Consider the following 144179-nt stretch of genomic DNA (forward strand, 5'->3'; position numbering starts at 1 on the left):
GAGGTTCTTCGTTCATAGTGATCATCTCTACTCCTTCTCTATCTTGGAGGTGATTCTTCCCTTTTGCTTCTCCTTTTAGGTGAGTCTTCTCTTCTTTTGTAGGGAGTTATTCACTCATTGGAGTAGTGTCCGGGTCTTCCTCAATTTTAGCAATTTCACTCACGACTACAAGATCTTTTGTCATTGTAGGACCTTGACTTGGAACTTCTTTCCTTGCTTCTACTCTTGTATAATTTGTTGAAATTCTTCACCATTAAGCTCAATTCTTCATTGAAGGCTTGTTTCTCATTTGATGATGTAGGAGCATCACATGAGGCTTTATAAGCACCACTAGACTTGTTGTGAAGCCATTATGTATCCTTGAGTGACATCTCATGAGCAGTAATTCTTCCAATGACTTCGATTGGCTTGAGATCTTTGTAGTTCGGCATCATTTGGATCAAAGTGCACACGGTATCATATTTTCCATCCAAGGCTCTCAAGATCTTTTTGATGATGAATTTTTCGGTCATCTCTTCACTTCCTAAGCCGGCAATCTCATTTATGATGAGAGCAAGCCTAGAGTACATTTCAGCGACACCTTCACCATCCTTCATTTTGAACTTGTCAAGTTGACTTTGAAGCACATCCAACTTGGATTCCTTGACGGAGTCGTTACCTTCGTGCATATCAATCAAAGTATCTCAAATTTCCTTTGCATTCTCAAGACGGCTGATTTTGTTGAATTCTTCGGGGCACAGTCCGTTGAAGAGGATATCGCAAGCTTGAGCATTGTATTGCAACATCTTCAATTCTTCCGCGGCAGCTTCACGATTTGGTTATCTCGCATCGAAGAATTCACCTTGCAAACCAATACACACAATAGCCCAAACAGCGGGGTTATGTCCAAGAATATGCATTTTCATCTTATGTTTCCAACTAGCAAAATTAGTACCATCAAAGTAAGGACCTCTACGGCGGTAATTTCCCTCGCTAGACGCCATACAGTCCTAGGTTATGAAACCAAGGCTATGATCACCAAAGCTATGGAAATTAAGACAAATGGAGACCAAAGCTCTGATACCACTTGTAGGATCGAAATATGTCTAGAGGGGGTGATTAGACTACTTGACCAAATAAAACTTAACCTTTTCCCAATTTTAATTATTGCCAGATCTTAGCAACTTAGCACAAGTCAAGCAATCTTAATACAATTCAAGGAAGCATGCAAAGAGTATATGAGCATTGAAAAGTAAACTTGCAAGAAAGTAAATGGGAGGAGTTTGGAGGGAGCAAACGCATTGTTGACACGAAGATTTTTGGTGTGGTTCTGATAGGTGGTGCTATCGTACATCCACGTTGATGGAGACTTTAACCCACGAAGGGTAATGGTTGCGCGAGTCCACAGAGGGCTCCACCCACGAAGGGTCCACGAAAAAGCAACCTTGTCTATCCCACCATGGCCATCTCCCACGAAGGACTTGCCTCACTAGGGTAGATCTTCATGAAGTAGGCGATCTCCTTGCCCTTACAAACTCCTTGGCTCAACTTCACAATCTTGACGGAGGCTCCCAAGTGACACCTAACCAATCTAGGAGACACCACTCTCCAAAAGGTAATAGATGGTGTGTTGTTGATGAACTCCTTGCTCTTGTGCTTCAAATGATAGTCTCCCCAACACTCAACTCTCTCTCACATATTTGGCTATGGTGGAAAGATGATTTGAGTGGAAAGCAACTTGGGAAAGGCTAGAGATCAAGATTCTTGTGTTTGGAATAGAATATCTTGGTCTCAACACATGAGTAAGTGGTTCTCTCTCAGAAAATGAATGCTGGAAGTGTAGGCACGCTCTGATGGCTCTCCTCACGAATGAAGAATGGGTGGAAGGGTATATATAGCATCCACACAAAATCTAACCGTTACACACAGATTCCCAAACTCGGTGAGACCAAATGGTAAAACTCGGTCAGACCGATTCAGGTCAAAATATGAATGTTAGGCTTTTCGGTGGGACCGACACAGTCAACTCAGTGGGACTGATATGCTAGGGTTAGGGCATAACGTAATCCCGGTGTGACCGATCACATGAACTCGGTGGGACCGATTTCAGCAATAGGCACATAGAGAGTTGATTAGGCAAACTCGGTGGGACCGATTCACTCACTTTGGTAAGACCGAAGTGTTACGAAAAGGAAACAGGGAGTTTGCATTGCAGACTCGGCGGGACCGATTCGCTCATTTCGGTGGGACCAAAATGTTACAAAAAGGAAATGGTGATTTTGCAATCCCATCTCGGTGAGACCGATATCCCTATCGGTGAAACCGAAGTGACTAGGGTTTGTGGCAGTGGCTATGTCAAATGAAACTCGGTGGTGCCGGATAGATCAAATCGGTGGGGCCGAGTTTGACTTTTAGGTTTGAGACATATGTGGAAATGAGAAAGTTGTTGAGGGTTTTGGAGCATACCACTAAGCATTTTGAGCAAGTAAGCCATTAAGCAACACCTCATCCCATTTTAATAGTATTGGCTTTCCTATTGACTCAATGTGATCTTGGATCACTTAAATAAAAAATGTAGAGTCTTGAGCTTCTTGCCAATATGTGTCCTTACTATTTTGAGGGGTCCACATCTCTAGTCCATGCCATGCCAATCATTGAACTTTCTGAAATGATCATCTTAAAAGAGCATTAGTTCAATGAGCTATATATTGTTAAGAATTACCAAAACCACCCAGGGATTAGTTGCACTTTCAGAGTGGCTCACAGATGAGCAAAGCAGACACGGCCTCCCAAACCTGTGGCCTCACCATAGAGCAGGCCCACACCGCCCGACGTCTGTTCGGGCTCCCCTCCTCCTCCAGCTTCTCCGCCGACTCCGACACCCACGGATAAAGATCCCTACGCCATCTTTGAGATGTACTGCCTCCACCTCAGAGATGACAATGGCAACGTCAAGGCAGCCGCGATCCTATCCAATGAACTGCTAGAACGGATATGTCCTTTTGAGCTACATAGAGACGAGGGCAAGAAAAAGTTCAAAGGTGCTACTACATCCAAATAAGATTATATCTCAGTAACACTTCAACAGACTTGCCATGTTTTGGTTAATTCTCGTGAAAAGGATGAGAAACTATGGTGTTAGCTTTCATCCAAGAGTCAGCATTATTCATTTCATGTAAATATATTATGCACATCAGAACTTAATATGAAGATGAATGATTTTTTAACAGCCATTAAAGTGTGTGTTTGATTGCTTTTAAGCATGGGAACATACAATTGCATATCCATTTGCTAAGGGAAACAATGGGCAACAAAAACTAAGGCAAATTCTTTTTAAATACAAACTAACCCGATTTCTTAACATGAGAATTCTTCCTTATTTTAATTCTGCAAAATACAACCCATACTTTCCGGCGAATATAAAATTGTGTTTGGTGCACTTAATGGTGATTGACAATCCGGATAAGCTGCAACATGACAAAAAGGAACACTATTACATCATACATGAGGATGGGGTTTAGTTTACAAATTCGAAAATTCCAAATCATACATGTGTCACACCAATAATATGAATTTTCATATAAGAGAAATGGTAGAGAGATGTGAGAATCTCACACCTTATTTTCTTCCAAAGAATGCCAAGGTCCACTGAGTGCGAATTATCAGGAACAAACAATAACTTTATTCTACTTAACTTGAAAGGCTTGTGTTCTTGGTAAAATGCATTAAGATGAAGAATGTATTGGACCAGTCATAAGGTGAACGCAATAGGAAGAGAAAGCAACACAAAAATGCCCTTACCCGCCATGAGATGAGATCTCAAATCAAGTCGTCCTACTCTAGCTTGACCGTTAAAATACAATACCTCGGTCAGGTATTTGAACCCAAATGGGCTAACAGCCTGAACATTCACCTTCAGTTATGTTAGCAACATAGTCAACTCCTTTTCCCACCCCTCACTTGGCTTCACAGATTCTTCCTTTCAGACCTTGATACCGTAACCACTCATGGGAAGCAGACACTCCTCTGCCAGTGTGCACATCGTCAGCTTGGCTGTCCTCAGTGAGGCCCATGAAGGCAGTGTCTTTATCCACAAGGAAGATGAAAAAAAGTGTCCCCCTTTTTTGGATGAATCCTTTCTTCCTTCAGACCATTTTGGAAATCATCCATAATATGAGCCATTGCCCAATGATTGAACAAAACACACAGCTGAGCAAAGAGAAATAAGAAGACCAAACACACATGCATGCCTCACAGTCATAAATCTCCAACCGACTTTTGTGCACTCACACTCGATCAACATACCAAAGATGAGTATTAGAAAATGGATATGATCTTTCAGAGAGGAATGCGGTAAGTTTCCTAAAAAAATCAAGATAGTGTATGCATGACAAGCATAAATGCAGGTTAAACTGATGATACATACAGAATAGCAGCAGGTTCAGCGGAATATGCAGCATCATTCACCTTGTAAAACATATCAAAATTGACAAATATGTGAAACAGATACCTATAGGTGAGAGAAAACATGATCAATTATGATTAGCTACAAAGATCTTACCTAAAAAGTAGAATGGTATTACAAATCCTGAATTTATATTAATATAAATAAACATGGATATTTTCCCTACTTACATGAATATATTAATCCTAGCCAACATTACACACTACTGGTATTTTACAAATCTTCTGCCAAACAGGAGCAATGATAGCTGATGCACATTAAATATTTTATACTCTCATAGACGGCAAAAACTATGGTAACATCACATTAGTAGCCAAATGCCAGTAGTAAAGTAACATACTATTATGCTTAGCCAGAGCTAAGAACTGAAGTGTTTCAGAGTAATGTACCTCCATGAGTACGTAATGTCTTTCAAATGGTTGATTAGTCAGAGATGGTAATGTAGTTATAGATCTCCAATCATTCAATTGCTTGAACTATGATAGGAGCCAAAAAATATATTAAAGCATAATGATTAGCTAGCGTTACAGACTAAAAAAACATAATGTATTCTCCCCCTATTATCTTCCAAATAGTTACCTAATCAAATCAGAGATGGTTTAGAACTTGCAGATTTCCCATTACCGAATTTTGCTGGGCGCTTGAACTGTAGTAACTGCCTACATTATTTACTTTAGTAAAGATTAAACTTGGACCATTTGATAAATCCCACAGCCAAGTTAACATCCAGCAATGGCACCCAAAATACAAAAGTTGAAAATTGTACCCCTAATATACATCTGGAACTCGATTAAAAGTATGTGATTCACGATGTTGCCAGTCATCGAGGGTGAAGAACATGTCCATGTCATCTATGCCTTGTTGTTCACCATCCTGATGAGCCTAACCTGTAGACCACCCAATCATCATGTAAGAGCCAAATTTATAACCTGTCATTTTTGTTTACATAAGCTGAACAATATTTACAGTTCAAACAAACCTACTGGTAACTGGCACATTGTGCTTCTTTACATTCTAGCCTTGATTAAGTGCACCTACATGGTGCAGGCAAAATAAGATTCATGTTAAAAAAAGGTCTCAAAATACTATAGGGATATGTGATTTCATTTTGGAATAAATTCCGTGGCTGCTGAGTAATAAGCATGCAAATTGTTCGTGAACTCGTCGCCAAAAATGTTAGAGCAAGCAAGGTGTCGACGTCATGTCCCTGCCAGCCAAGTCCCCTACTTGGCATACTAAAATGTGAATACATCCAAACAAATTAGAGCAAGCACACATTCTTCCTCGGCAATCAAATGGACTATATAGCTAACCAAATCACCGATCCACGAATCTTGTGAAAGGCCAGAGGGTTTCTAGTCACTAATCCTTCTTATATTAATGTTTTTCTTCTCTGTTTTGATTTCTTCTCTGTTTTGATCAGTCAGCGGTCCGGCCAGTTGTAAACATATTCTGAATATTTCATTTGTTAATCAGAACTAACGATTGGAACATATATGTCGGATCGGCATGAATGAATATATGCCCATTCTTGGAGTAGGTCGCGGCACATAAAGCAATAAATGGTATATAATATCTTGATTGATATATCAAACCATGTGTACATGATTGTTCGAGGAGCTGGGACAGAATGAATGAATTGCTGCATAGTGCATACCTTCTTGACGTGACACATGACGATTGTAAGTGTCGCGTCCTTCCCATCAGGAGCTCCTTCCTGTCAATTATCTACACACAACGCTCTGGTGTAGGTTACAGTTCAGAACAACAGCCGTGCTAAACGAGACATCATGTCAATTCTAGCCACACATGATCTTCACCGCAGCGCGTGCAGAGAGACTCGATTCCATGAAGCGTCGCCGCTCGCAGACTCCGCAGCGGAGCGGAGGTCCGTCACAACGCCCCCTTCTCTGACCGTGCTGCGCGCCGCCGGCGATTCTGGCGGCTGCTATCGGTCGACGGGCATCGCCGTCACGGCTGATAGGGACCACACCGAGGAGGGGACCTGGCTGATGGGGACACGAGGATCATGCAGTAGAGGGCCAGGGGAGAGGACAACAGGGCTGGCGGCGGCAGTGCGTGGGTGCTTTTTGCCCTAACAGGTCATCCAGATCGGGCGTGTGTAGGGGCGTCGGAAGGAGGAGTGGGAGAGGCGGCCTGGTTCTCCTGGTTTTTTATGCATGCGTAGGTTGAAGAGAAAAACAAAATCGATGGGGAACGATCGAGGGAGGGGTGGAGGGGAGGCGAGCGAATGAAATGAAACCGACTATCATGACCGCACACTCCTTCTTTACGAGTAGAGATCTTCGCCGCAACGCAAAGAGACTCGATTCCATGAAGCATCATCGTCTGCAGACTCAGTAGCGGAGCGGAGATCCGACACAACGCGCCCTTCTCTGATTGTGCTGCGCGCCGCCGGCGATTCTAACGGCTGCTGTCGGTCGACGGGCATCGCCGTCACGGCTGAGAAGGACCACACCTAGGAGGGGACTTGGCTGACGGGGACACGAGGATCATGCAGTAGAGGGCCGGGGAGAGGAGAACAGGGCTGGCGGCGGTAGTGTGTGTTAGAATTGTATCGAATATTATTGTACAAGGTAGGTTACAGTTGAACTTGATTTTGGACTGTGTGTATACATGGTAGAAGTTATGTCGACACTTGTATCCTAGGCGTCTCATATATAATGAGGGTAGACACACGATGTAACCTATGCCAACATAATAGCACGGGTACGCGGGGGAGCCGGCGGCGTGTGCTGGCACCCGAACGACAAGGGTGCGGTATTGTGATAGTGTCACGGGAAGGAACGCCCGTAGTCAGGCTCCGGGGATGTAGCCATGATGGTGAACCTCGTTAACAAATCTCGGTGTCATGCTTGTGTAATTGATTGGTCCTCGGTAGATCGACGAAGCGCCTCAGATTTATTCTAACAAGTGGTATCATTAGCAAGATTCCATTCGAGGTCACCGAAGAAAATTCCGCCGCCGGAAGTCGTGGAGCACAGAAGCTATTGACGAGATCGGAAAAAAGCAATCGGTAACGAGCAACATCAGATCGATGAGGCGGTGGCGATCCAGTCATCGAAGGAGCACAGTGATTTGGGTGGCGTGATGCAGCGTGGGGCAGCCAGACACAAGCAGCGGCAGCGGAGCATCGTGAGCAGCAAGTCGTTGGTGCAGGTCTTTCATGGGCAGATTGGCACAGTCAAGCAAGGCGGGCGGCGGCAGATCGATGGATCTTCGATCGGGAGCAGAGGCGCCGGTGCCCTAGCGCGTGCAAGGTTCAAGGCCCATGTGTGGGTACTGGTGGGGTGGGCCAGAAGCGCAACGAGGCCGAGTGGAGTCTGCGGGCCACACGGGATGGGCGTGATTCACTTCGGCAGACGAGCGGAGGGGAGGTCCTATTGGGCACTGCAGGCACCGGCGTCTAGGTGGGCCGGCCCAGAAACAAGAGCAGCGTGAGAAAAATACGCAAAAAAATAGCTGTCGTCCAGAATCAAACACGCGCCGTCGTGCTTAAGTATAGGTTGTCTTACCACCAGACCAAATAACAGGTCACGTCTCTGTACAGCGCAATACGTTTTAAGAACGAAAATAGCAGACGCCTGCTACGCTCGCCAACTGAAGAACTGCCCGTGGGTGAGCAGGCTGGGTCAAGTTGAAGAACTGCCCGTGGGTGAGCAGGCTGGGTCAAGTTGAAGAACTGCCCGTGGGTGAGCAGGCTGGGTCAAGTTGAAGAACTGCCCGTGGGTGAGCAGGCTGGGTCAAGTTGAAGAACTGCCCGTGGGTGAGCAGGCTGGGTCAAGTTGAAGAACTGCCCGTGGGTGAGCAGGCTGGGTCAAGTTGAAGAACTGCCCGTGGGTGAGCAGGCTGGGTCAAGTTGAAGAACTGCCCGTGGGTGAGCAGGCTGGGTCAAGTTGAAGAGCTGCCCGTGGGTGAGCAGGCTGGGTCAAGTTGAAGAACTGCCCGTGGGTGAGCATGCTGGGTCAAGTTGAAGAACTGCCCGTGGGTGAGCAGGCTGGGTCAAGTTGAAGAACTGCCCGTGGGTGAGCAGGCTGGGTCAAGTTGAAGAACTGCCCGTGGGTGAGCAGGCTGGGTCAAGTTGAAGAACTGCCCGTGGGTGAGCAGGCTGGGTCAAGTTGAAGAACTGCCCGTGGGTGAGCAGGCTGGGTCAAGTTGAAGAACTGCCCGTGGGTGAGCAGGCTGGGTCAAGTTGAAGAACTGCCCGTGGGTGAGCAGGCTGGGTCAAGTTGAAGAACTGCCCGTGGGTGAGCAGGCTGGGTCAAGTTGAAGAACTGCCCGTGGGTGAGCAGGCTGGGTCAAGTTGAAGAACTGCCCGTGGGTGAGCAGGCTGGGTCAAGTTGAAGAACTGCCCGTGGGTGAGCAGGCTGGGTCAAGTTGAAGAACTGCCCGTGGGTGAGCAGGCTGGGTCAAGTTGAAGAACTGCCCGTGGGTGAGCAGGCTGGGTCAAGTTGAAGAACTGCCCGTGGGTGAGCAGGCTGGGTCAAGTTGAAGAACTGCCCGTGGGTGAGCAGGCTGGGTCAAGTTGAAGAACTGCCCGTGGGTGAGCAGGCTGGGTCAAGTTGAAGAACTGCCCGTGGGTGAGCAGGCTGGGTCAAGTTGAAGAACTGCCCGTGGGTGAGCAGGCTGGGTGCTTGTACAGACGTGAGATCTGTTGGATGAGAAAAAGGAAGCTACGCAACAGGCTGAAGCTACTCATCGGGAGGAAGAGATAGGAAGCCTAATGGACCTACAACCTACAGGGGCACATGGTGGAGTTGGAGATTTTGAATCTTTTGATCTTCACGGTCTAGTGCATGCAGGAAGGCTTATGTGGTGGATTTTTGGCTTTATTTCTTTATACACATGATGTGAATTGGGATGATAGCGTGAGGATTTGTGGTGCGCGTGGCGAGGATGGCGACGTGCGTATAAGATTTGAGGAGTCTGGGCGCGTCGTGTTAGGATCATGCATACACAAGGCGTCAAGCAATGCTCGGAGATGTGCAGGCAGACACGACGCAGGGTGGAGCATGGTTGCAGTCGGATAATTTCGGCTGGGTCGGACTAGACAGCCTGATGGATCGACGTGTTTGTTGGTCAAAGCAGAAGACGATGGTGATTTCGGCGACGACGAGATAGGAGCGTGATGCTGATGGTGTCCGACTTCTGGGGCGTGGAAACACGTGGTGCAGGTCTGAGGGCTTCTGCGGCTTCAACAGACTATGGTGCGGGGTTGATTCAAGATGGTGCACACATGAGGGAGCTTGAAGTCAACAAGGCATGGAATAGCAACGCGCAGCTACATGGAGTTATGTTGAAGGTGGAGCTGGAGTCCAGCGAAAGGTTTCACTCTATGCTGATGGAGGGGCTATGGTGTAAGATATCAAAGAATTGAAGCCTATTTCAGTGGGATAGCGAGAGACACGTGGATCGGACTGGGTACCAGTGGTCTGATGGAGAAGTGATACTCGACATCGGTCGGTGATGATCGATGGTTCTTTGTAGTGGGGGTTGAGGCAGTGTGGGCTAGCTACCCGGGTGACTCGACCAGGACAGCAGAGGCTCGGCGCGGTGATAGCAGCGAGGTGTGCGGTAAGCACGGGACACGGCGACAGGCCAAGGCACTTGGGGCTAGACTGTTGGAAATATGCCCTAGAGGCAATAATAAAAGGGTTATTATTATATTTCCTTATTCATGATAATTGTCTTTTATTCATGCTATAACTGTATTGTCGGGAAATCGTAATACACGTGTGAATACATAGACCATAACATGTCCCTAGTGAGCCTCTAGTTGACTAGCTCGTTGGTCAACAGATAGTCATGGTTTCCTGACTATGGACATTAGATGTTATTGACAACGGGATCACATCATTAGGAGAATGATGTGATGGACAAGACCCAATCCTAAGCATAGCACAAGATCGTGTAGTTCGTTTTGCTAGAGCTTTTTCAATGTCAAGTATCTCTTCCTTAGATCATGAGATCGTGTAACTCCCAGATACCGTAAGAGTGCTTTGGATGTACCAAACGTCACAATGTAACTGGGTGACTATAAAGGTGCACTATAGGTATCTCCGAAAGTGTCTGTTGGGTTGACACGGATCGAGACTGGGATTTGTCACTCCGTATGACGGAGAGGTATCTCTGGGCCCACTCGGTAATGCATCATCATAATAAGCTCAAAGTGACCAAGTGTTTGGTCACGGGATCATGCATTATGGTACGAGTAAAGTGACTTGCCAGTAACGAGACTGAACGAGGTATTGGGATACCGACAATCGAGTCTCAGGCATGTAACGTACCGATTGACGAAGGAAATTGTATACGGGGTTGTTCGAATCCTCGACATCGTGGTTCATCCGATGAGATCATCGAGGAGCATGTGGGAACCAACATGGGTATCCAGATCCCGCTGTTGGTTATTGCCCGAGAGCCGTCTCGGTCATGTCTACGTGTCTCCCGAACCCGTAGGGTCTACACACTTAACGTTCGGTAACGCTAGGGTTGTATGAATATGAGTATGCAGCATACCGAATGTTGTTCGGAGTCCCGGATGAGATCCCGGACGTCACGAGGAGTTCCAGAATGGTCCGGAGGTAAAAAAAACTATATAGGAAGTGGTATTTCGGCCATCGGGAAAGTTTCGGGGTCACCCGGTATTGTACCGGGACCACCGGAAGGGTCCCGGGGGTCCACCGGGTGGGGCCACCCATCCCGGAGGGCCCCAAGGGCCAAAGTGGGGAGGGGAACCAGCCCTTAGTGGGCTGGTGCACCCCCCTAGGCCCACCCCCTACGCCTAGGGTTGAAACCCTAGGGTGGGGGGGCGCCCCACTTGCCTTGGGGGGTACTCCACCCCCCTTGGCCGCCGCCCCCTTGGGAGATTGGATCTCCCAGGGCCGGCGCCCCCCCTGGGGCCTATATAAAGGGAGGGGGGAGGGGGGCAGCCACACCCTGAAGTCCTGGCGCCCCCTCCCCCCGCTACACCTCTTCCTCCTCCGTCACGTGCTTGGCGAAGCCCTGCCGGAGTGCTGCTGTTCCACCACCACCACGCCGTTGTGCTGCTGCTGGAGCCATCATCATCAACCTCTTCTTCCCCCTTGCTGGATCAAGACGGAGGAGACGTTACGCTGACCGTACGTGTGTTGAACGCGGAGGTGCCGTCCGTTCGGCGCTAGGATCTCCGGTGATAGGATCACGACGAGAACGACTACTTCAACCCCGTTCTTTTGAACGCTTCCGCGCGATCTACAAAGTGGCATGTAGATGCAATCTCTCTCCCATGACTCGTTGCTTAGATGAACTCATAGATGGATCTTGGTGAAACCGTAGGAAAAATTTTAATTTTCTGCAACGTTCCCCTACAGTGGCATCATGAGCTAGGTCTATGCGTAGTTCTCTATTGCACGAGTAGAACACAATTTTGTTTTGGGCGTAGATCTTGTCAACTTGCTTGCCGCTACTAGTCTTATCTTGCTTCAGCGGTATTGTGGGATGAAGCGGCCCGGACCAACCTTACACGTACGCTTACGTGAGACCGGTTCCACCGACTGACATGCACTAGTTGCATAAGGTGGCTGGCGGGTGTTTGTCTCTCCCACTTTAGTTGGAGCGGATTCGATGAAAAAGGTCGTTATGAAGGGTAAATAGAAGTTGACAAAATCACGTTGTGGTTATTCGTAGGTAAGAAAACGTTCTTGCTAGAACCCAATTGCAGCCACGTAAAAGATGCAATAACAATTAGAGGACATCTAACTTGTTTTTGCAGCAATTGTCATGTGATGTGATATGGCCAGAAGTTGTGATGAATGATGAATGATATATTGGGATGTATGATATCATCTTCTTGTAATAGGAATCACGACTTGCATGTCGATGAGTATGACAACCGGCAGGAGCCATAGGAGTTGTCTTTATTTTTTGTATGACCTGCGTGTCATTGAAGAACACCATGTAAATTACTTTACTTTATTGCTAAACGCGTTAGCCATAGAAGTAGAAGTAGTCGTTGGCGTGACAACTTCATGAAGACACAATGATGGAGATCATGATGATGGAGATCATGGTGTCATGCCGGTGACAAAGATGATCATGGAGCCCCGAAGATGGAGATCGAAGGAGTTGTATGATATTGGCCATATCATGTCACTACTATATAATTGCATGTGATGTTTATTATGTTTTATGCATCTTGTTTACTTAGAACGACGGTAGTAAATAAGATGATCCCTTATAATAATTTCAAAAAAGTGTTCCCCCTAACTGTGCACCATTGCTAAAGTTCGTCGTTTTGAAGAACCACGTGATGATCGGGTGTGATAGATCCTTACGTTCACATACAACGGGTGTAAGACAGATTTACACATGCAGAACACTTAGGGTTAACTTGACGAGCCTAGCATGTACAGACATGGCCTCGGAACACAAGAGACCGAAAGTTCGAACATGAGTCGTATAGAAGATACGATCAACATGGAGATGTTCACCGATGATGACTAGTCCGTCTCACGTGATGATCGGACACGGCCTAGTCGACTCGGATCGTGTAACACTTAGATGACTAGAGGGATGTCTAATCTGAGTGGGAGTTCATTAAATAATTTGATTAGATGAACTTAATTATCATGAACTTAGTCTAAAACTTTTGCAAAATATGTCTTGTAGATCAAATGGCCAACGCTCATGTCAACATGAACTTCAACGCGTTCCTAGAGAAAACCAAGCTGAAAGATGATGGCAACAACTATACGGACTGGGTCCGAAACCTGAGACTCATCCTCATAGCTGCCAGGAAACAATATGTCCTAGAAGGACCGCTAGGTGATGCACCCGTCCCAGAGAACCAAGACATTATGAATGCTTGGCAGACTCGCGCTGATGATTACTCCCTCGTTCAGTGCGGCATGCTTTACAGCTTAGAACCGGGGCTCCAAAAGCGTTTTGAGCAACACGGAGCATATGAGATGTTCGAGGAGCTGAAACTAGTTTTCCAAGCTCATGCCCGGGTCGAGAGATATGAAGTCTCCGACAAGTTCTATAGTTGTAAGATGGAGGAAAATAGTTCTGTCAGTGAGCACATACTCAAAATGTCTGGGTTGCACAACTGCCTGTCCCAGCTGGACATTAACCTCCCGGATGAGGCGGTCATTGACAGAATCCTTCAGTCGCTCCCACCAACCTACAAGAGCTTTGTGATGAACTACAATATGCAGGGGATGGTAAAGACCATTCCTGAAGTATTTTCAATGCTGAAGTCAGCAGAGGTTGAAATCAAGAAAGAACATCAAGTGTTGATGGTCAATAAGACCACTAAGTTCAAGAAGGGCAAGGGTAAGAAGAACTTCAAGAAGGACGGCAAAGATGTCGCCGCGCCCGGTAAGCCAGTTGCCGGGAAGAAGTCAAAGAATGGACCCAAGCCTGAAACTGAGTGCTTTTATTGCAAGGGGAAGGGTCACTGGAAGCGGAACTGCCCCAAATACTTAGCGGATAAGAAGGCCGGCAACACAAAAGGTATATTTGATATACATGTAATTGATGTGTACCTTACCAGTGCTCGTAGTAACTCCTGGGTATTTGATACCGGTGCCGTTGCTCACATTTGTAACTCACAGCAGGAGCTGCGGAATAAGCGGAGACTGGCGAAGGACGAGGTGACGATGCGTGTCGGGAATGGTTCCAAGGTCGATGTGATCGTCGTCGGCTCGCTACCTCTACATTTACCTACGGGATTAGTTTTAAACCTTAATAATTGTTATTTAGTGCCAAGTTTGAGCATGAACATTGTATCTGGATCTCGTTTGATACGAGATGGCTACTCATTTAAATCCGAGAATAATGGTTGTTCTATTTATATGAGAGATATGTTTTATGGTCATGCCCCGATGGTCAATGGTTTATTCTTAATGAATCTCGAACGTAATGTTACACATATTCATAGCGTGAATACCAAAAGATGTAAAGTTGATAATGATAGTCCCACATACTTGTGGCACTGTCGCCTTGGTCACATTGGTGTCAAGCGCATGAAGAAGCTCCATGCTGATGGACTTTTAGAGTCTCTCAATTATGAATCATTTGACACATGCGAACCATGCCTCATGGGCAAAATGACCAAGACCCCGTTCTCCGGAACAATGGAGCGAGCAACCAACTTACTGGAAATCATACATACCGATGTGTGCGGTCCAATGAGCGTTGAGGCTCGCGGAGGATATCGTTATGTTCTCACTCTCACTGATGACTTGAGTACATATGGGTATGTCTACTTGATGAAACACAAGTCTGAGACCTTTGAAAAGTTCAAGGAATTTCAGAATGAAGTAGAGAATCAACGTGACCGAAAGATAAAATTCTTATGATCGGATCGTGGAGGAGAATATTTAAGTCACGAGTTTGGTACACACTTAAGAAAATGTGGAATCGTTTCACAACTCACGCCGCCTGGAACACCTCAGCGTAACGGTGTGTCCGAACGTCGTAATTGCACTCTACTGGATATGGTGCGATCTATGATGTCTCTTACCGATTTACCGCTATCATTTTGGGAATACGCTCTAAAGACAGCTACATTCACTTTAAATAGGGTACCGTCTAAATCCGTTGAGACGACACCGTATGAATTATGGTTTGGGAAGAAACCTAAGCTGTCGTTTCTAAAAGTTTGGGATGCGATGCTTATGTCAAGAAACTTCAACCTGAAAAGCTCGAAACCAAGTCGGAAAAATGCGTCTTCATAGGATACCCTAAAGAAACCATTGGGTATACCTTCTACTTAAGATCCGAAGGCAAGATCTTTGTTGCCAAGAACGGATCCTTTCTGGAAAAAGAGTTTCTCTCGAAAGAAGTAAGTGGAAGGAAAGTAGAACTCGATGAAGTACTACCTCTTGAACAGGATAGTAGTGCAGCTCAGGAAAATGTTCTTGTGATGCCTACACCAACTGAAGAGGAAAACAATGATGATGATCAAGGTACTTCGGATCAAGTTGCTACTGAACTTCGTAGGTCCACAAGGACATGTTCTGCACCAGAGTGGTACGGCAACCCTGTCCTGGAAATCATGTTGTTGGACAATGGTGAACCTTCGAACTATGAAGAAGCAATGGCGGGCCTAGATTCCAACAAATGGCTAGAAGCCATGAAATCCGAGATAGAATCCATGTATGAAAACAAAGTATGGACTTTGACTGACTTGCCCGATGATCGGCGAGTGATAGAAAACAAATAGATCTTTAAGAAGAAGACGGACGCGGATGGTAATGTCACCATCTATAAAGCTCGACTTGTCGCTAAGGGTTATCGGCAAGTTCAAGGGATTGACTACGATGAGACTTTCTCTCCCGTAGCGAAGCTTAAGTCCGTCCGAATCATGTTAGCAATTGCCGCATACTATGATTATGAGATATGGCAGATGGACGTCAAAACGGCATTCCTTAACGGGCATCTTATGGAAGAACTGTATATGATGCAGCCAGAGGGTTTTGTCGATCCTAAGAATGCTAACAAAGTATGCAAGCTCCAGCGATCCATTTATGGGCTGGTGCAAGCATCTCGGAGTTGGAACATTCGCTTTGATGAGATGATCAAAGTGTTTGGGTTTACGCAGACTTATGGAGAAGCCTGCGTTTACAAGAAAGTGAGTGGGAGCTCTGTAGCATTTCTCATATTATATGTAGATGACATACTTTTGATGGGAAATGATATAGAATTCTTGGACAACATTAAGGCCTACTTGAATAAGTGTTTTTCAATGAAGGACCTTGGAGAAGCTGCTTATATATTAGGCATCAAGATCTATAGGGATAGATCGAGACGCCTCATAGGTCTTTCACAAAGCACATACCTTGATAAGATTTTGAAGAAGTTCAAAATGGATCAGTCCAAGAAAGGGTTCTTGCCTGTACAGCAAGGTGTGAGATTGAGCTCAGCTCAATGCCCGACCACGGCAAAAGATAAAGAAGAGATGAGCATCATCCCCTATGCCTCAGCCATAGGATCTATTATGTATGCCATGCTGTGTACCAGACCTGATGTAAACCTTGCCGTAAGTTTGGTAGGAAGGTACCAAAGTAATCCCGGCAAGGAACACTGGACAGCGGTCAAGAATATCCTGAAGTACCTGAAAAGGACAAAGGACATGTTTCTCGTTTATGGAGGTGACGAAGAGCTCGTCGTAAAGGGTTACGTCGACGCTAGCTTCGACACAGATCTGGATGACTCTAAGTCACAAACCGGATACGTGTATATGTTGAATGGTGGAGCAGTAAGCTGGTGCAGCTGCAAGCAGAGCGTCGTGGCGGGATCTACATGTGAAGCGGAGTACATGGCAGCCTCGGAGGCAGCGCATGAAGCAATATGGGTGAAGGAGTTCATCACCGATCAAACTCTTCTGTGACAACACTGGAGCTATTGCCCTTGCCAAGGAGCCCAGGTTTCACAAGAAGACCAGGCACATCAAGCGTCGCTTCAACTCCATCCGTGAAAATGTTCAAGATGGAGACATAGATATTTGCAAAGTACATACGGATCTGAATGTCACAGATCCATTGACTAAACCTCTCTCGCGAGCAAAACATGATCAACACCAGAACTCTATGGGTGTTCGATTCATCACAATGTAACTAGATTATTGACTCTAGTGCAAGTGGGAGACTGTTGGAAATATGCCCTAGAGGCAATAATAAAAGGGTTATTATTATATTTCCTTATTCATGATAATTGTCTTTTATTCATGCTATAACTGTATTGTCCGGAAATCGTAATACACGTGTGAATACATAGACCATAACATGTCCCTAGTGAGCCTCTAGTTGACTAGCTCGTTGGTCAACAGATAGTCATGGTTTCCTGACTATGGACATTAGATGTCATTGACAACGGGATCACATCATTAGGAGAATGATGTGATGGACAAGACCCAATCCTAAGCATAGCACAAGATCGTGTAGTTCGTTTTGCTAGAGCTTTTTCAATGTCAAGTATCTCTTCCTTAGACCATGAGATCGTGTAACTCCCGGATACCGTAAGAGTGCTTTGGGTGTACCAAACGTCACAACGTAACTGGGTGACTATAAAGGTGCACTACAGGTATCTCCGAAAGTGTCTGTTGGGTTGACACGGATCGAGACTGGGATTTATCACTCCGTATGACGGAGAGGTATCTCTAGGCCCACTCGGTAATGCATCATCATAATGAGCTCAAAGTGACCAAGTGTTTGGTCACGGGATCATGCATTACGGTACGAGTAAAGTGACTTGCCAGTAACGAGACTGAACGAGGTATTGGGATACCGACGATCGAGTCTCGGGCATGTAACGTACCGATTGACAAAGGGAATTGTATACGGGGTTGTTCGAATCCTCGACATCGTGGTTCATCCGATGAGATCATCGAGGAGCATGTGGGAACCAACATGGGTATCCAGATCCCGCTGTTGGTTATTGCCCGAGAGTCGTCGCGGTCATGTCTACGTGTCTCCCGAACCCGTAGGGTCTACACACTTAAGGTTCGGTAACGCTAGGGTTGTATGAATATGAGTATGCAGCATACCGAATGTTGTTCGGAGTCCCGGATGAGATCCCGGACGTCACGAGGAGTTCCGGAATGGTTCGGAGGTAAAGAAAACTATATAGGAAGTGGTATTTCGGCCATCGGGAAAGTTTCGGGGTCACCCGGTATTGTACCGGGACCACCGGAAGGGTCCCGGGGGTCCACCGGGTGGGGCCACCCATCCCGGAGGGCCCCAAGGGCCAAAGTGGGGAGGGGAACCAGCCCTTAGTGGGCTGGTGCGCCCCCCTAGGCCCACCCCCTATGCCTAGGGTTGAAACCCTAGGGTGGGGGGGCGCCCCACTTGCCTTGGGGGGTACTCCACCCCCCTTGGCCGCCGCCCCCTTGGGAGATTGGATCTCCCAGGGCCGGCGCCCCCCCTGGGGCCTATATAAAGGGAGGGGGGAGGGGGCAGGCGCCCCTTCCCCCTGCTACACCTCTTCCTCCTCCGTCACGTGCTTGGCGAAGCCCTGCCGGAGTGCTGCTGTTCCACCACCACCACGCCGTTGTGCTGCTGCTGGAGCCATCATCATCAACCTCTCCTTCCCCTTGCTGGATCAAGACGGAGGAGACGTTACGCTGACCGTACGTGTGTTGAACGCGGAGGTGCCGTCCGTTCGGCGCTAGGATCTCCGGTGATAGGATCACGACGAGAACGACTACTTCAACCCCGTTCTTTTGAACGCTTCCGCGCGATCTACAGAGTGGTATGTAGATGCAATCTCTCTCCCATGACTCGTTGCTTAGATGAACTCATAGATGGATCTTGGTGAAACCGTAGGAAAATTTTTAATTTTCTGCAACGTTCCCCTACATAGACATGTGGCCAGACAAACTGTGCAGGGGTGCTAAAGCAGTGTTAATGAGTACTAGATTCAAGTTGGTGACTGGGTCTATCAGTGCTAGCTGATGAACAAGAGTTGACCATGGAGAATTTGAGAAAGTGGCGGAAAATATGAAATTGTCAAAAGCTGAGAGAGTACACGGCCGTATATTCTATGGTGTTCAGTGCACATGGCAAAGTGCGGATGGCAAGTACAGAAGGAGGCGGAGTGCTATAGTTGCGGGACATACCATAGACTATCCGAAAAAAGAATGAGACAACTATGAATTTGACTCAGGGTGACACTTGGCGACGGTGAAATTCCTTCAAGTTTCAGACAGACGGTCAAGAAAGAGCGGTGATGTTGAGTTCATGTAACTATTATATGTGAAATCCAATATGTGGGTTGTTCACTTTCACGCAGGTCAGGGATTGGTGTGTGATGACGTTTAAGGGATACTCCGGAAGTTTGGGAGCACAAAGTAGGGTAATGAGGAACTTAATTTTGCTCAAGTGTTGACTGTGAAGAAGACGAGAAGGGACTACAGTTGCAGGTGGAGTCACATGGAGTCTGGGAGTAGCAGCGGTGCTCATGGCGTATCTCAAGTCCAGTGTACATGGAGGTTCGGCGCATGGATGAATTCAAGGTGGTGAAGAATATTTGCCAAGGTGAAGTTTGTTAGAGTTGTGTCGAATATTATTGTACAAGGTAGGTTACAGTTGAACTTGATTTTGGACTATCCGTAGACAGGGTAGAAGTTGTGTCCTAATAGGACAATTGTATCCTAGGCGTCTCATATATAGTGGGGGTAGACGCACGATGTAATCTATGCCAGCATAATAGCACGGGTACGCGAGGGAGCCAGCGGGGTGTACCGGTGCCCGGCCGGCCGGGGTGCGGTATTGTGACAGTGTCACAGAGAGGAGCGCTCGTAGTCAGGCCCCGGGGATGTAGTCATGATGATGCACCTCGTTAACAAATCTCGGGTCATGCTTGTGTGATTGCTTGGTCCTCGGTAGATCGACGGAGCGCCTCAGATTTATTCTAACAGTGTGTGGGTGCTTTTTACCCTAACAGGTCATCCAGATCGGGCGTGTGTAGGGGCGTCGGAAGGAGGAGCGGGAGAGGCGACCTGGTTCTCCTGGTTTTTTATGCATATGTAGGTTGGAGAGAAACTAAATCGATTGGGAACGACCGAGGGAGGGGTGGAGGGGAGACGAGTGAACAAAACGCAACCGACTATCACGACCGCAGACTCCTTCTTTACGTGTAGAGATAGAGATACCAAAAACATATAATAGAACACCTGCACCCAGGTCCTCCCTATCTGGTCATCCATTCTGCGCATCGCGATTCGTGCAAACACATTTCTCTTTTCTGTTTCTCTCACATAAAACAAGTTTTGAAGTTCAAACCTTTGCAGCGTGGCAAAGTTTTCTATATAGAATCTAGGATAAATTGTTCAGATTTTTTTTGTCAAACATAAATATACAAATTATGATTTTCTACAATAAAAAATCATAATTTGTATATTTATATTTGACAAAAAAATCTGAACGACTTATCCTAGATTCTAGATAGAAGGCTTTGCCACGCTGCAAAGGTTTGAAGTTCAAGACATGTTCTATGTGAGAGAAACAAAAAAGAGAAAATTTCATATAGAAAGTTAGTTGTGTTGCAGAGATCTTAAAGCAATATTGAACAGACAAGATAGCAGGGGCCGGGTGCAGATGTTCTAAAAATCCATGTCCATAGAGATACTTGAATTTGGAGAAGATAACAATTCAGACGACTTACCTATAGGTAATGTGAAATAATAAAGTCGACCAATCACCAATGCAAAAGTGTGGCTCCCTCCGATCCAAAACAATTATCGTGGTTCCACGACACTTATTTTGGATGTGAGGGAATATCATAAAATAAAGAAAGTTATACAAGACATTAAGTATCCAAGGGACATGATATATGAGCTTCAAACATGGCTTGTGGGGTCAGCACTAGCTTTGGGCAACATGATAGACGTCGGAGGAAGGTTGACATGGGCTTCTGACGACCCAGTAGGTGCCGAAGGAGGAAGGTCACCGGCAGCAGCGGCCTTCTGTTTAGCATTATTCACAGGCCCCACCGCCACCAGCTGTCCCATGACGATACCCGACTCCTTCGCGAGCGGCGACTTCATAGAGCCTGGAGCCGTTGTAGCCTGCAATAGGATGTACGAGGTGATCTGACATACCATCGATACGAGGAACATGATCGTGGCCACCACAAACACCCCGGTGCCCGGTGGGACGCATTCCCCGTCGTCGTTGGTCGGCAGGTCGCTGGGTGTGCTCACGATGACGCCCACCATGAACAGTATCACCACTATGATGGAAATGATCCTGCAAGTTTGTCATACACGCATGTCATGCGTGCATGTATACGCATAATGCTAGATACATCCATTTTAGTGACACGTAATTCCGAATGGATGGAGTCTGCACCATCAATCAACGGGCACAAACTGCGAAGAAGCATGGGCGTACCATGAGACAATCAGCAGGACGACGGCGACGATGCGCTTGGCCTCGCCGGCGATGCCCCACGTCCGGCAGCAGCCGCAGCAGCCGGTGGCGGCGGTGGTCACAATCTGCGTCGTCAGCGCCAACGCCATAGCCACAACCCCGCAGCCCACCGCAGGTGAGCCCCTGTACTCGCACGACAGTCTGCCGTCTTTCGTGACGAGTGACTGCATATCCATCAATCCATGTATGCGCAGTTAGCAAAGATGCCTGCATGCAATTCGAGAATCAAGGGAGATGTCTGCTCGTCTAACCGGCGCCGCCGAGGCCGCGCCGGCGATGCCCAGAACGACCGTGATGAGGCCGAGGACGCCCACCACGGCGCACGCCCCCACCATGCCTTTCGTCATCCCCATCGAACCTAGCCAAAATATCTCGGCGCAACTCTCAGCTCTAATTTCTTTCTAACTCCTCTCGCAGAAAAAGGTTTAGTTTCCTAGCGAGGTAGCATACGAGGTAGAAAGTCACGTATACATCTTATATATATAATGTGTATGATGTGTGCGCGTACGAGGTAGCATAGGGTTATTTCGACGACGGTCCTGTACGAGGTCGATTCCTTGTCTCATTTCGTTGCGTGCTATGAAGTTGTCGACTCCAACTATGTGCATAAAGTTGGCACTTAAGTAAGCTACATGCATGCAAGCTGTTTCACACACTGCGCGTACCAAGCTTTGGCATTGGGTTCTCAGTTGATCTGATCTGTCTATAATAGTTGTGGACTTGGTCACGACCGGCAGCTAGCTAATTCTCTCTCTCTTCCGCAAAAGAAGCTGTAATTCTCTTTTGTTATATCTATTTCAATATATTAACTAATTGGTTGATGCAAAAGCTTGCTATGCGCACTTATTTCAATATATTAACTTTAAGTCCAGAATAATCAGAAAGTTCTCAAGTTTTTCTGCCAATAAAGACTGCTTCGTGATGGAATGACATTTCTAAAGGTCTACGAATAGTGTTCCAAAATGCTTTCAAAAATAGCAATTTTAGCAGCATCATTTTTTTTGGCTAGAGCATTACAAATGTAGTGCTTGACGAAACTTTACACAAATGAAACACTCGCTCGTGTTTGTAAGAAAAAAATCAGTTTGTTTTTAAATGATATTTTTATCTTCTTTTTCATTGTTCATCCAGATGCATCCAAAACTTCGTGTCCTTCTACTCACCTCGTAAGAGCATCTCTAAGCGGACACCCATTCACCTCGACAACCCTACATTTGTCCAAAGCGTACAGCCCCGAGGGGGTTTGGACAGAAAATCTGTCGGCATCGACTCAACACACATGTGCTTCAAGTGGGGCTGACGGAGTCCGAGCACGCCCTCTTCTTCTAAGCCATTAACGTCACTGAAGATAAACTGCAAGGTGGTGGAGGATGCGGCGAAGCGTCAGCGCCGCGAGCACACCGTGAAGGCCTAGCAAAGATGCCACGCCGCCTGGCGGGCGTTATGCCACTGGCGCAACAAAGACGGCGAGCGACGGAATCGACGATGCCACAGACGCCGACAGGTGTGTAGATGGCCTCGGAGGCTAGCCTATGACGTCACTGTTCGGTACCTGACCTAGTTTAGTTTGAACCGTTTTCATCCGTTTGGTTGTAGATACAAACTTTGTTAAATTTTGTCCATTTAGCTTGAATTTCATCCACATTTGTATTCAGTCGTCTAAAATGGACCAGATATTTGGTGATATTTGTTTGATGATCACCGTTGAAGATGCCTTTAGCGAGTGTCGCCGACGAATCGAACCCATTCGCGAGGGCCACGTGGCAAGGAGGAGACGGCGCGCACGAGCAATGCTACACCCACAAACACTTACGTTGAGTTTTACGTAAATTAACAGTTGTCAAGTTGTGATTGGGAGACGGGGAAGAAGGGGCCCACACCCCTAGAAACCAGGGGGGTGAGAGTATACCTGGCTATGGGAAGCCCGGCCCGGTCGGCCCGGCCCGGCTCGACGTTGCCCCGGGCCGGGCTCGGGCCTAGATTTTGAGCCCGAATGCCGGGCCGGGCTGGGCCTGGGCCCGTCGTTTTTTGCGTTTTCCTGAAGGTCGGGTCCTGTACGAGGTAGCATAGGGTTATTTCGACGACGGTCCTGTACGAGGTCGATTCCTTGTTTCATTTCGTGGCGTGCTATGAAGCTGTCGACTCCAACTATGTACATAAAGTTGGCACTTAAGTAAGCTGCATGCATGCAAGCTGTTTCACACACTGCGCGTACCAAGATTTTGCATTGGGTTCTCAGTTGATCTGATCTGTCTATAATAGTTGTGGACTTGGTCACGACCGGCAGCTAGCTAATTCTCGTTTTCTTCCGCAAAAGAAGCTGTAATTCTCTTTTGTTATATCTATTTCAATATATTAACTAATTGGTTGATGCAAAAGCTTGCTATGCGCACTTATTTCAATATATTAACTTTAAGTCCAGAAAAATCAGAAAGTTCTCAAGTTTTTCTGCCAATAAAGACTGCTTCGTGATGGAATGACATTTCTAAAGGTCTATGAATAGTGTTTCAAAATGCTTTCAAAAATAGCAATTTTAGCAGCATCATTTTTTTTGGCTAGAGCATTACAAATGTAGTGCTTGACGAAACTTTACACAAATGAAACACTCGCTCGTGTTTGTAAGAAAAAAATCAGTTTGTTTTTAAATGATATTTTTATCTTCTTTTTCATTGTTCATCCATATTTTTTTTCTTTTTCAAAAAGGGGGTTTACCCCAGCCTCTGCATCAGAAAGATGTATACGGCTCATATTATTAAAAAGATAAAGTAGTAACAAAGTCGCCAAGTATCGAGGTGCGAAAATAAAGAAAAAGCTCATAAGAGCAAAAACCCAAAGCCACAACCGGCTGGCAAACACAATAGGAGCACTACATGCCTATTCTATTACATGACAGCCATCCAAACCGGTTGAAAATAGCCCGCGCTACCATCTCCCATCGGGTAGACGCAGTAGCCAAACGCTCCCTGGCCTCCGTCGGAGTGAGTAACGATCACATACGGATGAACGCCGTGGCCCTGAAGATAACCTGCAAAAAGTGAATGTTTGTTGATCTGTTAAAAACTAAATCATTTCTGCAGTTTCATACTTCCCAAAATAAAGCACAGACGCCAACACGAATGTGTCTTGCAGTATCGGAATCAACCCCATCAAGCCACGTTCCAAATAACATGTTGATAGAGGTGGGCTGATTAATATTAAACGCAATATGAATCGATCGCCACAGAATCTTAGCCAACGGACCATCAAGAAAGAGGTGTTTGATGTTTTCATCCAGATGCATCCAAAACTTTGTGTCCTTCTACTCACCTTGTAAAAGCATCTCTAAGCGGACACCCATTCACCTCGCCAGCCTTACATTTGTCCAAGCGTACAGCCCAAAGGGGGCTTTGACAGAAAATCTGCCGCCATTGACTCAACACACATGTCCTCCAAGTGGGGCTGACGGAGTCCGAGCATGCCCTCTTCTTCTAAGCCATTAACGTCACTGAAGATAAACTGCAAGACGGTGGAGGATGCGGCGGAGCGTTAGCGCTGCGAGCACATCGTGAAGGCCTAGCAAAGATGCCACGCTGCCTGGCGGGCGTTATGTCACTGGCGCAACAACGACGATGAACGACAGAATCGACGATGCCACAGACGCCGGCAGGGGTGTAGATGGCCTCGGAGGCTAGTCTATGACGTCACTGCTAGGTACCTGACCTAGTTTAGTTTAAGTTTAGTTTGAATCGTTTTCATCCGTTTGGTTGTAAAATACAAACTTTGTTAAATTTTATCCATTTAGCTTGAATTTCATCCACATTTGTATTCAATTGTCTAAAATGGAAATGGACCAGATATTTGGTGATATTTGTTTGATGATCGCCGTTGAAGATGCCTTTAGCGAGTGTCGCCGACGAGTCGAACCCATTCGCGAGGGCCACGTGGCAAGGAGGAGACGGCGCGCACCGACAGGCATTACTGGAGTGTTGGCATTATGCCGAACACCTAGCGGGCGGGCGGGTGCTCCTCAGCGCCGGATTGGTGTCGTTCTCTCCGTCGCGGACGCGTAGCCGTCGCCCAGCAAGCCACCCAGCTCGCCGGCTGGGGCTGCTCTGCTCTCGTGGAAGAAGATGCGGCCGTCTCCGGCGAGTGGCGGCACGGCTGCAGGTCCCGACCACCATGCCGTGCTCTGGGAAGTTTCGCGGAGCCGATGGAGGTGGCGGAAGTCGAGGCCATGGCCGTGCGGGGGCTCCGTCGACTTCCACCAACGCCTGCTCCGCGTGGGTGCCGACGCATACGGCGTTGCTGGCCGAATGCATCGTGTGTTGCTTGCACAGGTCGCCCTCCTCATCAGAGTCGCCGACGAGCGAGGATTGATGCCTGCTCCAGTTACCTGATTTTGGGCTCGCCTTGTTGGATTGCAGGTCGTGGTCGCAGCCGCAACGCTAGACGGCGCGCACCGGAGCTCGGGTATGCGGCCGCGGCGGAGCTGCTCTGGCATCAACCGCATCTCGGCGCTCTACTGCAATTCCTTCGCTTTCCCCATTCATTATTTCCGTTCCTCAACTATAACTGGTAGGTACTGAACCGTACCCATTTAGTTGATCTACTTCAGACTTCAGAGTTAGGCATTATCCTCTAAATTTGCCTTGGTGGTTAAAATTATCTTCTCTTGTACTACAAGTTAAATCTATCCCGGAACGCATGCTCTTGTCAAGATTGATAGCTAGTGCACCCTGAACATCATCTCTGAAAAAAAAATCACTGTTCTACTGAATCTTAACAGTCACCATAGCTCTTGGTTTACCGATCTGCTAGCTGCTGCACCATAGACAACCACTAGACTCCAAGCAAATTCACCCGCTCGGTTCCGATGATGGGACTCAACGTGAAACTCACCATCGGAAATCGACCGGATTTCGGCAGTGTTTTGATTTACCCTAAGCAAGATCCCACCTGATTGGCCACAAAAGTGATTCAGGGTAGGACTGAACGGCCATAAAATCAGGCGATTCATGGTGACTTTTCTCGACATAGATGCACGGTGACTGCCAGAGCTTGATGAGAAGTTAAGGTCTGCTGTGACTGTGAGGGCTTGCAACCGTTACTAGTGTATTCAGATTTGTATTGGTCACATGAGGATGTGACTGGCAATGGGTTAAAAGCTGGACAGTGAGCTGTGGATATGCTGAACCTCTTAAAAATGATTCAGAGCTGCTTCACATCCGACTTTCAGCATAAACTGCAGAAGTTCAGCTACAATATTGTAGAGTACAGAATTGTGGAACTTAGCCCTCCAGATGTCTTGTGATATCAAAGTATATCTCAGCTCCCAATTTTATTTTCCGTCGCCATCACTGGCCTTTGTGTCAGATCCGAGCAGGGGATCGTTGTCGGTGCGAGCCGCTCAGAATCACCTGGACTTGATGCTTCTGGTGAGCGGCACCGGTGAAGATCGGCGTCGCACCCTGGCGAACTGCTGCAGCCGGTTCCATCCATCACCGATGTCAGCTTGAGTGTTTGGTGCAGTCTGCTAGGGCTCTTTTGTCGCTTGCTCTCTTGCTCGCCGTTTGCTGGCCTGTATCAAAGTTCAGAAGATCGTACTTCTCGGTGGCTGCCTAGTGCCTACTCTGGTATTACCCCGACCACTATGAACCTGTTTATCCCTGGTTTCATTGATGCGATGGAACCGGGAGTCCGTGGGTTCCTTTGTTTTTTTAAGATTTATTCCCCATCACCAGCACTGTCCGTTGGCACTTTCCGAGTGCCATCAGTTCTGATGACAGCTATGAGCAGGAAAAATAGTGTATGATTCCACTGGACTTGGATCTATAGGAAAATCCATGACAAAATATAATTTGCAAGCCGGTGGCATCATTGCCTTCAAAAGTGGGGGTCATATGATCTCCACCAAATCTAATTCAAAGGAAGTTAATTATTTCAAAATAATAAAAATCTCCATCAAATCGGTCCATATATACGGGCCTAGCATTGGAGATGTCCATGAAATTGGTCCGGCCAATGCATTAACGGACGCTCCATGGCGGCAACTTGCTCTCCTTTGAGGGTCGTGGACTCGTGGTCCTCCTCTCGGTGGTGGCTTCTCCGTCCTTATGTCGCAGCAGATCGCCACGGTGATCTCCGGTGGCCGCATCCCATCTCGCCTTCCTGCTGCGCATCTGACTAGTGGTCCTCAGCGTGCGAGGTAATGGAGCCGACGGCATACCGGTGAAGTCGCCAGCGACAGCGGAAGCTTGCCGAAGAGGACATCAGAGGACGTCCGTGCGATCTGGCAGTTTGAGCCTGCATCCAAATTAATGAAGGATACAATGAAATGAATGATCAATATATCTTAAAGTAATGTTTACAAAAGGTTTTCTGTGAGAGTGCTGGCATGCCATTTACCTTTGCATTTATTTGTAAGTAGTTGTGAACCCGAAATCATAGTTCCTTGTAGTGGATACTCGCAATCTTTGGCCAACTTTCTCCATCAGGTGCTTGGCAGCTCTCCTTCAAGCGCTCACAGCGCCGAACACATATATGTTGGAGGGAGGATGGCAGATCAGGTAAAGATGATATGTTGGGACAGTCGATGATATCAAGTCGTGTCAGACTGGTCAGGCACTTGAGATTTCCTGGCAAGGACGCCATTTCACATCTATATAACATCAGGTCCCGCAGGGATGAGAAATTTGCAGATTCTTCGAATGAAACGGATGACTCCTTGCAATTACTAAGAGTGATTTCTGGAACTATAAAACCTCTAGCCGAGAGCATGTGGTTGAGTATCTCAGGGCTGCTAACATCGAGTGATTTCTGCACCTGAAACTGTGAGATGCACTTCGCGTTGAGCTTCGGGACATCTTTCAACTCTAAGCTGTGAAGTTGCAGGGAAGACAGTCCTTCAATAAAGCACAGATCCGGGAGATCTTCTAGTTGTAATGTTGTAAGGGAGGTCAGATGACCGATTGACAAGGATGCAAGGCTTCCGCAGCCAACCATGTGAAGGTCTGTCAGGTGCGGAAGACCACTACTGGAGAAATTAGCTCCAACCATGCACCAGGATATGATGAGCACCGCAAGAGATAATGGCATTTCATCTGCTCCACGTGCCAAGTCTAGAGAAGGGCAGGATTCCAATTGAACCCATGAAAGACAGGTAGCAGCTCGTAAGCCCCCCAATGATCTGAGACACCAGCAAGACTTGATTTGCAGGTCACCAAGCATTACCAAATGTTGGAAGTCCTCTTGCGGCGGAAGTGTAGTCAAAGTCATGATCTCAGTTAAGCACAAACTTCTCAGTGAAGTGAGACCATTAAGGCAAACAGCTAAAGCCCCATCTGTAATACTGCATGAAGAAAGATCAAGTTGGGTAAGTTGTGATGGTGGAACCAGAGGCAGCCCGATGCTTCTTCCATAAATGAGTTTCATCCTCTCCTTGTGGCAACATATCCATGCTTTGATGCTATCCTCTATCACAAATTCCTCTCTTTCTACAACACTTCTAATGTTTTCAACACGTGACATATCTGCATCAATTGATGCCATCAACAGCTCCAGAGATGAAAATTCCAATGCTATTATGTCACTTGTTTTTGATACTGAACCATCACTCGATATCAAAGAAAGGTTTGATACCAATTGCTCTCTATTGATGATGTTCTCCCACTGATCATGCTGCTCTGGTTCATCACTGCAAACAAACATAAGCAGTGGACACTTGGTAATTGATAACATTTTAAGACCTGCTGGAAGACAAGGTAATGTCTTTAGGTTTGGCACATTCTCGAGGTGAAGTGAGCAGCAATTCCCAAAAAGTTCTGCATTGGTTGGTAGGCCTTCTAATGCAGTGCAATTAACAAGCTCAAAAGTTTCCAGATTCTCAAAATATGAATCCTGAAGAAGCCAACTTGGATATTTCGCCGATCTGTAACCTTTGATTGTGAGGCCCTTAAGTCGGGGCGGTGGCATCAGGCCTTCCAAAATCTCCAAGTGTAAACTGTCCTCTACATTTATGTCATCCATATAACTCCAGCCAAGGTGCAAACTTTCAAGATGAGTTTTCTGGTGTAGGTTGGACTCTAAAGCTTCATCCTTTGCAGTGACATTTTCAAGATTTGTAACATTTAAACAGCCACCAAGCTCGTTCATGTCCCTCAGCTGCCGCAACTCATATCCCTTCTGCTTTTCCACAGAAAAGTTATAAAGTTGCTGGAGCAAAGTTAGCTTGCCTATGTTGGGAACTTGAGGCAGAGTACTGTTGTATGGATGACCTACCCATCTCCCGTGGCCTTCAAGATACCACAGCTTATTTAAATTGCAGAGTTTGTCGGGCAAACTCTCAACTCTGTTACTGAACTTAAGGAACTGTAAGTGGTAAAGAGTACATAATGATCTTGGCAATTCAGTAATTGATGTGTCGATGATGTTTAAATACCTAATATGCTTCAGCTCATCAATTGATTCTGGCAACTTGCTACTGTTGTAGGCTGACAAATATAGTACACGCAACTTCGAATTCCGCAGTATCTGATTAAAAACATCACTTATAACATCTATAACCGGGTTAATGCAGATAATAGTACGCAAATGTGGTAGCTTGCAAATGCTTTGCTTATGCTGTATCATACTCTCAACACAAACAGATAAGTGTCGAACAGTGTGTGGTATTTCTTCCACCTTATCATCCTCTAATCTGAAGCAGTGTTCTTTAGAGAGTGACTGTGCCAAATCATGAATAAGATCGTGCATAACATAGTATGTATCACATCTCTCATAAACTGGTTGAAAGAATGAAACTGAGACCATCTCACTGAAGCAATCCCTTCCAATATCTTCCACTCTTTTGTTCTCGTTGCACCAATCAATAAATCCCTCTGCTATCCATAGGTGAACCAACTCCCTGATAGTATAGCGATAGCCTTTTGGATACAAGCTGCAATACAGAAAGCATCTCTGCAGACGTGGATCTAACTTATCATAACTCCACGACAGAGCTTTCGCGGGATCACTTAAGTTGTCGATCTTCAGAGCATCCTTCCATGAAGTGGCATCCTTTCTCCTGCTCAGCTGTAAACCCACTGTTTTTGCAGCTAAAGGAGATTGTCCCAGTCTGTCCGCAAGCTTCTCTGCAATCTCTTCTAGCTTCTGTCGCAAATTATGATCTCCGATTTCTGCTCCAGAAAAGGCATGGTTTTTGAAGAGTGCCAAGAACTCGGCATCTCCCATGTTTTCCAAAGGAACAATCTTGTTACAGTAAAGAGAAGCAGGAAGTATATTCGATCGAGAAGTCACCAAAACTTTGCTTCCAGTCTGCTCAGAAACTAATGGACGCAGGAGTTGCTCCCATTCCATCTCATTGCCAGATTCTTCAAACCAAACATCATCCAGTACAAGCAGGAATTTCTTGTTTTGCATTAAGCCCCTTAATTTGCACTGGAGAGGATCAAGATTACCAACACGTGGGCATTCGCCCTCCACCACAGACTCAATAATCTCCCGTGTATGACGTTCAACATCAAGTCTGCGTGAGATGCACACCCACATCCTGACATCAAAATGTTCTTTTACCCTCTCATCATTGTAAACATGTTGTGCCAATGTGGATTTTCCCATGCCTCCTGCTCCAACAATAGCCAAACCCGAATGTATAGCTGAATTAGCCTCAACACCAACCGGCTTTGTAAGAAGGTCTATTATATTGTCCCGATCCTTGTCACGACCTATTACTTTTGGAGGTGGAATTGATGTGACCTGAGGAACAACGGATGCTTTTACAGCAAGGCCATCTGCAGCATTACTAGCTGGTAAGCAAAGAAGATCATGGAACTCCTTGCCTTTCGCCAGAATGGCCTTCAGTTCATTCAGCTGGCGAATTAGCTTCCTGTTATTGGAGCGCAGATTGGACAACCGGTTGGACGCAGCATGCAGAGGTTTCAGAATAGTGCTGCTGGTGGAGGAATGTGGTGGCAATGGATCCTTCCCGCTCTTTGCTTTGCGCTCAAGGAGGTTGTACTCGTGATCATCCAGCAAGTCTTCGGCCTTGAAGAAGGCTTGTTTGAGGTCTTGGGTCCATTTGTCCAGCTTAGTCCGGTGGTTGCCCTTGTCAGCTGCTTCAATCATCAGCTCGAACTGTGGCATGATGGTGGTCTCCAGTTCATGGAGCTCACTCACCATGTCGACCCCTAGGCACGTCGAAGCATGAGCGAGGAGCTTCTTCAGGATCGGCGATGCCACCATTTGTAAGACAGCCAGCACGGCCGCCGTCATGGAGTTGCAGTTTGTTTGGGATGTTTTTGGGCTAATTTTGATAATGCACAGATCTCAGGCGTAGTGTATAAGACACGAAATGGAGGAAACTTTGGAATATATCAACTGTCAAACGATGGGAAACAGGTAAAGAACTCCAGAGACGGATTTCCTTTTTGCGGAAATTTCCAGCTAATTTTTAGAATGCAGGAATCTAAGGTGTAATGTAAAGACACGAAATGGAGGAAAGTTGAGAAGTTTTTTATGGGACAAGTGCGGGACATAACACCAACAAAAACTTGTTCCTACTTTTGGATTTTTGTGTATAATGGAGCAATCTGAGGAATGAAATCAAGCAATGGATGTGGACTTTTTTTGGGGTTTATAATGGAGCGATCTGAGGACTTAGAAATAAAATCGAGCAATAGAAGTGCTTCTGGAGGATCAAACAGTTGGTGAAGGCAGCAGTGGATGTAAAATCTGTAGAAATTGGAAACCATGAGATAAATTAGCAAATTGCTGAAAGGGAGAAAATGAGCACAGCCAAAAAGGCAGATTTTCTTCTTCTGTGCAGTGTGAAACTAACAAGTGAAAACATCGAAGGTATGATCTCGAAGCTTACACGGATGATGGAGCTCGGAAGCAGAGTTGTCGGGAGCAGAAGGTGGATGCAAGGTTGCCAGAGATGCAGGTTTGTGCTATTGCAAATGAGATGCAGAAGTCTCCAAGCAGCAGGTCAACAAGATAACCCCAGATCCGATCCAGTGTAACTAGGTTCAGCTGACCTGAACTCTCTGAAAATCTAAACTGCAACCACTGTGGATAGGTCCTTGGTCAATAAAATATGTGCAAGTAGCCTAAGCTATACCGATTATTCAATGCACAAGTGGCATAAGTTATAGCGCCAAAATATAAACAACTGACAGCCCATTCATGTTCATGTTATAAAACTAATGCGAACGGACATACTGACAAGATGCTGGAGCTTCCCGGTTTGTGTTAGTTGCTGAAGCTTCACCGGTTAGAAACCCTTTCGCTTGCTTGCATACCATGTAGTAGCAGTCAACGAACTCAAGAACCATCTTCTGCTCATTTCCTCCCCAAAAAAAATCCTCCAAAAAAAGAACCATCCTCTCATTGTGGTAGACCTGCTGTTAGCACGTCTGAAATCAGGGATGTTAATGAAATGGTGGGTTAGGCTACCTGCTTCTCCCATTTTATTCTCCATCACCGCCTTTCGCACATTCCAAGCGCCTTCATTGGTTCAGTTTCGAAAGCTACTAGCAAGAATAATATATGATCCTGGGCTAACCCCTGTTTCAGTTCGTTTCAATTGAAGGCGTCACCACCAGCCTCCTAGCTAGTCATCTGGATTATTTGGAAAGAGATGAACGGAAGGATCTTCAATAGTACAAGATGCAGCAGCTCTGCTCAAGTTCACAGGCGAGGCAAGATGTTGGAAGGGAGGGACACTTGGGTTTTTTGCATCCATGGACAAGTTCTTCAGTTTGAACTTTGAACTCTTCAGTTTGTCGTCCCTCTCATTGAGATTAATAGCAGCTGATGAACCGGAACTTCCTAATTAATCAAATCTGCTTGCAAATAAGCACAAGCTTAGTAGTGTATAGGAAGTACGTCATACTACATGTCTTTGAACCGCATCTCATTTGTTTTTGTTAATTTGTCTTGAGCAACTAACAGGAGGTCTGTCTCATACCTCGTTTCTTATTTCCTGAATTCTCAAGTTTTTCCTCGGGACTTCTACGGCACCCTATCTACTGCATCATCTACTTATAGATTCATCCTTGTTCACTAGTAGAAAAACACCTAATAGTCCCGGTTCGTAAGGGCCTTTAGTCCCGGTTCATGAACCGGGACTAATGGGTCGTTACTAATACCTCCACCCATTAGTTCCGGTTCAAACACGAACCGGGACCAATGTGCCTCCACGTGACCCTGTGCGCCGAGCCCAGTCAGGGGGTCTTTGGTCCCGGTTGGTGGCACCAACCGGAACCAAAAGTCCATGTTTTTTTAGAAAAGTGGCTGTTTTAGGGGTTTTGGGGGTTATTTTTAGGTTGTTATTAGCTAGCTAATAGAGAGAAGTGTCCTCTCTTATATCTTCGTCCTTGGTTTACCAACGCTGTTGCTATATATGTTCATTTCACCCGCTGATATAATAACTCATGCATGCTCGCATCATACATCATCATATATAATAACAAGTCCTACTAATCATGCATCATCATACAACTTCTACTCGTTATTAATAATAAGTCATACGATCATCATCCTCATAGTCATCGAACCCAACCCTACATAATTGTTCTTAATTAGCACATGATCATCAGTATCAGGTAGGACATGACCTAAACACCCTTAAGGTAAAATAGCATAAAACAATATAGACAATGACTCTCCATTATGAAGAATGGCGATCATCCTGTCTCCAATTCTTGCCCTCCGCTGATTGTTGCTTCCAAGAAGCTCCTTACGACTGTCCATACATTTTTTCCATTCTTTGATTGTCATGTCTCCACTTCTTTTAGAAACCCGGTATGGACAGTTCAGATTCATAGGAAGACCTGGTTGTATGTTCAAAACATGAAGGCTACCGTGTGTATACATCAGATGAGGCACACAATCATTCGGGATTATCTGTTGAAAAACATAATAATAACTTCGTAGTTAGCAATGATGTACTAGTTTTAGAAGTGTGCAAAAAGATGCACAGATATCGTAATAATAAAAAATCTTACCAGGGTATCTCCATGGTAGTTACCGTAGTTCAACACGTGCACTAGTGGCACGTATTGACCATAATGTTGAGGAGTTTGATTGTAGATATTGTAATTCTCAAGATCAGTACAAAATGCGACGAGATGATTTTTCTCCTGATAAGTTAATTCGGAGCCTTCGGTGTAGTAGGTTTTGTCTACCATCTTCCGCACATTCTTTGAAGAATGAAAATAAGCTGTCGATGGAAATAAGTTGTCAACTATTTTGAAATAAACAATATAAATTACTTAATAACTATGTTAAGCTCACATGGGGGAAGAATTGGAGGTGTATCCACAAGGACGAAAATCGAAGGTCTCTCTTGCGCGATTGTAGGATCACCAAGATCCATGGTGACAAGCATACCCTCATCAAAACCATACATCTTGCAAACCCAGTTTTTGCAACCAAAATGGGTAACACTCTGAGCATTGTACAACTTTACTTGAAAATCCACATCATGATGGGTACTGATATGGACATGCAGCTGTCCAGTATTACTGTCAATCCTATTGTTCTGGTTGATGTGTTAGTCACACAGAGAGAGGCAAGAGAAGGCAAGCTAGAGCATGAGATGGTGCAACGTGAAAATAGAAGAGAACGGGAAGATGTCCAGATCGCATGCAACATTACCTATTGGGCTGATTGGTTTCCACGAATTGAAAGATCAACTTGTTTGTTAGTTGAGTACAAGGATCAAGTCAGGTACGTGCCAGCCCATAGCTCGGCTACGGCAAGGGAAGATCAATATGATTATTTCTTTGCAAGGAATCGGCCACCTGAACGACCAAGAGTTACACGCACAAGAAAGTTTATCAGGTGGAAGATCATGAGTTTAAAGGAGTCTGGGTGGGGGCCACCACATTGAAAAAAACAGACCAAGGAGCAAACTAAAGATGCGTACCAGAAAATAGGAGTCCAAGTTAGGAATTTTTGTATCAGTTTTATACCGGTTGGTTGTTTGCTAAAATATAAAGCATGGAATCTAGGAGAGGGTTAGAGTCCATAAGTTTTAGGAAAGCTAGCTTGTGTACGTGTGTTTTGTTAGATGGTTGGCTAATATATAAAGTCTGGCGCATCATGGAAAAGGATAGGTTATTTTGAGATGAATTAGACACGTGTGTGTTTTTTGGCCGTCGGTCATTATCGAGTTTAGAGAAACCTTGTCAAAAATCTCTGTTAGCGTGTGAGTTCCTGCGACGCAACGCGTAGGGGATTACAAGTTGAGCCTATACGGTTCGTCCACGTTATTCCTTCAGATCGAGGGGTTGGCGTGTTGTTTTTGCGAGGTTTGTGAACATCTTTGTAAACCCGCATCTAGTTCTTGTTGCGATGGAGTTTTGTGCCGTGAAAGATCGGGCCAACAACGGATCGACCCTCGTCTCGAGGTTCGCTCCACATCAGGTACTTAGGATAATTTTTTTGGTATCCATAATTTCATGGTCTTCAAAACCCATCCTCTCCAAGACATAGCATCTTGCAAAGCATGGGATAAGCTAGTCGAATTGGAAAAGATGAAAAATACATGTTAAAATAGTTGAAGTCGTGCTTAATTACGAAAAAAATTATTGTCGTCGTTGCGTACCGTATGAACATCGAAGGTCTCCTCGAGCTTAATGCTGAAGCGCCGATCTTCGTCCAGCTCAATAAACTTGTCGCACATACCTCGGTCGTCGTGGCACCAGTCGCACTCCCCCGGACGGTTTTCATCGTCCGAGTACTACATTTCCGGCCTAAGTTCATAATTCAAATATTAAATATATGTACTAAAAAACCTAAATTAGATCATTATTATTAATCACGAGTTGACTATCAGTGATGGTATGTAGCTCCTCCTTTCATTCCCGAGTGAATTATTACAACAAATTGTCTAGCACACGAGAATGAAGGAGAAGCTACCCCCACGACGGCGTGGATGATGGAGGGGGCTCCTAGATTTCTGCACGGAGAGTGCTCTTCAATTTTAGCATTCAAAGTAGGAGTACTTTTCCGATATGAGCATTCAATTAGCAAAACCAAATCGTAAAATAAAGTAGTATTCAAATTAGCATGCATTCAATTATAACCAAAAGTACATCATCTCTTGTGTCCGTACATCGTCGAATACTCCTCGAATACTATCATACATATAGCATCGCTAATTAATACAGCTAGAACCGTAGCGCCCGACGGGTATCGTCGCGGGCGGTGGACACCCAAAAATAAGGAACGATCACAGGATCATAGCTCCAGTGAGATCCCTAAAGAACCTGTCAGGTATTGTCGAACCTGCCCTCCAACGCAACCATGTAGCGAAGGACGTGCTCGTCCTCCTCGCTGACACGGTGACGTACCACCTCCGCGGTGTCCGGAAGCCTCGGCACCGTCACTGGCCCACGCGACTGCCACCAAACAAGGATCGGGTCAACAACGGGCTGCCTCCTCACCAACCTACGTCCCCCAGAAGGTAGCACCTCTCAATACCAGCCCGGCGGAGCCCAGTCCCAAACATGGCCCTGATCAAGCAGGCCTCCACCGCCGAGTCGACGACGACGAGGATGCGGGATAGGCATCGCCGACGTCGATGCGGGAACTATGTACTTTTATATATAGTTATATAAAGTAGTTTTATTAATTAAATCAACTATCTAGTTCAACTACTAAGCACTTACTACAAATAAATAAAATAACACTTACTATAAATAAATAAAGTAGCACTTACTACAAACTACTTCTATATATAGTTAAATAAAGTAGCACTTACTACAAACTACTTCTATATGTAGTTAAATAAAATAGTTTTATTAATTAAATCAACTATACAAACTATACTAAGCACTTACTATAAATAAATAAAGTAGTACTTACTAAAAACAAAGTAGCACTTACTATATAATACTTACTAAAAATAAACTAGTATTTTTCTAACTAATTATATTACCAAAAAAATCTAAATAAAATAGTAATTATATTTTTCTAGCTAGTTCAATTATAGTACTTTTACTAACACAATCTAAATATGAACAAATTAATTACACCAAAAAAATCTATTAACAGAAAAAAAAATCTAACATAATATGAATAAATTAATTATACCAAAAAAATCTATTAATTAACAGAAAAAAATCTAACACAATATGAATAAATTAATTACACAATCTAAACTAACATACTATGAACTACATATCTAAATTACTACACATCTAATCTAACAAAAAAATCTATAAACTACAAAAAAATCTTACAAAAATCATACAAAGTTGCTCACGGCGAGGTCGACGGCGACGGCTAGGTGCGGCAGGGCGGGGCGGGGCGGCGACAGCGTCAGGGCGGCGAGGTCGGGGCGGCAGGGCAGGGCGGGGCGGCGACGGCGAGGTGCGGCAGGTGGGGGCGGGGCGGCGACGTCGGGGCGCGGCGGGGCGGGGCGGCGACGGCGTCGGGTCGGGGCGAGGCGGCGACGGCGTCGGGGCGGGGCGGCGACGTCGAGGTGGCGGCAGGCGACGGCGCGCGGCGTCGGGAGAGATCGAGGAGGAGGAGAGATTAAAGTGGGGATGCGGTTCTCAAATTTTCCTTATATAGCAAAGGCTTTGGTCCCGGTTGGAGGCTCCAACCGGGACTAATGCACCCTTTAGTCCCGGTTGGTAGCACCAACCGGGACCAAAGGCCTCTTTTCAGCAGCCCAAAGGGCGGGAAGCAGAGGGCTTTGGTCCCAGTTGGTGCCACCAACCGAGACTAAAGGGTTGGCATTGGTCCCGGTTGGAGCCGCCAACCGGGACCAATGGTCGTTTACTGGCACGGTGCGGTATGAAAGTTTAGTCCCACCTCGCTAGCTGAGAGGGGCGCGCAGTGGTTTATAAGCCCCACTACCGCCCCCCTCTCGAGCTCCTCTCCACTGCAGGCTTACGAGCCTACTTACTACTGCTTTGCCTGATGGGCCTATTGGGCCACCTGCGGGCCTGAATCCTGTCTCAAGGTGGGTTTCTAGTCGTATTCAGGCCATAGGGGCCCAGTAGGAGGCACTTTTTTTTCTTTACTTATTGTTGCCATTTTTTTCCCCAGATTTTTTGTTTTGTTTTCTGCATTATTTATTTTCTTTTGTTTTTTTCTTTATTTTTTAATTCTTTTTGCTTTTAGTTTTAGAAAAAATATAAACTTTCTGTTAGTGCCATTAGTTTTCAAATTTGAATACACCTTTTTTGTTTTGTTTTTGCTTTATTTATTTTATTTTGTTTCTACTTACAACAAAATACTTATTGTTGCTATTTTATTTTTTTTCCAGTTTTTTTGTTTTGTTGTCTGCATTATTTATTTTCTTTTGTTCTTTTGCTTTATTTTTTAATTCTTTTTGCTTTTAGTTTTAGAAAAAATATATACTTTCTGTTAGTGCCATTAGTTTTCAAATTTGAATACACCTTTTTGTTTTGTTTTTGCTTTATTTATTTTATTTTGTTTCTACTTACAACAAAATACTTATTGTTGCTATTTTATTTTTTTTCCAGTTTTTTTGTTTTGTTTTCTGCATTACTTATTTTCTTTTGTTTTTTTGCTTTATTTTTTCAAGAGGGGCATTGGTCCCGGTTGTTGCCACCAACCGGTACCAATGGACCCGTCTAATTACTTATTTATTTTCTACAGTTGTTTTTTAGTTGATTCTTTCTGCAGCTGTTTTTTTAGTCCCACATCGCCAAGCGAGAGGCACTCGCAGCTGTTTATAAGCCCTGAGTGCAGAGACGATGAAGAAGAGGCTCAATGCTCACCTGCATGTTGATTCGCTTCAAGCCTTGAGGAATAGGGTAGACTGCACGGAGCTATGTGCAGTGCAGTTTACACTATTCCGAAATGTTTGAAGCGAATTAACTAGCATTGAGCCTTTTTTTATTTTTAATGACTTATTACCACACATAAATAAATAAATAAATAAAATATAGTAGGAAAGAAAAAAACTATATAAAAAACTACTCAGAAATAAATAGAAGAAAAAATAGTTGTGATTAACTTTACTAAAATCTTTTTTATTTTTGATGACTTATTACAACTCAGAAAAAATAGAAAAAAATAAATATAGCAGAAAAGAAAAAAAACTATATAAAAAACAACTCAGAAATAAATAGAAGAAAAATAGTTGTGATTAACTTTACTGAAATCTTTTTTATTTTTAATGACTTATTACAACTCAGAAATAAATAGAAAAAAATAAATATATCAGAAAAGAAAAAAACTATATAAAAAACTACTCAGAAATAAATAGAAGAAAAAATAGTTGTGATTAACTTTTCTAAAAAAATGAGCATAGATGCGCTTATAGAGAAAATTAAACCTAAATTCATAATAAATTTCTACTAACTTCAGAGAAATTCAATATGAATTTAGGTCAAATTCCCTGTATAAGGGCATCTATTTTCATTTTGAGAGAAGCTCAACAAGGCAGAGAGGGATGGGCTTATAAACGGGTGTGAGCCCCCTTCGGTTGGCGAGGTGGGACTAAACTCTGGCACCATTTAGTCCCGGTTGGTGGTATGAACCGGGACTAATGGGCAGCCTTTGGTCCCGGTTCATGCCTCCAACCGGGACCAATAGTGGTGGGCCCACCAACCGGGACCAAAAGGCCAGACGAACCGGGCCCAATGGCCCACGTGGCCCGGTTGGCCCCCGGGGCTCACGAACCGGGTCCAATGTCCCCATTGGTCCCGCTTCTGGATTGAACCGGGACTAAAGGGCTGATCCGGCCTGGACCAATGCCCCCTTTTCTACTAGTGGTTTGTACTTTTCACTTTTTCAAATGCTTGTTGCCAGTGTGAGATAATTGATTTGCTACAACAAAAGCTAAATAGTTATTTAAACATATAAAAATTATGACTCTCAGTGCTCTTACAGCACACTGAGTTTTTTTTTTGCAAAGAAACAATCATCTTCTCGATTTAATCAGACATGGCCTTCACAAAAAATAAAACAAATGCCCATACAATTTTTTAAAAAAAAATACAAATATGTGTTGCATACGTAGTTTAAGCTACTGGTTAGGCGATAATTCAAAATGGTGCACAGGCTAATCTACACCCAATGAACAGTTCATTCAAAAACAATAGTAAAATAAAGTAAAAAAAAATCTTAAATGTGTAGGTGTCTAAGATGCTCATGTGCACAAGGTGTGTGCAAATTTCATGGTGTTTGGACATCTAGGAGCTCGTGCCAAAAAATAGCAAAATAGACTCCAAATAGTTTTTTTTTAAAAGACACCTGAAGTCTGTTTTTCTTGACACAAACTCTTCAGATGCCCAAACAACTTAAAATTTTGCACGCACCTTGCAGACATGAGCATCTTGGATGCCTATTTTTTTTAGAATTTTTTATTTTTTTCTTACTTTTTTTATTTACTATTTATGTCCGGGTTTAGATGAGGGTATGTGCAAAAAAGCGGCTCCCACGCCTAAGTTTTTGCCATGAGTCTGTAAGAATTTATTTAATTCTCAAGAAAGTAAAGGGACATATCTCCTTCCAATTCAAATTATTTTCATGGATAATGGGCATAAGCTAGAACGGCAAAAGGTTGCAATTATTTAGACATTATTTATTTTATAAATTTGCCATGTGATCAGTTCAAACTTTTCAAAAGAATTCATCTAATGATTACAAGAATTCCAACAAGTTGCCCTGATTTTGGAGAAAAAGCCCTAATTTGCCATGTGACCATCACAAAATTGTTTTCCCAAAGTTACCATGTGTTTGACAATAAAATGCCTATAATTGTCATGTGAATATTTCCGTTTTTTATGAAAAGTTGCAATGATTTAGACAATAAATTTTCCATGTGATCAATTCAAACTCTTTTAAAAATATTATGTGACGAATAAAATATTTCCAACAATTTACCATGATTTTTGGAGAATAAAGTTCCTACATTTGTCATGTGTCTATTACAATTTTCTTCTTCTAAAAGTTGCAATGATTCGGGAGATTAAAAATGGTTTTTGTAATTTGCCATGTTATAAGTACAGACTTCTTTAAAATTTTCCATGTGATGATTACAAAATTTCCGACAAGTTTACGTGTTTTATAGAACACAAAATCCTGAATTGCAATTTTTCTAAAATTGTCATGTGACAATGACACAATTTCTAAAATTTTCAGTGCTACCATTACAATTTTTCTATATGTTGACATGTTACCATTACATCAAACTTCTTGATGTGTTTCCATATGAACATGTCTGTGTTATATATAGGTGGATTTTTTTTCTCTTCATGTCATGGCAATTTTCTCTCTATTTTTTATATATATCCATGTATATGAAACCTTGAACATGGCAATTTTTATGTCAAATATAGGTGTTTTTTAATCATGAACAGGGCAAACTTTTTGTGTTCTTATCAAATATCCATGTACATGAAGCCATCAACACGGCAAATTTATGTTTCATGTAGTTGAATTTTATCTTGAATATGGCAAACTTCTTTCTTTTTGTGTTTTCATGTGAACATGAAAATTTTATGTTTTCATGTTTCGTTCTTCATATAATTGGTAGCATGTGGTCTCCACTTGTATGAATGGACTGGTATGGTCACGTACTGTCGGTAACGATTAAAATGTGAATTTATTTATTTTGAACAAACACAATTTGTGATTCAAGGGAACAAATGCATAATAAAGCATAATAGGGGGTAAAAAAAAATGTTGACGCTCCCCTCCCGGGCGGCTCCGGAGGCCATCCCCACCGATCTCTCTAGGGTCCCCTATGATATGCGTCCCCTGCCGTCGCTGCTGCCAACGCCGGCGGTGGTGGCGGCGCCCATCCCGTCGAAGACGGTGGGCGGGGGAGGTGTTTCCTCGGCAGCATCACACGGGAGGAGGTGGGGTGCTGTTTCAGGGCATGGGGCGGCGCGATTGTCTTGGTCGGTGCCTGAGGATCTAGGCGGAGTGGCGTCGAGGGGGAGGTGGTGTGCCGCCGTAGCGGCTGTCTTCGGCGTGCGAGCTGGATCGTCGGGTCTCGATCTAGGCTATGGATCCGATCTGGGCCATGGATCCAATCTGGCCATGGGGATCCAGTCAAGGCTTGTGCTGCGGGGTAAGCAGGTTGTGGCCTTGGCCACGCCGGCGACGACATGCAGTTGCTAGCTGGGTTGTCGTCTCCTCTTCTTCCGTTCATGTTGGGTCATGACTCGCGGCGTGAGGGCTTGCGAGTCTTCAGATTAGTGGTGGTGGTCCTAGCATTCTTCTCGCATCAGGGCAATGTTCAACGTGTCTGCTCCTCTTCGATCTGGTCATCAGATGTGTTCCGGATCTTCTACCAGAAATCTTCTCGGTTTGGCTTATGAAGCTCCTGGATATCTGGATAGGATGGAATCCGATCGTGCGCACACATATCCGCTTGCGTGGCTTCATGATAGTGCGGCGCGAAGCTCTGCTGGTTATCGAAACCATGGAACATGTCGGCATCTCGATTTCCATGGTCTATATTGTGGTGGAGAAGGTCATGGTAGCTGAGATTGGAGGACCAGTGTTGGCGGAGACCTCCAAGGCGCTGAAGATTTTGCTTCACGGGGCCCGGTGATCCAATTTGGATTTGGTAACTATGAGCCTGGCGTTTGATGATTTGTAGTAGCAGCCTTGGCAAGTGGGGGCGGTAGCACTGGAGGAATTCAAGTTTGGTGGCGCTTCTCAAGTGACTTTCAGGGTGAAAACCTAAGTCATGACCTTCATTGGTTGTGTCTGGCAATGGCCTTGCTGAAGGAATTGTTTTGAGAGCTCATACTTTCTCGAGGGTGAAAACCTAAGATCTTCGATCGGACGACGACGACGCTTGTGCACTGTTTCCCTCCTTGGAGGCGTGGCCTTTGGAGAACCTTTTTGTATTCCGGATGTTGTCTTTGGCGGTAGTTTTGTTGGGTTGCTGTTGCGAGGAGTTGATTACCGTGGCAGGGCCTTTTTTTTCCTTTTTTTCTTCCTTTTTTCCTTAAGACCGTGTGCATCCTGGATGTCGTTTGTGACATTTTGTTGGTGCAGAGGCTGGGTGTAATTGGTATATGTTTTAAAAAAAACGTTGACGCACCACGTGGTTGGATCGGATGCAGTTGACTTGCATGCACGACCTGATCATTGAACGGTCGCACACGATCAGTATGGGCGGCCGGTGCCATAGTTGCCGGGAGGGGAATTGTCGCAAACTGCGCAAGGTGGTGGAAAAGATGCGGCGGAGCGCCTGCGATGTGAGCATGCTGCATAGGCCGGACGTGATGCCACGACGCATGGACGGCGTTCCGCCACTGGCGTGACGACGGCAGACGGCGGATTGGACGATGCCACGTACGACGAAGGAGGTCACCACTCGGACCTGGCCTAGTTTAGTTTATGTTTAGTTTGAACTTGTTAAATTTTGTGCGTTTAATTATAAATATATCAAACTTTGTTAAATTGTATGTACATTTAGCTTGAATTTCATCCCTGCTTAATCAAACGTTTAAATGGACTGAATATTTGGTCGTGCCGTGGAGTTTAGCGGATATTTGGTGATACTTCCTATTTTAGCATTTATTTCTTCGATAAGTATTTTTTTAATGGAGGAAGTATCTGTTTTTTAACCCATTCGTCACGGCCACTTTGCAGGGGGGAGACGGCGCGCACCGAGAGGCGTTACTAGAGTGGTGGCATTATGCCGAACACCCAGCGGGCCGGCGCTCCGGGATGACTGGTTTCGCCGTCGCCGTCCAGCCGCTCGTCCTCGCCGTCGTGGATGCGTAGCCGTCGCCCAGCAAGCCACCCAGCTCGCCGGCTGGGGCTGCTCTGCTCTCGTGGAACAAGATGCGGCCGTCTCCGGCGAGTGGCGGCACGGCTGCAGGTTCCGAATGCATCGTGTGTTGCTTGCACAGGTCGCCCTCCTCATCAGAGTCGCCGACGAGCGAGGATTGATGTCTGCTCCAGTTCCCTAATCTCCCTGATTTGGGGCTCGCTTTGTTGGATTGCAGGTCCTGGTCGCAGCCGCGCCGCAAGACGGCGCACGCCGGAGCTCGGGGTACGCGGCCGCGGCGGAGCTGCTCCGGCGTAGACCCGCAGCCTGGTGCTCTACTGCCACCCTAACTGGTACTGAACCGCATCCATCTAGCCGATCTAGTTCAGACTTCAGAGTTAGACATTTTCTACTGTGGTGTGGTTTTCTACACTACTGGATTTGCTTGTGCGCCTTGGACCCTTGTGGTTAAATTCATCCCAGAACACATGCTGTCAAGATTAATACTTAGTGCACCCTGACCATCATCTCTAAAAGAAATTCATTTACACTTAGTTCTACGGAATTTTAGCAGTCGCCATAGTCCCCAAACAAGATCACACCCGAGAGAACTCTAGAGGGAAACAATGGCACACGGCGTACACTCCGTGTCTCCAGAATGGCCACAAAAACAAATGATTCACATGGTGACTGCTATAACTTTATGAGAAGTTAAGGCCTGCTGTGAGGGCTTGTAACTGCTGGTAGTGTATTCAGATTTGCTTCACATCAGACATCCAGCACACTCCAAACATAAACTGCAGAAGTTCAGCTACAATACTGTACTGAAATATGGAGCTTAGCCCTCCAGAAGTCATGAGATATCGAAGTACTTCTCAGCACACAAGAAATAATACTTACGGGCAGCACCAATCAAAAGCAAAAGTAACACTCAAACACAGGACAACAAAACACAACAACATAGAACAAGATTCAAATTTAAACACACGTGTCTCAGCAGTCCGCACAGTAGTGGAGCCATCAAGAGTGGAAGAATGATGCGCGCAGCAATCGAGGAAGAAAAGAACCAATGGATCGGCACCAGCGACACACAGTGCGGAGGGAGTTGAATTGTAAGTGAGCTGACACATCCAACACTTGACTTCTGACAGGCAGGCAGTGGAGACGAGGTCACTGGAGGGGACAGATCTTGAGACTGTTTTTTTCTTCTGTTGGGAAAACAAAACTTCGTTACTCCCAGCCTGCATCCGAATTAAAATAAATGAGGGATACAGTGAAATGAATAAACTATTTGAATGATCAAAATTGCATAAGATAATGTCAACAAAAGGTTTTCTTTGAGGGCGTTGGTGGAACATTTACCTTCCCATTTATTTGTAGTCTGGAATCTGAAACCATAGTTCATCTGATTTCCTTCGAGTGGATACCCGCAATCTTTGGCCAACTTTCTCCATCAGGTGCTTGACAGCTCTCTTTCAAGCGCTCACAACCCTCAACAATTATATGTTGGAGGGAGGGTGGCAGATCGGATAAAGATGATATGTTGGGGCACTCGTAGATACCAAGTCGTGTCAGACTTGTCAGCCACTTGAGATTTCCTGGCAGGGATCTCATTTCGCATTGACGTAATATCAGCTTTCTCAGGGATGAGAAATTTGCAGATTCTTCGAATGAAATGGATGGCTCCTTGCAATCAATTAGACAGAGGAATTCTGGAGCTGTAAAACCTTTAGTAGAGAGCATGTGGTTGAGTATCACAGGACTGCTAACACTGAGTGATTTCTGCACCCGAAACTGTGAGATGCACTTGGCGCTGAGCTTCGGGACACCTTCTAAAGATACACGGTGAAGTTGCAGGGAAGACAGTCCTTCAATAAAGCACAGATCCGGGAGATCTTTTAGTACTAATGATGCAAGGGAGATCAAATGACTGATTGACAAGGATGCAAGGCTTCCGCAGCCAACCATTTCAAGATCTCTCAGGTGCGGCAGACCACTACTGAAGAAGTTAGCTCCAACCACACACCAGTATATAGTGAGCCTCGTAAGAGATAATGGCATTTCATCTGCTCCACGTGCCAAGTCTAGAGAAGGGCAGGAATGAAATCTGACATCTGAAAGGGAGGTAGCAGCTCGTAACCCCCCTAATGACTTGAGACACCAGCAAGAACTGATATTCAGCCAACTTAACTTTGTCAAATGTAGGAGGACCTCTTGCGACGGAACTGTAGTCAAAGTCATGATCTTAGTTAAGTGCAAACTTCTCAGTGAAGTGAGACCATTAAGGCAAACAGCTAATGCCCCATCTGTAATACTGCATGAAGAAAGGAAAAGTCTGTTAAGTTGTGATGGTGGAACCAGAGGCAGCCTGATGTTTCTTCCATAAATGAGTCCCATCCTCTCCTTGTGGCAACATATCCATGCACTGATGCTATCCTCTATCACAAATTCCTCTCTTTCTATGACACTTCTAATGTTTTCAACACGTGACATATCTGCATCCATTGATGCCATCAACCGCTCCAGAGATGAAAGTTCCGATGCTATTATGTCACTTTTTTTGATACTGAACCATGTACTGAACCCTTACGCGTTATCAAAAGAAGGTTTGATACCGATTGGTGTATATTCATGATGTTCTCCCACTGATCATGCTGTTCTGGTTCATCGCTGGAAACAAATATAAGCAGTGGACACTTGGCAATTGATAAACTTTTAAGACCTTCTGGAAGACAAGGTAATATATTTAGGTTTGGCACATTCCAGAGGCGAAGTGAGCAGCAATTCCCAAAGAGTTCTGCATTGGTTGGTAGGCCTTCTAACACAGTGCAATTAAGAAGCTCAAAGGTTTCCAAGTTCTCAAAATATGAATCCTCAAGAAACCAACCTGGATATTTTGCAGATCTTTAACCTTTGATTGTGAGGCCCTTAAGTTGAGGCGGTGGCGTCAGACCTTCCAGAATCTCTAAGTGTGAGCTGTCCTCTACATTTATGTTATCCATATAACTCCAGTTAAGGCATAAGCTTTTAAGATGAGTTTTACGGTGTAGGTTCAACTCTAAAGCTTCATCCTTTGCAGTGACATTTTCAAGATTTGTAACATTTAAAAGGCCACCAAGGTCGTTCATGTCCCTCAGCTGCCACAACTCATATCCCTTCTGCTTTTGCACAGAAAAATTACTTAGTTGTTGGAGCAAAGTTAGGTTGCCTATGTTTGGGATTTGTGGCGGACCAATCCTGTACGGATCATGTGCTAGATTAACATTGTGCCCTTCAAGATACCACAGCTTACTTAAATTGCATAGTTTGTCCGGCAAACTTTCAACTTTGTCACTGAACTTAAGGAACTGTAAGTGGTAAAGAGTACATAATGATCTTGGCAATTCAGAAATTGACGTGTAGATGATGTTTAAATACCTAAGATGCTTCAGCTCATCAATTGATTCTGGCAACTTGCGACTGTTGTAGAATGACAGATATAGTACACGCAACTTGGAATTCCGCAATATCTGATTAAAAACGTCACTTACATCATCTTTAACTGGGTCAATGCAGATAATAGTACGCAAATGTAGCTTGCAAATGCTTTGCTTATGCTGTACCATACTCTCAACACGAACAGATAAATGTCGAACAGTAGATGGTATTTCTGCCACCTTGTCATCTTCTAATCTGAAGCAGTGCTCTTTAGAGAGTGACTCTGCCAAATCATGAATAAGATCATGCATAACATAGTATGTACGTAATCTATGGTCAATTGGTTGAAAGAATGAAACTGAGACCAACTCACTGAAGCAATCATTTCCAGTATCTTCCACTCTTCTGTTCTCGTTGCACGAATCAATAAATCCCTCTGCCATCCACAGGTGAACCACCTCCCTCATGTCATATATATAGCCTTTTGGATATAAGCTGCAATAAAGAAAGCACCTCTGCAGACGTGGATCTAACTTATCATAACTCCACAACAGAGCTTTCGTGGGATCACTTAAGTTGTCCTTCTTTAGAGCATCTTTCCATGAACTGATATCCTTTTTCCTGCTGAGCTGTAAACCCACAGTTTTTGCTGCCAAAGGAGATCGTCCCAATCTGGTAGCAAGCTTCTCTGCAATCACTTCTAGCTTCTGACGCAAACTATGTTCTCCGATTTCTCCTCCAGAAAAGGCATGGTTTTGGAAGAGTGCCAAGAACTTGGCATCTTCCATGTTCTCCAATGGAACAATCTTGTTGCAGTAAAGAGAAGCTGGAAGTATATTCGAACGAGAAGTTATCAAAACTTTGCTTCCAGTCTGCTGAGAAACTAAAGGAGTCAGGAGTTGCTCCCATTCCACCTCGTCAGATTTTCCAAACCAGACATCATCCAGGACAAGCAGGAATTTCTGTGAGTCTTGCAATATGTCCCTTAATTTGCACTGGAGAGTATCAAGATTCTCAACATGTGGGCATCCGCCTTTTACCGCAGATTCAATAATCTCCCGTGTATGACGTTTGACATCAAGTCTGCGTGAGATGCACACCCACATCCTGGCATCAAAATGTTTTTTTATCCTCTCATCATTGTAAACATATTGTGCCAAGGTGGATTTCCCCATGCCTCCTGCTCCAACAATAGCCAACCCCGAATGTATAGCTGAATCAGCCTCAACACCAACCGGCTTTGTAAGAAGGTCAATTATATTGTCGCGATCCTTGTCACGACCTATTACTTTTGAAGGTGGAATTGATGTGACCAGAGGAACAACGGCTGCTTGTACAACAGGGTCCTCTGCAGTGTTACCAGCTGATAAGCAAAGAAGATCACGTAATTCCTTGCCTTTCGCCAGAATGGCCTTCAGTTCATTCAGCTGGCGAATTAGCTTCCTATTGTTGGAGGACAGATTGGACAACCGATTGGACACAGCATGGAGAGGCTTCAGAATAGTGCTGCCGGTGGAGGAATGCGGTGGCAAGGGATCCTTCCTGCTCTTTGATTTGCGCTCAAGGCGGCTGTACTCATGATCATCCAGCAAGTCTTCTGCCTTGAAGAAGGCTTGTTTGAGGTCTTGGATCCATCTGTCCAGCTTAGTTCTTTTGTTGCCCTTGTCAGCTGCTTCAATCATCAGCTCGAACTGTGGCATGATGGTGGTTTCAAGGTCATGGAGCTCACGCGCCATGTCGACCCCAAGGTAGGTCGAAGTATCAGCGAGGAGCTTCTTTAGGATCGGTGATGCCACCATTTGTAAGACAGCCAGCACCGCCGCCGTCATGGAGTTGCAGTTTGTTTGGGATGTTTTTGGGCTGATTTTGACAATGTATGGATCTTAGGTGTAGTGTATAAGACACGAAATGGAGGAAGCTTTGGGAGATTTTAACAGTCAAATGATGGAAAACAGGTCAAATAACTCCAGGGACGGATTTCTTTTATTTTATTTTTCTTTGCTTTTTGGGATTTTTCAGATAGCAGGATTGTAAGGTGTAGTGTAATGACACGAAATAGATGAAACTTTGGAAGATTCTAACTGCCAAAAGTGAGGGGAAACAGGTAAAAGAACTCCGAAGACAGATTTTTCTTTTTTTTTGGGTGGAGGGGTTACTTGGGTAGTGGGATGCAGGAGGAGATGAAGTGTTTATTGAGGGGGACGCGAGTTGATATTAACTGCTAAAATCATGGTAAACAGGAACAAAAACTTATTCCTACTATTGGATTTTTTTTGGGGGGGGGGGGGGGGGGGTATAATGGAGTGCTTCTGGAGGAATCTGAGGAAATGAAATCGACAATAGGAGTGCTTCTGGAGGGACAAACAGGTGGTGAAGGCAGCAGTGGATGAAAAACCTGTAGAAATTGGAACGACGAGATAAATAAGCAAACCATTGAAAGGGAGAAAAGGATCACAGCGAAAAAGACAGATTTCCTTTCATTCTTCTTTTGTGCCGACAAAAGTATATCTAGAGGAAAATAGAGCAGAAAACTAACTAACAAGTGAAAACATCCGAGGTATGATCTAGAAGCTTACACGGATGATGTGGAGCTCGGAAGCAGAGTTGTCGGAGCAGCGCGGTGAGGAAGGCGGATGCAAGGCTTCCGGAGACGCAGGCTGGAGAGCTAGTGCTGTGCTGTTGCAAATGCGACGCAGAGCTCTCCAAAGCAGCAGGTCAATCAAGATATCCCCAGATCTGATCCAGCATAATTAGGTTGAGCCGAGCTGGACTCTCTGAAAAGCTGAACCGTAACCATATAATATGTGCAAGTAGCCTGAGCAGCACCAACAAAATATACACAACTGACAGCCCACTCATGTTGTAAAGTTACTCGGCCAATAAACATACTGTCATAGAGGGAATAGACCAAGGCTGTTGAACAGTGAGCAAAGGAGAGATATCTCTCGGCAGTTTGTAATAGGCTAGCTGACAGTCAGTAAATAGAAACACCCTGTTTGTATTAGCCATTGAAGCTTCAGCACCCGAGAGCTTGAGAATTTGCGAGTACATAGATATCCCTTCCGCTTGCATACCATGTACTAGGAGTCAAAAGAACTCGACAACTATCCTCATTGTGATTGACCTGCTGTTAGCACGTTAAAAAGAATCAGGAATGTTGATGAAACGGTGTTTGAGGTTACCTGCTCCCATTTTATTCCCTGCTCCCATTTTATTCTCCGTCACCAGCTCTGGCCTTTCGCACTTTCCGAGTGCCCTTCTTTCGGTTCTGAAAGCTACGAGCATGCTGCAAGCATAATAATATATGACTCCAATGACAATTGAAGGTGTGTCGCGGCCTCCCGGGCGTTTTAAAAGAGTACCTGCTCCCATTTTACTTCATATGTTGCTCCCATAACTTGGCCAACTAGTTTATTCAACCTAATATGCATCCGGGGTGGTTGCCGTCCGGACGCCTGCAAAGCCCCTCACATCCTTGTTGGATGGCTCCCAATAAACTCTCCAAAGTAGTCAATCAAACACACTAAAGAACAGCCAGTCCACCATCGATGTACATAAAAAACCCAGGTCGGCCACGGTGTATATATTTAGATCTCTGTTTTATGCAGGGCGTCTATTTCTCCATTATTTGGCAATCTTTCCTGCAAAAAATGAAGAATTACTGTGAAAATTCTTATGTTCCAAACAAGCACGATCTGGAAATTGAGAACCTTCTTAGATGGATTACAGTCTTACCTCGTTTAAGATAGAAATAAAAATAAAAACTGTAACATGCCATGAGAATCACAACAGAACGAACAGTCATATGGCCAATACAGGGTAATATTACTTCACTGTTTAAAATTAACAACAGTGTACATCCATCCCAGTATTACAGCAGAAGCAATGCATATTTGGCAATCCGCAGTCACCAAATGACCAAACCATTCACCCTCCATTACAAAAACAACGACAGCCTAATCTACAAAGGCGGAGCAGATGGTGAAGACAGCAATGATCCTGTGCTAGAACATTCAGTTTGCAATGCTCCAGTCCACCAGGAATCAAAATCGATCATGATGAACCACCGAATACCTGCAAGTGCGATGAAAGCAGGTCAAATGACTAGCTGGCTAACATAAAAGCACCACCAGATAAACTGCCAGAGGGCTGCTCACTACTTACTCCGGCCAGAATATTTTTTGAGAGCTTTGCCTTTTTACTAGGGCCTCTCTCCTCAACTGCTCTATTCTGTCGAGGAATTGGACAGTCATTATTCGTCTCACCGACATCATTGGATTCTTTTCCTTCGTTCTTTTGCTTCTGTTTCAAGGATGTCCCCAACGTACATAAGAGATTTTAGTAATGAAACTTGCAGTGAACGGCAAAACAAGGGAGAAAATATCCAGTGTTCGGGCTAGCTTGTAACTGAAATGTTTTTCCTACTATAACCAAACCATGTGTCATCAAGTGTCTGGTAATCATAAATAAAGACACAGGACACAAAGAAAATCCCCAGCGTGAATTATGCTAGCAGAAGTATGTTAAACAGTAGAGCATACCTTTTTTATGCGCTCGCGAATAAATTTCTGTGTACGAGACTTTTCAGCATTAGAGAGATAATGATCACGTTGTTTCTTCGCAGCTGTTATCTCCAATGTTAATTTCTGTTCCCTGATATGAGTCTTCTCAGCTGCATTAAACCCCAAGGATTAGCCTACGTACAAATCAGTTCACATTACTGGCAAGTTTATAGCTACTTTACAGTTTTGTACTTTAGGCATACCTATTTCACCAACCAGATCATCCCATTTGAACTTCCTGAGATACTTTATGTTCCAGATGTCATAATAAAATGACGACCTCTTCTTCCCACCTAATAAAATACATCATTAACACAGCTGGTCATCAATAATTGTCAGACAAGAATAATTGAGCTCTCTCTCTAGCACACATTGTATAGCTCTTCAAACATGACAGAGCCGACAAAAGCAACCCTTTTGAGGCCAAAAAATTGAGGGGTTTGTTGAGGGTTGAGCAATAAAAAGGAAAAACAGATCATCCATGTTCAGTATATCTAATGTAAACCAACGGTGACATAGAAAGAATAAAACACATGAAACATAGAGCCGAGAACACACCTATTTGTTCACCATTAAGCAGATTAGCCACCCTCTTGGCGACACTTTTCTTTGCAAACTCAACCCACCTACAAAGATTTTGGGAACATTACTAAGGCCATACAATTAACAAATACAACAATAAAAATATGTCAAAATTGTGAAATACTACACATCATCTACCATATCTTTACATGACTACTCCAGAAATGCAATAAGTAGACAATTGTAAGTATTGCTCCATGTTTGACTTTCAGCATAAAACCGAAAAATGGGATCTAGCAAGTCTCTCCAAATCAGCTCATCTGTGTATTTTCATAACATACCCTTCGGAATAAGCCTTCGCTTTTACGTTACTATGCTTGCGATGACCTTGACCTGGAGGAAAGAGATGACATTAGTACATAACAGTCAAGAAGTTGGGTTCTTTTCATTTACAAATATGTAAGCATTATAAAGAGCAGTATAGCACTTCACATTCTAAGATGTACAACCACGAGGGACAGGAAAAACAACTCACTGTCGCTGCACGGTATACTGCCGCAGCAACATGTGTAATCAGCATGCAGAACATGATTATCATTTGTTGCCATGTTCTATTTGAATTTTCCCCTTCCCCTAGAAGAAATGAAGAATGCTTTCACAAATACAAGCAAGACAAACAAACCTAGAACTCCATGAACAGCCTTCCGCTACCGAAATACAGCCTTGCTACACATGTTGAGGCATGTTATTTGCAGCAGAAACTCTGCACGGGATTGATTACACGCATCTCCCTTGATCATCCAAGGGAGACTTGAACATGAGATAAATACGGTTTGTTCTCTTTGTTTTTTCTAGGCTAGCTAACATCACCGCATTGCCCTCTGCATATTCGCACGGAAAAAAAAAGTAGGGCTTTCAGCTTATTTGTGTTCCTCAAATGAACGCTGCTTAGCTTTGGCACCGTATCATCACAAATTAAACAAAAAAACGCAGCCGCCAATTCAGTCAGTTCATGACAGGGGATTGATCACCTTCGGGGACGAGGTAGATCCTCTGCACCTCGCCGTGCTTGGAGAAGATCTGGCGGACGTGCGACGGGTTCATGTGGGGAGGGACGTGGCTGAGGTAGCACACCCCGCGCTTGCTGAAGCCGCACAGACTCTTCTCGTTCTTGTTCAGAGGCCGCTTCCTCTTCTCCCCGGTGCCTCCACCCTCCTCGCCTTGGATCCCGGTGCCTCCTTCCTCCTCTCCGACCAGGTCTTCCTCTTCATCGGTGTGGCACTCGTTCTCGGTGGTCTCTGCCATGGGTGGCGGCCGGCGGGCTGACGGAGACTGCGCAGATCAAAAATCGAGGCCGGCTGGCCACACCTCAGTTCATAAATACAGACGCCAAACCATAACATTGATAAACTTGTAGCGAAAGGTATGATGAACTTCTGACTGAACTGGCAACGCACAAGAAATTCTAGCTTGCATCTGGCCACACTGCTGAACCTAACCGAATCCAAGCGGTACAGTAGGGGGAGGAGGCTGCTCACCTTGAGCTGGGGGAAGGCTCTGGAGTGGATATTGCTGGAGGGTGGACGGAGCAGGTCGTCCGGCTGCCGGCGGCGACCAACGGCAGCGGCCGCAGATGCGGGGATTTTAGTGCACGGCGACTGCGGGTGGTGATGGACGGAGTCCTGCGGGGTGAGGCGGAGATGAGACGGGGCGGCGGCGGCGGCAGGGGTTGCGAGAGGAGAGGCTCGCTCTGTTGGGGCCAGGCAAAACGGTTGGAGGTTGCACTTGGGGAGGGCAATCGGGTGTAATTTCCTACAACTCGTGCTTCTTGTTTTTTCCGAAGCTGGGCCTGGGCTGCTCAGAAAAATTGTTTACTGTTCTTACTTGACTCGCATCTTGTTTACCGAGTTTCATATTTATAATTTGTGAATTTCTGATCTCAACTCTTTACTGAACATTGAACTAGATTGAAATGGCTCAACTTCTGAATTGCATCAATGGTGACTGTTGCCATTAATTTTATCCCTTACGAATGGACTGTGTGTTGGCGGCTAGGCACTAGAGTATGCACTGCTGGAGGATTCTTTCGAAGCGAATGTGCCCAAACTGATACAAATCTACGGCAAGCAAAATCTGTTGCGGGAAGCCGACCGAGGAAGCATTCATGTCATGTGATCAGGTCGTGCTGAATGCGCTGCACTGGTGGACATGTACAGCAAGGCCTACATCCGAGCAGATATAGTATATGTTAGAGCAAGCACAAGATGTGATCAAACAGACGGAGGATCAACAGCAGGTCTTGGCGGGAAAACAAGTCTGCAAGGCTCTGCTCAGAGCCTACTCGTACAAAGGCGATTCAGAGGAGGCGCAACGAGTTTTCGACGGGGTACGGTGAACGCGTACCGCCTCTCCGATGGGATACTCAGCGCGTATGAGAATGCCAGCAGGCTGGATGGAGTTCCTGGCGGAGCTCCAAGAGAGCGGCGTCGTGATCGGCCAAGAGCCGTCGCGGCATGGTTCAGGAGGCTCGCTCATGGTGGTTCACGAGGTGGAGCAGGTCGTGGAGGAAGCGAGTGAGCGCAGCAAGAGCAAGCAGAGTGTTTCACTCCTCAAGGAAGGGATGGACCAAGAGTAGGAAGAGCCAAGACGGTGTCAACAAGGAATGGAGAAAAGGCAGAAGGAGCGAACACAGCATTTCACTACACCAGCAACCCAGCATTTCAGCTCAGTCCAGACGAAAAACAGGAGGAGCAAAATCACCAAGTCTGCAACTGAGGCGATTTTGTAACTCCAGTGCCATTAGCATTCACATTATGACAGTATGTTTTCAGAAATCACATGCACAATCATGAGTAACCACGTGAGGCAGGATGCCAGGATCTATGTTAGCAAGTGTATGTAGCTCAAGGCAACAGTAATGCCAACTTAACATTAATACATCTTGTTCAAAAAATGAAAAGCAGACTCTAGTGCTCAACATGCTCCTCAATTCGATTCATCTTCTTCTAAATTATAGAAGCCTCAAAATGTGTGCATTTGCAGAGGAAAATAACTTGGAAATAAGATTTGACATAACCAAGCAATAAAACACCCTCAACAACGCACATCCAATCAAAACATCCCAAGTGCTAATCAAGAAACAGCAAATAGTTGAACAGCCACCTCAATCCATGCTCTTCCACGTTATAGACCTCAAAATGTCATCAGCACCACCATAGGATGATGAAAGATTCATCAATAGTCGACACCCGATTAGATCCATGCTTGTACATAAATTATACAGTATACTAGATGTTTTAATTTCATCAAGCAGAACAAAGAGCTTCTAGTCTAGTCATCGGCCTCGGTTTTCGACTTCTTTTTCTTCTTCTTCCCTTCTGTGGCCGTCTTAGGCTCGACAGACTCTGCAGCGTCACGGTTCTTCTTTTTCTTTTTCTTGGGAGTCCCGTCTTGCTCGCCGTCGACATTGGCTGCCGCCATCTCTTGATCCTGGGGCTCCTCTAGCTTGTGCTTCTTTTTCTTTTTCTTCTTCTCTGTCCCTTCCTCTGCTGCGGCCGTGTTGGCAGGCTTATCAAGATCCATGGCGTCACCATCAGCCTCAGATTTGGACTTCTTTTTCTTACTTTTCTTGGCAGTCGTGTCACCGTTCTCCTTCTCCTTGTCTGCGAAAAGAATTGTTCAGGGCAAGGTGTAAATATACACATGTACAGAAAGACTTGAAATTAAGTGATTCATCAGAGACCAACATATATATAAAGAGAAGTACCCTTACCCTCCTCTGAGACTGCGTTGGTCATACCCTCCTCAATTGCAGCTTTCATTACATCAAGGTTCTTGCGTGGTGCAACACCCTTGTCATAAAAGTCTAATCTCTCCTCCACTTGTTCACGCAGTTTCTCACCGAAAATCGAGCTACTCATATCTGGAATTCATAACCCAGTGAGGAAAACAAACAGAAAAAGGCAGTCAGGATGTTTTAACCTTTGCAAACAAAGCCCTTCAACTAACCTGAATAACAGTCAATGCGTGAAGCAATTGAGCATTTGTTTGCCAGGTATCTAGCCATTCTTCCCTTGTTCTTGGTCGATGCACGACCAATAAAAGATGAGTGGAATATGAGGCCATACTTCGGTGTGTTTCCACGCGTTTTAAGAGCTCTGCAGTAAAATTAGGAAATCAATCACAGCATTTCAGAAGCACAGAGGACAAAGTCTGAATACTTGACAAAACAGTTAGTATTTGAGTAGAAGGGCAACTACAAATAAGAAAGCACAGCTTGCAAATAGGGTGTGGGAATTGCATAAGCAGTCCGGTCAGTCACAATTACCTGAAGAGCGCCTTCTCAGCACCTAGTATCTGGAGAGTGGAGGCAGGACATTTTGCAAGATTTGAAAGACTGCCAGCATGAGAGATTAACCGAGCTCCAACCATTTCACCAATCAATGACGTCAGATTTGGTGCAATATCATTCATCTTTGTCACCAGATATTCGTAGAGATTTTTACGGTACTCAGATAGATTCATGACCCTTTGAGCAAACTGTTGGACATTGATCAAATCAACTGGTGAAAGGTCCTGGCCTGAATATAAAAAGAAGATCACGTAAACTAAGCAACCGTGGCAACTACTGAGAAGCATATGAATTGTGGACATGGTTGTTACCCATAGATGCCTTTGCTGCTTCAACAATTTCTTTTGCCTTGTCCTCATCTCCAATCAGATCTGCTAAAGCTGGAATGTCTTTCTCAGACAAATCAGATTTGTTTACTACAAACTTGGCAAGCTTAGCATAAAGGTAGTTGTCATTCACAATTTTGACCAGCTCAGGAAAATGCCATCCATACCACTCCCTGCATCGTGGTTAAGCAACAATTAATACACCCATGCAACTAACACAACTACAGTGACAAATATTCAAAACTAGATACAGCGTCAACAAGGGTAAAAAGAAAAAGAAAAAATGTCATTACACCCACCGAAAGAATATAGTGTTCCCCGCAAAGAAAACAAAGCATACATGGTATAGGATATATTGCACAGTTGATAAGTTAAAATGATCTTTCACTACCATGTGATATGATAAGTTAAAATGATCTTTCACTACCATGTGATATGATAAGTTAAAATGATCTTTCACTACCATGTGATATACTGTAAGATAGTACAGTGTACACAGCACGTATGTCACTGTAAGACAGACAGTGACGTGACTGGACATGCAACTAACATAAACACAGGAAGATGTAAACTGAATGCACATGGTAAAACCAGAGACTTGGGCTTAGGGTTTGAAATATAGCATATAGACAAAATATGATTGATGCCACTGATGTAAAATAAAAACTGGTTACAAAAGAAGAGGCATACAAACGATATTAATCAAATTTCAGCTGTTTCTTTTAACTCCTGCAATCAGAAAATGGTGGCATAACCAGTATATACCGACAGCTAAACTGGAAAAGTAATGAACAAATGTCAACTCTAGTGCCTATACCTAGAACTTTCTCAGGACTTCTATGTCGCCATCAACTTTTCTTTTTGAGATAATACAAGTCTCATCGCGACAGCCAAACCAAAGAACCAGATACTGGTTAATAAATTAAGCAAATTAAGAATAAGATGAGGAACCAACCTCACTCTCATGGAGAAGGAATTGACATCCTTATCAAGTGTATCCAACAGAAAGATGGCTTGAATCACCATGTTATCCACACGATTCACATTGAACTTGACCTTTGCCCTGCTATAGCTATGCCCCAGACCTAACTGAGCCTTCTCCAGGTCAGATGGCTGCAATAATAAAAAACAAACAGAACAAAGTTTACAAACAAGTATATATGGAATAAGAGCAGTGATGGAATAAAACCCTTGGAGAACGATCAACATGTCAACAACCAATTTGTGAAACTGCAGGCAATTCACTGTATGATCTAGGTAAACTTAATTACTAAAAATGATGTGTCAAGCATAGGGTGGTAATTGTCCAACTCTCTGCACCGACTTGATGCAAAATCATACTCCCTCTGTCCCAAAATGAGTGTCTCAACTCTAGTATAACTTTGTACTTAAGTTAGTACAAAGTTGAGACACTTATTTTGGGACGGAGGGAGTAGTTCATACCACCAAAACATTAAACTTTTCCCACTGCTGCACAATCCTCTAAAATCAAATACGCCAGCCACAACCCAAGTCAGACCACAATGTGATTTAATTTATCCTACTACACAGCTTTACTGACAGTTCAATCTTTGCAGAACAATGTAATTAAAACATGGAAACTAGACGGGAATGAAAAAATCCATCACCTTGAGTTGGTCAATGAACTGATCGAAGTGCAGCCGCACGGCACGGAGCAGTTCCTGGACATAGTCGTTGGACTCGCAGGGGATTCCGGTGGCCTCGGTGATGTGGGACCCGACCTTGGGCTCCATGACGCCGACCCTGAACTTGGCCTTCTTCCCCTCCTTGACCTTGGGCAGGTTGAGCTCCAGGAAGGTCCTCAGCTCGTCGGTCATGATCCCTGGGCCACCAAAGGAGCATTCGCTCGTCACGGGGGTCATAAAGCAGGGGACTTGACACGAGGACTCCACCGGGAGAGGGAGGGAGGGGAGGGGGGGCACGGTACCTTCGGAGATGGCGTTGCACTGGTTGAGGGCGTCGACGGCGGAGAGGAAGGGGGTGAAGCCGGCGAGCTTGACGGCCTTGCTGAAGCGCTTGAGGTCCAGCACGGTGGAGCGGACGGCGTCCACGCTCTGCCCGATCTCGTCGATGCCGTGGGCGTGGAAGAGCGCGTACCCCGACGCCGACTCGAAGAGCAGGTAGAGCGCCATCTCGCCCGCGCGCTTCGCCGGCGGCGGCCGAGGGGTTTGGGGGGCGGAGGCGGGGGCGGGGAAGAGGGCTAGGGTTTAGGCCAGGGGATGTGGGCTTCGCCGGGGCCTTACTTATGGTGGGGTTTCCGTTGACGCTACGCTGGGAAATCTGGGCCGTCCGATTGGATCAGTGCCGATAGCCCAATTCTTTCCCCTCCTTTTGCTATCCTAACATTTTAAAAAAAATACATATTCAAGACTATTGAAATCACCATTTTAATTTCACTCATTTGAAATTTACATATTCAAGATTATTGAAATCGATTACTAATATGATTGAAATCACTTTTCTGTAAAAACAACTCGTGCATATGAAACATTTTTCAGTGTGAAACATGTGAAACTTATTATTTCAAAAATAAATAACTACTCCCTCCGTCCCATAATGTAAGACGTTTTTTAGCACTAGTGTAGTGTCAAAAAACGTCTTACATTATGGGACGGAGGGAGTAGTTATTTAAAAAACGTGAAGCTAATTGTCTCAGTTTATTTTTTAAAGGGAGTGAAGTCTTGTTTGGAACTACTGAAATTGTTTTTGAAAAGATTTTTTTCAAATAAGTCAAATCAGTTCTCTGAAATAAATTAAACAGATTTTTTGAAACTAGGTTCACGTATATCACTCGTTTGATAAGTAAGACATCCGCCGTTTCACAAGTGAAATAAGTGAAATCTGCTTTTTGATACACATGACACATATTTCGGTGTGAAATATGTGAACCTTGTTATTTAGAATTTTTAAACTAGTTATTTCAAACACACGAAATTTTGATTGTGTAAAAGAAATTATAATGAGTGAAATCTGTTTAATGAAGCAAGTGCTTTCTTGGAATAATTTAAATCGGTTTTTGAAATGATCGAAATCAATTTTTTCAAATGATTGAAATAATTTTTCTTGCAAAGTCGGTGAAATCAGTCTCTTAATGATTAAAACCAGTTTTTGGAATGAGTGAAATTATATTCTTAAATGAATGAAGCGAGTGAAGTTAGTTTTCAAGTGAAGTTATATTTTTAAATGAGTGAAATTATAATCTTAAATGAGCGAAATCAGTCTATAAACATGTGTGTGTTTTAAAGCAAGTGAAATTGATTATATGAAACAAGTAATTGGTATTTTAAAGCAATGAAATAAGCTTTAAAATATGTATGAAATATATTTTAAAAATGCATGAAATATGTCATTTGGAATGAGTGAGATCATATTTTTTAATTGAGTCAATTGTTACTTTGAATCGATGGAATGATTTTTGGAGATGGGTGAAATATGTTTTTTTTCAATTTGAGTGAAATATGTTTTTTGAGATCAGCGAAATTGAAACTAGTTCAAATGTATCCATAATTGATCTTATCCTGAAGGTCTTCCTGCTATGAATTCAAAATATATATATATATATATATATAATATATATATATATATATATATATATATATATATATAGGACAAATTTTATCTACAAGTAGTGGTAGTTACCACCATCTTTTTTGGCCTCCACGTGTCCCTGTTCCTAGCAGCGAGGCAACCGAGTGCGCTGGGCAGCGAACGTGGGCAGAATCCTCTAACCCGCTAGCAGCTTTAGGCAATTAGGCGGTGGAGAAAATAATATATATTTTTAAATAATGAAATCCCTAGTTTATAGGTGGGATAGTACGTCTAAGTTTTCAACTGTTTCTTTTATTCTTGGCTGAATGGATAAGGACGTGGGCGTGACTCTATTGGTTGGCACCGGATAAGGAAGTATGGTTACCTTTTTTTAATCCAACAGTACATATTCTTAGAACTTGTAATCCACGTATATAGGTTAACAGTTCTAGCACTTGCATTCGTTGTATTTCATGCTAATATACATTCAAGTAGTTCTCCAGTTTTTCTTTATTAAATTAGAATATATGTGAAGGCTATGCGCATCTAGACGTTAGCCTGCATGTCCAGGCCGTTCAAAAAAAAGTAGTATGTGCACCCAAAAAATGAAGTATATGGTATGAAGTATTTTTTTGTTGCGAGTATGAAGTATTCACTTTTTCTATAAAAAGTACGGAATATATAGTCAGAAGTATATAGTTTTTCCAAAAGAGAGTATGGAGTTTATAGTGTGAAACTATGTACTATATGATACGTAGTACACTTTTTTCCGGCAAAAAAGCATGTATATCATATAGTACATAGTTTGAAGTATATTACTATTGGAGTATGTAGTTCAGAGAATAGTATATGTATGTTATTTGAAAATAGTATATTCACGAGTATGGAGTATGCATATATCTCTCGCTTGGTTAAGGTGCATGTTGTATACTTCTTAATTGTAGTACTAGTATGGAGTATGGAGTATCCCAAAAAAGGTGTATGAGGAATGGAGTATGTCGAAATAAGGAGTATATTGTCCAAAATAAGGAGTTGAGTATGTAGTATGGAGTATATCACATGGTAGATACTTAGGTGGTAACGTCAAATCAACGGTGGATTCTTAGGTGGTAACTACCACTAGGTGGTAACTACCACTAGGTGGTAGAATCAAACCTGTTCTTTTACACCAGGAAGATAGCATCGAAAATATTATCATTACATCTTACACAACAAATAATTAATGAAAAAAAAGCAGCACACACACTTCAAATCAAAACATACGTGATGGTCGTGAAAGAATGGGAAGAAAAACACCACACACACACAAACCCACTTGAATTCCAAACGAACGGGCAAATGGTGTGATGGAATAATAAAAGTAATTAATGATGATCGTGGCCACACAAACCACGAACATGATCAATCCATGCATGCATACACCAGTAGAGTAATTAGCTAGCAGTTCTTCTCGGCCTTCTGGAGCTTGCACGTCACCTTCTGGAAGACGACGGTGGTGGAGTCCGGCTTGACAAGCTGCAGCTTGAGCGGGCACACGGCCTCGATCTTGCACTTGGTGTAGCGCGCCGTGTAGCTCACCTTGCGGGTCAGCGCCACCTCCACGTCGAACGTCCCGGTCTTGCTCTCCTTCGTGTACTCCTGCTCGCCGGCGCTGCCCAGGGACACGAAGGCGCCTTGGGACGAGGAGGTGAGGTGGTACACCCTGGTGGCGCCGGCGGGGTGCTTGTCGCCCGTGGCGGCGACCTGCACGCGGTCGAACTGCTGGCCGTCGAACCGATAGGCGGCCACGAACGGCTCCACGTTCTTCATGCTCATCGCCCAGTTGGGGTTGCGGACCTTGAGGGTGAGCGAGAGGTTGTAGGCGATCCCCGTCACCGGGGAGGTGAGCAGGTCGAACCTGGTGAGCGAGGCGTCCTCGACGGTGATGGTGACGTGGCGGAGGTAGACGAAGGCGGCCAGGAGGACGGCGAGGAGGACCACGACCGCGACGACGCCGAAGCAGATGAAGAGGTACTTGACTTCATCCCTCGTCAGGTAGCAGTCGTCGTCGCGGCCACACATTGTTGCCGCCGGCCGGAGGCTTTTCTTCTCGGTGGAGACGGCGTTTATCAGGAGTTTGCTGCCATATACTGACTCCAGAGGAGGTGGGTGTTTATCAGGCTGTGGCCTGTGGGTAGGATCTCTGGATGGGGATGGAAGCAAGCAAAGTATCTACGTGGCCCGTGTGATTGTGTATAGCATCTGCGAACAGCTCAACATGGCATGTGAATTTGCTTTTGTTATCCACACTCTGGTGGGAGCAGAGCATCCGACACGTGTGTATCGATCCTCTTGGCATCACAAAAGCGCCGACATATGGGTCCAGCTGTGTCTCAGGGTCCCTTGGAAACAAAACGCTGATATAAGAGCTACAGTGGCACTCCGCGGGCAGTGACAAGTCACACCTCAGATTTCACCCCCTAAATCCATACAACGCATGCAAAAGAAAAATTCTGCATACTGTGCAAATTACACTAGCCCGAACTGCGCTTCGTCGTCGTCGGATCTCTGTGGTGGGCACCGGGTAGAGGGGAGCGTAGGAGGGCTCGTCCATATCGGCAAGCATCTCGTCGACTTCTGCTTCCTGCTCCACCGGAAGGATACGGCGGTTGGCCTCCGCTTTGCCTCCGACTGGAGGGAATCGAGGATTGCATGCTGCACCGCCTGCAGATTCGCGTCCCCGTGCCCCCATGTCCTCCTCCTCTTCCTCCTCCTCCTCGAATCCTCTTCCGGATCCACCGCATCCGGTGGAAGCCCTGTGGCGATCCGGGCTTCGCACCTTGTCCGGATCTGCTCAAGGAGCTACAGCTGGCGCTCCGACGTTAGATAAGGGTAGCTCCTAACCTGTCAGCATGGTGGCATGGCTACTTGATTGTGGTGGCGGACGGCGAGCGGCCGACGATTGAAATGTGGAGGTGGACGGCAATTAAAAAGTGGCGGCAGCGGGCGAGAGGGGAGGAAATGTGGACAGGTAGGGTTTTGGGGCCGGCGCCTGTCTTAAATAGCCGGGCTAGGGGCCTTGCGCGGCGCGCCGCAGCGCCGACACGCGGCGCCATCAGTCTGTCTAGGGAGACGAGCTTCAGACCGTGGGTTTTGAAGTGTTTTCCTGGGGGGACCCGCATGTCGGTCCGATGTGGCGGACGCGGCCGGTCGCGCCCGAGCCTCTCCATATCTGTCCCAGATATGGGTTGGATATGAGGGGTCCATGTCAGCCCAGACGTTTGAGACTTGTTTGAGACGCCTGTCTATATTGTCTTTTTACCATACAATGACGGGCCGTCCTCCTGGGCGTTTGAGGCGCCCGACTATAGATGCTCTAATACCTCAAAAGTGAGACGGTCGGTGCGTCTGTCAACAAGACTCGGTCACCCCTCATTTCTACTATTTTCATAGTACACCAAGCTACGTACTGTATCAAACTACTCTAGTCGTCGTCTGATATTTTGATGACCTCGATGTCGGACGGAGCGACCTCGTGGTCGTTGACGGTGGGCTGCCACTCCACCTCCTCGTCGATCGCCACCTCCACGTTAGCGATGAGTTCCTTGCGCTTCATGTCTGCCTCGTAGTTGTAGCATCGGTTTCCCTTGAGTTCCACTGGATGGACTCGACGATGACCTACTTCTTCACTACCTTCTCTGCTTGGGCGACCCCGAATTCGGCCAGTGCATTGTCCATAGTGAATCCAGCCTGCTCCGGCGTCAGATAGGCCTCGCCCTTGTCCTCCTATGATTCATCCCACACTGCGTTCTCCATCTCAACGCCCCTCCTGCTCCGGAGAGTACGGAGGCATGCCGGCTACAATGCGAGCGATGCGTCGTGTGTAGGCGGCCCGCATCTCCTTCTGGATGGCCGCCTGTAACGCCCGGATAATTAGGCTACAGTAAAACTCTCCTAATGATGCCATGTCACCTCTGATTACTATTGCTAACCAAGTGTTAGTTCAAAACATTTCAAACTCAAAAAAATGAATTAGTGACAAACATCCAAAGTTTTCAAAAATTGAAACAAAAATGTTCGGGCAGTGTAAAAAATGGCATTGGTAATTATGGTGTAGAAGGCACAATTTTATATAAAGCTTAAATGCCCTAAATTAAATAAAACAGAAAAGGAAAATTAATAAAAGAAAAGAAAATTGCAAAGAAAACAAAACTAACAGGGAAAGAAAAGGAAGAACCCCCTCCCCCCAAACCCCCTGGGCCAACTGGCACATCTAACAACAGCCAAACCGGCCCGGCCGGGCCAGCCCACTCCCCCGTTCCCCCCTTTCCTGTTCCCCCGACCAGGGTCGGAACAGGGCGTGTCCCCGCCCAACCACCTCGCCGGCACCGACGCCGGGAGGGGATAAGGCCGCCACGCCCTCCGCCTCCTCGGTTCCTCCTCCCACTCGCCCCGCTCTTCCCCTCGGTCCCTGCGCCTCCCCTTCCCTCAGATCTACCTCGCTCCTCCTCCTCCCCCACCGCGTCCGAACGCCGCCATGGACCCGCCGCCATGAAACGCGCGGCCACAGCCATCACCATAAAAAGGATTCGATTCAACCAAAGTAATTATCTCAGGATCGACAAAGAATTCATAATTCTTATCGGTAACAAAGATAGGTGAAGTAGCAAAAGCAGGGTCATATTTCATTCTAGCATTTAGAGATTTCTGTTTAAGTTTAGCTAATAACTTCTTAAGATATGATCTATCATTGCAAGCAAGAATATCTCTAGTAGTTTCTTTATCCATAACATAACCCTCTGGAACAACAGACAATTCATACTTAGGGGGAGAACCTTCATCATCACTATCTTCAATAATATCAATTTCAAGAATTTCATTCTCTCTAACCCTAGCAAGTTGTTCATCAAGAAATTCACCTAATGGCACAGTATTATCAAGCATAGAAGTAGTTTCATCATAAGTATCATGCATAGCAGAAGTGGCATCATCAATAACATGCGACATATCAAAATTCATAGTAGAAGAAGGTTTAGGTGTCGCAAGGTTACTCAAAATAGAAGGAGAATCTAGTGCAGAGCTAGATGGCAGTTCCTTACCTCCCCTCGTAGTTGAGGGAAAAATCTTAGTTCTTTCGTCTTTCAAGTTCTTCATAGTGACAGTAGGTATAAATCCCAAGTGACTCAAAGAATAGAGCTATGCTCCCCGGCAGGTGCGAGAAAATAGTCTTGATAACCCACAAGTATAGGGGATCGCAACAGTTTTCAAGGGTAGCGTATTCAACTCAAATTTATTGATTCGACATAAGGGGAGGCAAAGAATATTCTCAAGTATTAGCAGTTGAGTTGTCAATTCAACCACACCTGGATAACTTAGTATCTGCAGCAAAGTATTTAGTAGCAAAGTAGTATGGAAGTAATGGTAACAGTGGCAAAAGTAACAGTAGCAGTTTTGTAGTGATTGTAACAGTAGCAACGGTAAAGTAAATAAGCAAAGCACAATATGTGAAAAGCTCGTAGGCATTGGATTAGTGATGGATAATTACGTCGGATGCGGTTCATCATTTAATGGTTATAACATAGGGTGACACAGAACTAGCTCCAATTCATCAATGTAATGTAGGCATGTATTCCGAATATAGTCATACGTGCTTATGGAAAATAACTTGCATGACATCTTTTGTCCTACCCTCCCGTGGCAGCGGGGTCCTAGTGGAAACTAAGGGATATTAAGGCCTCCTTTTAATAGAGAACCGGACCAAAGCTTTAGCACTTAGTGAATACATGAACTCCTCAAACTACGGTCATCACCGAGAAGTATCCCGATTATTGTCACTTCGGGGTTGTCGGATCATAACACATAATAGGTGACTATAGACTTGCAAGATAGGATCAAGAACTCACATATATTCATGAAAACATAATAGGTCCAGACCTGAAATCATGGCACTCGGGCCCTAGTGACAAGCATTAAGCATAACAAAGTCATAGCAACATCAATCTCAGAACATAGTGGATACTAGGGATCAAACCCTAACAAAACTAACTTGATTACTTGGTAAATCTCATCCAACCCATCACCGTCCAGCAAGCCTACGATGGAATTACTCACGCATGACGGTGAGCATCATAAAATTGGTGATGGAGGATGGTTGATGATGACGACGGCGATGAATCCCCCTCTCCGGAGCCCCGAACGGACTCCAGATCAGCCCTCCCGAGAGAGATTAGGGCTTGACGGTGACTCTGTATCGTAAAACGCGATGAATCTTTCTCTCTGATTTTTTTCTCCGCGAAAGCAAATATATTGTGACACCCGGATAATTAAGCTACAGTAACCTTCTACTAATGATGCCATGTCACCACGATTACTGTTGCTAATCTCGTGTTAGTTGAAAACGATTCAAATTCAAATTTGAGTTAATGGCAAACATCAAAAGTTTTCAAACGTTAAAACTAAATTGTTTGGTTTGCCGAAAATAATCCATAAATTATTTTGGTGAAGTAACCACACTTTTACAAAATGTTTAAATATTTTGAAATAAATAAAATAGTAGCAGAAATAGATAATTAAATGCCTTTTTCAATTAATAAAATATTAAGCTAATTTATTTAGTTGCCTGAACTAATGGGGCAGTGACATATTTGTGAAACTAAAATTAGTAACTAGTTTTGTATTTTAACTAAACTATAGCAATGTGAAACTAAAATAATACATGAAAGAATAAATAAAACAAAGTAAAATAAAACAACAGGTAGAAACCCCCTGGGCCACTTGGCCCAAATGGCCGAAGTTGCCAGGCCGGCCCACCTAGCCCCCCCTCGTTCCTCTTCCTCTGTTCACCCCACCCCCGTGGACACACAGCGCCCGTCCACGACGCCGATGGCCACGTGGCAGCCATCCGGTGCACCTCGGCGCCTACTAGGTTGACGACAACCCCTCCCAGATGCCCCGAAACCCTAGAGCCCTCCTGCCTTCCCCCCTCGCTTTCTCCCTCGCCAGATCCGCCACACCGAACCACCCGTTGCCACGGCAAAGCTCGCCGGCGTGGCTACCCTCCGCCCCGGCTCCTGGTTTCGGTCCCTCTGCTCCGCCGTCATCCTCTACGTTGCGTGAGGCCGCCCGTGGGAACTAGGACCCCCCTGCATCAAGCCCTGCATCATCTCCGTCATCCTCGGCCCCGTCGATCGTCGCCATCGATTCCGGCAAGGCCGAGCCATCTCCGAGGCCGCTGAGCTGCTCTACGCATCCACTGTGAGCTCCCTCTCGAAACCCGTCTCTGCCCCGTTCGATTTGGTGCCCGTAGCCACCGACGCCATCGGAGCTGAAGCTCCTCGCCGCCGGGCAATGTCACAGCCGTGGCCACAGCCACTACCTCTCGCGTCCGAGCACGGCGTTGTGCTCCTCGCCGTCCCCGTCTTCCAACGCGACCCCTACCTCCTCTCCCCGCGCCCTGCATCGTCGATGGCCAAGCATGCCCGAAGCCGCCATCGCTGGCATCGAACCCGGCCATCTCACGGCCAGCCAACACCACCGCTGGATGCGTGCGAACCTCACGAAGCCGTAGGTGCAAACCGCGTTCGAAACGAGCCACCGTAGACGAATTCCGACACCTCCCGTGCGCGCCGCCGTGGTTGTGGTTGCCGACGATTAGCTGGCGGCGCTGACGTGGCACCACTAACCCAGCCACTAACCCCTCTCTCTGTGCCGCTGACCGCTGGGCCCCACGCGCTAAGTAATTATTTGTTAATTAAACTACCTAAATAGTCCCTGACAGTCAGGCCCCACGCCGTTAATTAACCGTCCTTTTTATTAACCCATAGATTAAGACCACTGTCACTGACAAGTGGGGCCCTGTCACTGTTCCAGTGGATAGGGCCGTCATAGTCACCCTGCTGAGTCAGCAGCTTGGCTCACCAGTCAGCCTCTGCTGACTGGGCAGTTGACCAGTCAACTGGGCCCTCTGTCAGCCACGTATGCACCTCTCTGAGTACACTCTCTGTGTACCCATAGCACTTTATTCTTTTATTTCGAAATAATATTAATTTCAGAAAATTTAGAAAATGATTTAAAACTTTAAAAATTAATATAAAATAAACCGTAGCTCAGATGGAAAAACTTTGTACATGAAAATTGCTCAGAACGACGAGACGAATCCGGATATGCAGCCCGTTCGCCCGCCACACATCCCTAGCATAACAAACACGCAACTTTTCCCTCCGGTTCATTTGTCCGAAAACGCGAAACACCGGGGATACTTTCCCGGATGTTTCCCCCCTTCTCTGGTATCACCTCATACCGCGTTAGAACACGTCTAGCTCTGCCTGTTGTCCTGTTTTGCACTTGCTTGCTATGTATTTACTGTTTCTCCCTCCTCTTCCCTTCGATAGACCCCGTGACGGTGCTGATGCCCCTGTGGTCGACTACGTCACCGACGACCCCTCCTTGCCAAAGCAACCAGGCAAGCCCCCCCTTGATCACCAGATATCACCTATTCTCCTCTATACTGCTTGCATTAGAGTAGTGTAGCATGTTACTGCTTTCCGTTAATCCTATTCTGATGCATAGCCTGGCATTGTTGCTACATCTGTTGATACCTTACCTGCAATCCTAAATACTTAATATAGGATGCTAGTTTATCATCTGTGGCCCTACATTCTTGTCGGTCTGCCTTGCTATACTATCGGGCCATGATCACTTGGGAGGTGATCATGGGTATATACTATACATTTATACATACTACAGATGGTGACTAAAGTCGGGTCAGCTCGTTGAGTACCCGCAAGTGATTTCGATGTGGGGGCTAAAAGGACAGGTGGCTCCATCCCGGTAGAGGTGGGCCTGGGTTCCCGACGGCCCCCGACTGTTACTATGTGGCGGAGCGGCCTGGCCCTGGTCGGCGTTCGCGGTTACTTCAAAATAACACGCTTAACGAGATCTTGGTATTTGATCTGAGTCTGGCCACTGGCCTATACGCACTAACCAACTACACGGGAAAGATATGGACACTCGACGTCGTGGTATCAGCCGAAGCCTTCTTGACGTCAGCGACGGAGCGGCGCGCGCCGGATTGGACCGCGTAACATGACTTCCTTTGTAATGGAGGTTGCTAGGTATGCTTCCGGCCGCCCTCGCAACGTGCAGGTGTGCAATGGGCGATGGGCCCAGACCCCTGCACGCATAGGATTTAGACCGGCGTGTTGACATCTCTGTTGTGCCTAGGTGGGGCTGCGACGTGTTGATCTTCCGAGGCCGGGCATGACCCAGGAAAGTGTGTCCGGCCAAATGAGATCGAGCGTGTTGGGTTATGTGGTGCACCCTGCAGGGAAGTTTATCTATTCGAATAGCCGTGTCCCTTGGTAAAAGGACGACCCGGAGTTGTACCTTGACCTTATGACAACTAGAACCTGATACTTAATAAAACACACCCAGACAAGTTCCACAGATAACCTGGTGATCACTTTTCCACAGGGCGACGAGGGGAGGATCGCTGGGTAGGATGCTATGCGATGCTAATTGGAGGACTTCAATCTACTCTCTTCTACATGCTGCAAGACGGAGGCTGCCAGAAGCGTAGTCTTCGATAGGACTAGCTATCCCCCCTTATTCTGGCATTCTGCAGTTCAGTCCACCGATATTGCCTCTTTACATATATACCCATGCATATGTAGTGTAGCTCCTTGCTTGCGAGTACTTTGGATGAGTACTCACGGTTGCTTTTCTCCCCCCTTTCCCCCTTCCCTTCTACCTGGTTGTCGCAACCAGATGTCGGAGTCCAGGAGCCAGACGCCACCGTCGCCGACAACTCCTACTACACCAGAAGTGCCTACTAATACGTGCAGGCTGCTGACGACGACTAGGAGTAGTTTAGGAGGATCCTAGGCAGGAGGCCTGCGCCTCTTTCGATCTGTATTCCAGTTTGTGCTAGCCATCTTATGGCAACTTGTTTAACGTATGTCTGTACTCAGATATTGTTACTTCCGCTGACTCGTCTATGATCGAGCACTTGTATTCGAGCCCTCGAGGCCCCTGGCTTGTATTATGATGCTTGTATGACTTATTTTTTTTAGAGTTGTGTTGTGATATCTTCCCGTGAGTCCCTGATCTTGATCGTACACGTTTGCGTGTATGATTAGTGTACGATTGAATCGGGGGCGTCACATATATGGAGTTGGAGTTGAGGTCGGTGGACGTCCAGGGGGCTTACGAGGCAGGGGAGTGCGCCCTAGGGGAGGGGGCGCCCCCCCCCCCCGCACCCTCGTGGACAGGGTGTGGGCCCCCTGACGCTAATTCTTTCGCCAGTATTTTTTATTAATTCTGAAAAGTTGCTCTGTGGATTTTCAGGTCATTCCGAGAACTTTTATTTCTTCACAAAAATAACACCATAGCAGTTCTGCTGAAAACAGCGTCAGTCCGGGTTAGTTCCATTCAAATCATGCAAATTAGAGTCCAAAACAAGGGCAAAAATGTTTGGAAAAGTAGATACGACGGAGACGTATCACACATCCAGGAGTTCATGAAACCCAGTGCCAATCCTTTCTTCGGTAGCTCTGTTCATATATCCGAGGGGTAGACTGAAGACACGAAACCACATTGGAATCAAATTGAAATCATATTCCTCCACCATCTTCTCCGGATCAAACTCCTCCATTACCAGGAGCTCGTTGTCAAACCACCATGGGCCTTCTTCCAATGCACGCCTCCATCCTGCCGGCTGGCGAAATGTAAACAAGAAAACATTGGCTTCTATCTCCTTGCAATCGATACCCTTAATGGGGCACCAGATTCTTCCCAGAGTTTGTCCGACCACACTCGCATGTGTTAATTTCTCAGAAAACAACTTCCCCACTGCCTGAGGTTCATCTGGTGCCCAGTCATAAGACTACCCTTTCTCAGCCTCACCGATCTTCAAACCCCTCTTCTCCGCCACACCCAACTTCAACCCTTTAATCAGACCTTTGACGTCCTCCATCTCCCCTCGCCCCCAACTCCAAAACTACAGAAACCCTAGGGACGGACCAGGTGGTGTACAACCGTGTTCCCTAGCACACGAAAGGCCTTTGGTGGATGGGATGGGTGGATGGGTGAGCGAGGAACGATGTACGGGTTTAGCAAGGCGCACCGGACGAGGTTGGGATGAAGCACCAGCGATCTAGATCGGCAAATCGCCAGGAACCCTAGCTGTATCGGGATCAGCTCCACGATCGCCATCTCTCGAGCCGCTCCCGCTCCCTCGCTAGGGTTTCCCACCGCCGCCGCCGGCCGCCCGGCTCCTTCCCGCCGGCGCCAGCCGCCCGGCGCAGGCCTCCCTTCCCCTCCCCTCCCCACCCCCATCCCCTCCTCCTCGTTCCGCCGCCTTCGCCGTCTCCCCGGGAGGCGGCCGGGGCGGCGCGCGCCCCCCAACCTCTCATCCGTCCTCCTCCGCCCTTTCCCCCCCCGCCGCCAGCGGTCGCCCCCGGGTCCGACCGGGTGGTGGCGGCGGCGGCGGGTCGTCCCTTACCCGCGCGCTCTCCTCCTTCCCGGGGTGGGGGAGGCGGCGGCGGTGCTTGGCTGGTGGCGGCCCGGCGTCCTGGTGGCGGAGGCCGGCGGCGCTCGCCGCGGTGGTGCCGCCTCTTTGCAACGGGACGCTCCGGTGGTGCTGGGTGGCCGGTGGCGCGTCCCATCTGGGTCCTGGCGGGTCGGGTCCGGCTCGACTGTGCCGCTCTCTGTATGGGAAGGCTGGGGAGCGGCTTGGACTGGGGCTGCGGCATCAACAACGTGCCAGCTGCTGCGCGGAGGCGGGACCTATCCGGGCCTCTGAGGGACCAGGCCTGTGGGTCCACAGGCCCGGTAGGCTCCTGCTTTGGCGTCCGGTCGGCTACCGTCATGGACGGTGGAGGTGGGGCCCTCCCGTATGCTGACAGTGCGGCTGCCCTAGTCCTGACTCCTCTTCTTCGTTGTGCAGACCATCTTCGCGGTGCCGTGGTGAGACAGCGTGGGAAGCTTCGTGTCCGTCTTGGCGCTGGGTGGTGGTCGGTTTGGTGGCGAGCTCCAGAGTGCCTGAGGTGGAGGATGGGATCGGGATAAATCCTTGTTGGATTGGTCGACACAGACGCGGTGGCGCCTGAGGGTACCACCGGACCTTCCTGGAGGGCGTCGGGGCTACCCTTCCTCTCTCCTCGTCGTGTACCGGGGGAAACCCTTAGCAGCAGCGTCGCCGTCGCCGCTTCCCTTCTTGGAGGTGTTGATTGGTACCGGCGCTTCGGAGTCTCGGAGCTTGGTGGGGGATCTTCGGTGGACGCAGCGGTCGCGAGGCTTCGTCGTTTTTGTCGATCCGTCGTTATCGGCATTTGTTTCTTTTGGGCATGCTTGTGCTGCTTCCGCCCCAACACCTATCGTTGGCTGTATCGGATGGTTGCTTTGGAATACAAAGCGGGAAAAAACCCTTTTTCTCATCAGCTCCACGATCGCCCCTCCCTGAAAAACGCCAATCGCCACCATAACGGGCGGACCTACAAGGAGAAAAGTCGGTTAAGATGTAAAGATGGAGGAAAAAAAATGTGTACTAGGTTGCTAAGTGAAAAGAAAAAGGAGAGAGTGATTTTCTTTTTTTAGAGGTAAGCCGTCCACGGATTTAACAGTGGTATCGTTGTGACCATTGCGCTTGAGCAGTGTTTCGAAAGAAAATGAATATAACACGGTATTTATTAGGACGTTAAATGAAACCCAGGGTTGGCTCATAGACGCGGAGGGGATTCGGGACGGGAGTCGTTGCTTCGTTCGAAATTTGTCCTGGGGGTAGAATTGTCAATTGGTAGCGAACGTTTTCCCCTTCCCCCCACCTCGAATCGAGCGAGGCGGCGGGCGGCGGCGGCGGCGAATCGGGGGGATCTGCTCCGATCGAGATCCCAGACAGACAGAGAGAGAGAGGGGGAAGGGAGTCGAGAGCTCGCGGCGAAGATGCTGACCCTCCTCTCCGACCTCGCGGAGATCGCCCAGGACGTGGACGCGCCCGGGCGGGACGCCGTGCTCCTCCGCGTCGACCGCCTCCGACACGCCCCGACGGCCCTGGAGGTCCTGCTCCACCTCGTCGAGCACCACGACTGGCGGGTGCTCAACCTCCGCCACGTCAGGGAGGCGGCGGCGCTGGGCGGAGCGCTGACCGACGCCAAGCGCTTGCTCCGAAGGCTTCGCCGCGCCCTCGTCAAGCTGTCCGAAGCACGCGGGATTCTCCTGGAATCCATCACGAGGATTCAGGACAGCTACAGGGGTTTCCTCCTGCCTGATCTCGCCGGGTTCGAGGCCCTCTGCGCTGGAGTACACGGCTTCATCGTCGCCGCTGAGTCGCACCAGGTGGGCAGCGGGAGCCTGGTGGCTGGCATCGACTCTCAACTCGAGGCCGTGCGCCGGCGTTGGCCTAAGATGAACTTTGCCATCCCATCCTCCTTCAAGCGCTACGACCTGTACATCGACTTGAACGAGTCCATCCTGTTCCTCCGCCGAGCTCAGGAGAAGGTCGACAGGAGGCTGTCCCGCCTTCACCCTGTCGTCGCCACTCTGCAGGAACAGGCAGCACGCCTGGAGGAAACGACGCACGGGGTGAGTCGTCCAGCGCCCCAGACGCTCAACATCGCCAGGTCCCTGTGGACATCTACCTCCGCACTCGCGCACTCAGCCGGCAACTCTATATACGACGTTTTGATTCCCAGCATCGCCAATCATCTGGAGCTGCTCCGAGTTTCCCTGGCCGCACCCCTGGCACTTCCATACCAGTGGTTCACTGGAGACATCAGCATCCGTTCGCTCCGTGACATCGCCGACCTACGCCACGTCTCCCGTCTGCTCCTCAACCATGAGGATGAGCCCTCCCACTGCATCAATGTCGTCGTCGGTGGAGTGAGGGCGCTCGTGGAGGCTCACAGAATGCACGTACAGCTGATCACCGGTGTCCAGGAGCGCGGGTGGGTGGTGCAGGGACTGCCCAAACTCGCGCACGCGGTTATGCTCTGCGACGGACTCTCCGCCCTCAAGGCTGCCTTGGACAGAGCGCACCGGGGGAACGTCTACAGTGCTGATGGTGAAGTGATTGCCCCTGAATACTTTGATGATGTGCGTGAGCGTGCATCAGAGGTTCAAGACATCGTCGACAGCAACCCTACTGTCATCTCCTCTGGGGCACCTGCTCTCCTCACCCGCGTGGCAGAGCTCTTAGACAATAAGCGGCAGGACCAGGTTTTCGGTGTTATTCTGGAGCTGAACGCCGTTCAGCGTGAGCATGTCATTTTCATGTAGGCATGATTGCATGATAGTCTCTGTTGTGATTCTGGACTGAACGCCGTTCTGCGTGAGGATGCCATTTTCATCTAGGCATGATTGCATGATAGTCTCTGTTGCGTTGCTGGGCTGAACATCGTTCACCATGTGGATGTCATTTTCTTGTATGCATGATACTCTCAGTTGACATACGATTGGACATGACATGAGATGAATACTAGCTTAATGCTCCATATGATGATTGAACTGGTGTTCTCTTGGCTGTAGTTTTCTTAGAGTTTGCTTGTTTCTGTTATGCTTGAGCACTTGGTTGTGTTCTTGCTGCTGGCTGTGCTTGAGTAGTTGCTTCTATCTAGTGTGCTTGAGCACTTGGTTATGTTCTTGCTGCTGGTTCTGTTGTTGTTGCTGCTGGCTTAGTCCTCTTTGATGGCCTGTTTGATTGCTCCTGGCAAATGGAAGAGAAGTATCAATAAGAGTCCCTACAATTAAGAAAGATCAGTATTAAATCCCAGAGAAAAGATACCACCTCTATGCTTCGTTTTTGCTCCCTTTCCTATTTCTTTTTGCTGCTCTAATGTAGGTGCCATTGGATTGCTTGCCTCTTTCTGGATTCTGAAGACATTTTCTTTTGTTATGATCATAACTTCGAGATACAGAACATCTTATTCTACAACCCTTCTTTGTCAGCTTTCCATTTCTTTATTTTTTCACCTTCCTCTTTTCTTCTTTTTGTCTTCTTTCTTCCTGGCATTATCCTATGAGGTGGTGGATGTGGCTTTGGATTTTCTGACACTGGCCAACTCTCTTTTCCCACAACTGGTTGCAGCACATGATCATATATCTTGGTTGTATTCAGTGATGGAGGAGCATGTTGCAATGAAACCATATATCTTGTTATATCTTTGCCACAAGTGTAGATTGCCCTTACTCTCTCCGTTCCAAAATAGATGACCCAACTTTGTACTAAAGTAGGTGATGGAAATTGGCTAATCCATACTTCAGCAGTGCTTGTTTGAATTCTCGGCTATCGGTAAATGCCATTCCAACTGCAAACTCTGGCTTTTCATTATTGTCATCAAACACTCTATGTGTTGTCTTCTTCCTCTTTACTGCATCAACCTCTCAATCACTGCCTTCATCGTACGATAGATCATCATCACTAACAAAATATGGTGTCCCTCTCCATCTGAATCTTCAAGATTGCAGGTTTCTGGCACAGTAAATTCATCAGGGACATTACAAGATTTATGTTCTTCTTGTCTCAAGTCAACATCTTCCTTTTCACTTTCTCTCAGTTCTTTTGCATATTTCCTCAACTCGAGGACTTCATCTTCAGAAGCAGAGCTATTACTCTCTGATGGGGGAACAACATAATCACTGTCACCTGAAGGTGCGTCATCACTATCTATTTCCTCTTCCTCTCCAACTAAGATAGCTTTTTCCTTTGCTAACTGGTAACTTATCTCTCTCTTCTCAAGCTGATCGAATAAGTTTGAGGATTGCCAAGCCTCCGGTTCTGGAACTTGCTGCTCCTCCTCTGCTCCATATTGTTCAGTTGATCGATCACGTGATTTATCTTTACCATTTGTTGGACCTAAGTTTTCACATAGATAGATAACAAGTTCGAGTATTAGTAACCTCTTCTGTTCAAATCATATGCTTATTACTCTATAATGTCTGATTTCCAATGGCAATGACATGCTTGGGATCAGGTTGGCTGAACAATTGAAGAGTATTACATATTAAAGACAAAATTTAGTGCTTCCCTGCCCTCAACTTGAGGGCTGATTTTCAGTTGAATCAAGCCATTAAGTATTAACTACTAGAAATATTGTTGCCATGGACGCCAGTTGTGAAGGTTCTAACAGTATGCTAAACAGTACACACAGATTTATACTGCAAATCTTCCCTCAAGATCTTATCTGCAGCATTGCTTATGTTGTCTGGACGCTACCACTCTTGAGAGGCTAGGAATCCTTGTGCCTAAGAAACATAGTGATTTAACTAAGATTCCTTGGTTGGGCATGTTAGAATACTTGTATGCGTATTATGGTGCAAGTATAAACCGTATATACGCTGTAGGGCCGGCGCGGCATGTTTATCTCTTGTAACTCGGTTGGTAGGATGTTGAATTGATCTCTATCTTGTATAGTTAACTTGGAGATCAATCCAACAACCTAACCAACTAAATCTTGTAAACCCTAGCCGCATTGTGGCCTATATATAACACGCAACGCGTCCCTGCTAGGCATACGCTTAACACAATCTTATATGGTATTCAGAGCCTCCTTCTCTAGCACATCACGCACCCATGGCCTCCTCAAGCTCTGCTGTCGCCACACCAGCCCTCATCCCGATCGCCGATCGTCTTCACCGCTCCAACTTCTTGGTGTGGCGCGCGCAGGCCATGGCAGCTATCCGGGGCGCGCAGCTCGTCTCCTACCTCGACCCTGAGAGGGAGCTGCCGGCCCGGAAGCTCACGGACAAGGAAGGCAAGCCCACCGATGTGCCCAATCCGGCATACGACATCGACAGGGCTCGCGACTCCCAGGTGCTGAGTTTCATCTTTAATTCAATCTCCGCACCAGTGATGATCCAGGTTGCACACTGCAACACGGCGGCCGAAGCTTGGGTCGCCATCACGGAGATCTTTATCTCCCAGACTCAGGCGCACATCGTCAACACCAGAATCGCTCTCTCCATGACGAAGAAGGGCAACTCGACGGTGGTCGAGTACATCGGGCGCATGAAAGCGCTCGGTGACGAGATGACATCTGCAGGAAAGCCTCTCACTGACGATGACATGGTGTCCTACATCCTGGCGGGGCTCGATTTCGACTACATGCCGTTCGTCTCCACCATCTGCGCCCGAACTGAATCCATCAAGGTGAGCGAGCTTTACTCGCAGCTCATTAACTTCGAAAGCAGGCTGGCTATGTTTGAGGGCGGCGGCCAGTCGTCCCACTCCTCCGCCAACGCCGTCTCACGTGGCGGACGTGGCGGACCCAACCGCGGTGGTGGCCGCGGTGGCAATGGTGGTCGCTATGGAGGCGGCCGAGGAAACGGAGGCGGTGGCCGTGGCCAAGGCCGCGGTGGTGGCCGCGGCAATGGAGGGGGAGGTCGCAATGATCTTCCGGAAGTCTTCTGTCAAATCTGCACCAAGCCGAACCACACCGCCATGGAGTGCTACCGCCGCTTCGACATCTCTTTCAACAAGGAGAAGAGCGTGGCGGCCGTCAACACCAACCACGCCAACTCTCAGTCCTCCTATGGAGTGGATACCAACTGGTATGTGGACTCTGGAGTGTCAGATCACATCACCAGCGAGCTCGACAAGCTCACCGTTCGGGACAAGTACAACGGGCATGATCAAGTAAACATGCCCAATGGCGCAGGTATGAAAATTGCTCATATAGGTCATGCTTATGTTCGTACCCCTTCCCGCAATCTCCATCTTAAAAATATCCTACATGTACCAAATGCCACCAAGAACTTGATCTCTGCTCATCGGCTATCTTATGACAATCACGTTTTTCTTGAAACTCATCCTCATTTTTTCTGTGTTAAGGACAAGGCAACGAGGAAAACCCTCCGCGGCAGGTGTAGAAACGGGCTCTATCCCCTATCATCAGCTCCCGTAAGCTCGGGCAGGCATGCACTTGGCGCCACCAAGATCTCATCATCACGGTGGCACAATCGTTTAGGTCATCCATCTTCGGCAATCGTTCAGCATGTTCTCAAGCACAATAATATTTCCTTTTCTAGCAAAGAGTTGAATAATCAGGGTGTGTGTGATGCTTGCCAACAAGGCAAGAGCCATCAACTACCCTATCCGAATTCTAGTAGTGTTTCCAATGCTCCTTTAGAGCTAGTTTTTCTGATGTATGGGGGCCTGCCCGAGATTCAATCAATAAGAAAAACTATTATGTGAGTTTCATAGATGATTTCAGTAAGTTCACTTGGATCTACATTCTCAAACATAGATCAGAAGTGTTCAAAGTTTTTCATGAGTTTCAAGTACTTGTTGAACGTCTTTTTGACCGAAAAATCATCACTATGCAAACGGACTGGGGAGGCGAGTATGAGCGCCTAAACTCCTTTTTCCGTCAGATAGGCATCACACACCATGTGTCATGTCCTCACGCCCATCAACAGAATGGGTCAGCTGAGAGAAAACATCGCCACATTGTAGATGTAGGTCTCTCACTTTTGGCTCATGCTTGCATGCCCTTGAAATTTTGGGATGAAGCATTCCTCGCTGCCACTTATCTCATCAACCGCACTCCTAGTAAGGTGATCAATCTTGAAACTCCCTTAGAAAAATTGTTCCATGAAAAGCCAAATTATCATGCTCTCCGCACTTTCGGCTGTGCTTGTTGGCCAAATCTCCATCCTTTCAACTCTAGAAAGCTAGAATTCCGCTCCAAGCAGTGCGTTTTTCTTGGCTACAACAATCTTCACAAGGGTTTTAAATGCCTTGATATACAAGCAGGACGGGTGTATATTTCCCGTGATGTCATCTTTGATGAATCAGTTTTTCCTTTTGCTGCATTAAATCCAAACGCCGGAACCCCTCTTCGCTCCGAAGTTCTTCTTCTTCCTGAAACCATGCCCTCTGACCCTCTTGATCATGGGGACGAACAAACAGCTGATCCATCGGGTGATTTTCATAAAAATTCTGCAGTTAATTTTGGTGGAAATCCGGTTGTTCTTCATGATTTTATGCAGCAGCCAGGCGCGGAACACCATGCAGATTCAGGTGCTGCAGATCCTGACGGTGGCGATCCCGGGGCTGATTCTCCCTCGTCTGGCGCGCCTGCCAACAGCAGCGGCGACGTATCTGCCTCGGGAGGAGACGAGTCACCAGCGGCGTCCCACGCGTCCAGCCGAGGGCCCACAGGCGAGGGCCCGGAAGCGCACTCCGCGCTTGACCAGACGAGCGCGCCCGTCCCGAACCGCCAGGTGGCGCGGTCTCCTGCACGCGGTCGGGCCGACCAGGCGGGTGCTTCGCAGACAGGAGGCAGCATCCGCCTCGTCCCTCGCGCTGGCCAATCAGATGCGGTGCATGCGGCTGACAGCATCCGCATCGGATCGGATGCGTCTGGATCAACTGCTCCGGCTCCTGGTACGAGGATGAATGGATCTTCTGCGGCTGATGGTTCTGCGGTTGTTCCTGCACCAACACAGAGGACAACAAGGTCACAACATGGTATTTTGACACCAAAAATATGTACGGATGGTACGGTCAGGTATGATAAGGTGCGGTTTGTTGGTCTTACCACTACTGGAGAACCACATAATTTGTCAGAAGCTTTAGAACATAAAAACTGGAAAAATGCAATGGATGAGGAATACAATGCTCTTATGAAAAACAGAACATGGCATTTAGTTCCTCCAGCCAAAGGCAGAAATATAATTGATTGTAAATGGGTCTATAGAATCAAAAGAAGAGCAAATGGAGAAATAGATAGATACAAAGCAAGATTAGTTGCAAAGGGCTTTAAGCAAAGGTATGGGATAGATTATGAAGATACCTTCAGTCCAGTTGTAAAAGCAGCTACTGTCAGACTTGTTCTCTCTATTGCAGTATCAAACAACTGGCATCTTCATCAATTGGATGTGCAGAATGCGTTTCTTCATGGTGTTATAGAGGAGGAAGTGTATATGAAGCAACCACCTGGGTATGAGGTAAAAGATAAACATAATTATGTTTGGAGGCTTGATAAGGCTCTATATGGTTTGAAACAAGCACCCAGAGCATGGTACTCTAGGCTGAGTGAGAAACTCCAAAGGCTTGGTTTTCGACCATCCAGAGCTGACACATCACTGTTCTTCTATAGGAAAGGGAAGATCACCATTTTCATGTTAGTATATGTTGATGACATTATTGTTGCAAGCTCATCACAGGATGCAATTAAGGCATTGCTTGAAGATCTAAGAAGAGATTTTGCTCTAAAAGATCTTGGTGATTTGCACTACTTCTTGGGAATAGAAATAAAGAAGGTTAAAGATGGCATAGTCTTGACTCAAGAAAAGTATGTGTCAGATGTGTTAAAACGAGCAGGTATGATGAATTGCAAGGTTTCGAATATGCCTCTCTCAACTTCTGAAAAATTGTCAAAAGAAGAAGGTGAGCCACTAAGTGCTGAAGAATCTACAAACTATAGAAGTGTTGTAGGTGCCTTGCAATATCTAACGCTTACAAGACCTGATATATCTTTTCCTATTAATAAAGTATGTCAGTTCTTGCATACTCCTACTCTTGCACACTGGACAGCAGTAAAGAGGATCCTGAGATATCTAAGAGGCACTATGAGTACAGGTTTGAAAGTCACAAAGTCAACATCAACTTTGGTGAGTGCATTTTCTGATGCAGATTGGGCAGGTTGTCCTGATGATAGAAGATCAACAGGGGGCTTTGCTGTTTTCTTTGGACCAAATCTCATCTCATGGAGTGCACGGAAACAAGCTACTGTATCAAGATCAAGTACAGAAGCTGAATATAAAGCCTTGGCTAATGCTACGGCAGAGTTAATATGGATTCAAACCTTACTAAATGAGCTTCGTGTAAGTCATTCTCCAGTTGCACGTTTGTGGTGTGATAATATTGGTGCAACTTATCTTTCAGCAAATCCAGTGTTTCATGCAAGAACAAAGCACATTGAAGTGGATTATCATTTTGTGCGAGAAAGAGTAGCTCAGAAGCTACTTGATATTCGTTTCATTTCCACCAATGATCAAGTTGCAGATGGCTTCACTAAAGCCTTATCTTGGCGAAAACTAGAAGAGTTTAAGAACAATCTCAACTTGGTAAAGTTATGATTGAGGGGGAATATTAGAATACTTGTATGCGTATTATGGTGCAAGTATAAACCGTATATACGCTGTAGGGCCGGTGTGGCATGTTTATCTCTTGTAACTCGGTTGGTAGGATGTTGAATTGATCTCTATCTTGTATAGTTAACTTGGAGATCAATCCAACGACCTAACCAACTAAATCTTGTAAACCCTAGCCGCATTGTGGCCTATATATAACACGCAACGCGTCCCTGCTAGGCATACACTTAACACAATCTTATAGGGCATTATGTCGAACTGTGGTTGCAGTTTGAGCATTGACGTTGGGAGGGTTGCTCCTCATTTGTGGATAGAAGTAACGGTGACGGTACAGATCAGACCATATTTATGCAGTTTAAACAAATGTAGATTGGAATTACTGCTGCTAATGATGTACCATCTCCAAGTTCGCATCCCCCTTTTCTTGTTGATTTTATACAACCTAAGATAATTGTTTTGCACGTTCACGAAAATTGGCCGGTCACCTCCAGAGCCAAATGGAACCTTATCTCTTCTTAGTCAGAAGTTTGGGAGGGGACATGAAGGTATTCAACCTTGTGTTATGTACAAACACTTGCAGAAGTTGCGATTTTTATAAGGGAATTTTGTTTAGATATGGGTGAATCGTAATAAGAGCTATTGATCAATGCAGTCATGGCTGCACTTTAAAAGCTTTGCTTGGTTTCTTGTTTAGCTGCCTTCGATTTTTAATTTTTTTTGACTGCCAAGACGAAACTAGGGTGAATGATGTCGTGCTGATTTGCTCTTGGATGATGTCAGGTTGAATCTCGAGGTTCTCAACTATTGTGGTGCATAGCTGTTTTTCTGTCATTTTGGAGTAAAGTTGTAGATATTTGTGATGTTCTGGATCAGAGGTCTTTACAAGGAACTGGTAGCAGTTCTTGTGACTGGAGGCCCTTGATTAACTACACTGATAAGTTAGCTATAATATACTCTGGCAGTATCAGAACTATACTTAGAACAACACTGCATTTATTTGTTATCGCCACATTAACATTTTTTTCTGACTCCAACTTGTTGTTGCAGACCCTCTAGTCGTGTACAGATATTTCAGCATATCTCTAATCGATTGTTCTTGCCCATTGATTGGTTTAAATTTAGATTAGAATGAAAGAGCATTTTCTTGATTTGTAACCAAGTGATATATACTTTACTATTCAATAAAATGTCTGTAGTAAACCATGCCTAATTCCACTCTCCAAGAGGGGAATGCGGGGCGATCGCTTGGGTCATCTACGTATCTTAGGGCATGTACAATTGTTTTATCATAGGAATGCCACGTAGGATAAATGACGAGGTGGGAGAAAATTGGCTATTTGCCACTTTCAATATGGAGCTTCGCACAAATGTCATTGTCAAGATTGACTTCGTAAAAATGCCACCCAGCTTATGTGTACTTTGATTAACATGCCATTTTTCCTTTTCCTATTGCTTTTCTTTTTCTTTTCCAACCTTATATCCGATGCGTTGGTGGGCTGGCTAGCTGTCGCTGATGCTTGCCGAGCAACCACAGGTCGCCGCCGTTGCTCGCCCACGCGTGCACGCGCCACCGCAGCTTGCCTTGACCACGCCCGTGTGCGCATCCCCAGGTCGCTGCAGGTACTCACCCATGCCTACTGTGCCGGTGCAGCTCACCGTCGCCTTGCCAATGCCTGCACGAGATACTGCAGCTCCCAGCCGGTGCTCGTGCACGTCTGCACGTAAGAGCATCTCCACCCGTCCCCCAGGAAGGCCCCCCAAGCACTTTTTTTAGCGCCGGCAGCAAAATATGCTCCTAGTGCCCCCACGACCACGTTTTTCGCCGGATTTGGGCGAAAACGGCGCCGGCGATCACAACCAAAACCCAGGCTCCCGGGGGTCACTTGGGACGCCCGGCGATACTTTATGCATGCACATACCCCACCAGTCAGCCTCTCTCTCCTCCCTCTCTCCTCCTTTTTCTGCAAAAAAATCAATCTCCTCTCTCTCTCCGCACGAAGCCGCGCTGCGCCGTGCTCGCCTCCACACCTCGCCTCCTCGCCGCCGTCTCGTTGCTGACCGCCGCGCTCCCTCGCCCTGGCCGCCGCGCGCCCTCGCCACGCCAAGCTCCGCCCGTGGCGGCGGCGGCCGGCTGCAGGTGCGTGTGTGCCTGGACGGGGGCTACCACGTTGCCGATGAGCTGTGGCGCGCGCCAATCGGCGTGCTGGAGCTTGGCATCGTCGAGCTGTGGCGCAACGGCGGCGGCGGTGAAGAGCGCGCATCGTCGGCGTCCACGGCGGTAGACGAGCTCCTCGAGGTGGCGCGCGCGAGATATTGGTCAATCACCGGCTCCCCTCGTCGCCCGCCCAGCCGGGGCACCCTCCCCTGCTCCGTGCCGCCGCGCTGCTGTAGCGCCTCCTCCCGCCCGCGGCCAGCAGCTCCGTCGTCTCGCCCTCGACGTCGACTGGCGCTCAAGCTCGCTGCGCTGGTCGAGTTGCTCGACACGCCCGACAGGCCGCGCTGGTCCTGCTCCTGCTGCGGCCCAGGGCGGAGCGCCTGGTCTCCAGAAAAGGGGATGGAGTCCGCGGCGGCGAGCAGGAGGGCGAGCAGCGCCGTGGCGAGGGCGGCGAGCAGGAGGGCCGAGGACGGAGGCGGCGAGCGTCAGGCGAGGCGAAGGCGTGCAGTGACGAGTGGATAAGTGCGTGGGGGGGGGGGGCAACGAGTGGACATTTTCTCATTCGCAGCAAAAAAAATTCGCCGGCAGCCCCCCAGGAGGCGAAAAAATGCCTCCTGCAGGGCTCAACGCTGGAGATGCTCTAACGGCGCAGCCTCGCGGGTGCTTGCGCGAGCCACCGCAGCTCGCTGCCGGTGCTGGCCCACGCCAGCGCAGCTCGCCCTCCCCTTCGCGCGTTGGCCTAGCTTGTCCCGAGAGCCAAGACATACGACAGCAGCGTTTAACAGCAGCTCCAGTGGCGTGATACCAGCACCGGCTGGAGGAGATGGGTGCGTGTACATGTTCTGAAGACGGGATGCAAGCAACCTGTAAGTGACGTTTGCTTTAATCCTTTACTTGAATCTTGCATTGCAATTTGGCAATTACATGTATGATGTATCTAACCACAGTGTATGTATACCTGCTTGTGTATCTAGTCATAGTGTATGTAAAGATAGGAAAAAGGAATTGCAGTCAGAGGAGAGTGTACGTTTGCCTTCCACAAATACAATCACAGATACAATGAAAACGTCGCCGAGGAGATCGGCGGCACGCAGCGTCGACGAAATCGGCGGCGGCAAGAAGATCAGTGTCACGTGGCGTCGAGGAGAAGGGGGCGGTGTCCAGAGATTGACGCAAGACGTGGATACGGCAAGCACGTTATTCTCGGCGGGCTGCACGCTCTCGTCTGTTTCAATGCGCTGATTAGATGCCAAATTCGTGTAGATAACAGCAGGGGCAGTTTAGTCTTTTCCGGTGCCTGTAAATGGAAAAAGAAAAAGGAAAATCTGTAAAAGGGCTGGAATGGCATGTTAATCAAAGTACAAATGAGCTGAGTGGCATTTTTACGAAGTCAATCTTGACAGTGGCATTTGCGTGAAGCCCCATACTGAAAGTGGCAAATAGCCAATTTTCTCGATGAGGTGGATGAGAGAGAAATCATAAGAAAAAGATTGTCTCTCTTATTTACGAGAAGATAAAAAGATGATCTCTTTAACACAATATGTCTCACCATGTTTTTAGGAATAGCTAGTTATTAAAGATAAGGCTAAGAGATGACTCCTTGTAGACATGTTTTTTTTATCATCTCTAAATTACATGCAAGACATAAGATAAGACTATCCTATCAACCATTGTACATGCCCTTACTTTTACTGAGGGAAAATGATTTTCTTTTGGGAATGAGAAATACTTCCTATGTAACACCTCCCCCAGTAAAATAGTGATAGACGCTTATCCCGTATGTCTCCTTCTAGTCGAAGCTCTTCCCGTTCCTCTCGTTCTCCTCTTCCTCTCCTCTGCACCACCGCCGGCGCGTGTGCTCTCCTCAAAGGAGAGAGCCGCCCTTGTTCTAGGCGAGACTGCTCCTGCCTCCCGTGGTCGGCTGTGTTGCCGCGCAGGTCTCACCGCTTCATCCTACCCTCATCGCTGGCCTGGCCATTCCTCTACTCACCCACACCTTCTGTTATTCTCCGGTGACGGCAGACGAACCAGTAAACCTCGTACTCCCCTCCACGTGGGAAACAACTGTCGAGTCTTCCCCGGCTCCGTGTCGTTCCCTTCCTAGGCCTCACCATCGTCCACCACCTTGGTGCTCTCGGCGCTGCGTGGTCAACGTGATCAATGAACGACATCCATCGGAAGAGGACTGTACACAGAAAGGCTGACAGCTGGGTCCATGACCGCACGCAAGGAAGTGCCTGTTGGGGAACGTAGTAATTTCAAAAAATTTCCTACGCACACGCAAGATCATGGTGATGCATAGCAACGAGAGGGGAGAGTGTGTCCACGTACCCTCGTAGACCGAAAGCGGAAGCGTTAGCACAACGCGGTTGATTAGTCGTACGTCTTCATGATCCGACTGATCCAAGTACCGAACGTACGGCTCAGCACACGTTCAGCTCGATGACGTCCCGTGAACTCCGATCCACCAGAGCTTCACGGGAGAGTTCCGTCCGCACGACGGCATGATGACGGTGACGATGTTGCTACCAACGCAGGGCTTCAGCTAAGCACCGCTACAATATGACCGAGGTGGAATATGGTGGAGGCGGGCACCGCCCACGGCTGGGAGAGATCAACAGATCAACTTGTGTGTCTAGAGGTGCCCTCTGCCCCCGTATATAAAGGAGCAAGGGGGGAGAGGCGGCCGGCCAAGGAGGGCGCGCCAAGGGGGGAGTCCTACTCCCACTGGGAGATGGACTCCTCCTTTCCTTGTTGTAGTAGGAGAAGGGAAGGAAGGGAGAGAGGAGGAGAAGGAAAAAGGGGGCCGCCCCCCCTCCTTGTCCAATTCGGACTAGAGGGGGAGGGGCGCGCGGCTGCCCTGGCCGCCCCTCCTCTTCTCCCACTAAGGCTCATTAGGCCCAATATACTCCCCGAGGGGTTTGAGGGAGTCCTGGACTAGGGGGTGTCCGGATAGCCGAACTATCATCTTTGGCCGGACTCCTGGACTATGAAGATAGAAGATTGAAGACTTCGTCCCGTGTTCGGATAGGACTTTCCTTGGCGTGGAAGGCAAGCTTGACGATGCGGATATGTAGATCTCCTACCATTGTAACCGACTCTGTGTAACCCTAACCCTATTCAGTGTCTATATAAACCGAAGGGTTTTAGTCCGTAGGACGAACAACAATCATTCCATAGGCTAGCTTCTAGGGTTTAGGCTCTCTGATCTCGTGGTAGATCTACTCTTGTACTACCCATATCATCAATATTAATCAAGCAGGAGTAGGGTTTTACCTCCATCGAGAGGGCCCGAACCTGGGTAAAAACATTGTGTCCCTTGTCTCCTGTTACCATCCGCCTAGACGCACAGTTCGGGACCCCCTACCCGAGATCCGCCGGTTTTGAATCCGACATTGGTGCTTTCATTGAGAGTTCCTCTGTGTCGTCACCTATAGGCTCGATGGCTCCTTCGATCATCAACAACGACGCGGTCCAGGGTGAGACTTTTCTCCCTGGACAGATCTTCGTATTCGGCGGCTTTGAACTGCGGGCCAATTCGCTGGGCCATCTGGAGCAGATCGAAAGCTACGCACCTGGCGATCAGGTCAGATTCGGGAGTTTGAACTACACGGCCGACATCCGTGGAGACTTGATCTTCGACGGATTCGAGCCACAGCCGAGCACGCCGCACTATCTCGATGGGCATGATTTAGCTCTGCCGCCGAACAGTGCCCTGGAGGCCGCACCAGTGTCCGCTCCGACCCTTATTTCGGAGCCGACTTCGCCGATCGAGGATGGGTGGTTGGATGCCACCTCGGGGGCTGAGATCTCTACGGCGGTCGAGCCGAACACCATCCCTGTCCTTTGTGAAGCACGTGACTCCAAGGTGCCGGACTCCTCTCCGGACTCCGAACCTTCCGCACCCCTGCCAGTCGAATCCAATTGGGCGCCAGTTATGGAGTTCACCGCCGCGAACATCTTTCAGCACTCGCACTTTGGCGATATCCTGAACTCACTAAAGTCTCTCTCTTTATCAGGAGAGCCCTGGCCGAACTATGGTCAGGAAGGTTGGGATTCGGACGACGAAGAAATTCAACGCCCACCCACCACCCACTTTGTAGCTACTGTCGATGATTTAACCGACATGCTCGACTTTGACTCCGAAGACATCGACGGTATGGATGACGATGCCGGAGACAATCAACATCTAGCGCCTACAGGGCACTGGAAGGCCACCTCGTCAAACGACATATACATGGTGGACATCCCAAAAGATGGGAATGACAATGAAACAGCGGAGGATGACCTCTCCAAGAAACAGCCTAATTAAGCGCCGACGTCAGCGGCGCCGCTCTAAATCCCGCCACAGCAAAAACGGTGATTCCGGCACGGGAGATAATAACATCCCGGATAGCGCCGAAGACGACCCCCTCCAGCAGGATCAACACAGGAGGAGGGAGAAGCCAGCCCGCACGATAGTGCGGCAGAAAGAGAGGTAAAGGACGATAATTATGCGCCTCCCTCCGAAGACGAGGCAAGCCTCGACGACGACGAATTCATCATGCCGGAGGATCCCGTCGAGCAAGAGCGTTTCAAACGCAGGCTTATGGCCACGGCAAGCAGCCTCAAGAAAAAGAAGCAACAGCTTAGAGCTGACCAAGACCTGCTAGCCGACAGATGGACTGCAGTCCTTGCAGCCGAAGAGTACGAACTCGAACGCCCCTCCAAAAGCTACCCCAAACGCAGGCCGCTGCCTCGATCAGAGGAGGAAGCACCCACATCACCAGCGCACGATATGGCAGACCGGCCACCTCGTGGCCGCAACAGAGAGGCCTTTCGGCCCTCCACTCAAGCCACACCCCGGCGTTGCTCAAAAATTACTAAGGCACGGGAAAACGTGCCTGACCTGCGAGATATATTGGAGAACAAGGCAAGGCAAACAAGATCGATCTACGGATCGCGTGGGCGCCCCACGACGCGGGATGATTACCGTCATGCCGGATACAGCAACCCCGGCCAGGCCGAACACAGTAGACAAAGCTCATATGAGCTACGTCGCGATATAGCCCAATACAGAGGTGCCGCACACCCACTATGCTTCACAGACGAAGTGATGGATCATCAAATCCCTGAGGGTTTCAAACCCGTAAACATCGAATCATACGATGGCACCACAGATCCTGCGGTCTGGATCGAGGACTATCTCCTTCATATCCACATGGCTCACGGTGATGATCTACATGGCATCAAATACCTCCCACTCAAGCTTAAAGGACCAGCTCGGCATTGGCTCAACAGCTTGCCAGCAGAGTCAATCGGTTGTTGGGAGGACCTGGAAGCCGCATTCCTCGATAACTTCCAGGGCACATATGTGCGACCACCAGACGCCGATGACCTTAGCCATATAATTCAGCAGCCAGAAGAATCAGCCAGACAATTCTGGACACGGTTCCTAACAAAGAAAAATTAGATCATCGACTGTCCGGATGCAGAGGCGCTAGCAGCCTTCAAGCACAACATCCGCGACGAGTGGCTAGCCCGGCACCTAGGACAGGAAAAGCCGAAATCCGTGGCAGTCCTCACCACACTCATGACCCGCTTTTGCACGGGAGAGGACAGCTGGCTAGCTCGAAGCAACAACTTGGCCAAACACCCTGGTAGTTTGGACACCAAGGATAGCAATGGCAGGTCGCGTCGCAACAAGCATAAACGCCGCATTAACGACGACAATGCTGAAGATACGGCAGTAAATGTCGGATTCAGAGGCTCTAAACCCGGTCAGCGGAAGAAGCCATTCAAAAGAAATACCCAGGGCCCGTCCAACTTGGACCGAATACTCGATCGCTTGTGCCAGATACATGGCACCCCCAAAAAACCAGCCAACCACACCAACAGGGATTGTTGGGTGTTCAAGCAGGCAGGCAAGCTAAACGCCGAAAACAACGACAAGGGGCGGCATAGCGATGACGAGGAAGAGCCCCGGTCGCCGAACAATAGAGGCCAGAAGGGCTTTCCCACACAAGTGCGGACGGTGAACATGATATACGCAACCCACATACCCAAAAGGGAGCGGAAGCGTGCACTAAGGGACATATACGCGACGGAGCCAGTCGCCCCGAAGTTCAACCCGTGGTCTTCCTGCCCGATCACTTTCGATCGAAGGGACCACCCCACTAGCATCCGTCACGGCGGTTTCGCTGTATTGGTTCTTGACCCAATTATTGACGGATTTCACCTCACCAGAGTCCTGATGGACAGCGGCAGCAGCCTGAACCTGATTTATCAAGATACAGTGCGCAAAATGGGCATAGACCCGTCAAGGATCAAACCCACAAAGACGACCTTTAAAGACGTCATTCCAGGTGTAGAGGCCACCTGTACAGGCTCTGTTACACTTGAAGTGGTCTTCGGATCCCCGGATAACTTCCGGAGCGAGGAGTTAATCTTCGACAAAGTCCCGTTCCGCAGCGGCTATCACGCACTGCTCGGGCGAACCGCATTTGCAAAGGTCAATGCGGTGCCGCACTACGCGTACCTCAAGCTCAAGATGCCAGGCCCTCGAGGAGTAATCACGGTCAATGGAAACACCGAATACTCTCTCCGAACGGAGGAGCATACGGCTGCCCTTGCGGCAAAAGTGCAGAACAGCCTCTTAAGGCAATTCTCCAGTCCGGCCAATAAACAATCGGACACTGTCAAGCGCGCCCGGAGTAACCTACAACAAGACCGCCTGGCACGTTCCGAACACGCATAGCAATGCGGCCCCAACCCCAACCCTCGCGAAATTGCGAAACCAGTACTATGCGTACATAACTACGCTCTGGAAATACCGTGGGCATAAGGGGAGGGGAATGACCACGGCATGCCGAGCATGCGGCTTAACCGCACTAGGGGCTCCCAAATGTGTCATTCATTTTTTATTTCCTTTTTTTACTTTCAGGACTCCGTTCTCAAAGAAGCCCTGTCCGGCATTAGAATGGCTGAACTCACGATGCAACAGCCAGGGAAGTGGAAAGCTACGCCGAGTGCCCAGGTGGTCTCTATTACGAGCAGTATACCTGTTTTACATAAAACCCCGCAAGCTTACCCCTGGAGGTGGACATGTCAAAAGTCCCGTTCCTTGCTTACCACACTATTTGTATCGTTCTGCTTTTATTGCAGTCTCTTTTGAATAAACAATATATAGCTTTCGCCTATTATTGCATCTTTTCCCATTATATATGTTGATTTATGACATTGCGCAACCGTACAATTTGGTACGGCCAATACACCAGGGGCTTATGTACACCAAAACATGGTGTGACAAGTCCGAACACTTTCACAAGTGCGGCACCCCGAACTTATAGCATTATATGCATCGGCTCCAAATCATGTCTTGGGTCAATAGTTGGTTTGCCCGGATCCCATGTTTTGGTACCTTACGTTCCGTTATATCGGCTAAGGTAGCGCTGGGAGAACCACTGTGATTGTGCCCCGGTTGAGCTGGGTTGAGCACCTCAGTGGAGAAAGCTAAAATTGACCGTCATGATAGGGCGAGAGCCGGTCGCTGTTCGAGAGGTTTTTCGAGTCCCTAAAGACTTATGCCGCTTAGAGCGAGGAGTCGGCATTGTCCGGCCTAGGCGTGGATAGCGCCCCGAACTCGGTCTTCCGAAGACCAGGGGCTTCGCCGAAATTTAAAATTATAGAATTCTATGGCTAAGTGAGAGTGTTCAAGCATTATAGTCCGGTTGCCTGGTTCGTTGCGTTGAGCACCTCCCTCGAAGGACCCGAGAATGGGAACAAGAGCGCTCATGTTTATCCCGAACACCCCAACACTCGTGGCAAGGGGGTTGAAGCCAACGACTAGCCATCTCTCAATTTTGATAAACGGCCGCACAGAAGGTAATATTTTAAATTCAAAAGAGTTGCTTAGCGCATATGAACAAGTTTTCAGCGTACAGGATAACAAATGCGAGTCTACTCAAAAATTACATCTTTGGAGCATTCGCCCGCTATAAGGCGAGCACCCTTAAGGATGCCCTCATAATACATTTCGGGCTAGCGATGCTCCTTGCCTGGCGGTGGTCCGTCCGTCACAAGCTTCTCAGCGTCCAGCTTGCCCCAGTGCACCTTAGTGCGGGCAAGGGCCCTACGGGCACCTTCAATGCAGACGGAGCGCTTGATGACATCGATCCATGGACAGGCATCCACCAGCTGCCGCACTAGTCTGAAGTAGCTCCCAGGCATGGCTTCCTTTGGCCACAACCGAGCTATAAGGCCCTTCATGGCCTGTTCGGTGACCTTGTGGAGCTCGACTAGCTGCTTCAGCTGGTCGCTCAAGGGCACCGGGTGTCCGGCCTCAGCATACTGAGACCAGAACACCTTCTCCGTCGAGCTCCCTTCTTCGGCTCGGTAGAACGCGGCGGCATCGGACACACTGTGGGGCAGATCTGCGAAGGCTCCTGGAGAGCTCCGGATTCGGGTAAGTAAGAGATAATTGACTTTTACATTCTTGCTCTGCATAAAGAATGCCTTACCCGCCGCGATCTTCTTTATCGCCTCAATCTCCTGGAGGGCTTTCTGGGCTTTGGCCTTAGTGGCTTTGGCACTCTCAAGAGCCGAGGCATGCTCGGACTCTCGAGTCTTTGAGTCATGCTCCAAACTCTCATGTTTTTCCACGAGATCCTGGAGCTCTTGCCGCACCTCCGCCACCTGCGCCTCCTGCTTCTCGCGCTCGGTGCGCTCAGCGGCCGCTTTGTTTTTGGCCGCAGAAACCGCCTCCTTCAGGGTCGCCACCTCGTTCGTGGCCCCTGCAATAACCACGTTATCCCTGTTATTTTTTGCAACCACACTTTTTATATATATAATCCCTTAAGGTATTACTTACCTTCCTTGTCCTCGAGCTGCTTCTTGGCAAGGCCGAGCTCGCTCTCGGACCGCTCGAGGCTTTCTTTCAACACATTGACCTCCGCAGTCAGTGCGGCAGAGGTCAGCAGCGCAGCCTGCATTCCCATATTGACACAGTTATGTTAGACTCCTGCGTATATCTTTTTAGATCCTCAGTTCGGCTTTTCATTCCGAACACCGAACTAAGCATCAGGGGCTTCTGTCTATGCGGTAATCTCCTTACATATCTTAAAAACTTACCTCAAAGCCTGTTAGAAGGCTGTTGCAGGCTTCAGTCAGTCTGCTCTTGGCGGACTGCACTTTCTGGATCACCCCACTCATAATAGTGCGGTGCTCCTCGTCGATGGAGGCGCTGTTAAGCGCCTCCAGCAAGCTATCCGGCGCCTCCGGTTGGACGGAGGTCACCGGCGTCTTACCCTTCTTACGAAGGGGCCGCTTGCCGGACTTCGGAACCACTGAAGGTTCCGGTATGGAGTCCGGACCTGGGTCAGACTTCGAGCCCTTGGGGGTTTCATCCCCCTCGCGCCCGGAGTTCGGGAGGTTGCCTTGCGGCACCTCCTGCGCCACCTCCTCCTGACCGGGCTCCCCTTGGTGTCCCACCTCGGCGTCGTTAGCGGCGCGAGGAGAGGAGGCGGCCGGAAGGGAAGTGCTCTCCACGTCCGACGAATCCAGGGACCCGCTCGACGAAGCGGCCAACTCGTCCTTGGGCGGGCTGCATAATTGTATTCGGCATTAGAAGACACTATGCGGCAAATGAAAAAGCCATGGGTTATTCCGGAATCCGGACACTTACAATCTCGCCAGGGGCTTGGCCCTTGGTGGCCACTCCTCCTCGTCGTCGCCGGCGTTGGCGGAGAAGTCCGGAGGAAGGGTCCTCCCTTTCTTGGACCCTCCGGCCTCCCCAGTTGGGGCGGCCTTCCTTTTCTTATCTCCCCACGCTGGGGGAGAGACTTCTTTCTCCTCCTCCTCGTTTTCACGAGAGGATTCCGCCTTAGAGTCGTCGGACGATGATTCCGACGGCACCGGGCGCCGGGCACTCCTTCGAGTCCCCGTGGCCTTCTTCTTGGCCTTCTTCTCCGGCACCACGTACGGTGCCGGAACCAGCAGCCTCGCCAAGCGGGCGTCTACTGGGTCTTCTGGCAAAGGAGCCAGACAGTTAACCTGCTCGGACGTGTTCAACCAGTCCTGTCAAAGGCAAGGGAGTTTAGATCCCGCATAGAGTCAAACTATGAAAAACATGAGTCCCCTAAAAGGGCAAAATAGCCTACCTCGGAAGCCTGACGCTTCGAGCGGAATCCGCGATCTTCGATTGCGGACGAGGGAGCTTCGGCGCCCTTGAACAGCGCCTTCCAGGCGTCTTCGTACGTAGTGTCGAAGAGCCTTTTCAGGGTCTGATGCCGCTCCGGATCAAACTCCCACAATTTGAAAGCCCGTTGTTGGCATGGGAGGATCCGGCGGATGAACATGACCTGGATCACGCTTACAAGCCTGAGATTATTGTTCACCAGGGTTTGCATACAGGTTTGTAGTCCGGTCAGCTCCTACGAATCGCCCCACGCCAGGCCGGTCTCCTTCCAAGAGGTGAGCCGCGTGGGAATGCCAGACCGAAATTCAGGGGCCGCCGCCCACTTAGAGTCGCGCGGCTCGGTGATGTAGAACCACCCCGACTGCCACCCCTTCACGGTCTCCACAAAAGAGCCATCGAGCAACAAGACGTTGGCCATCTTGCCGACCATGGCGCCTCCGCACTCCGCTTGGCGGCCGCCCACTACCTTCGGCTTGACATTGAAGGTCTTCAGCCATAGGCCGAAGTGGGGCTGGATGCAGAGGAAGGCCTTGCACACGACGATGAACGCCGAGATGTTTAGGATGAAATTCGGGGCCAGATCGTGGAAATCTAGGCCATAGTAGAACATAAGCCCCCGGACGAATGGATGAAGTGGAAAACCCAGTCCGCAGAGGAAGTGGGCGAGAAACACGACCCTCTCATGGGGCCTGGGGGTGGGGATGAGCTGCCCCGCGTCGGGCAGCCGATGCGCGATGTCGCCGGACAAGTATCCGGCCTTCCGCAGTCTTTTTACTTGACCCTCCGTGACGGAGGAGATCATCCACTTGCCTCCCGCTCTGGACATGGTTGGAGAAGGTCGAGGAGGGATGTGCGGACTTGGGCGCTGGAGCTCGAGTGCGCGGAAATGGATAAGCAAATGAGGAAGAAGGCATAGGTGAAAAGGTGGATCCTTATCCCCTTATATGGACGGACGAAGCTATGCGTCCCCCACCAGCCTGGTAAAACTCGCTTATCTCCCAAGCGCCATAATCAATGGCGCGGTTGGGTTACCCACGCCCGTATTGATGAGAATCCCGGAATAAGGGGGCACGATCTACGCTTTGATAAGACGTGCCAAGGAAACCGCCTCGCTAAACGCGCTGAGGTGGGACAGTAAAAAACGATTCGAATAAAGGCCTGGCCGTGGTGTGATGTCACGCCGCGGAATACGTCAGCAGATCTGTGCAAAAATTATTCTCTCTACGGTGGTATGTGGAACTTGTTTTGCAGAGCCGGACACTATCCTTGTGTTCAAAACCTTCTATGAAGTATTCGGAGGAGGAACCCGCCTTGCAATGCCGAAGACAATGTGCGCGCCGGACTCGTCGACATTGAAGCCTGGTTCAGGGGCTACTGAGGGAGTCCTGGACTAGGGGGTGTCCGGATAGCCAAACTATCATCTTTGGCCGGACTCCTGGACTATGAAGATACAAGATTGAAGACTTTGTACCATGTCTGGATAGGACTTTCCTTGGCGTGGAAGGCAATCTTGGCGATACGGATATGTAGATTTCCTACCATTGTAACCGACTCTGTGTAACCCTAACCCTATTCGGTGCCTATATAAACCGAAGGGTTTTAGTTCATAGGACGAACAACAATCATACCATAGGCTAGCTTCTAGGGTTTAGCCTCTCTGATCTCGTGGTAGATCTACTCTTGTACTACCCATATCATCAATATTAATCAAGCAGGAGTAGGGTTTTACCTCCATCGAGAGGGCCCGAACCTGGGTAAAAACATTGTGTCCCTTGTCTCCTGTTACCATCCGCCTAGACACATAGTTCAGGACCCCCTACCCGAGATCCGCCGGTTTTGACACCGACAGGGTTACCCCGGGTGGTTCCGGTAACCCCCCGGGTACTCCGGTAAATGGCCGAAACCTCCCGAAACACTTCCGGTGTCTGAACATAGTCATCCAATATATCGATCTTTAGGTCTCGACCATTTCAATACTCCTCGTCATGTCCGTGATCATATCCGGGACTTCGAACTACCTTCGGTACATCAAAACACAAAAACTCATAATACCGATCATCACCAAACTTTAAGCGTGCGGACCCTACGGGTTCGAGAACTATGTAGACATGACCGAGACACATTCTGGTAAATAACCAATAGCGGAACCTGGATGCTCATATTGGCTCCCACATATTCTACGAAGATCTTTGTTGGTCAAACCGCATAACAACATACATTGTTCCCTTTGTCATCGGTATGTTACTTGCCCGAGATTCGATTGTCGGTATCGCAATACCTAGTTCAATCTCGTTACCGGCAAGTCTCTTTACTCGTTATGTAGTGCATCATCCCGCAACTAACTCATTAGTCATATTTCTTGCAAGTCTTATAGTGATGTGCATTACCGAGAGGGCCCAGAGATACCTCTCCGACAATCGGAGTGACAAATGCTAATCTCGAAATATGCCAACTCAACAAGTACCTTCGGAGACACCTGTAGAGCACCTTTATAATCACCCAGTTACATTGTGACGTTTGATAGCACACAAAGTGTTCCTCCGGTAAACGGGAGTAGCATAATCTCATTGTCATAGGAACATGTATAAGTCATGAAGAAAGCAATAGCAACATACTAAATGATCAAGTGCTAAGCTAATGGAATGGGTCAAGTCAATCACATCATTCTCCTAATGATGTGATCCCGTTAATCAAATGACAACTGATGTCCATGGCTAGGAAACTCAACCATCTTCGATTAACGAGCTAGTCAAGTAGAGGCATACTAGTGACACTATGTTTGTCTATGTATTCACACATGTATTATGTTTCCGGTTAATACAATTCTAGCATGAATAATAAACATTTATCATGATATGAGGAAATAAATAATAACTTTATTATTGCCTCTAGGGCATATTTCCTTCAGTGTCTCCTTATGATGCAAAATAATGATTCCTCCACCTGACAGCGGGGACCCACGGGAAGGTGATAACCCACAAGTATAGGGGATCGTTTGTAGCCTTCTTTGATAAATAAGAGTGTCGAACCCAACGAGGAGCTAAAGGTAGAACAAATATTCCCTCAAGTTCTATCGACCACCGATACAATTCTACGCACACTTGACGTTTGCTTCACCTAAAACAACTATGAAACTATTTTGCAAGAATAAAACTACGAATAAAGTGCAAGAAAATAAAAGTAGATAGAATTTGCCAACAAGAAAGTCATTTGTCCCTAGGTGATCGATAACTAAACCGGTGATCATTGTTGCAATTTTATATGAGGGAGAGGCATGAGCTAACATATTTTCTCTATTTGGATCATATGCACTTATGATTGGAACTCTAGCAAGCATCCGCAACTACTAAATATCATTAAGATCGTGAAACCCAACCATAGCATTAAGTATCAAGTCATCTTTATCCCATATGCAATGACCCCCAAACTCAGGTATGTGTATTCTATCACTCACGCCACCCACCATAAGCAAACCATTAACATATTGCAACACCCTACATCGGGGATTCCTCCGTTTGCACGACACGGAGGGCACCGTAGGACATCACCAAAATAAAATATACAACTCAAACCAATCATGATCATCTATCAACCCATAGGACAAAATAGATCTACTCAAACATCATAGGATAACCATAGATCATTTGGAAATAATATATGGAGTTGAGCACCATGTTTAAGTAGAGATTACAGCGGGGAGAAGAGGTGTTACACCGCTGCATAGAGGGGGGGGGGAAGCTGGTGTTGACGGCGGCGAAGTTGTTGGAGTACATCGCCGTCACGATGATTGCCCCGGCGGTGCTCCGGCACCACCGGGAGAGAGGGGGAGAGAGCCCCCTCCTCCATCTTCTTCCTTGGCCTCCTCCCTAGATGGGAGGAGAGTTCCCCCTCTGGTCCATGGCCTCCATAGCGGCGGAGGGGCGGGAGCCCCTCCGAGATTGGATCTGTCTCTCTGTTCTCTTCTGTTTTACGTTCCTGTTTTCTGGCCGAAAATCGTTTCTTAAATTCCCGGAGATCCATAACTCCGATTGCGCTGAAATTTTTACACGATTTTTTTCCATAAATTATCTTTCTTGCGCCCGAAGAAAGGACCCAACTGACTTACACTAGTAGAAAAGGGGGCAAAGGTCCAGGCCGGGTCAGCCCATTAGTCCCGGTTCAGTCCAGAACTGGGAAACCATGGGGGCATTGGACCCGGTTCGTGAGCCCCGGGGGCCGGCCGGGCCACGTGGGCCATTGGTCCCGGTTCGTCTGGACCATTTGGTCCCGATTAGTGGGACGAACCGGGACCAATGGGCCTCGCTCCTGGCCCACCACCATTGGTCCCGGTTGGTGGCTTGAACCGGGACCAATTGTTACAAACTTTAATAGCAAAAAGAATTATCATAAAAGAAAATAAATAAGTAATTAGAATTTTGTTACAAACTTTAATAGCAAAAAGAATTATCATAAAAGAAAATAAATAAGTAATTAGAATTCTGTTCAAAACATTAAAAGCAAAAAGAATTATCATAAAAGAAAATAAATAAGTAATTAGAATTTTGTTACAAACTTTAATAGCAAAAAGAATTATCATAAAAGAAAATAAATAAGTAATTAGAATTCTGTTCAAAACATTAAAAGCAAAAAGAATTATCATAAAATAAAATAAATAAGTAATTAGAATTTTGTTACAAACTTTAATAGCAAAAAGAATTATCATAAAAGAAAATAAATAGGTAATTAGAATTTTGTTCAAAACATTAAAAGCAAAAAGAATTATCATAAAAGAAAATAAATAAGTAATTAGAATTTTGTTATAAACTTTAATAGCAAAAAGAATTATCATAAAAGAAAATAAATAAGTAATTAGAATTTTGTTACAAACTTTATTAGCAAAAAGAGTTATCATAAAAGAAAATAAATAAGTAATTAGATTTTTGTTACAAACTTTAATAGCAAAAAGAATTATCATAAAAGAAAATAAATAGGTAATTAGAATTTTGTTCAAAACATTAAAAGCAAAAAGAATTATCATAAAAGAAAATAAATAAGTAATTAGAATTTTGTTACAAACTTTAATAGCAAAAAGAATTATCGTAAAAGAAAATAAATAAGTAATTAGAAACAAAAAAAGAAAGCAAAAAAACTGGGAAAAAATAAAAAAAGTGCCACCTACAGGGCCACCACGGCCTGCATACGACTATAAACCCATTACTAGGGCCAGGATGCAGTCCCGCAGTAGGCCCAATAGGCCCACAAGCACAGAGAGTGATTTTAGGCCCGTAAGCCTGCAGTAGAGAGGATCTCGAAGTGGTTGGTTCGGCAGGGCTTATGAACCACTCCGAGCCCCTCTCGGCTAGCGAGGTGGGACTAAACATAGCACCGCACCGCGCCAGTTCCAGCACACGACCTTTGGTCCCGGTTGGTGGCACTAACCGGAACTAAAGGGACGCATTGGTCCCAGTTCGTGGCACCAACCGGGAGAAATGGCCCCCTTTAGTCCTGGTTGGTGCCACCAACCGGGACTAAAGGCCTCTGTTTCCCGCCCCTTGGGCTGCTGAAAAGAGGCCTTTGGTCCCGGTTGGTGCCACCAACCAGGACCAAAGGGTGGCATTTGTCCTGGTTCGTGCCATGAACCGGGACCAATGCTCTGCCTATATAAGCGGCACTGACGAAAATTTGGTTCAGTTCCTTCTTCCCCGCCGCCCGACGCATCCAAGCTGCCCGTCCGTCTCCGCCTCGCCGTCGCCGTCGTCGCCCCGCGCCGTCGCGCGCCGCCCCGACGCCGTCGCCGCCCCCCGCCCCGCGCCCCGTGCCCCGCTGGCCCCTGCCCGTCGCCGCCCCGCCCCGGCCCGCGCCGCACCACCGCCTCACCGTCGACCGTCGCCGCGCCGCCCCGCCCCGCGCCGTCGCCGTCCCCGACACCGTCGCCGTCGCCGTCCCCGACACCGTCGCCATGAGCAACTAATTTATATGTGTAGTAATTTTTTTGTTAGATCTTTTTGTAGTTTCATAGATTTTTTTGTTAGATGTGTAGTAATTTAGATGTGTAGTTGATAGATTTTTCTGTCAGATTTTTTTCATATTGTGTAATTAATTAGTTCATATTGTGTTAGATTTTTTTCTATTAATAGATTTTTTATGCAAAGATGTTTGTATGTTCATATATATGCATGTTTGTATGTTCATATATATGCAAAGATCGAATATGTCAATTTTTTATGATTTTTTCTGTTCATAGAATTTTTATGCTTTTTTTCTATTCATAGATTTTTTATGATTTTTTTCTGTTGTATTTTTTTCATAGAATTTTAATGATTTTTTTGTTCATAGTATTTCTTTGTCAATTTATTGTGTATGTATAGGAAAATTGTGAATGATAGAAGTCATTTATGAATATGTTCATATTTAGAATAGAGGAAAAAGGAAAAAATAAGAAGAAAGTGTTTAATATAATTAGTTAAAAAAATAGAACTATAGTTAAACTAGTTTATTTTTAGTAAGTACTACTTTATTTTATTTATAGTAAGTGCTTCATATATAGTTGAACTAGCTATAGTTGATTTAATAAGCTACTTTATTTTACTATATATAGAAGTAGTTTGTTTTTAGTAAGTACTACTTTATTTATTTATAGTAAGTGCTTAGTAGTTGAACTAGTTGATTTAATTAATAAAGCTACTTTATTTAACTATATATAGAAGTAGTTCCCACATCGACGTCGGCGATGCCTATCCCGCATCCTCGTCGTCGTCGACTCGGCAGTGGAGGCCTGCTTGATCAGGGCCATGTTCGGGACTGGGCTCCGCCGGGCTGGTATTGGGAGGTGCTACCTTCCGGGGGACGTAGGTTGGTGAGGAGGCAACCCGTTGTTGACCCGATCCTTTTTTGGTGGCGGTCGCGTGGGCCAGTGACGGTGCCGAGACTTCCGGACACCGCGGAGGTGGTACGTCACCGTGTCAGCGAGGAGGACGAGCACGTCCGTCGCTACATGGTTGCATTGGAGGGCAGGTTCGACAATACCTGACAGGTTCTTCAGGGATCTCACTGGAGCTATGATCCTATGATGGTTCCTTATCTTTGGGTGTCCACCGCCCGCGACGATACCCGTCGGGCGCTACGGTTCTAGCTGTATTAGTGATGCTATATGTATGATAGTATTCTAGGAGTATTAGTGATAATATTCGACGATGTACGGACACAAGAGATGATGTACTTTTGCTTATAATTGAATGCATGCATGCTAATTTGAATACTACTTTATTTTATGATTTGGTTTTTCTTATTGAATGCTCGTATTAGAAAAGTACTCCTACTTTGAATGCTAAAATTGGAGAGCACTATGCAGAAATCTAGGAGCCCCCTCCATCATCCACGCCATCGTGGGGGTAGCTTCTCCTTCATTCCCGTGTGCTAGATAATTTGGTATAATAATGCACTCGGGAATGAAAGGAGGAGCTACGTACCATCACCGATAGTCAACCCGTGATTAATAATAATGATCTAATTTAGGTTTTTTAGTACATATATTTATTTGTACAAGTTTAATATTTGAATTATGAACATAGGCCGGAAATTTCGTACTCGGACGACTAAAACCGCCCGGGGGAGTGCGACTGGTGCCACGACGACCGAGGTATGTGCGATAGGTTCATTGAGCTGGACGAAGATTGGCGCTTCAGCATTAAGCTCGAGGAGACCTTCGATGTTCATACGGTACGCAACGACGACAATAGTTTTTTTCATAATTAAGCACGACTTCAACTATTTTAACGTGTATTTTTCATCTTTTCCAATTCGACTAGCTTATCCCATGCTATGCAAGACGCTATGTCTTGGAGAGGATGGGTTTTGAAGACCATGAAAGTATGGAAACCAAAAAAATTCTCCTAAGGACCCATCATGGTGTGGATTTTCAAGTAAATATTTACAATGCTGAGAGTGTAACCCATTTTGGTTGCAAAAATTGGGAAGCACTTTGCAAGATGTATGGTTTTGATGAGGGTATGCTTGTCACCTGAAGGAAATATGCCCTAGAGGAAATAATAAAGTTATTATTTATTTCCTTATATCATGATAAATGTTTATTATTCATGCTAGAATTGTATTAACCGGAAACATAATACATGTGTGAATATATAGACAAACAGAGTGTCACTAGTATGCCTCTACTTGACTAGCTTGTTAATCAAAGATGGTTATGTTTCCTAACCATGAACAAGGAGTTGTTATTTGATTAATGAGATCACATCATTAGTTGAATGATCTGATTGACATGACCCATTCCGTTAGCTTAGCACCCGATCGTTTAGTATGTTGCTATTGCTTCCTTCATGACTTATACATGTTCCTCTGACTATGAGATTATGCAACTCCCGTTTACCGGAGGAACACTTTGTGTGCTACCAAACGTCACAACGTAACTGGGTGATTATAAAGGTGCTCTACAGGTTTCTCCAAAGGTACTTGGTGAGTTGGTGTATTTCGAGATTAGGATTTTTCACTCCGATTGTCGGAGAGGTATCTCTGGGCCCTCTCGGTAATGCACATCACTATAAGCCTTGCAAGCAATGTGACCAATGAGTTGGTTACGGGATGATGCATTACGTAACGAGTAAAGAGACTTGCCGGTAACGAGATTGAACTAGGTATTGGATACCGACGATCGAATCTCGGGCAAGTAACATACCGATGACAAAGGGAACAACGTATGTTGTTATGCGGTTTGACCGATAAAGATCTTCGTAGAATATGTAGGAACCAATATGGGCATCCAGGTCCCGCTATTGGTTATTGACTGGAGACGTGTCTCGGTCATGTCTACATTGTTCTCGAACTGTAGGGTTTGCACGCTTAAAGTTTCGATGACAGTTTCATTATGAGTTTATGTATTTTGATGTACCGAAGGTTGTTCGGAGTCCCGGATGTGATCACGGACATGACGAGGAGTCTCGAAATGGTCGAGACATAAAGATTGATATATTGGATGACTATATTCGGACACCGGAATAGTTCCGGGAGTTTTCGGAGAAAAACCGGAGTACCGGAGGGTTACCGGAACCCCCCCGGGAAGTAATGGGCCTTGATGGGCCCTATTGGAGAAAGAGAGGGGCCGGCCAGGGCAAGTGGCGCACCCCCTCCCCTTGAGTCCGAATAGGACAAGGAAGGGGTGGGGGGGGGGGGGCGGCGCCCCCTTGCCTTCCCCCTCTCCTACTCCTTCCTTCCCCCTCCTTCTTGGATTAGGAAAAGAAGGGGAAAACCTACTTGGAGTAGGTTTCCCCCTCCTAGGGCACGCCTCCCCCTTAGGCCGGCCCCCTCCTCCCTCCCTCCTTTATATACGGGGGCGGGGGGCACCCCATAGACACACAAGTTGATCATCGTGATTGTTCCTTAGCCGTGTGCGGTGCCCCCCTCCACGATATTACACCTCAGTCATATTGGAGCGGTGCTTAGGCGAAGCCCTGCGACAGTTGAACATCAAGATCGTCACCACGCCGTCGTGCTGACGAAACTCCTCCCCGTACCTCTGCTGGATCGGAGTTCGGGGTGCGTCATCGAGCTGTACGTGTGTCAAGAACTCGGAGGTGCCGGAGTAACGGTGCTTGGATCGGTTGGACCGGGAAGACGTACGACTACTTCCTCTACGTTGCGTCAACGCTTCCACTTCGGTCTACGAGGGTACGTAGACAACACTCTCCCCTCTCGTTGCTATGCATCACCATGATCTTGCGTGTGCGTAGGAACTTTTTTGAAATTACTACGTTCCCCAACAGTGGCATCCGAGCCTAGGTTTTATGGTTTGATGTTATATGCACGATTAGAACACAAGTGAGTTGTGGGCGATATAAGTCATACTGCTTACCATCATGTCATACTTTGGTTCAGTGGTATTGTTGGATGAAGCGGCCCAGACCGACATTACGCGTATGCTTACGCGAGACTGGTTTTACCGCCGTGCTTTGCACACAGGTGACTAGCGGGTGTCAGTTTCTCCAACTTTAGTTGAACCGGGTGTGGATACGCCCGGTCCTTGCGAAGGTTAAAACAGCATGAACTTGACAAACTATCGTTGTGGTTTTGATGCGTAGGTGAGATTGGTTCTTGCTTAAGCCCGTAGCAGCCACGTAAAACTTGCAACAACAAAGTAGAGGACGTCTAACTTGTTTTTGCAGGGCATGTTGCGATGTGATATGGCCAAGACGTGATGCTATATTTTATTGTATGAGATGATCATGTTTTCTAACCGAAGTTATCGGCAACTGGCAGGAGCCATATGGTTGTCTCTTTATTGTATGAAATGCAAACGCCCTGTAATTGCTTTACTTTATCACTAAGCGGTAGTGATAGTCGTAGAAGCAATAGATGGCGTAAACGACAACGATGCTACGATGGAGATCAAGGTGTCGTGCCGGTGACGATGGTGATCATAATGGTGCTTCGAAGATGGAGATCACAAGCACAAGATGATGATGGCCATATCATATCACTTATATTGATTGCATGTGATGTTTATCCTTTATGCATCTTATCTTTCTTTGATTGACGGTAGCATTTTAAGATGATCTCTCACTAAAAATTATCAAGAAGTGTTCTCCCTGAGTATGCACCGTTGCCAAAGTTCGTCGTGCCCAGACACCACGCGATGATTGGGTCTGATAAGCTCTACGTCCATCTACAACGGGTGCAAGCCAGTTTTGCACACGCAGAATACTCAGGTTAATCTTGACGAGCCTAGCCTATGCAGATATGGCCTCGGAACACGGAGACCGAAAGGTCGAGCGTGAATCATATAGTAGATATGATCAACATAAGATGTTCACCATTGAAAACTACTCCATCTCACGTGATGATCAGTTATGGTTTAGTTGATTTGGGTCACGTGATCACTTAGATGACTAGAGAGATGTCTGTCTAAGTGGGAGTTCTTAAGTAATATGATTAATTGAACTTAAAATTTATCATGAACTTAGTACCTGATAGTATCTTGCTTGTCTATGTTGATTGTAGATAGATGGCCCGTGCTGTTGTTCCGTTGAATTTTAATGCATTCCTTGAGAAAGCTAAGTTGAAAGATGATGGTAGCAACTACGCGGACTGGGTCCGTAACTTGAGGATTATCCTCATTGCTGCACAGAAAAATTACGTCCTGGAAGCACCACTGGGTGCCAGGCCTGCTGCTGATGCAACTGACGACGTTAAGAACGTCTGGCAGAGCAAAGCTGATGACTACTCGATAGTTCAATGTGCCATGCTTTACGGCTTAGAACCGGGACTTCAACGACGTTTTGAACGTCATGGAGCATATGAGATGTTCCAGGAGTTGAAGTTAATATTCCAGAAGAATGCCCGGATTGAGAGATACGAAGTCTCCAATAAGTTCTATAGCTGCAAGATGGAGGAGAATAGTTCTGTCAGTGAGCACATACTCAAGATGTCTGGGTATTGTAATCACTTGATTCAACTGGGAGTTACTCTTCCGGATGATAGCGTCATTGACAGAATTCTCCAATCCCTTCCACCAAGCTACAATAGCTTCGTGATGAACTATAATATGCAAGGGATGGATAATACGATTCCCGAGCTCTTCGCAATGCTAAAGGCTGCGGAGGTAGAAATCAAGAAGGAGCATCAAGTGTTGATGGTCAACAAGACCACTAGTTTCAAGAAAAAGGGCAAAGGGAAGAAGAAGGGGAACTTCAAGAAGAACAGCAAACAAGTTGCTGCTCAAGAGAAGAAACCCAAGTCTGGACCTAAGCCTGAAACTGAGTGCTTCTATTGCAAGCAGACTGGTCACTGGAAGCGGAACTGCCCCAAGTATTTGGCGGATAAGAAGGATGGCAAGGTGAACAAAGGTATATGTGATATACATGTTATTGATGTGTACCTTACTAGAGCTCGCAGTAGCACCTGGGTATTTGATACTGGTTCTGTTGCTAATATTTGCAACTCGAAACAGGGACTATGGATTAAGCAAACACTGGCAAAGGACGAGGTGACGATGCGCGTGGGAAATGGTTCCAAAGTCGATGTGATCGCGGTCGGCACGCTACCTCTACATCTACCTTCGGGATTAGTATTAGACCTAAATAATTGTTATTTGGTGCCAGCGTTGAGCATGAACATTATATCTGGATCTTGTTTAATGCGAGACGGTTATTCATTTAAATTAGAGAATAATGGTTGTTCTATTTATATGAGTAATATCTTTTATGGTCATGCACCCTTGAAGAGTGGTCTATTTTTGATGAATCTCGATAGTAGTGATACACATATTCATAGTGTTGAAGCCAAAAGATGCAGAGTTGATAATGATAGTGCAACTTATTTGTGGCACTGACGTTTAGGTCATATCGGTGTAAAGCGCATGAAGAAACTCCATACTGATGGTCTTTTGGAACCACTTGATTATGAATCACTTGGTACTTGCGAACCGTGCCTCATGGGCAAGATGACCAAAACACCGTTCTCCGGTACTATGGAGAGAGCAACAGATTTGTTAGAAATCATACATACAGATGTATGTGGTCCAATGAATGTTGAGGCTCGTGGCGGATATCGTTATTTTCTCACCTTCACAGATGATTTAAGCAGATATGGGTATATCTACTTAATGAAGCATAAGTCTGAAACATTTGAAAAGTTCAAAGAATTTCAGAGTGAAGTTGAAAATCATCGTAACAAGAAAATAAAGTTTCTACGATCTGATCGTGGAGGAGAATATTTGAGTTACGAGTTTGGTCTACACTTAAAACAATGTGGAATAGTTTCGCAACTCACGCCACCCGGACCACCAAAGCGTAATGGTGTGTCCGAACATCGTAATCGTACTTTACTTGATATGGTGCGATCTATGATGTCTCTTACAGATTTACCGCTATCGTTTTGGGGTTATGCTTTAGAGACAGCCACATTCACATTAAATAGGGCACCATCAAAATCCGTTGAGACGACACCTTATGAACTATGGTTTGGCAAGAAACCAAAGTTGTCGTTTCTTAAAGTTTGGGGCTGCGATGCTTATGTGAAAAGCTTCAACCTGATAAGCTCGAACCCAAATCGGAGAAATGTGTCTTCATAGGATACCCAAAGGAGACAATTGGGTACACCTTCTATCACAGATCCGAAGGCAAGACATTCGTTGCTAAGAATGGATCCTTTCTAGAGAAGGAGTTTCTCTCGAAAGAAGTGAGTGGGAGGAAAGTAGAACTTGATGAGGTAACTGTACCTACTCCCTTGTTGGAAAATAATACATCACAGGAACCGGTTTCTGTAACGTCAAAACCAACTAGTGAGGAAGTTGATGATGATGATCATAGAACTTCAGATCAAGTTACTACAGAACCTCGTAGGTCAAACAGAGTAAGATCCGCACCAGAGTGGTACGGTAATCCTATTCTGGAAGTCATTCTACTAGATCATGATGAACCTACGAACTATGAAGAAGCGATGGTGAGCCCAGATTCCGCAAAATGGCTTGAAGCCATGAAATCTGAGATGGGATCCATGTATGAGAACAAAGTATGGACTTTGGTTGACTTGCCCGATGGTCGGCAAGCAATTGAGAATAAATGGATCTTCAAGAAGAAGACTGACGCTGACGGTAATATTACTGTCTACAAAGCTCGACTTGTTGCAAAAGGTTGTCGACAAGTTCAAGGGGTTGACTACGATGAGACCTTCTCACCTGTAGCGATGCTTAAGTCTGTCCGAATCATGTTAGCAATTGCCGCATTTTATGATTATGAAATTTGGCAAATGGATGTAAAAACTGCATTCCTGAATGGATTTCTGGAGGAAGAGTTGTATATGATGCAACCAGAAGGTTTTATCGATCCAAAGGGAGCTAACAAAGTGTGCAAGCTCCAGCGATCCATTTATGGACTGGTGCAAGCCTCTCAGAGTTGGAATAAACGTTTTGATAGTGTGATCAAAGCATTTGGGTTTATACAGACTTTTGGAGAAGCCTGTATTTACAAGAAAGTGAGTGGGAGCTCTGTAGCATTTCTAATATTATATGTGGATGACATATTATTGATTGGAAATGATATAGAATTTCTGGATAGCATAAAGGGATACTTGAATAAAAGTTTTTCAATGAAAGACCTCGGTGAAGCTGCTTACATATTGGGAATTAAGATCTATAGAGATAGATCAAAACGCTTAATTGGACTTTCACAAAGCACATACCTTGACAAAGTTTTGAAGAAGTTCAAAATGGATCAAGCAAAGAAAGGGTTCTTGCATGTATTGCAAGGTGTGAAGTTGAGTAAGACTCAAAGCCCGACCACTGCAGAAGATAGAGAGAAAATGAAAAATGTTCCCTATGCTTCAGCCATAGGCTCTATCATGTATGCAATGCTGTGTACCAGACCTAATGTGTGCCTTGCTATAAGTTTAGCAGGGAGGTACCAAAGTAATCCAGGAGTGGATCACTGGATAGCGGTCAAGAACATCCTAAAGTACCTGAAAAGGACTAGGGATATGTTTCTCGTATATGGAGGTGACAAAGAGCTCATCGTAAATGGTTACGTTGATGCAAGCTTTGACACTGATCCAGATGATTCTAAATCACAAACCGGATACGTGTTTACATTAAACGGTGGAACTGTCAGTTGGTGCAGTTCAAAGCAAAGCGTCGTGGCGGGATCTACGTGTGAAGCGGAATACATAGCTGCTTCGGAAGCAGCCAATGAAGGAGTCTAGATGAAGGAGTTCATATCCGATCTAGGTGTCATACCTAGTGCATCGGGTCCAATGAAAATCTTTTGTGACAATACTGGAGCGATTGCCTTAGCGAAGGAATCCAGATTTCACAAGAGGACCAAGCACATCAAGAGACGCTTCAATTCCATCCGAGATTTAGTCCAGGTGGGAGACATAGAGATTTGCAAGATACATACGGATCTAAATGTTGCAGACCCGTGACTAAGCCTCTTCCACGAGCAAAACATGATCAACACCAAGACTCCATGGGTGTTAGAATCATTACTATGTAATCTAGATTATTGACTCTAGTGCAAGTGGGAGACTGAAGGAAATATGCCTTAGAGGCAATAATAAAGTTATTATTTATTTCCTTATATCATGATAAATGTTTATTATTCATGCTAGAATTGTATTAACCGGAAACATAATACATGTGTGAATATATAGACAAACAGAGTGTCACTAGTATGCCTCTACTTGACTAGCTTGTTAATCAAAGATGGTTATGCTTCCTAACCATGAACAAGGAGTTGTTATTTGATTAATGAGATCACATCATTAGTTGAATGATCTGATTGACATGACCCATTCCATTAGCTTAGCACCCGATCGTTTAGTATGTTGCTATTGCTTCCTTCATGACTTATACATGTTCCTATGACTATGAGATTATGCAACTCCCGTTTACCGGAGGAACACTTTGTGTGCTACCAAACGCCACAACGTAACTGGGTGATTATAAAGGTGCTCTACAGGTGTCTCCAAAGGTACTTGTTGAGTTGGCGTATTTCGAGATTAGGATTTGTCACTCCGATTGTCGGAGAGGTATCTCTGGGCCCTCTCGATAATGCACATCACTATAAGCCTTGCAAGCAATGTGACCAATGAGTTGGTTACGGGATGATGCATTACGTAACGAGTAAAGAGACTTGCCGGTAACGAGATTGAACTAGGTATTGGATACCGACGATCGAATCTCGGGCAAGTAACATACCGATGACAAAGGGAACAACGCATGTTGTTATGCGGTTTGACCAATAAAGATCTTCGTAGAATATGTAGGAACCAATATGGGCATCCAGGTCCCGCTATTGGTTATTAACCGGAGACGTGTATCGGTCATGTCTACATTGTTCTCGAACCATAGGGTCTGCACGCTTAAGGTTTTGATGACAGTTTCATTATGAGTTTATGTATTTTGATGTACCGAAGGTTGTTCGGAGTCCCGGATGTGATCACGGACATGACGAGGAGTCTCGAAATGGTCGAGACATAAAGATTGATATATTGGATGACTATATTCGGACACCGGAATAGTTCCGGGAGTTTTCGGAGAAAAACCAGAGTACCGGAGGGTTACCGGAACCCCCCCGGGAAGTAATGGGCCTTGATGGGCCCTATTAGAGAAAGAGAGGGGCCGGCCAGGGCAAGTGGCGCGCCCCCTCCCCTTGAGTCCGAATAGGACAAGGAAGGGGGGGGGCGCCCCCTTGCCTTCCCCCTCTCCTACTCCTTCCTTCCCCCTCCTTCTTGGATTAGGAAAAGATGGGGGAAACCTACTTGGAGTAGGTTTCCCCCTCCTAGGGCACGCCTCCCCCTTAGACCGGCCACCTCCTCCCTCCCTCCTTTATATACGGGGGCGGGGGGCACCCCATAGACACACAAGTTGATCATCGTGATCGTTCCTTAGCCGTGTGCGGTGCCCCCCTCCACGATATTACACCTCGGTCATATTGTAGCGGTGCTTAGGCGAAGCCCTGCGACAGTTGAACATCAAGATCGTCACCACGCCGTCGTGCTGACGAAACTCCTCCCCGTACCTCTGCTGGATCGGAGTTCGGGGTGCGTCATCGAGCTGTACGTGTGTCAAGAACTCGGAGGTGCCGGAGTAACGGTGCTTGGATCGGTTGGACTGGGAAGACGTACGACTACTTCCTCTATGTTGCGTCAATGCTTCCGCTTCGGTCTACGAGGGTATGTAGACAACACTCTCCCCTCTCGTTGCTATGCATCACCATGATCTTGCGTGTGCGTAGGAATTTTTTTGGAATTACTACGTTCCCCAACATCACCACAGATCTTGGTGATCCTACAATCGAGCAAGACAATATGGAGATTTGGGTCCTTGTGGATACACCTCCAATTCTTCCCCCATGTGAGCTTAACATAGTTATTAAGTAATTTATATTGTTTATTTCAAAATAGTTGACAACTTATTTCCATTGACAGCTTATTTTGATTGTTCAAAGAATGTGCGGAAGATGGTAGACAAAACCCACTACACTGATGGCTCCGAATTAACTTATAAGGAGAAAAATCATCTGATCGCATTTTGTACTGATCTTGAGAATTACAATGTGTACAATCGAACTCCTCAACATTATGGTCAATACATGCCACTAGTGCACGTGTTGAACTACGATAACTACCATGGAGATACCCTGGTAAGATTTTTTACTATTATGACATCCGTGTATCTTTTTGCATACTTCTAAAACTAGTACATCATTGCTAACTACGAAGTTATTACTATGTTTTTCAACAGAGAATCCCAGAGGATTGTGTGCCTCATTTGATGTATCAGAATGGCAGCCTTCATGTTTTGAACATATATCCAGGTCATCCTACGAATCTCAACTGTCCATACCAGATTTCTAAAAGAAGTGGAGACATGACAATCAAAGAATGGAAAAAATGTATGGACAGTCGTAAGGAGCTTCTTGGAAGCAAAAGGAAGCGAAGCGCAAGAATTGGAGACAGGATGATCTCCATTCTTCATAATGGAGAGTCAGGGTCTATATTGTTTTATGCTATTTTACCTTAAGGGTGTTTAGGTCCTACCTGATACTGATGATCATGTGCTAAGAACAATTATGTAGGGCTGGGTTCGATGATTATGAGGATGATGATCGTATGACTTATTATTAATAAGGAGTAGAAGTTGTATGATGATGCATGATTAGTAGGACTTGTTATTATATATGATGATGTATGATGCGAGCATGCATGAGTTATTATATATCCGCGGGTGAAATGAACATAGCAGTAGCGTTGGTAAACCAAGGACGAAGATATAAGAGAGGACACTTCTCTCTATTAGCTAGCTAATAACAACCTAAAAATAACCCCCAAAACCCCTAAACCCCTAAACCAACCACTTTTTTTTAAAAAAAGAAAAACCTCAGCTCCAGCCAGCTGCTGACGCGTGGAAGCCTTTTGGTCCCGGTTTATGTCACCAACCGGGACCAAAGGCCCCCCTGCCTGGGCTGCCGACAGTGGCCACGTGGATGCCCATCTGTCTAGGTTCATGTAAGAACCGGGACTAAAGGGGGAGGTATTAGTAACGACCCATTAGTCCCGGTTCATGAACCGGGACTAAAGGCCCTTACGAACCGAGACAAATGCCCTGTTTTCTACTAGTGTTACGGGGAGGGCATAAGACACCTGGGCACGCCAGGGGGTGCCCAACGCGCCCTAGTGGGTTGTGGAGGCCGTGGGCCTCTATTAGCATTGATTCCACCTCGCAAAAATCATAAATATTCCAAAATAATTCTCCGTAAAGTTTCATCACAGTTGGACTACGTTTGATATGGATATTCTGCAAAACAAATAATGCAACAAACATGAACGGGCATTGGGCACTGGATCAATAGGTTAGTCCAATAAATCATATAAAATGATGCCAAAAATATGTGAAAGTTGTATAATATTGGCATGAAACAATCAAAAATTATAGATACGACGGAGACGTATCAAAAGGGCCTCTGTATTTTGCAAAAATAATTGTTTCCCCCTGACAGTTGGGACCCACTAGCTACATCGTCCTATGGAAGGAAGTGCCTCCTTACCCGCTGGCAGCTGGGACCAACCAGGTCGAAGCGTACGTAGCGTTATCTGTCTGGTCACGAACCTGTACATACATAGCGGTCGATCAGTCTCTCTGTAGCAATGAACCGTGGCCGAGTAAGGAGAGACATGTGCCGTAGTAGAGCCACCGACGTAGCATGTCATGCAGTCCCATCTATATTGTGTACACGTACGTACATGCACGCTACAAGAAAGTAAGTACGGCTACATACGTACATACGGGCGGGGTCTCAAATGCGTACAACAACGACGTCCTGTTCATTGACAGCCAACCGCTGGGTCGGAATGAAGGAAACAACGTTGTGTTCATCGGGAGGCAACCGACTAGGTCGGAATGCGTCATGTTCAACGGGAGCCAACCGACTTGGACGGAACAGCCGAAACAAGGTCTGGCATACCGCAGAACAGAGGAAACGACATTCTGTTCGACCACCTACGGTGGAAATGGGATCCTGTTTATCGGGAGGGGTCTGTCGTACCACAAAACAGAGGAAACAGACTTTTGTTCGGGCGCCTATGGTCGAAATGGGGTCCTGTTGATCGGGAGGGGTCTGGCGTACCGCAAAACGGAAGAAACAGACTTCTGTTCGAGCGCCTACGGTCGAAACGGGTTCCTTTTCACCGGGAGGGGTGTGGTGTACCGCAAAATGGGACTCCACGGGCTACTGTTCATCCGGCCTCCATGAGGTCCTGTTCATCCACCCAAACCGCCTGGGGTGTGGCGGCCTCCTTGGGGAACTGTTCATCTAGCGGCAACTGCCTACTACCACAGGGTCCTGTTCATCCAACCCCCACCCACTACTAGGGAAAACCCTAGCAGTAGCATGGGGCAGATGTCTATCAGTAGCGCACGCGCGCGGGAGGGGGGGCGGGCTACTGATAGTAGTAGCATTCCTCCCGAGACGCGCTACTGCTAATAGCAGCAGCGCCTCTATAACCGCGCTACTACTAACTTTTCCAGTATTTTTTATGCAGCATATTGGCGCTATATTTGTACAACTATTATACAATAGTCTTATCATATGATTTATGATCACGATGAGTTATTATATATATATATACAGTAGTATCTTTCACCCATTGATATATATATAATAACTCATCATGCTCATATAACAACTAAGCATCATCATCATTAATAATAACTCATCATCGTTATCATAATAAAAAGTCATACTCATCATCATCATAGTCATTTAACAACTTCTACTCGTTATCATAATAACAAGTCATACGCATCATCATCATAGTCATCTAACCAACCCTACTTAATGGTTCTTAGCACATGATCATGAGTATTAGCTAGGGACCTACTACCCTCTCTAAGGTGAAATAGCATAAAACAAGATAGCCCTTGACATTCCATTATGGAGAATGGAGATTATCCTGTCTCCAATTCTTGCGCTTCACACAATGTTGCTTCCAAGTAGATCCTTGTTCATACATTTTTTTTCTATTATTTGATTGTCATGTCTTCATCGCTTTCATAAATCCGGTATGAACAACAGTGAAGCCTAGGCGGACTTGGCCGTAAGGTAATAACATCAAGGCGACCTTTCGGAAACATTAGATCAGGCACACAATCCTTCGGGATTTTCTGTTGAAAAACATAATAATAACATCGTAGTTAGCAATGTAGTTTAGATTTAGAAGAATGTATGCAAAAGATGCACGGATGTCGTAATAGTAAAAAATCTGACCATGCCATCTCCGTGGATGTTGCCATAGTTCAACAAGGGCACTAGTGGCACGTATTGACCATAATGTGCAGGAGTTTCATAATTGATATTGTAATTCTCAACATCAATAATAAATGAGATAAGATGATCTTTCTCCTCATAAGTTAATTCAGATTCATCAATGTAGTAGGTTCTGTCTACCATCTTCCGTACATTTTTTGAAGAATCAAAATAAGCTGTCAATGGAAATAAGATGTCAACTATTTTGAAATAAACAATATAAATTACTTAATAAATATGTTTGAGAAACTCACATAGAGGTAGAAGTGGAAGCATATCAACAAGGACCCAAATGTCGATATTCTCTTTGTCGATGTCATCTTCATCAAGATCGAAGGTCACATGCATACCCTCCTGAAAACCATACGCCTTGCACAGTGCTTCCCAATTCGAGCAATCAAAATAGGATACGCTCTCCGAATTGTATAGCTTTACGGGAAAAGCATAACCATGATGGGTCCTGATGTCTACTACACAACTTGTTCTTGTAGACTCGTGTTGGGCCTCGAAGCACAAAGTTTTGTAGGACAGTAGCAATTTTCCCTCAAGTGGATGACCTAAGGATTATCAATACATGGGAGGCGTTGGATGAAGATGGTCTCTCTCAAACAACCCTGCAACCAAATACAAGAAATCTCTTGTGTCCCCAACACACCCAATACAATGGCAAATTGTATAGGTGCATTAGTTCGGCGAAGAGATGATAATAAAAGTGTAATATGGATGGTAGAAATATATTTTTATAATCTGAATAAATAAAAACAGCAAGGTAGCGAACGATAAAAGTGAGCACAAGCGGTATTGCAATGCTTGAAAACAAGGCCTAGGGTACGTACTTTCGCTAGTGCAATCTCTCAACAGTGCTAATATAATTGGATCATATAACCATCCCTCAACATGCGATGAAGAATCACTCCAAAGTTCCTATCTAGCGGAGAACATAAGAAGAAATAGTTTGTAGGGTACGAAACCACCCCGAAGCTATTCTTTCTGATCGATCTATCCAAGAGTTCGTACTAAAATAACACCAAATAATTTCAGATTCATAATACTCAATCCAACACAAAGAATGTCAAAGAGTGCCCCAAGATTTCTACCAGAGAAACAAACACAAGAACGTGCATCAACCCCTATGAGTAGATTACCCCAATGTGTCGGTGTACAAAAGTAGGGGCTCTCCTTTTGACCCCTTTACTTGTGCACGGGCAGTCAGAGCCTCCTGCCACGGACGCACATAACAGGGCAAGGAAAGGGAAGCCGGAGAGAAGCCGAAGGCACAAGGCGAACAAAGCAACGACAAGGACCAAGGCCACAAAGATCAGATGGGCGAAGCAGGTTTCCCCGGCAAGGACCCTTGCCGGGGCAGCTCGCCCCACGCCAACAGAGTGAGCCACCCTTGAGCCCACGGCCGCCAACACCATCCTCAACGTGGGGCCAGGGCTCCGGAGGCACCTCTGTGGTGGCATGCAGATCTTTGTGAAGACAAAGACATAGTCAAAATCAAATGAGGATAGGAAGGCAGCCATCCTCACCGAAGAAACCCACAAGACCTCCGGCAAGATCCTTGACGGGGACGCCTGCACGCCACGGGAAGACCCTTGCCGGGCCACCAGGCAAGACCCTTACCGGGCCACCCGGCAAGGCCCTCGCCAAGCGCACCAGCAGGGCCACCGTCAGGCCCGCACCAGCCAAGCCTCTGCCGCCGTTCGCATGCAGCTGCCGACTCAACCAGCTGGGTAGGCACCTTCGTGGCAACATGCAGCCCTTCGTGGAGGCTCCACCATCGCGCCACCTCAGCTGCCTGCCTGCCTACATGGCACCGCATGCATCACTGGCCAGGGCGCGTGTCGAAGCTCGGAGGAGCAGCGACGGACGGGACGGGGCTCGCCCTTGTCCCCGATAAAGTGAAGGGACACCTAAGCCTCGCATTAAATGCGATTTATCCTGTAATGCCAGCGATAAGCTCGTGATGCTGTAGCACTTTCCACCTCCTGTGTGCCACTGTGGCAGCCCCTTTTGCCTATAAAAGGAGGCCCATGGCACACGGGAAAAGGATTCGGCTCTTTGGAACCTCGCAGCACCTAGAGCTACTTCAAAAGCTCAAGAACATTAAATACATCCACCAAAGCAGGATCGTAGGGTTTTATGCATCTTTGTGGCCCGAACCTGGGTAAATCCCTTTGTGTCGTCTGCTAGTCCCACTCTTCTCACGATCCCCGCGCCCCGCAACCGTAGAAGGGATTCCAGTGATCCCATAGGTGTCGTTTCCCACCGACATCTTTGGCGCGCCAGGTAGGGGCACAATTGTGAGAATCAGGTCTAGCAGTCGGCCTAGCTGTTCTTCATCGCCACGGATCCTGTGAAGGAGGCGGCCAAGAAGGCGGCGCTGCCCGTTGACGCGAAGGACGCCGAGGCAGTGACGAGAGAGTTAAGTCATCCTGAACTTTAATTTTTTCTCTTTAAATGTAGTGTTATTATCCTGGACGGTTCGGCCTATGTATGGTGAGCCTGTACGCAGAGGGGCCCTCTTGCGATCGGCAACACCCTTCTCTGTTTCGAGCCCGCTCAACAGTTCAAGCGGCTGCGTCGAGAACGGCAGGGTAGCCTTTCGCCATTGGCAACGCTCTTGGTTCTGACTCGAGTCAAGCTCAACAGATTGAGTGGCCGCGCCTAGGGCGGTAAGGTGCTTTGCCAGGCAACAAGCACACCCGACAGGCTAATGGGGATCCATCCTCAAGGCACCGCCCTGGGTTTATGTGCCGGCAAGCCTACCCGATCGACGTGGGGCGAACATACAAAGGAAAATCGAATAGGAAAATAACATGCATAGTTTCAGGGGCACTGCAGAGTTATATCACACAAATTGCCACCGCAGTTCTAACTAAAGATAGCATTGTCTTGGTCATGAACCTGCAGCGGCGACGGAGAACGGGGTGCCTAGTCCCAACGCTGGCACTCCACCCTCTTGATTTTGTTGATGCGGCTGAGGATGGGCTGGATACGCACGTTGAGCGCCGCGATGTCGGCATCCTCCGGCAAGCTCTTAAGCACAGCTCCGAAGTCAAGGTCTGGATGCCAGTGCGCAATCTTGGTGAGCACCCTGGTCATGGTCCCCCAATAGAGTATCCGGGATTCCTCGGCTAGGGAGGCCGCCCGGTTGGAGTGGAGCCGCCCCAGGGCGCCGACGACCTTCTCAAAATATACGGTCAGGTTGGCATTGGGGCTCAGGCTCGCTTCCGGGGCGTACCTCATCTCCGGCATCCCCATAATGGCCAGCTAATCGGCGGCCGAGTTTGCAACGACGGCAAGGCGCTCGAGCCAGCGTTTCTCGCCCGCCTTGTGGTCCTTGAGGTTGGCGGTCTCGTTCATCATCAGCAGCTTCTCCGTCTCCAGCTCCTTGGTCAGGATCCCCTCCCGAGTTCTGGCCTCCGATAGCGTCTCCTCGAGCCCTCCCAGCTTCAGCTTGAGGTCTTTGATGGAGATGTTGGCTTCGGAAAGCTCCCCAGACTTGCTGATGACCTCGCCTTGCGGCACCGTCAGGGCGCCATTGAGCGTGTCCTTCTCCTGGGTCAGCTTCAGAGCTTGCCCCTCTAGTTCCTTTACCCTGCCGGCGTGGGCCTGAGCTTGGGAATTCAGTGCTTCCTGATGCCTCCGCTCCAGCTCTTGGGTCCGCTGCAGGAGGAGCTTGTCCACCTCTTTGTCCTTGCCGCGGAGCGTGGCGGCAAGTTTCTCCTCGCGCTCGGCAAGGTCCTCTTCCTGGGTCTTCAGTGCGGCCTCGCGCTGGGACCGGGCGGCTACGTCTTTGTTGGCCAACTTCTTCACCGTCTCCTGGGCCTTCTCGACGTTGGCCAGCTTCAGGGCGATCTCCAACTCACGGTTGGCCAGCTCGCCCTGGGCGGCCTTCAGTTCGTCCTGGGCCTGGCAGAACCAGTCTTGCACCTCGGCGACGCGCCCTCCAAAGTCCGCCTCCGCCTTCTCCACCAACGCCATCCTAGACTTGGCCTTGTCCAGACGGGCGTGGTGGAGCGCCTGAAGCTTCCGGATGTTGGCGCCCATGTGCTGGAGCAGCCGCTCCTCCTGGGAGCCGGCGCCACCGATGCCCGGCTCATCGATGACTTCGAGCCCGGTGGCAGCAAGCGCCTCCTCATCGAACACCTCTCCCTCAAAAGGAGCCCTGGTGCTCGACGCGCCAAGGAGATGGACGAAGAGGTCGTCGCTTACCCTCAGGTACCTGCCGGAGCCAGAGGCAGCGGAGGAGGAGGGTAGACCGTCAAACGACACCTCCTTGGCAGTGGCCTTGCCGGCTTCCCTAGGAGGCCCCTTGCCGGGCTCTTCGGCAGGCCCCTTGGCGGTATCCTCGGCGGCGCCCCTGGCGCTCTCCTCGGCAGCAGTCCTCTCCGCCTCCGCCACGACATCCGCGGTGACCTCCTTGATGGTGGTGTCGACATCCTCTGAGGAGGGGTCTGGACGCCAAGAAAGAGACAGGGCGGAGCCATGATCGAAAGTCAAAAAAGGAAGGAAAAAAATAGGAAAAAAAGGAATGCAAGCGGAAGTGGAGAGCGAGTGGCTTACCCGTGCCGGGCCCTAAGGCGGGAGTCCCTTCTCCGCCAAGGTCTGACGTCGAGGCGAAGCCACTGGCGCCTGTGTTCTCCCCCTCCTCCTCCGTGTGCATGGCCTCGGCGCTTGGTGCCCTTGCCGGGGACGCCCCTCGGGGCAGCGTGGTCGACGGGGGTGGCACGATGGGAGAAGCCCTCTGCAGCTCCCCTTGGTGTTGCTCCCCTCCTACATTCACGGCAGGGTCAGTGCCAAAGCGTCGCGCATTGCGCATGTTGACAAGGGATGGGTGATGGACTTACGCTGGGGGCTGGGCTGGGGGCTGCTGTCCGGGCTGGCCACTCGCCGAAGTCCTGGCCCTCTTTATCCTCTGGGCCAGCGTCTCCACATCCCTGCAAGATGAAGACAGGTAAGCAGTGTCGTCAGGGGAAGTGCGAGGAATAAGGGAGGAGAGTGAAAGCTTACTATTCGTTCTCTTCCTCCTCCTCCTCTGTTGCTTTCCTCTTTCTCTCTGGGCTGAGAGGCCCGGGGTCTTTCTCCGGGCTCAGGGGCCCGAAGTCAAACGCAATCCCCGCGCCAATGTTTGCCGGCGAGAGGGGAGGTGATGGCGTCGGGGCGCGTTTGGACGACGAAGAAGCAGACGTCTTCTTCTTTGATGCCACAACTTTCGCCGTTTTCTTTATCGCCACCGCCCTCGTCTGGCGCACGGGAGCCTCCTGGGCTGGCCGCAGCTGCATGGCCCGGCCGAGGCGGACTGGATCGCCGGAGGTGGCCCGTCGCAGGACCCGCCTCTTTCTGGTGGCCGGAGGATCGATAGTCGCGGTCCTCTCCTCCTCGGCCTCCTCCTCTGACGACCCGTCGCCGGCGTCTTCAAGGAGGGGAGCCCCGGTGTCAACGCCACTGGCCTCCCTAGCGGCATCTGCCCACTGGAGAACTCCCCCTCCTCCGCCTCCGCCACGGCCTTGTCCACCACGCCGCCGGTGGCTGCCCGCCTCCTTGACGAGCTTTGCCTCCTCCTCGGCACGCCTCACCTCCTCCATCCTGGCGGCGATATAATCCAGCTCCGCCGGAGAGGTGTCCTGGATAAGCCGCGGCTCGGCGGTGACATATACCTCGTGCAGGGTGTCGAAGAACTCTTGCACCGCGAGCTCGTCCGGCTCAACCCAGTTCGGGTCAAGGCCATGCGCGTTGAAGAGCGGCATCATGGCAATGATCTCGTTCCAGTGAGAGTTGTTGCTCAGCGGGACCACCCCCGCCGGCAGCTTGAAGATAGGCTCCTTGTCGACTTTGCCGGCCTTTGCGGCGGCCCTGGCAAGCTTGCCGGACCACTCGACCTCGCCCATGTCGTTGACCTCGAGCTGGAAGATCCGTTGGCACAGATGGGCGTGCCTCAACACCGTCAGGTTGTTGTCGAGGCCGGGGTGGAGCCTCATGATGTCGGCGGCATTCGCGAAGAGCCAGACCGGCCTCCCCTTGTCATGCAGAGGGGCGATTCGTCGGCGGATGAAGTCCGCCCCGATCATCTCGAGGGTAAGCCCGGCCAGGGTGAGCCGAAGAATCCTGGTGGTGGCGATCGTAAGCTTCGCGTCATCGGCGTCGACGTCGCCCCAGTCACCCCCACGGACCGGCGGTTTCTCGCGAACCGTGCAGAATGCTGGCGAGTCCTCCTCCTCAATCCAGCACCACCAGCCCCGCCATTCTTCCCACCTCTCCTTCATGGCGCCGTCCGGGTACGCCCCCTTGGCCCTCGGGATCCAAGCGACACAGCCAGCGATGGCTCCCCCCTTTTTGGATCCAAGGGTAGAAGTAATGGTGAAAGAGCGCTGTGTTGGGGTGCACCCCGACAAAGCCCTCGCAGAGGTGTGCAAAGAGAGCCAAGCACGCCACGGCATTCGGGGTGAAATCCAAGAGGCGGAAGCCGTAGGTGTGCATGATGTCCTTGAAGAAATCAGAGAAGGGGGGACAAAGCCCGCAAGAGAAATAATCGACGAAGAAAGGGTACCGATGCGGGGAGGGCCCGGCGCTGGCAGGGACGACGTGCGTGGCTGGATGCCCCGTTTTCTCTCCCCCGGTCTTCACCCCCCACAGATCCTTGAACATCCCCCAAAGCTCGGGCACGCCAACCGTTCAGGGGAAGTAGGCGGACTGCGCCCGCTGCGCCACCAGCTCGCTCTCCGGCTGCTCCGACACACCGACATCCTTCGCCGCTCCCTTGCTCTTGGCGGACTTTGGGCACCATGGTGGCTGCGGGGAGCGAAAAAGCAGAGGATGGCAAAAGCACGGCGGCGATGGATGAAGGCAGAGAGGCTCGAAAAGAAGGGGGCAGCGGTTCTGAGATTGGAGGAAGGAGCAAGGGGGGGGGGAGTAAAGTGAGCAGCGCACCCGCGGTTATTCCTTTTTATGGGGAAGGCGCGGGCCGCCTCCTTTCCCATTAACTGCGATACGATGCATACGTGCGAGTGCTATTCCACGCATGCCTCCCACGTCATGCGCGCGCATGACCCCCACGTTGCGCGTTCAACGTGGGTCATGGAGAAGCGCAGCGGACGGAGCAGTTACCGCGGTAAAAATCCACCCCAACTGCCCGCGCACCGTTCTGGGCCTGGCCCAACAACGTGTTGCACTTATGTGTGGCCCATGCCCGGGGCTCCTGTCGGTGTACAAAAGTAGGGGCTCTCCTTTTGACCCCTTTACATGTGCACGGGCAGTCAGAGCCTCCCGCCACGGCCGCACATAACAGGGCAGGGAAAGGGAAGCCGGAGAGAAGCCAAAGGCACAAGACGAACAAAGCAACGACAAGGACCAAAGCCACAAAGATCAGATGGGCGAAGAAGGTTTCCCCGGCAAGGACCCTTGCCGGAGCAGCCTCAACGGCCCCGGCAAGACCCTTGCCGGGGCAGCTCGCCCAACGCCAACAGAGTGAGCCACCCTTGAGCCCACGGCCGCCAACACCATCATCAACATGGGGCCAGGGCTCAGGAGGCACCTCTGTGGTGGCATGCAGATCTTTGTGAAGACAAAGACATAGTCAAGATCAAATGAGGATAGGAAGGCAGCCATCCTCACCGAAGAAACCCACAAGACCCCCAGCAAGATCCTTGCCGGGGACGCCTGCGCGCCACGACAAGACCCTTGCCGGGCCACCCGGCAAGACCCTCGCCAAGCGCACCAGCAGGGTCACCGTCAGGCCCGCACCAGCCAAGCCTCCTCCGCCGTTCGCATGCAGCTGCCGACTCAACCAGCTGGGCAGGCACCTGCATGGAAACATGCAGCCCTTCGTGGAGGCTCCACCACCGCGCCACCTCAGCTGCCTGCCTGCCTACATGGCACCGCATGCATCGCTGGCCAGGGCGCGTGTCGAAGCTCGGAGGAGCAGCGACGGATCGGACGGGCCCCGCCCTCGTCCCTGATAAAGTGAAGGGACACCTAAGCCTCGCATTAAATGCGCTTTGTCCTGTAATGCCAGCGATAAGCTTGTGACGCTGTAGCACTTTCCACCTCCTGTGTGCCACTATGGCAGCCCCTTTCGCCTATAAAAGGAGGCCCATGGCACACGGGAAAAGGATTCGGCTCTTTGGAATCTCGCAGCACCTAGAGCTACTTCAAAAGCTCAAGAACACTAAGTACATCCACCAAAGCAGGATCGTAGGGTTTTACGCATCTTTGCGGCCCGAACCTGGGTAAATCCCTTTGTGTCGTCTGCTAGTCCTGCTCTTCTCACGATCCCCGCGCCCCGCAACCGTAGAAGGGATTCCAGTGATCCCATAGGTGTCGTTTCCCACCGACATCTTTGGAGTGCCAGGTAGGGGCGCAATTGTGAGAATCAGGTCTAGCAGTCGGCCTAGCTGTTCTTCATTGCCACGGCTCCTGTGAAAGAGGCGGCCAAGAAGGCGGCGCTGCCCGTTGACGCGAAGGACGCCGAAGCAGTGACGAGAGAGCTAAGTCATCCTGAACTTGTTTTTCTCTTTAAATATAAGGTTATTATCCTGGACGGTTCGGCCTATGTATGGGGAGTCTGTACGCAGAGGGGCCCTCCTGCGATCGGCAACACCCTTGTTCTGTTTCGAGCCGCTCAACAGTTCAAGCGGCCCCGTCAAGAACGGCAGGGTAGCCTTTCGCCATCGGCAACGCTCTCAGTTCTGACTTGAGTCAAGCTCGACAGATCGAGTGACCGCGCCAAGGGCGGTAAGGTGCTTTGCCCGGCAACAAGCACACCCGGCGGACTAATGGGGATCCGTCCTCTAGGCGCCACCCTGGGTTTACGTGCCGACAAGCCTACCCGATCGATGTGGGGCGAACATACAAAGGAAAATCGAACAGGAAAATAACATGCATAGTTTCAGGGGCACTGCAGAGATATATTACACAAATTGCCGCTGCGGTTCTAACTAAAGATAGCATTATCTTGGTCATGAACCTGCAGCAGCGACGGAGAACGGGGTGCCTAGTCCCGACACTGGCCCTCCACCCTCTTGATTTTGTCGATGCGATTGAGGATGGGCTGGATACGCTCGTTGAGCGCCGTGATGTCGGCATCTGATACGTCTCCAATGTATCTATAATTTTTGATTGCTCCATGCTATATTATCTATTGTTTTGGGCAATATTGGGCTATATTATTCACTTTTATATTACTTTTGGGACTAACCTATTAACTGGAGGCCTAGCCCAGATTTGTTGTTTTTTTGCCTATTTCAGTATTTCGAAGAAAAGGAATATCAAACGGAGTCAAAACGGAACGAAATCAACTGGAGAAGTTATTTTCGGAAGGAAACCCACTGGATGGACTTGGACCCCACGTCAGGACCTAAGGGAGGTGCTCACGAGGGTGGGGGGTGCGCCCCTGCCTCGTGGGGCCCCCGAAGGCCCACCGACATACTTCCTGCACCGATATATACCTACGTATCCTAAAACTTCCAGAACAGGAGATTAGATCGGGAGTTTCGCTGCCGCAAGCCTCTGTAGCCAACAAAAACCTCTCGGGAGCCCGTTCCAGCACCCTACCGGAGGGGGAATCCATCACCGGTGGCCATCTTCATCATCCTGGCACTCTCCATGACGAGGAGGGAGTAGTTCACCCTCGGGGCTGAGGGTATGTACCAGTAGCTATGTGTTTGATCTCTCTCTCTCTCTCTCTCTCTCTTGTGTTCTCTCTTGTGTTCCCTCTATGGCATGATCTTGATGTATCCCGAGCTTTGCTATTGTAGTTGGATCCTATGATGTTTCTCCCCCTCTACTCTCTTGTGATGAATTGAGTTTCCCCTTTGAAGTTATCTTATCGGATTGATTCTTTTATGAGAACACTTGATGTATGTCTTGCCGTGCTTATCTGTGGTGACAGTGGGATTTCACGTGCCAGTTGATGTATGTTTTGGTGACCAACTTGCGGGTTTCGCCCATGAACCTATGCATAGGGGTTGGCACACATTTTCTTGACTCTCCGGTCGAAACTTTGGGGCACTCTTTGAAGTACTTTGTGTTGGTTGGATGAATCTGAGATTGTGTGATGCATATCGTATAATCATGCCAACGGATACTTGAGGTTACAATGGAGTATCTAGGTGACATTAGGGTTTTGGTTGATTTGTGTTTTAAGGTGTTATTCTAGTACGAACTTTTTAATAGATCAATCCGAAAGAATAACTTTGAGGTGGTTTCTTACCCTACCATAATCTCTACGTTTGTTCTCCGCTATTAGTGGCTTTGGAGTGACTCTTTGTTGCATGTTGAGGGATTGTTATATGATCTATCTATGTTATTATTGTTGAGAGAACTTGCACTATTGAAAGTATAAACCCTAGGCCATTTTTCCTATCATAGCAATACCGTTTACGCTCACTCTTATCCTTAGTTACCTTGCTGTTTTTATTATTTCAGATTACAATACCCTTTATCTACAATCCATATTGCACTTGTATCACCATCTCTTCGCCGAACTAGTGCACCTATACAATTTACCATTGTATTGGGTGTGTTGGGGACACAAGAGACTCTTTGTTATTTGGTTGCAGGGTTGTTTGAGAGAGACCATCTTCATCCTACGCCTCCCACGGATTGATAAACCTTAGGTCATCCACTTGAGGGAAATTTGCTACTGTCCTACAAACCTGTGCACTTGCAGGCCCAACCACGTGTACAAGAAGAAGGTTGTGTAGTAGACATCAAGCTCTTTTCTGGCGCCGCCGGGGAGGCTAGGTAAGCGGCACTCACACCCCGTCAACTAAACAGTTTCTGGCGCTGTTGCCGGGGAGGTTAGTGCTTGAAGGTATATCTTTAGATCTTGCAATCGAATCTTTTTGTTTCTTGTTTTAGCACTAGTTTAGTTTATAAAAGAAAACTACCAAAAAATGGAATTAAGTTTGCCTCATATGCTTCATCTTTTTAATGTCTTTCGTGAAAATGATGGGAAGGAAAATTGTGCTCAAGTACTAGAAGAAGAATTACATAGAATGCTTGGCAGAAAATATGTGAATAATGAGCATGATTGCAATGTTGTTAGTATGAATTCCTTGAATATCCATGATGCTAATGATATTCAAAGCCACAAGCTTGGGGAAGCTATGTTTGATGAAGATGATATTTTTTGTCCCCCAAGCTTTGATGAGCAAATTTACTATGATGAAAGCATGACTCCTATCTACGATGATTATTGTGATGACACGTATTCTTTAAAGAATAATGATAACCATGAAACTTGTCATCTTGATCTTAAATTTCAATCACATGATAGTTATTTTATTGAGTTTGATCCCACTTTTATTCATGAGAAGAAATTTGCATATGTGGAGAGTAATAAATTTTCTATGCCTGTAGATCATGAAAAGAATGCTTTAGGTGCTGGTTATATTGTTGAATTCATTCATGATGCTACTGAAAATTATTATGAGGGAGGAATATATGCTTGTAGGAATTGCAATAATATCAAGTTTCCTCTCTATGTGCCTAAAGTTTTAAAGTTATGCTTATTTTACCTTCCTATGCAAGTTGATTCTTGTTCTCATAAGTTGTTTGCTCACAAAATACCTATGCATAGGAAGTGGGTTAGACTTAAATGTTCTAGTCATATTCTTCATGATGCTCTCTTTATGTTTCAATTCTTATCTTTTATGTGAGCATCATTGAAATCACCATGCCTAGCTAGGGGCGTTAAACGATAGCGCTTGTTGGGAGGCAACCCAATTTTGTTTTAGTTTCTTTCTTTTTGGTTCTGTTAAGTAATAAATAATCCATCTAGATTCTGTTTAGATGTGTTTTTATGTTTTAATTAGTGTTTGTGCCAAGTAGAACCTTTGGGAAGACTTGGGTGAAGTCTTTATGATCACGCTGTAAAAAACAGAAACTTTAGCACTCACGAGATTAGCTAAAACTTTTTACTGGAGAGTGATATTTAGATGATTATTTTTGAAGATGATTACTAGACAAATTCCTCAGGTCCACAAATTTATTTTAGAATTTTTGTATTTCCAGAAGTTTGCGTTAGTTACAGATTACTACAGACTGTTCTGTTTTTGACAGATTCTGTTTTTCGTGTGTTGTTTGCTTATTTTGATGACTCTATGGCTAGTAAAATAGTTTATAAACCATAGAGAAGTTGGAATACAGTAGGTTTAACACCAATATAATTAAAGAATGAGTTCATTATAGTACCTTGAAGTTGTGTTTTGTTTTCTTTCGCTAACGGAGCTTACGAGTTTTCTGTTAAGTTTTGTGTTGTGAAGTTTTCAAGTTTTGAGTAAAGATTCGATGGACTCTGGAATAAGGAGTGGCAAGATCCTAAGCTTGGGGATGACCAAGGCACCCCAAGGTAATATTCAAGAATAACCAAGTGTCTAAGCTTGGGTATGCCCCGAAAGGCATCCCCTCTTTCGTCTTCATTTATCGGTAACTTTACTTGGAGCTATATTTTTATTCACCACATGATATGTCTTTTGCTTGGAGCGTCATGTCATTTTATTTAGCTTTGCTTGCTGTTTGAATAAAATACCAAGATCTGAAATTATTAAATGGTAGAGTCTTTGAGGGAGTCCTGGACTAGGGGGTGTCCGGACAGCCGGACTATCATCGTCCGCCGGACTCCAAGACTACGAAGATACAAGATTGAAGACTCCGTCCCGTGTCCAGATGGGACTTTCCTTGGCGTGGAAGGCAAGCTTGGCGATACGGATATGTAGATCTCCTACCATTGTAACCGACTCTGTGTAACCCTAGCTTCCTCCGGTGTCTATATAAACCGGAGGGCTTTAGTCCGTAGGACACAACATACATTACAACAATCATACCATAGGCTAGCTTCTAGGGTTTAGCCTCCTTGATCTCGTGGTAGATCCACTCTTGTACTACCCATATCATCAATATTAATCAAGCAGGACGTAGGGTTTTACCTCCATCGAGAGGGCCCGAACCTGGGTAAAACATCGTGTCCCTCGTCTCCTGTTACCATCCGCCTAGACGCACAGTTCGGGACCCCCTACCCGAGATCCGCCGGTTTTGACACCGACATTGGTGCTTTCATTGAGAGTTCCTCTGTGTCGTCACCGATAGGCTTGATGGCATCTTCAACCAACAACGTTGTCCAGGGTGAGACTTTTCTCCCCGGACAGATCTTCGTATTCGGCGGCTTCGCACTGCGGGCTAATTCGCTTGGCCATCTGGAGCAGATCGAAAGCTACGCCCCTGGCCGTCAGGTCAGATTCGGAAGCCTAAACTTCACGGCCGATGTCCACGGAGACTTGATCTTCGACGGACCCGAGCCACAGCCAAGCGCGCCGCACTGTTGCGATGGGCATGATCTAGCTCTGCCGCCGAACAGTGCCTTGGTGGCCGCACATGAATCCGCTTCGGCCATTAGTCCGGAGCCGATCGCCCAGATCGAGGATCGGTGGATAGACACCGCCTCGGGGGCTTCAACTTCCACGGTGATGGAGCCGAACACAGATCTTGTCCCTCGCAAAACTCGTGATTCCGAGGTGCCGGACTCCTTGCCGGACTCCGAACCTCCCACGCCCCTACCAACCAAATCGGATTGGGCGCCGGTTATGGAATTCACCGCCGCGGACATCTTCCAATACTCGCCTTTTGGCGACATCCTGAATTCACTAAAGCACCTCTCATTATCAGGAGAGCCCTGGCCGGACTATGGCCAGGATGGTTGGGGTACGGACGACGAAGAAATTCAGAACCCACCCACCACCCACTTTGTAGCCACTGTCGACGATCTAACCGACATGCTAGACTACGACTCCGACGACATCGACGCTATGGACGACGATGCTGGAGACGAACAGGAACCAGCGCCTACAGGGCACTGGAAGACCACCTCGTCATACGACATATATATGGTGGACACCCCAAAAGACGGGGACGGCGAAGAAGCAGCAGAGGCGGACTCTTTAAAGAAGCAGCCCAAACGCCGGCGTCAGCGGCGCCGCTCTACATCCCGCCACAGCAAGAATGGTGATTCCGGCAGAGGAGATAATAATACCCCAGAGAGTGCCGAAGACAATCCCCTCCAGCAAGACTCAGCGCAGGAGGACGCAGAAGCAAGCCCTCACGAGAGGGCGGCAGACGAAGAGGTTGAGGATCATAACTATATGCCTCCCTCCGAAGACGAAGCAAGCCTCAACGATGACGAATTCGTCGTACCTGAGGATCCCGTCGAACAAGAGCGTTTCAAGCGCAGGCTTATCGCCACAGCAAACAGCCTAAAGAAAAAGCAGCAACAGCTTCAAGCTGATCAGGACCTGCTGGCCGATCGATGGACCGAGGTCCTCGCGGCCGAAGAGTATAAACTCGAACGCCCCTCCAAAAGCTACCCAAGACGCAAGCTGCTCCCCCGATTAGAGGAGGAAGCATACATACCTCCATCACCAGCGCACGATATGGCTGACCGACCACCCCGTGGTCGTGACAGAGAGGCATCTAGGCCCCCAGCCAAGACCGTACCCCGGCATCGCTCCAAAAGTACGAAGCCAAGAGGGAACGCGCCGGACTTGCGAGACATATTGCAGGACAAAGCAAGACAATCCAGATCCATCTACGGATCACGTGGGCGCCCCACGATCCATGACGAATACCGTCGTACCGGATATAATAACCCCGGCCGGGCCGAACACGGCAGACAGCGCTCTCTCGAGATGCGCCGTGATATTGCTCAATACAGAGGCGCCGCACGCCCACTATGCTTCACTGATGAAGTAATGGATCATCAAATCCCCGAAGGGTTTAAACCCATAAACATCGAATCCTACGATGGCACAACAGACCCCGCGGTTTGGATATAAGATTATCTTCTCCACATCCATATGGCCCGCGGCGATGATCTCCACGCCATCAAGTATCTCCCACTCAAGCTTAAAGGACCAGCTCGGCATTGGCTTAACAGCTTGCCCGCAGAGTCAATTGGGTGTTGGGAAGACCTGGAGGCCGCATTCCTTGATAACTTCCAAGGAACGTATGTGCGACCACCAGACGCCGATGACCTAAGCCACATCATTCAGCAGCCAGACGAATCGGCCAGACAATTCTGGACACGGTTCTTGACGAAGAAAAATCAAATCGTCGACTGTCCGGATGCAGAGGCCCTTGCAGCCTTCAAACATAACATCCGCGACGAATGGCTAGCCCGGCACCTGGGGCAGGAAAAGCCAAAATCTATGGCAGCCCTCACATCATTAATGACCCGCTTTTGCGCGGGAGAGGATAGCTGGCTAGCCCGCAGCAACAATCTCCGGATACTAAGGACAACAACGGCAGGTCACGTCGAAACAAAAACAAACGCCGCATTAACGGCGACAATAAGGAGGATACGGCAGTCAACGCCGGATTCCGAGGCTCTAAACCCGGTCAGCGGAAGAAGCCATTCAAAAGAACCACTCCGGGTCCGTCCAATCTGGACCGATACTCGACCGCTTATGCCAGATACATGGCACCTCTGAAAAGCCAGCTAACCACACTAATAGAGATTGCTGGGTGTTCAAGCAGGCCGGCAAGTTAATTGCCGAAAACAATGACAAGGGGCTAAACAGCGACGACGAGGAAGAGACCCGACCGCCGAACAATAGAGGACAGAAGGGTTTTCCCCCACAAGTGCGGACGGTGAATATGATATACGCGACCCATATACCCAAGAGGGAGAGGAAACGCGCACTAAGGGACGTCTATGCGATGGAGCCAGTCGCCCCGAAGTTCAATCCATGGTCCTCTTGTCCGATCACTTTCGATCGAAGAGACCATCCGACCAGCATACGCCATGGCGGATTCGCCGCATTGGTTTTAGACCCAATCGTCGATGGATTTCACCTCACGAGAGTCCTGATGGACGGCGGCAGTAGCCTGAACCTGCTTTATCAGGATACAGTGCGCAAAATGGGCATAGACCCCTCAAGGATTAAACCTACAAAGACAACCTTTAAAGGTGTCATACCAGGAGTGGAAGCCAACTGTACAGGCTCAGTCACACTGGAAGTGGTCTTCGGATCCCCGGATAATTTCCGGAGCGAAGAGTTAATCTTCGACATAGTCCCGTTTCGCAGCGGCTATCACGCTCTGCTCGGACGAACCGCGTTTGCAAAATTCAACGCGGTGCCGCATTATGCATACCTAAAGCTCAAGATGCCAGGCCCTCGTGGAGTCATCACGGTCAATGGGAATACGGAACGCTCCCTCCGAACGGAGGAACATACAGCGGCTCTCGCGGCAGAAGTACAGAGTAGCCTCTTAAGGCAATTCTCCAGTCCGGCCGTTAAACAACCGGATACAGCAAAACGCTCCCGAAGCAATACCAACCAAGACCGCCTGGCGCGATCAGAGCATGCGTAGCAATGCGGCCCCAACCCTCGCCCACGCATAATCGCAATAATAACACTCTGCGTACATCATTACGCTTTGGAGATACCATGGGCACAGGGGAGGGGCACGATCGCAACGGACCCAGAGTGCGGTTCGACCACACCGGGGGCTCGCAAGTGTGCCCCCCCTTTTTTCTATTTTTATTTTTCCTTCTTTTATGTACACAGGACTCCGTTAACCAGAAGCCCTGTCCGGCGGCGAACCTGCCGAACTCATGATGCAACAGTCAGGGACTAAAGGAGGCTGCGACGAACACTCAGGTGGTCTCAATTACGAGCATTAAATTCGATTATATACACCAAGTCCGCAGCTCACCCCTGGAGGGGGACATGTTTACTTAGTCCAAATCCCTTGCTTACCGCACTATTTGTATCAGTCCGCTCTCCTAGCAGACTTTCTTTCATAAATAATGCAGCACCTTTTTGATTGCAATTGCATTACCTTATATATATATGCTCATTATATGACATCTTGCGCCCGTATATTTTGGTACGGCCTAATACGCCAGGGGCTTATGTCCCCCACTCTATGGTGTGATAAGTCCGAACACTTTCATAAGTGCGGCACCCTGAACTTATAGCATTATATGAATCGGCTCCGAATCATGTCTTGGGTCAATAGTTGGGTTTGCCCGGCTCCCACGTTTTGGTGCCTTACGTTCCGTTCTGTCGGCTAAGGTGGCACTGGGAGAACCACTGCGATTGCGCCCCGGTTGAGCCGGGCGAGCGCCTCAGTGGAGAAAGCTAAAACTGACCGGCATGATAAGGCGAGAGACTGGTCGCTGTTCGAGAGGTTTTTTCGGGTCCTTAAAGACTCACGCCGCTTCGAGCGAAGTTCCGGACAATGTCCGACGAAGGCGTGGATAGCGCCCCGGATTCGGTCTTCCGAATACCAGGGGCTTCGCCGAAATTTAAAATTATAGAATTCTATGGCTAAGTGAGAGTGTTCAAGCATTATAAGTCCGGTTGCCTTGTTCGTTGTGTTGAGCGCCTCCCTCGATGGACCCAACAATGGGAACAAGAGTGCTCAAGTTTATCCCGAACACCCCAGCACTCGTGGCTTGGGGGCTGAAGCCAACGACTTGCCATCTCTCAGATTTTATAAACGGCCGCACAGAAGGTAATATTTTAAATTAAAAAAGCGTTGCTCAAAGCGCACATGAACAAAGTTTCAGCGCACAGGATAATACATAGCAAATTCACTCAAAGATTACATTTCTGGGGCACTCATCCGCAATATCGCGGGCTCCCTTCAGGACAGTTTTATAATACATTTCGGGCGTGCGATACTCCTTGCCCGGTGGCGGTGGGTCTGTGAGAAGCTTCTCCGCATCCAACCTGCCCCAATGCACCTTTGTGCGGGTGAGGGCCCGGCGAGCGCCTTCAATACAGGCGGAGCGCTTGATGACATCCGCCCAGGGGCATGCATCCACCAGCCGCCGCACGAGGCCAAAGTAGCTCCCATGCATGGCCTGTCCAGGCCACAGCCGGACTATAAGGCCCTTCATGGCCTCTTCAGCTACCTTGTGGAGTTCGACCAGCTGCTTCAGCTGGTCGCTTGGGGGCACCGGGTGTCCGGCCTCAGCATACTGAGACCAGAAGACTTTTTCCATCGAGCTCCCCTACTCGCCACGATAGAATGTGGCGGCATCAGACGCACTACGCGGCAGATCTGCAAACGCCCCTGGAGAGCTCCGAATGCGGGTAAGTGTCAGGTATTTTACATTAACATGCTTGCTTTGCATGAAAAATGCCTTACCTGCCGCTATTTTCTTTACATATTCAACCTCCTGAAGGGCCTTATGGGCCTCGGCCTTGGCGGACTTGGCACTTTCGAGAGCCGAGGCAAGCTCGGACTCTCGAGTCTTGGAGTCACGCTCCAAACTCTCATGCCCTTCCATGAGAGCCTGGAGCTCTTGCCGAACTTCCGCCACCCGTGCCTCCTGCTTTTCTCGCTCTGCCCGTTCCGCGGCCGCACTGCGTTCGGCCGCGGACACAGCCTCCTTCAGGGCTGCCACCTCGTTCGTGGCCCCTGCAATACCCATATTATCCTTGTTAATTTTATTGCAACCAAAATCCTTTTCTGTAAGGTAACTATTCAAAGTGGTGTTACTCACCTTCTTTGTCCTCGAGCTGCTTCTTCGCATGGCCGAGCTCTCGCTCGAACCGCTCAAGATCCTGCTTTAGCACATCGACCTCCACCGTTAGTGCGGCAGAGGTCAGCAGCGCAGCCTACAAACCCATATTGACATATTTTAAGCAACCCTGCATATATCTTGTTAGATCCTCAGTCCGGCCTTTTCTTTCCGAACACCGATTTGAGCATCAGGGGCTACTGTCTATGCGGTATTACATTACATAATTTTAACTTCTTACCTCAAAGCCTGTTAGAAGGCTGCTGCAGGCTTCGGTCAGCCCGCTTTTGGCGAGCTGAACCTTTTGAATCACCGCACTCATGATAGTGCGGTGTTCTTCCTTGATGGAAGCGCCTTTAAGCGCCTCCAACAAGTTATCCGGCACCTCCGGTTGGACGGAGGCTGCCGGTGTCACGGTCTTGCCCTTCTTTCGAAGGGGCCGCTTGCCGGACTCTGGAAGCACTGCGGGTTCCGATGTAGAGTCCGGCGCAAAGTCCAGGAGGCTGCCCGACGGCGTCTCCGGAGCCTCCTCCTGACGGGTCCCTCTCCGGGATCCCACCTCGGCGTCCTCGTCGGCGCGTGGGGTAGAGGCGGTCGGAAGTGAATCCACATCCGACGGGGCCAAGGACCCGCTTGATGAAGCGGGGAGATCATCATCGGTCGGGCTACGGACAGAACGCGGCATTAGAAGGACACTACGCGACACATTGCATATAAAGGATCTGGATACTTACGATCTTGCCGGACGCCTGGCCCTTGGAGGCCACTCATCCTCGCCAACGGTGGTGTTGGCGAAACTGTCCGGGGGGATAGTCCTCCCCCTCTTGGACCCTTCGGCCTCCCCTATTGGGGAAGCCTTCCTCTTCTTCTTATCTCCCTCCTCCGGGAGAGAGTACTCCTCCTCCTCCTCGTCTTCGGGGGAGGAGTACGCCTCATCGTCAGATGCCTGATTGCGGGAACTCTTTCGAGTCCCCGCGGCCACCTTCTTGGCCTTCTTCTCCGGCACCACATGCGGTGCCGGAACCAGCAGCCCTGCTAAACGGGCGTCCACTGGGTCTTCTGGCATGGGAGCCGGGCTGATAAGCTGCTTGGCCTTCTCCATCCATTCCTGTCAAAGGAAAGGAAAGAATGAAACCCTCTTATAATCAATTCGATTACTACAAAGTGTCCTGTAATGGGGTTGAATCACTTACCTCGTCAGTTGGATGCTGCGAGCTGAATCCGCGATCTTCCGTCGTGGATGCGGGGGCTTCGGCGCCCTTAAACAACACCCTCCAGGTGCCTTCGTATGTCGTATCGAAGAGCCCGCTCAGCGCCTGGTGCTGTTCCAGATTGAACTCCCACAGATTGAATGCCCGTTCTTGGCATGGGAGAATCCGACGGATGAGCATGACTTGGACCACGTCGACGAGCCTGAGCTTATTGCTCACCAGCTTCTGGATGCAGGCTCGGAGTCCCGTCACGTCCTTCGGATCGCCCCACAGCAAGCCCTTCTCTTTCCAGGAGGTGAGCTGCGTGGGGACGCTAGATCTAAACTCGGGGGCCGCCGCCCATGTGGGCTTGTGCGGCTCGGTGATGTAGAACCACCCCGATTGCCACCCCTTGACGGAGTCCACGAAGGCCCCTTCGAGCCAGAGAACGTTGGGCAACTTACCCAACATGGCGCCTTCGCATTCCGCTTGCATGCCCTTCACAACCTTCGGCTTGACGTTGAAGGTCTTGAGCCACAGGCCGAAGTGGGGCCGGATGCAGAGGAAGGCCTCACACACATCGATAAACGCCAAGATGTTGAGGATGAAGTTCGGCGCCAGATCGTGGAAATCCAGGCCGTAATAGAACATGAGCCCCCGGACGAATGGATGGAGCGGAAAGCCCAGTCCGCGGAGGAAGTGGGGAAGGAAGACGACCCTCTCGTGAGGCCCAGGGGAAGGGACGAGCTGCCCCTCGTCGGGCAGCCGATGCACGATATCGCCAGAGAGATATCCGGCGCTGCGCAGCTTGGTGATGTGCTCCTCCTTAACGGTGGAGGCCAACCACTTGCCTCCCGCTCCGGACATATTCGGAGAAGGTTGAGGCGAGATGCGCGAGCTTGGGCGTTGGAGCTTGAGTACGCGGGGATGGATAAGCAAAGGAGGAAGAAGGCGTAGGTGAGAAGGTAAATCCTTATCCCTTATATATAGGCGGACGAAAACTATGCGTCCCGCTGGCCTGATAAAACTCGCTTATCTCCCAAGCGCCACCATCAATGGCGCGGTTGGGTTACCCACGTCCGTATTGATGAGAATCCCGGAATAAGGGGAACACGATCTCTACTTCGACAAGACATGCCAAGGAAACCGCTTCGCTAAACGTGCCGAGGTGGTATAGTAAAAAACGATTCAAACAAAGGCTTGGTAGCGGTGTGATGTCACGCCGCATAATACGTCAGCAGATTGAACTGGTGTACATTTTATTCTCTCTACGGTGGAATGTGGAATTTATTTTGCAGAGCCGGACACTATCCTGGTGTTCATGATCTTCTCTGGATTATTCAAGGGAGGAACCCGCCTTGCAATGCCGAACATTATGCGCGCCGGACTTATCGTCATTGAAGCCTGGTTCAGGGGCTACTGAGGGAGTCCTGGACTAGGGGGTGTCCGGACAGCCGGACTATCATCGTCCGCCGGACTCCAAGACTACGAAGATACAAGATTGAAGACTCCGTCCCGTGTCCGGATGGGACTTTCCTTGGCGTGGAAGGCAAGCTTGGCGATACGGATATGTAGATCTCCTACCATTGTAACCGACTCTGTGTAACCCTAGCCTCCTCCGGTGTCTATATAAACCGGAGGGCTTTAGTCCGTAGGACACAACATACATTACAACAATCATACCATAGGCTAGCTTCTAGGGTTTAGCCTCCTTGATCTCGTGGTAGATCCACTCTTGTACTACCCATATCATCAATATTAATCAAGCAAGACGTAGGGTTTTACCTCCATCGAGAGGGCCCGAACCTGGGTAAAATATCGTGTCCCTCGTCTCCTGTTACCATCCGCCTAGACGCACAGTTCGGGACCCCCTACCCGAGATCCGCCGGTTTTGACACCGACAGTCTGCACATAGTTGCATAATTATTCGACTACTCATTGATCTTCACTTATATCTTTCGGAGTAGTTTGTTGTTTGCTCTAGTGCTTCACTTATATCTTTTAGAGCACGGTGGTGGTTTTGTTTTATAGAAACTATTATACTCTCATGCTTCACTTATATTATTTTGAGAGTCTTAAATAGCATGGTAATTTGCTTAAATAATCCTAATATGCTAAGCATACAAGATTTGTAAGAATTCTTATGAGTGTGTTGAATACTAAGAGAAGTTTGATGCTTGATGATTGTTTTGAGATATGAAGATGGTGATATTAGAGTCATGCTAGTTGAGTAGTTGTGAATTTGAGAAATACTTGTGTTAAAGTTTGTGATTCCCGTATCATGCACGTATGGTGAACCGTTATGTGATGAAGTCGGAGCATAATTTATTTATTGATTGTCTTCCTTATGAGTGGCGGTCGGGGATGAGCGATGGTCTTTTCCTACCAATCTATACCCCTAGGAGCATGCGCGTAATACTTTGCTTTGATAACTTGTAGATTTTTGCAATAAGTATATGAGTTCTTTATGACTAATGTTGAGTCTATGGATTATACGCACTCTTCTTCCTTCCACCATTGCTAGCCTCTCTAATACCGCGCACTTTTTGCCGGTTTCATACACCCACCATATACCTTCCTCAAAATAGCCACCATACCTACCTATTATGGCATTTCCATAGCCATTCCGAGATATATTGCCATGCAACTTTCCACCGTTCCGGTTATTATGACATGCTCCATCATTGTCATATTGCTTAGCATGATCATGTAGTTGACATCGTATTTGTGGCAAAGCCATCGTTCATAATTCTTTCATACATGTCACTCTTGATTCATTGCATATCCCGGTACACCGCCGGAGGCATTCATATAGAGTCATATCTTTTTCTAAGTATTGAGTTGTAATTGTTGAGTTGTAAGTAAATAAAAGTGTGATGATCATCATTATTAGAGCATTGTCCTAGTGAGGAAAGGATGATGGAGACTATGATTCCCCCACAAGTCGGGCGAGACTCCGGACGAAAAAAAGGAAAGAAAAGAGGCCATAAAAAAAGAGAAATGTCCCAAATAAAAAAAATAAAAAAATATAAAAAAATGAGAGAAAAAGAGAGAAGGGACAATGCTACTATCCTTTTACCACACTTGTGCTTCAAAGTAGCACCATGATCTTCATGATAGAGAGTCTCTCATTTTGTCACTTACTAGTGGGAATTTTTCATTATAGAACTTGGCTTGTATATTCCAATGATGGGCTTCCTCAAAATGCCCTAGGTCTTCGTGAGCAAGCGAGTTGGATGCACACCCACTTAGTTTCTTTTGTTGAGCTTTCAAATGCTTATAGCTCTAGTGCATCCGTTGCATGGCAATCCCTACTCACTCACATTGATATCTATTGATGGGAATCTCCATAGCCCGTTGATATGCCTAGTTGATGTGAGACTATCTTCTCCCTTTTTGTCTTCTCCACAACAACCATTCTATTCCACCCATAGTGCTATATCCATGGCTCACGCTCATGTATTGCATGAAGATTGAAAAAGTTTGAGAATGTAAAAAGGATGAAACAATTGCTTGGCTTGTCATCGGGGTTGTGCATGATTTAAATACTTTGTGTGGTGAAGATAGAGCATAGCCAGACTATATGATTTTGTAGGGATAACTTTCTTTGGCCATGTTATTTTGAGAAGACATAAGTGCTTTGTTAGTATGCTTGAAGTATTATTATTTTTATGTCAATATGAACTTCTGTCTTGAATCTTTCGAATCTGAATATTCATACCACAATTAAGAAGATTTACATTGAAATTATGCCAAGTAGCACTCCGCATCAAAAATCATCTTTTTATCATTTACCTACTCGAGGACGAGCAGGAATTAAGCTTGGGGATGCTTGATACGTCTCCAACGTATCTATCATTTTTTGCTTGCTCCATGCTATATTATCTACTGTTTTGGGCAATATTGGGCTATATTATTCACTTTTATATTACTTTTGGGACTAACCTATTAACCGGAGGCCCAACACAGATTTGTTTTTTTTTTTTGCCTATTTCAGTATTTCGAAGAAAAGGAATATCAAACGGAGTCAAAACGGAATGAAATCAACTAGAGAAGTTATTTCCGGAAGGAAACCCACCGGATGGACTTGGACCCCACATCAGGACCTAAGGGAGGTGCTCACTAGGGTGGGGGCGCGCCCACCCCCCTAGGGCGCGCCCCCTGCCTCGTGGGGCCCCCGAAGCTCCACCGACGTACTTTCTGCACTGATATATACCTACGTATCCTAAAACTTCCAGAACAGGAGATTAGATCGGGAGTTCCGCCGCCGCAAGCCTCTGTAGCCACCAAAAACCTCTCGGGAGCCCGTTCCGGCACCCTGCCGGAGGGGGAATCCATCACCGGTGGCCATCTTCATCATCCCGGCGCTCTCCATGACGAGGAGGGAGTAGTTCACCCTCGGGGCTGAGGGTATCCACCAGTAGCTATGTGTTTGATCTCTCTCTCTCTCTCTCTCTCTCTCTCTCTCTCTTGTGTTCTCTCTCGTGTTCCCTCTATGGCATGATCTTGATGTATCCCGAGCTTTGCTATTGTAGTTGGATCCTATGATGTTTCTCCCCCTCTACTCTCTTGTGATGAATTGAGTTTCCCCTTTGAAGTTATCTTATCGGATTGATTCTTTTATGAGAACACTTGATGTATGTCTTGCCGTGCTTATCTGTGGTGACAATGGGATTTCACGTGCCACTTGATGTATGTTTTGGTGACCAACTTGCGGGTTCCGCCCATGAACCTATGCATAGGGGTTGGCACACGTTTTCTTGACTCTCCGGTAGAAACTTTGGGGCACTCTTTGAAGTACTTTGTGTTGGTTGGATGAATCTGAGATTGTGTGATGCATATCGTATAATCATGCCCACGGATACTTGAGGTGACAATGGAGTATCTAGGTGACATTAGGGTTTTGGTTGATTTGTGTCTTAAGGTGTTATTCTAGTACAAACTCTTTAATAGATCGATCCGAAAGAATAACTTTGAGGTGGTTTCTTACCCTACCATAATCTCTATGTTTGTTCTCCGCTATTAGTGGCTTTGGAGTGACTCTTTGTTGCATGTTGAGGGATTGTTATAAGATCTATCTATGTTATTATTGTTGAGAGAACTTGCACTAGTGAAAGTATGAACCCTAGGCCTTTTTTCCTATCATTGCAATACCGTTTACGCTCACTTTTTCATTCTTAGTTACCTTGCTGTTTTTATTATTTCAGATTACAAAACCCTTTATCTACCATCCATATTGCACTTGTATCACCATCTCTTCGCCGAACTAGTGCACCTATACAATTTACCATTGTATTGGGTGTGTTGGGGACACAAGAGACTCTTTGTTATTTGGTTGCAGGGTTGTTTGAGAGAGACCATCTTCATCTTACGCCTCCCATGGATTGATAAACCTTAGGTCATCCGCTTGAGGGAAATTTTCTACTGTCCTACAAACCTGTGCACTTGTAGGCCCAACCACGTCTACAAGAAGAAGGTTGTGTAGTAGACATCAGCATCCTCCGGCAAGCTCTTCAGCACAGCTCCGAAGTCAAGGTCTGGATGCCAGTGCGCAATCTTGGTGAGCACCCTAGTCATGGTCCCTCGGCAGAGTATCCGGGATTCCTCGGTTCGGGAGGCCACCCAGTTGGAGTGGAGCCGCCCCAGGGTGGCGACGACCTTCTCAAAATATACAGTCAGGTTGTCATTGGGGCTCAGGCTCACTTCCGGGGCGTACCTCATCTCCGGCATCCCCATAATGGCTAGCTGATCGGCAGCCGAGTTTGCAATGACGGCAAGGCGCTCGAGCCAGCGTTTCTGAAAGTGTGTTATATCGACTAGAGGGGGGGGGGTGAATAGGCGATTTTTATGAATTCTTCACTGAGGAATTGCCGGTGAGGAAATTCCTTAGCGAAGAACTACTTGCAGCGGAATAAGTACTCAGAAGTAAGCATAACAGAATATAGGCATGGTCATCATGATGAAATGAAGACAGGCATAGAGTACAGAAAGCGTAATCACAAGATAACACAAGATGAAGACAAACAGACTGAAGAAATTGAACTGAGGAAATTGAGAAAGTCTTCAGTCAAAGTCTTCAAACACAGATATGAACAAACACTCAACACAGTAATGAGGAAATGGATGGGTTGAGGAAATAGAACCAGTAAGGTTGGTGAAGACAATGATTTGGTAGACCAGTTCCAATTGCTGTCTAAGTTGTACGTCTGATTGGAGTGGCCGAGTATTTAAACTCGAGGACACACAGTCCCGGACACCCAGTCGCTGAGCACGCAGCTCAGGACACCAAGTCCTCACCATATTCTCGTTGAACTAAGGTCACACAGACCTCGTCCAATCACTCGTGGTAAGTCTTCAGGCGACTTCCAAACCTTCATAGACTTGGTCACTCGGTGATCCACAATTCCTCTTGGATGCTCTAGACCATGACGCCTAACCATTTGGAAGAAGCACAGTCTTCAAAGGTAACAAGCGTCGGACCCACACATGATCAATCTCTTCAGTGATGCTCAATCACTTTGGGTTTGTAGGGGTTTGGTTTGGGTTTTTCCTCACTCGATGATTTTCGCTCAAAGTCCTCGGAGGATGCAATGCTCTCAATTGACAAGTGTCAGTTTCTCCCGGAGCAGCCAACCAGCTAGTGGTTGTAGGGGGCGTCTATTTATAGCCTAGGGAGTAGCCCAACATGATAAGACATAAATGCCCTTCAATGATATGACCGTTAGGTGGATAAGATATTTTGGGACAGCTGGCACGCAGCACAGCAACGGTCGGAAATTTGACTCTCAAATTCATCAGGGCTATCATGTTCCTCACTGTGTAGGCAAATCGCACTGGCGAATTCCTAAATCCTCAGTCAGAATAAATTCCTCAGCGACCAGAAGAACTTCATCTCTGTCACTGAAGAAATTGACTGAACTGTATGAGATTTCCAAAGGCTTCACTCAAAAGGATTGGTAGTTGTAGGATTTTGAGTTGAGCATCACATGGAAATTTTTCCTTAGTATTTCCTCGACCCCCTTTAACAGTACGGTGTTTCCTATGACTCAAGAAAGAGAAAATGAAACTACGAAAACAAAAGTCTTCACGCTTCATGTTCCTCAAATGAATACCAAGTCTTCAAGGTCACACCAATTTCTTCACTTTCGAAGTCTTCAGAAAGTCTTCAGAATATCAAAGTCTTCAGTCGAAGAACTTCATTTTTAGGGGTCTACTTTCTCTGTAAATATCAAACTCCTCATAGACTTATAGACCTATGTACACTCATAAACACATTAGTCCCTTAACCTATAAGTCTTCAATACACCAAAATCACTAAGGGGCACTAGATGCACTTACAATCTCCCCCTTTTTGGTGATTGATGACAATATAGGTTAAGTTTTCAACGGGGATAAATATATGAAGTGTAAGTACTGTTATTGAGGAATTTGATTGCAAGATATAGAAGAACTCCCCCTGAATTTGTGCATAGTGAGGAATTTGCTTTTGAGGCAATGCACATTTGAAGAGTTGAATCATGGAGATCTCCCCCTATATCTTGTAATTCATACACGCATTTGACATATAATATGAAGAATTTGAAATGCATGATGAAATATGGTGACTGATGTAATTCAGCATGCATGTATTAACATATAGCGAGGAATAAGCATGCAGAGGAACACATCAAAAGTGTCAGAGCACCATCGGGTTTAAGATTACAACTCGATCCAATAAAAGTTTCAGAAGAACGAGAGTTGTAACTTAGCAAAAAAATGCCCATATAATAGACCCGCTTGAAGACTAACTCAAATTTCTCCCCCTTTGTCATCGAATGACCAAAAGGATCAAAACTAAGGACTAACGCCCCTGAAGAATATCAAGTTGATGGAGGAGCGCCAGCGTTGTCGGGGTCGGTGGTTGTAGTAGGGCCTGCCGCAGTGTCGTCCAAGTCTTCATTCTCATCAGTGTCGCGCGATGAAGAATAAGAGCTGACCACCAATGGAGGAACCTTGACCCTCTTGAATTTCTTTGGAGGAGGTGCAGACCAGTCAAATTCTTCCTTGAGACCCATTGTCTCTAGTTCTTCAACGCTATAGACATGAGTGAGGACGGCCCAGGTGTGGTTGAAGGTTTCGTGAAGGTAGTATTGGTTTTTCTTCACTGCATTGTGTGTTGAGGTCATGTTGTGAAGAATTGAACCAAGCTGACGCTTGACCCATTTATGATTGCGATCAACCTTCTGATGAAGACTGAGGAGTAACTCATGATCAGTCATCACCCTGGGTGCTGTAGCTTGAGGATTTTGCTTGGCTGAGGTATTGGTGGCAGAGTCATGTGTGGCAGAGTCGTCATTGGTAGAGTAAGATGCTGCCTTGCGAAATTGACCATCCAATGGACGAATGCCTTCATCTAGCACAGCAGCGGCCTTAATTTTGTCATCAGCTGAGGAAAATGTCCGTTTGAGGACTTCAATGGGAGGCAAGTAGCTGCAGTGGTTCAGAGTATCAGCTTTGTAATTGAGTGAAGACCTTGCCTTGATGAACCTCATAATCCAAGGAGCATAAGGCTTCAGCTCAAATGGTGACATAGCAATGTTCGCCAGAGTCCTCATGAAGAGATCATAGAAGTTGATGGGTACGCCATGAATGATGTTGAAAAGCATATTCTTCATGATGCCAACGACTCTTCATCATTTGAGTCATGGCCTTTGATAGGACTCATTGTCTTCGTCAGAATGCGATAGACAGTACGAGGCACATACAGTAATTCCTTGACGAGGAATTTGGTTCGAGGGGCCTGCTCAGGCTTCAAAGGCTTCATCAGCACTTGCATATAGTGATTTGTCAGTTCAGGTTCACTGCAAATGCAACGTGCACCGTCAAGGGGAGGACTGAGAGGAAGGACACGAAGCAATTCAGTTGCTGGTGCCTTGTAGTGAGTGTTTTCAGACATCTAGTCCAACACCCATGAGTTCACATCTTCAGCGTCTCCAGTGATATGCAGCATCACATAGAATTGAAGAATGAGTTCTTCATTCCAATCACAGATGTCAGTGCAGAAATTTAGGAGTCCTGCATCGTGAAGAACACTAAGGACTGGCTCAAAGCCTGGCAGAGATTCCATGTCCACGTGAGGAATATGTGCATGATCGAAGATTTTGTCTTTGTCAAATAGCACCGAGGAATAGAAATTGGCTTGACTAGCAGTCCAGAAACGCCTCTTCCTTATGCGAGCAGAGTCATACGGATTGTAATCAGTGAAGAAAACATGCTCGCCAAAGAAGTCTTCAGCCTTGAACTTTTGCTTCCGTGAGAACGGATCCTTTGGCTGTGGCAGAGGGGTGTCAGTGAGTTGCATTACCACCTTAGGGATCGCGAGCTCAGGTTCTTCAGGCTGAGGAATTTCTGGTTCCTCTTCGTGTGCAGTCGCAGGATCAGCAGTAGCAGGTTCTTCAGCACTAGCGGCTGGAATTTCTTCATGCACAGAGGGAGTGGGATGAGTTTCTTCAGAGCCCAGTTGAACAGTTGGTGCAGGGGACTGAGGAATTTGCTGGATTGGGGTGAATAGTGGTGAATTTGGATGCTGACTATCCCAAAAGTCATCATTCATCACTGGCGTGGTGCATCCAATATCCACGTCTTCATCTTCAATTTCCTCAAGACCAGCCTCTTCAGTTGTGAACTGAGGCATAGGCGAGGAAATGACTGGCGTTGAAGGGATTGCATCCACCTCAATTTCTTCATCAATCTGCTCTAACGAAGCAGCAGAATGATTTTCTTCATCAGATCCGCTTGGGATCTCATAGTCTTCACCAAAAGGAACAAGGTCCTTTGATGGCATGGAGGAAATCAGAACAACATCAATTGGATTTTCAAATGAGCTAGTCATTGGCTTCATTTTCTTCGTAGCTGAAGAATTTGTTGCAGCTGATGCCTTCCTTTTCTTCACTGCAGCTTGCTCTGCAGCCTTGGTCTT

General features: G+C 47.3%; 5 protein-coding genes and 3 pseudogenes across 8 annotated transcripts; 3 read left to right on the forward strand and 5 right to left on the reverse strand.

The window, feature by feature from the left end:
* The first annotated feature begins 25270 nt into the window (after window positions 1-25270).
* On the forward strand, window positions 25271-33369 carry LOC123144358 (uncharacterized). Of its 3 annotated transcripts, none has more exons than XM_044563464.1 (3): window positions 25271-25694; window positions 25782-25932; window positions 32945-33369. In XM_044563464.1, exons 1-3 carry the CDS (start codon window positions 25488-25490, stop codon window positions 33013-33015), a joined length of 429 nt encoding a protein of 142 aa, XP_044419399.1. In that variant the 5' UTR covers window positions 25271-25487; the 3' UTR covers window positions 33016-33369. The 3 variants fall into 3 exon arrangements, with proteins under 3 accessions (XP_044419399.1, XP_044419407.1, XP_044419417.1); XM_044563472.1 differs by having other exon boundaries at window positions 25273-25694; window positions 32929-33369; XM_044563482.1 differs by lacking the exon at window positions 32945-33369 and adding an exon at window positions 29553-29679 and having other exon boundaries at window positions 25273-25694.
* LOC123144351 (putative disease resistance protein RGA3) lies at window positions 27428-32360 on the reverse strand. Its single transcript, XM_044563454.1, has 3 exons — window positions 32228-32360; window positions 27763-32085; window positions 27428-27660 (listed from the first exon to the last, which is right to left on the reverse strand). Exon 2 carries the CDS (start codon window positions 31624-31626, stop codon window positions 27799-27801), a length of 3828 nt encoding a protein of 1275 aa, XP_044419389.1. The 5' UTR covers window positions 31627-32085; window positions 32228-32360; the 3' UTR covers window positions 27428-27660; window positions 27763-27798.
* An 11459-nt stretch (window positions 33370-44828) lies between the features above and the next one.
* LOC123144373 (putative disease resistance protein RGA4) lies at window positions 44829-50377 on the reverse strand (annotated as a pseudogene).
* Window positions 50378-51301: 924 nt separating this feature from the next.
* On the reverse strand, window positions 51302-54360 carry LOC123144389 (pre-rRNA-processing protein ESF2). Of its 2 annotated transcripts, none has more exons than XM_044563513.1 (8): window positions 54120-54360; window positions 53613-53913; window positions 52923-52974; window positions 52618-52685; window positions 52263-52352; window positions 52039-52169; window positions 51662-51799; window positions 51302-51571 (listed from the first exon to the last, which is right to left on the reverse strand). In XM_044563513.1, exons 2-8 carry the CDS (start codon window positions 53884-53886, stop codon window positions 51551-51553), a joined length of 774 nt encoding a protein of 257 aa, XP_044419448.1. In that variant the 5' UTR covers window positions 53887-53913; window positions 54120-54360; the 3' UTR covers window positions 51302-51550. The 2 variants fall into 2 exon arrangements, with proteins under 2 accessions (XP_044419448.1, XP_044419454.1); XM_044563519.1 differs by having other exon boundaries at window positions 53613-53939; window positions 54120-54347.
* On the forward strand, window positions 54252-55630 carry LOC123080980 (pentatricopeptide repeat-containing protein At1g01970-like; annotated as a pseudogene).
* A 98-nt stretch (window positions 55631-55728) lies between these two features.
* On the reverse strand, window positions 55729-59499 carry LOC123144380 (nucleolar protein 56). The gene is made up of 8 exons (XM_044563501.1): window positions 59207-59499; window positions 58887-59101; window positions 58214-58371; window positions 57244-57431; window positions 56909-57161; window positions 56590-56738; window positions 56354-56503; window positions 55729-56243 (listed from the first exon to the last, which is right to left on the reverse strand). Exons 1-8 carry the CDS (start codon window positions 59409-59411, stop codon window positions 55912-55914), a joined length of 1650 nt encoding a protein of 549 aa, XP_044419436.1. The 5' UTR covers window positions 59412-59499; the 3' UTR covers window positions 55729-55911.
* A 2388-nt stretch (window positions 59500-61887) lies between these two features.
* LOC123144401 (NDR1/HIN1-like protein 10) lies at window positions 61888-62988 on the reverse strand. The gene has a single exon (XM_044563523.1). The coding sequence runs from the start codon at window positions 62866-62868 to the stop codon at window positions 62245-62247; it is 624 nt and encodes a 207-aa protein (XP_044419458.1). The 5' UTR covers window positions 62869-62988; the 3' UTR covers window positions 61888-62244.
* Window positions 62989-77824: 14836 nt separating this feature from the next.
* Window positions 77825-77932, forward strand: LOC123151489 (uncharacterized; annotated as a pseudogene).
* The last annotated feature ends 66247 nt before the right edge of the window (window positions 77933-144179 follow it).

The sequence above is a fragment of the Triticum aestivum genome, chromosome 1B, assembly GCF_018294505.1.
Source record: "Triticum aestivum cultivar Chinese Spring chromosome 1B, IWGSC CS RefSeq v2.1, whole genome shotgun sequence".
Taxonomy (NCBI): domain Eukaryota; kingdom Viridiplantae; phylum Streptophyta; class Magnoliopsida; order Poales; family Poaceae; genus Triticum; species Triticum aestivum.

Coding starts and splice junctions, on each gene's coding strand:
- LOC123144351 (XM_044563454.1), bottom strand. CDS start 31,626: ATGACGGCGGCCGTGCTGGCTGTCTTACAAATGGTGGCATCGCCGATC.
- LOC123144358 (XM_044563464.1), top strand. CDS start 25,488: ATGCGGCCGTCTCCGGCGAGTGGCGGCACGGCTGCAGGTCCCGACCAC. Junction 25,695..25,781: donor ATCGTGTGTTGCTTGCACAG/GTCGCCCTCCTC, acceptor GTTGGATTGCAG/GTCGTGGTCGCAGCCGCAAC. Junction 25,933..32,944: donor CCGTTCCTCAACTATAACTG/GTAGGTACTGAA, acceptor TTTCAATTGAAG/GCGTCACCACCAGCCTCCTA.
- LOC123144380 (XM_044563501.1), bottom strand. CDS start 59,411: ATGGCGCTCTACCTGCTCTTCGAGTCGGCGTCGGGGTACGCGCTCTTC. Junction 57,432..58,213: donor TCCTTCTCCATGAGAGTGAG/GTTGGTTCCTCA, acceptor ACCACGATGCAG/GGAGTGGTATGGATGGCATT. Junction 56,739..56,908: donor GCTGAGAAGGCGCTCTTCAG/GTAATTGTGACT, acceptor ATTTTACTGCAG/AGCTCTTAAAACGCGTGGAA.
- LOC123144389 (XM_044563513.1), bottom strand. CDS start 53,886: ATGGCAGAGACCACCGAGAACGAGTGCCACACCGATGAAGAGGAAGAC. Junction 52,170..52,262: donor TGATCTGGTTGGTGAAATAG/GTATGCCTAAAG, acceptor GGTTTAATGCAG/CTGAGAAGACTCATATCAGG. Junction 51,800..52,038: donor TTCGCGAGCGCATAAAAAAG/GTATGCTCTACT, acceptor TCCTTGAAACAG/AAGCAAAAGAACGAAGGAAA.
- LOC123144401 (XM_044563523.1), bottom strand. CDS start 62,868: ATGTGTGGCCGCGACGACGACTGCTACCTGACGAGGGATGAAGTCAAG.